At 39.1% G+C, this 112965-nt stretch overlaps 2 protein-coding genes and 1 pseudogene across 6 annotated transcripts in view; 2 read left to right on the plus strand and 1 right to left on the minus strand.

Annotated features, from left to right (window-relative positions):
• Positions 1 to 25382, plus strand: part of TRPC1 (transient receptor potential cation channel subfamily C member 1) — a 63134-nt gene extending 37752 nt beyond the window's left edge. For all 4 annotated transcript variants that reach the window (XM_032852401.1, XM_032852402.1, XM_032852403.1 and 1 more), the window contains 6 exons: positions 8344 to 8483; positions 10356 to 10499; positions 21175 to 21350; positions 22774 to 22975; positions 23309 to 23503; positions 24694 to 25382. In XM_032852401.1, coding sequence (XP_032708292.1) covers positions 8344 to 8483; positions 10356 to 10499; positions 21175 to 21350; positions 22774 to 22975; positions 23309 to 23503; positions 24694 to 24921 — 1085 coding nt within the window. In that variant the 3' untranslated portion in view covers positions 24922 to 25382. The remainder of the gene's footprint in view (positions 1 to 8343; positions 8484 to 10355; positions 10500 to 21174; positions 21351 to 22773; positions 22976 to 23308; positions 23504 to 24693) is intronic.
• A 9956-nt stretch (positions 25383 to 35338) lies between these two features.
• Positions 35339 to 99198, minus strand: PCOLCE2 (procollagen C-endopeptidase enhancer 2). 2 transcript variants are annotated; one of them, XM_032852410.1, is made up of 9 exons: positions 98759 to 99198; positions 97622 to 97730; positions 60497 to 60752; positions 56107 to 56231; positions 52794 to 52930; positions 43328 to 43482; positions 39484 to 39567; positions 37283 to 37450; positions 35339 to 35870 (listed from the first exon to the last, which is right to left on the minus strand). In XM_032852410.1, exons 1-9 carry the CDS (start codon positions 98839 to 98841, stop codon positions 35740 to 35742), a joined length of 1248 nt encoding a protein of 415 aa, XP_032708301.1. In that variant the 5' UTR covers positions 98842 to 99198; the 3' UTR covers positions 35339 to 35739. The 2 variants fall into 2 exon arrangements, with proteins under 2 accessions (XP_032708301.1, XP_032708302.1); XM_032852411.1 differs by lacking the exons at positions 97622 to 97730; positions 98759 to 99198 and adding an exon at positions 91451 to 91779 and having other exon boundaries at positions 35340 to 35870.
• Positions 89424 to 89548, plus strand: LOC116864831 (annotated as a pseudogene).
• Positions 99199 to 112965: the final 13767 nt, after the last annotated feature.

The following is a 112965-nucleotide window of genomic DNA, read 5'->3' on the forward strand; positions in this document are numbered from 1 at the left end:
TAGAGATATCTATATAATTTTATTATATAGATATCTCTAGAGATATCTATATAATTATCTATATATCTATATATCCATATATTATCTATATATATCATAATATATAAATAGATATACATATATGTATTTTATATACTATATATATCACATCTTCTTTATCTGTTCATCTGTTGATGGATATCTGGGCTCTTTCCATATTTTGGCTATTGTGGACATTGCTGCTATAAACATTGGGGTACATGTGCCCTTTAGAATCACTATGTTGTATCCTTTAGATAAATACCTAGTAGTGCAATTGCTGAGTTATAGGGTAGTTCTATTTTTAACTTTTTAAGGAACCTCCATGCTGTTAATTTTAGCCATTCTGACTGGTGTGAGGTAGTACTTCATTGTGATTTTGATTTGTATATCCCTGATGGTGAGTGATGTTGACCATTTTTTCACGCGTCTGTTGGCCATTTGTATGTCTTCTTTTGAGAAATGTCTGTTCATATCTTCTGCCTGTTTCTTGATTAGATTTTTGGGGGGAGGCTGTTGAGTTTGTTAAGTTCTTTATGGATTTTGGATACTAGCCTTTTGTCTGTGTGATATGTCATTTGTGATTATCTTCTCCCATTCTATAGGTTGCGTTTTAGTTTTGTTGATTGTTTCCTTTTTTCAGCCTTGTTTTTAAACTCAGGATTTCTTACCCATCTTTTTGCTATTTGCTATAGGGTAAAAGATACTAAAATTTAGTATTTTCTATGGTATAAAGCACTGATCGATCAATATGTTCTTTATTGATTTAATTATTAAATAATTTGAGAAAATTACTGTATCATTTTCACTTTTAGTTCTCTTTCAGCTATAAAAATAATGTGCATGTTTTGGAATTTTAATTTTTATTTGGAAGTTAGTTCATTTTAAGCAACTTGATCAGAGTTTTACTTTTAAAAGTAGTCAAACCATTGTGCATTAACATTTAAAATTAAGTAGATAAAGTAAAAATAACACACATCTGAATTCTAGGTTAAAGGGAATTAAGTACTTTCTTCTTTTTTTTTTTTTATTTAATAAATTTTATTTTTTATAAACATATATTTTTTTTCCCCAGGGGTACAGGTCTGTGAATCACCAGGTTTACACACTTCACCGCACTCATCATAGCACATACCCTCCCCAATTCTTTTTTTTTTTTTTTAATTTCTTTTCAGTGTACCAGAATTCATTGTTTATGTACCACACCAGTGTTCCATGCAATATGTGCCCTCCATAATACCCACCACCAGGCTCACCCAACCTCCCACCCCCCAAGTAATTTCTTGTTAATATTTTCTTCTCCTGTATTTCTGCTATTTTAATCTAAAATTTAATATTTTAATTTAGGAAGTAATTTATACCTTATCATGTGTAATTCTAAATTGCTTTGTTATAAAGCTTTCTAGTGTGAAACTTGTTTATATTGTTTTTTGAATAGGTTTAAAAAATTTTGAATGGCATCTCTAAGAAGTACTTTTTCCCTCTATTCACTTAAACTACTTCTAAAAGATTGTTATATATGTCTTAGTAATAAAGGAAATTTTATATCATTTATCTGTAACCTACTGTTTAAATAGTCATGAGAAAAAATCTTTTATTTGTTATGTAATTAAGATTCAGGTTTCCTGAGTCTGTATAAGGATCAAATTAACATTTATATTTCTTAGCAGTAAGTAGAAACTTACTGAACTCAAAATTATACACTCTTTGGATAGTGTAAATATTACTGTTGTAACGGAATTTCATAATAATGGTAAAATTATTGTCACTTCTTTTTAATCATGATGGCCCTATTTTCAAAGACATTATTGAACACTCATGCACACACAATATGATTAATTTTCTAACATATTCTGCTTCAGTTGAAGAGCATAATGTGCATTAAGCTAGTAAAATTCCTGGAAGTGTTTTACTTCCAGCTTCTGCTTTGAAACCAATAGATCTGAATAAACCTTGCCAAGGATCTCTTCTAAGCCTGTTAATGTAATTAGATCCCTCTGGGCTTCCTTAAATATGTAGATCTGAACTTGCTTTAAGGAAACATGTAGGGATCATTGGCCCGCTTATCTAAAGGCACGTACTCATTCAATGTATTATTTCATGCCGTGAAACACAGTGACTTTTGGCTTATGATGGCTGACTTCTGTACATTTGTTTCTTGTTCTTTTCCTTGGTTCTCCAGAAAAAGTAGGGTTAAATTATAAAAAACACATAGGTAAAATGAAAACAATGTGTCAGTGAATATATGGAATATTAGTGGTATCCTTTTACTTAATTTTTTACTGTTAGGATATAATAGAATAGCTAGCATAAAAATATAAAAATAAAGATTTTATTTATTTATTTGACAGAGAGAGATGGAGCACAAGCAGCGGGAGCAGCAGGCAGAGGGAGAGGGAGAAGCAAGCTCCCTGCTGAGCAGGGAGGCCGGTTGTGGGGCTCGATCCCAGGACCCTGGGATCATGACCTGAGCTGAAGGCAGATGCTTAACTGACTGAGCCACCCAGCTGTCCCTAAAAATACATTTTTTGAAATTTAGTATATCTACTTTGTCCAAGCATAGGCAGGAATGAGATAAGGTGCAACACTCGTGGAACTTATGGCCTAATTAAGGCAAAAACTTGAGAATTGCACAGATAAATGAAAAAGCACAAATGAGTTAAGTGCTGCTAAGTAAAGGTAATGGAGCTAGGAGAGCAAGCATATTATAAGGGCATCTTACCAGGTCAGGAAAATTGGAAAGGCTTTCTTGAGGAACTGATAAATGAGCTAGATCTAAAAAATAAAAAAGAGTCAGCTAAGACAATTAGGAATATTCTAGGCTGATATAAAAGTTACATTCAGAGGCACCATGGCAAGAAGGAGTGTGTACTGAGTACAAAGAAGGTACTGAGTAAATACTGGAGCAGAGAGAACAAGAGAAGCAAAATCCAAGATGAAGCTGTAGAATGTAGGATGGTGCTTCAGACCATGGACAGGCTTGTGGGCCATGTTAAGTAATTTTGACTTTATGCTAAGAAGAACGGAAAACCATTGAAATTTTTAAGTATTTGAGTGACATGATCAGATTTGCCTTTTGTTTTTGTTTTTGTATTTCAGATTTGCCTTTTGAAAAGATCATTCTGGCTACAATAGAGAATGGTTAGGAGGATAGGGCTGTAGCAAGAGTGGATAGAGGGAGACCAGAAGGAGGCTGTTACAGATGAAAGCTGATGGTACCTTGGAGTTAGAGTTGTTATGAAAGAAAAAGAAGGGAACAGATCTGAGAGATACTTACAAAGTAAAGTCAATAGGATATGGAAATACACAGTATATAGGAGGTGAGGAAGAGTGAGTTTATTAAGCAGTATAGGTATTCTGGGAAAGTACTTGGTTTGGGGATCTGTGAGAGGGTAGACCCAGAGTATGGTTTTTGGATACGTTGAAATTAAAGAGACTTCAAGATATCTAAAAGACAATTAGACATCATGGTCTGGGGCTCAAGAGGAATTTCAGGCTTGAGTTAGCAATGTGTGAATAATCTGCATATTGCTTGTATATGAAATTATGGGCATGGATGAGACACTTGAGAAAGTATAAAATGAGAATAGAGAAGGTAGAAGCAGGCCTTGAGGAATCCCCAAATGATGGGATTATAGCTTATAGTGTTGGTTACTAATTCTAAAAAAAATAACAACAAAAAAGACCCTAAAATATAGTACATTGACTAGTACTCAAAGGCATTAATTATAATAGTTTAAAATTATTTTGTTCTCTTAATTCAATTCAGAAATATCAAATATGTCAAGTGTATTATTTTCATTTTGTTGTGGGGTGTTGCACAGAAGATGGGAAACCACCTGACAGTAGTCATTGTTCTTTCACATGTCTACCTTTTTTTTTAATCAAAAATCTTTTCCAATTCCTTTTGTAATTGTGGTCAAGAGTTCCTTTTAGGTATAATACTGCATTTTACAGAAATAAAACACTTATTTCTGGAAGCATCTTTTTTGGTTTAATGTTTCAGTAGATAGCATTTGAGTTAAAAAAATAATTGGATTAACATTTTTGGATAGTTTTTATGTATTCACTTTAAATAGAAGTTCATCTAAGTGGAAATTTTAAAAGTATTTTCTGTGTCAGATCTGCAAGTATTTAAAAATGGTTCTCTACATAAAATATGGGTACTGTATAATTAAGATGTTATAAACAGTTTTTCAAGAATGCTTCATGTGCTTCCTAGGGGAATTATTCTGCCTACTGGTAAGCCAGAGGATGCTTTTGACTGGCTCAATGTGATCTCCACCCATATGTTATATTGTAGCACTCTGTTCTTTTATTACTACATATTCTCCTTAAAAAGATCTTATGAATGAATTTATCATAAAACTATCCTAGGTTATAATACTATTCTCTGATACTCCTAGGAATATATTAACTATGGAGGAATTTATGGCCAAAAAAGGGGAAGGGATTTTTGTTTGTATGTGTGTTTGGGTTTTATTTGTGTATATTTATTCATTTAGCAAATTTTTTGAGCACCCACTATGTATTAGGAATCGTCCAGGACATTTAGGACATTGGTTAATAAAAACAAAAATTCTTACTCTTGAAGAGTTTCCTCTAATGGGATGAGTAAACTCAGTTAATAATAGACATAATAAGTACACTATACCCAATGTTCAAAAGTGTTAAGTACTAAGGGAAAAGAAAGAAGCAGAGTTAAGGAGTTGGGAATGGAGGACATGGGGTTTGCAATTTGAAATAAGATGATCAGAGTAGACGGTAAGCAAAGATATGCAGTAAAGGAGTTAATCAAACGGATATCTGAGTGAGGAGCTTCCAGTCAGAGGGAAGCTGATGTTAGGCCCTAATGCAGGAGTCTTGTGTGTTCAGAGGACAGCAAGGAAGCAAGGAGGCCAGTGTGACAAGCAGTGGAAGGAAAAACTGATAGGACAGAATGTGAGAGGGGAGAAGTGATACATGTCCCTGTAGGTCAAGAAATTACTTTCGACTCTGAGAGACATGAGATAAAAGGGAAGGTGAGGCACCCACTCTGCGCAATCAGCAGCAGTGATCTTGGGTTCTCACTGACATTCACACTCGCGGTACACAACAGGTGAGAACCTGGCCCTGGTTTACTTACTAGCTTTGTACAAGGGGACAAGACAGGGAAGTACAACATGTCAGCATTACAGCTTCCAAATATATCTTTATTGGCAGTTCTTATAAAAGTCTGTGGCTATTTCCCAGCGCTATTGTGGGCACATTCACTTGTACGGGATGAGGCCGGATGGCTGGGTATGGACTACCCCCAGCTAGAAAAGCCTCGATTCTAGCGGCAGCAATGTCTCATGAAGCCCAAGAGGGTAGCTCCCGCTGCAGGCACACTCTTAAGAGAGACATCACACAGAGAAGCCAAGGCCTATATTTCTCAACATATCTTTTTTTTTAATCTATTAAGAAGACTAAAAAAAAATCTTTATAGATAAAATTTTTTAAATGTCACAGAGCTGAAGTCAATAAAGAAGCACACCCTGTTCGCTGATGAGTTGACATTGTAAAGATTCACCATCCTGGAAACTTACTAGGTATTAGAAGCTACCATATTTGGAGTACTCCAGGAAATCATATAGACCGTGATTTTTTTTAAATAGCAAAATTGGAATACTCATATTAATCATAACACTAATGTAATAAAAAATACTGTTAGGGAATGGACAAATCAGTAGTCCAATAGAATAGAGAAACCAGAATTTGATTCAGTTATATATATATGATACTATTTATTATATACTTCCGTTATGAATTATTTTTTAAAATTTATTTAAATTCAATTAATTAACATATATTATTAGTTTCAGAAGTAGATTTCACTGATTCATCAGTTTCATCATGTCTTTTTGTAGTTTTGGCTGTGTATACTTTCAGGGTCTGTGAATCCACTTGGAGTCCTCCCAGTCCAGATGTAGTTACCCAATCATTTGTATAACAGTATTGAATACAGCTGACCTTTCGTATTTTTCTTAACATAGTATGTTTCCAAGGAAACCTCTTTAAAAGACAGTAACATGAGGTTGTGTTCCCGTGGAGAAAGAGCTCAGACCTGTAGTTAATCCTTTCTCCTCTGGGAGTTACTTCAGAGTTTTGAGAAGGGAAGTAACACTTGCTTTTTTTTTATGCTTAAATCACATGGTTTATTGGATCAGCATAAAACATATACCCAGTAGCAAGAGAAAAGAGATCTGGGTATAAGTATACACTTAGGATGGAGTGGAAGGACCACAAAACCGAATCCTGTGTTAAAGATATTTCAGTTCTCTACAATTTTTTAAATTAACATATAATGTATTATTGTTTTCAGAGGTACAGGTTTGTGATTCATCAGTCTTATATAATATCCAGTGCTCATTGCAATACATGCCCTCCCCAATATCTGTCATCCAGTTACCCCATCCCCCCACCCCACTCCCCTACAGCAACCCTTAGTTTGTTTCCTATGATTAAAAGTATCTTATGGTTTGTCTCCCTCTCTGCTTTCATCTTGTTTCCTTTTTTCCTCTCTTCCCCTATAATCCTCTGTCTTGTTTCTTAAACTCCACATATCAGTGAGCTGATATGATAATTGTCGTTCTCTGATTGACTTATTTCACTTAGTATAATACCCTCTAGTTCCATCCACGTCATTGCAAATGGCAAGAGTTCAGTTTTTTTGAGGGATGAGTAATATTCCATTGTATATATATACCAAATCTTTTTACATATTCATCTGTTATTGGACATCTGGGCTCTTTCCATAGTTTGACTATTATGGCTACTGCTGCTATAAACATTGGGGTACAGGTGCCCCTTCAGATCACTACATTTGTATCTTTGGGTAAATACCAAGTAGTGTAATTGCTGGGTCATAAGGTAGCTCTATTTTCAACTTTCTGAGGATCCTCCATACTGTTTTCCAGAGTGGCTGCACCAGCTTGCATTCCCACCAACAATTTAGGAGAGTTCCCCTTTCTCCACATCCTTGCCAACATATGTCATTTCCTGACTTTTTAATTTTAGCCATTTTGACTGGTGTGAGGTAGTGTTTCATTGTGGTTTTGATTTATATTTCCCCGATGCCAAGAGATTTTGAACATTTTTTCATGTGTCTATTGGCCATTTGGATGTCTTCTTTGCAGAAACGTTTGTTCATGTCTTCTGCCCATTTCTTGATTGTATTATTTGTTCTTTGGATGTTGAGTTTGCCAAGTTCTTTACAGATTTTGGATACTAGCCCTTTATCTGATACATCATTTGCAAATATCTTCTCCCACTGTCAGTTGTCTTTTCGTTTTGTTGACTGTTTCCTTGGCTGTACAAAAGCTTTTGATCTTGATGAAGTTCCAATAGTTAAAATGGTTGAATGACCTAAGTGTGAGAAAGGAATACGTCAAAATCCTAGAGGAAACCATAGGCAGCTACCTCTTCAATCTCACTTGCATTTTTACAAGGATTGCTGTGGTTGCTGTGTTGTAAATACATTTTAAGGAGACCAGGATAAAAGCGGGGAGACCAGGTAGAGTATTTCAGTAATCCAGGCTAGATGGTATGGTGGCTTGAAGTTGAAGAGGTAGTGACAAGGATTAGGTTCTAAATATATTTTGAAAGCAGAGCTAACAGGATTTGTTATTGCACTGAATATGTGAATTAAAAGAAATAAGAGTCAAGGATGATTCAAGGAAGTTTGGATTGAGCCACTAGAATGATGAAGTTTCTATCAACTGAGATGGGAAGAGTTCTAAGTACAGTGAATTTGGGGCAGAGATTAAAAAGTTCAGTTTGAATATGTTAGGATATCCCGTTGAGGATGTAGAACAGTCAAATTCATATACAAGTTGAATTTAGGAGAGGGGGTTAGAGTTATTGATTCTATAAATACAGATTGAGTTTTTGAGAGATAAATTTGGAAATCTGCCCATAGATTGTATTTAAAGCCATTAGATTAGACTGCCAAAGTCTCTGTAGGAATGAGCATAATAGAGAAAAGAAAAGAATCAGGAACTGAGCCTTTGTGGTGTGTGTGTGTGTGTGTGTGTGTGTGTGTGTGTGTTTAGCATCAATTTATTTGTTTTCTTATGCTTGTTTCACATTTATTAAAATTCCTCTCTGAGAAAGATATTATCATATAAAACTTATAGTTATTTTCTTTCAAATTTTGAGAACTTTTTACTAAAAAGTTATTTTTTCTTCTAAATGAAGCTAAGCTGATATGAGTGTTATTTATTTAATATACTGCGTTTTAAAGTATTTTTCAGTTTATTATTAAAGTAAGAGCATTATTTAATTTTTTTTTCTTCCTTTTTTTAGGGATGATTTGGTCAGACATTAAAAGACTCTGGTATGAAGGGTTAGAAGACTTTTTGGAAGAATCCCGTAATCAACTCAGTTTTGTCATGAATTCACTTTATTTGGCAACTTTTGCCCTCAAAGTGGTTGCTCACAATAAGGTGACTATTAGCTATGTTAATTGCAGACACAAGTGAAGTTTGTTTAGGAAAAACCTGAGATATGTAGCTGTATAACTCAGAGTTACATTGCCCCAAATCTATATCTGATGTGTTTTCATTTTAAACCTATCCCAGTATAAGGGAATAGTCTGCATTGTTTCCTCCCTTCCAATAGTTTGAAGGATGTTAATTACCTTTTAATGTTGGTTACCTATTATATGCCAGGCACCATGGTTGATACTTGCTATACTTTATCTCATTTTATCCTCACAGGGACTCTATGAGACAGATGTCCTTATCCCCATTTTGCAAATAAGGAAAACGAAGCTCAGAGATATTAAGTAACTTATCCAAGACCACACAGTAAGAAACCAAGACTGGATTTAAATCCAGGTCTGTCTAGGCATTTTCTTTCTACCAAATGCCAATTCCTTATATCTGAGCTAGGTTCATATACCTCATTAATGTGTATATATACTTAAAATGAGAACACAAAGTTACTGAAATTAATAAGTGTTAGTTATCTTTATACCTGCTAGAAAAAAGTTTATCTTTAAGAATTTATTCTGTAGTGTTTTACCTCATTCAGAATCATGATTAGTATCTTCTATAGCTTAAAAGGTGATATAAATGTGATAATTTTTGATGCTTCTATTTTTAAAAGTTAGCATTTGACAAAAATTTAGTTTTATACACATCTTATAATTTTATGAAGATATAAGCTCTTCCAAGCCCAGAAAAGGTAATGGATTTTATGTTAACTATCTTTGTTTAAGCCTTGGGTTTAGAATTCTTCTAAGGCATCACAGTCAAAGAACTGAGAGATATATTTTCTGTTTTTTTAACTACTTTATAGACTATAGAAAAAAAACGGTTATCTTATATCATTTTACTTTATTTAAAAAAAAACCTCTATTCCCTTAAATGATCAGTAGTATGGAACATGTTTGTTAGGCATTTTAGGTGACTTGAGTTGTGAAATTACTAAGAAAATAAAAATTGATCATAACATAGATAAATGGTTGAGGGTCATTGGTATCTTACACTGGTCTCTTTAGTTCTAGAAGTGGGAACACTTTGAGAGTGAAAGGGGGCATTAATCATTATGCCAGGAAAACTGGAATATAATTTGGGACTAACCAGGCAACTGGAACATGTGGCCACTCTATGTCTGGGTATAATAATACACTCTCTTTCTTGGTATTTAGAAGGGGGAAGAACTTCTAGGGTTCATTCTAGAAACCTGAGTTAAAGGGCTAGGTTAATTTAATATGATAGCTAATTAACTAAGAGAAAACATACTTAAATTTTACTTAATACTTAAAGTTTATGTTGTAAAATTTAAGGAAAACCAGTAAACATTTCATTCATAAAAAGTTTGACTTTTTAAAAAATTATTTAATTTTTAAAACCCAAGAATTTCTTTTTTTTTTTTTAAGATTTTATTTATTTTTTATTTGACAGACAGAGATCACAAGTAGGCAGAGAGGCAGGCAGAGAGGTAGAGAGAGGAAGAAGCAGGCTCGCCGCTGAGCAGAGAGCCCGATGTGGGGCTCGATCCCAGAACCCTGGGATCATGACCTGAGCCGAAGGCAGAGGCTTTAACCCACTAAGCCACCCAGGCGCCCCAAAACCTAAGAATTTCTAAGAAAACCTCTTTATATAGAGTAAGTGATATTGCCTCACATATGTAAAGATCTTTTATTTAAAATAATGTTATTTGTATTAGAAGAAGAGGACTTTATAAAACATAAAAGGAGAGCCCCTAAAAGATATATAATTATTAATTTTCTTTCAATAGTCAGAATATTTACTTTTATTTTCCTAAGTTGAGGGAGCTATTTACCTTTGGCTTTTTCTTCCTAACTTTAGTTTCATGATTTTGCTGATCGGAAGGACTGGGACGCATTCCATCCCACTCTGGTGGCAGAAGGGCTTTTTGCATTTGCAAACGTTCTAAGTTATCTTCGTCTCTTTTTTATGTATACAACAAGCTCCATATTGGGTCCATTACAGGTAAATAATTCATTTTTCTTAAAGAAATTTCTTAGATGTCATTATTATTATATCTTCTTGTTGGTCCACTGGAACACTGTTCTCTCATGATGTTCAAGTTAAACTTTGTTTTTGATAATAATTAACAATTGAGAGGACACTGTGTGTTCATCTGCTTTGCTTTTAGCTGAATGTTAATCCTTTGCTTTCAGTTATTCAAATTTTTATCAAGCTCTGGTCCATTGACCCTCTCCCTGCAGCCCATAGATGTAGATTCATTTAAAATATAGTTGTACTTCAGACAATAGAGAAACATGAAAATCTGCTTTTAACCAAAATGAATCTCATATTTAAAATTTTAAGTGATAAATATGAGGGAGGTGTTGTGCAGAAAGAATTTATTCTTAATGATGATTTTGAAAATAAATAAGCTATATTTTTAAAATACTCTTTCACTTTGTTTAGTAAATATTAAATATAATAAATTGGTAAACAGCATATTTAGAACTAGCAAGTTTCATAGAGTTCATATAGTCCAGCTTCATACTGTATAGTACTTTATAGCTCAAGAAATTGGGCTTTTGAGGGATGCCTGGGTGGCTCAGTTTGTTGAGCAGCTGCCTTCGGCTCGGGTCATGATCCCGGTATCCTGGGATCGGGTCCCGCATCGGGCTCCTTGCTCGGCGGGGAGCCTGCTTCTCCCTCTGCCTCTGCCCGCCTCTCTGCCTACTTGTGCTCTCTCTCTCTCTCTCTGGCAAATAAATAAAATCTTAAAAAAAAAAAAAAGAAAGAAATTGGGCTTTTGAGATGGTATGTGATTTGTTCAGAGTAGTATGATTGTTATAGTGAGAGTCCAGGACTAAATGCTAAGTCTCCTTACATTAAAGAAAGGACCCATGATTGGTTGACTTTACTCCACATATTGTAGTAGTGATTGTTTCTAGAAGGTGGGAATCAACTCCGCTACATGACTAGCTCTACATATAATACTAATTTTTTCTCAATAGGTAAAAATTTACTAAGAATGTAGATTTTTTTAAAGATTTTTTTTTTAATTTATTTGAGAGATTGAGACAGAGCGACAGAGACCACAAACGAGGAGGAAAGAGAGAAGCAGGCCCCGCCGAGCAGCGGGACCTGAGCCAGAGGTGGATGCTTACCTGACTGAGACACGAGGTTCCCGATGAATGTAGATTTTTAAAAGCATTTTTAAAGGAGATGTTTTAAGTAGAGGGCACGATTACCTTCTCCAAATAGGGATATGAAAATAAAATATGTAGGAAAAACTTGATCTGATTTGGCTTGTGCTATCATCCTGCAGTGGTGTTTCCTGAGGTGTGATTTTCTTAACCAAGTCCTGTGAGGTGCTCTGACTGAAATAAGGCAGAAACACTGCATTCCATATAATTCTTTTGGGAATTCACAGTGCATATGAGCACATTAAATCTCATGAGAAAGAAGTAAAGATACTTGTTTAACCTTGTTCAAATGATCATTACATAAGTTCATCAATTTTCATTAGATATGCTCAAGTCTCTGTTTTTATCCAAAGCAATAGTATGTGAATTCCTAGTTTAGACTGTTATTTTGATTTAATTTTGCCACTAATATCCTCTATGAATGTTTTAGTCAAGATTCAACAGTATGTTTTATATGCATTTTTTTTTTTAGCTAAAAATTGATGATACCACCAGTTTATATACTGGAAATTTTTTTATAGATTTCTACAGAATTAAAAAGGAAAAGTATGCTATTATTTCTTAGTGAATTATCTCTTTGTTTTTCTTAGAACTATTGACTTGGGTCTTCTGACTTAGTCTCTTCCTAAAAGAACTATTGTTGTGTATACAAATACTGCGTAAGTGGGTATTTGTCATTTCAGCTCTTGTGTGTGTTTTTCTCCTCCAGCATGATAATTTATATTATCCTAATAGTTGTAGAACTACAGATAATATAGGTGAGGCCAAAAAATAGTGTTCCTATTTTTTAAAAACTCTGCAAGTTAATCATAATATATGCTTAAATATTATGATTTAGTTCAGCAAGTGATTTTTTAAAACCTATCTTTATTAAAGTATACTTTGCATACAGTAAAATACACGCATCTTAACTGTATAATTTGATGAGTTTTGCAAATCTGTAAATTTGTTTAATCACTACTATAATCAAGATAGAGAACATATGCATCACCCCAAAAAGTTTCTTGGTACATTTTTGCATTTACATTTGCATTCCCTTTGCCCTTTCCCCAGGCAACCATTGCTGGGATACGCTAGTCTCAGAACTGAAGGATTTGGAAATACAAATAGAACTAGTATGTATTACAAAGCAGATCTTCCCAGACAGAAGGTTGTCTGCAGTCTTTTTAGTGTTACTGGTTCTCATGGTCACAAGCTCCCTGCTCCAAGTCATTATATCAAGTCTGTACCCTGCAGGAAAAAGGGGAAAAGGCAGAGGCCAAAAGGCAGAAAGCATGGGCCAGCTGTCTTTCTCTTTTTATCAAGAGCAATCATTTTCCCTGGAGCCCTATACCAAATGTATCCATTTATAACTCATTGGCCAAAATTTGGTGTCAATAACCATAACCTTCGTAGCTACAAGGAAGTCTGAGGAGATCAGTACTTTTAATTGAGCATATTGCCCCCTAAGAAATCAAGGTCTGGTTAGTTAAGAAGAGGGCAAGGAATCGATATTGAATAGGAATCTATAGATTCAGATTTTCAGGCTTTTACTTAAAGAAGTTTTCAAATAAAGGCATTTGTTTTCCAGTGTAGTCTTACTAACATGACAGATTTGTATTGCATAATTCTGCCAAAATATTCTAAAAATGAAAATATTTATAATACATTTCTCCATTATGTTCATCGTAAGGAACTCAATTAAAATGGAATGAGTTAGTTATGAATGTAAAACTAAAAGAAATGCAAAGAGAAAATTGACAATAAGTTAATTACTTTAGCAAAAGTGTAACTTTTTTTCCTTTATGTATATAACTTGCTATGTCAAATAATGCTTTTATGTGATTATTGCAGTTGGTTGTTAAATTTATTTCCATATACTAACATTTTTTCCTTCCAGATTCTTGCAGATTTAGAAGTTGACTTTTATTTTAACTTGATACATAACCTGTGTTAGGGGTACAGAACTCTCCCTTGGTTAGAATAACCATATTTTATCATCCAAATAGAGACACTTGGGGGAATACTAACTTGGGAAAACAAGTGGAAACTGGGACTATCCTAGGCAAATAAAGGTCACAGGAATATCATATAGTAGAGTATATAAAATGGTTCTATATTCAGCAATGATTGTATCCTCTATTCTAGTACTTGACAATTTTATGATTTTATGATTTATAAGCTACTAAAATTAGTAGCTTACATTGTAGGTAGACTTTGGAATGTAACTGTCTACGTCTGGCCCTGCTTGCTTAGTAGCCATCTCTTATATACTCATCTCTGTGTCTTACTGAAATTCTTCTCCATCTGGGCCAAGACCAGTCACTGGTCTCACACATGGCCCATGCTCTTCGACTTCCATGTCATTGTTTATGTTATTACCCTGTTTAGAATGCCCTAGCTGTTCCTCTGCTTGTTGAAATTTTATTTATTTATTCAACAAACATTTATTGAGTGCCTGGTAGTTACTGGACACTGAGAATACTAAAATGAATAAGCTCCAATAGCTCCTTAAGGGGCTCACAGTACGTTGAAGGTGACAGGCAAGCATGACATTTACAGTGGTAATTGTTGTCATAGCTCAGAGAAAGGGCAGTCACTTCAGTTTAAGTCACTTCCCAGAAGAGATGACACTAGAATTAAGTCTTGAAAGATGAGTGGGAAGGAGGCGGGATTAGGGCATCCCAGGGAGAAGGGAACATGTGCCAACTTTAGGGCTCTTGCCACTGGAAAATCCATTCCTGCACTCCTGCTCCCCTGCTAATGAATAACTCCATCCAATGAACTTGATACTTTGAACCTCTAATGAGCACTTCCTAAAGCTTGTCTTAATTGTAAGGCAGTGAAAATTTAGCTTGTCTTAAATTCTAGATGATGTTATTTCTTTTTTTTTTTTTTTAAAGATTTTTTTTATTATTTATTTATTTGACAGAGAGAGAGATCTCAAGTAGGCAGAGAGGCAGTCAGAGAGAGAGGAGGAAGCAGGCTCCCTGCGGAGCAGAGAGCCCGATGTGGGCCTCGATCCCAGGACCCTGGGACCATGACCTGAGCTGAAGGCAGAGGCTTTAACCCACTGAGCCACCCAAGCGCCCTAGATGATGTTATTTCTAAGTTAAAAAGTCCTTGAGGATGGGAAATATATCTTTTTTTTTTTTTAATGGGCACATTACTCACTGCATGGTCATACTAGTTACTTACTGTATGTCAAATTGAATTGAAAAACTGGTTAGACTGGGCTTGGGTAGAGACAAGTGCTGATTGGTGCGTGAAAAGAAAAAAACTGATGGAGAAATAGGACAATATCCTAGCTGTCCCTGGAGCTGCTTATGCAAAATCTGTTCAGCAACCACATTTGTTGGACATTTCATGTGGTCCAGGCACTGTGCTGTTTTCCACTTATTTAATCCTCATCACAACCCTTGCTGTTTTTTATTTCCATTTTACAAATGGAGGATCTAAGGCTTAGAGAGGTTCAGTGGTTCACAGAACTAGACCGAAGTAGAGTCAAGAGTTAAACCTGAGTCTGTCTGAATCCAGAGACCAACCAGCTCTTTGAAGTTAGCTCTTCTGCTTTTATGAAGGATCCCAGCTAATACACTTCAGCAGATATGAGTCATGGTTGGGCATAAATCAGTAATGTTCTACATCTTAACAAAAAAAGACATGAAGATAGAATCTAAAAATAAAGGCGGCAATTATAATAATAGCAGTTAACATTTGAGCCCTTACTGTGGATACTATTCCAAGATCTTTATGTACATTTATTACCTCATTAAATCCTCACAGTTGTTCTAAGAGGCAGACTCTTTTATTTCCATTTTGCAGAGGAAGAAACTGAGGCATAGAGACATTAAGTAACTTGCACAAGGTCACACAGCTGGCAAGTAGTTAAACTGGGTTTTCAGCCCAGGTGGTTATGGCTCCAGAGCTAATGATCTTCACCACTCTGCTAAGTCACCCCTCTGTTTCCAATGCTGCAGAGTAACATGATTCTCTCCTTAACTTCTTTGCATAATACTTCTTCGGGTAGGCTTTAATAATTTACAGATTTCAAAAATTCTTCCTGGTTCATCCACGTGTTTCAAATGAATTAAACAACCTTTAGCACTTGTAGTTGGGTCATAAGACAGAAAGGACAAGACAGGACCAACCAACTGGGTTCAAAAATCTTATTCTGTAACTTACTGTTACTTCATCTGTGTGAGTCTCCGGTTCCGTGTCGCTGTCGTGAGGATTAAATGGATCAGTAAATGGATATATAAGATGCATCTCATAGCAGAGTCCCTGACACATGATTAGTTTTACATAAATGATTAGATCCATTCTTCCATTCCCTTTTTAGTTAGCGGGATTAACTGTAGCAGACCTGAAACATAAAACAGGGAAAGTTGGGAAGTAAATGTAGTGTCTGACACATGAATGCATGCTTTATTCCTAGGGAATTATTTGGCTTTACTGGATAATTATTAGATTTGATTTACTAGTCTGTAACGCATAAATGACATATTGTTATCCTTTGCAATGAGTAAAGAGCGATTTCAGGTGCCTTGCATTTTAGGGTATACTGGGGATGGACCTTTTTCTTTTAAGAAGCATAAATGTTGGGGTACCTGGGTGGCTCAGTTGTTAAGTGTCTGCCTTTGGCTCAGGTCTTGATCCCAGAGTGCTGGGATGGAGCCCTGCATCGGGCTCGCTGCTCAGCATGAAGCCTACTTCTCCCTCTCCCACTCCCCTGCTTGTGTCCCTTCTCTCGCTATCCCTCTCTCTGTCAAATAAATAAATAAAATCTTAAAAAACAACAAAAAAAAGCGTAGATGTTATAGTTAGCTGGAAACTTAGAGGTCATGTAGTCTAGGAGCTCCCAAATTGGTGAGGCTCAGAATCACCAGGGGAGCATGTGAAACCTTCATTTCTGAGTTCTGCCCTCAGAAATACTGATTAAATAGATTGGGGTAAAGTCTGGCAAATTTTTAATAGCATGTAGGTAAGTAAGTCTGTTGTAGCATATTTTCATCTATTTTATAGGTCAGGAAATTAAGGCTCAGCTCACAGTGTTAGAAAAAAAGACTTGGTGCAAAATGTTAATTAACAATTACATTTTTGGAGGATATTTATTCGTGCATTAATTCAATAAGCCCTGCTGTGTGGAGGAACTGTTACATAAGAACAAGATCCTTCTTAATTGTATATAGCCCCAAATTTTTAATGGGAGAGCTAAGATAAAAACCACGAAGTGGGAGCGCCTGGGTGGCTCAGTGGGTTAAGCCTCTGCCTTCGGCTCAGGTCATGATCCCAGGGTCCTGGGATCAAGCCCCACGTTGGGCTCCCTGCTCAGTGGGGAGCCTGCTTCCCCCCTCCTCTCTCTGTCTGCCTCTCTGCCTACTCCTGATCTCTCTCTCTCTCTCTCTCTGTCAAATAAATAAATAAATAAAATCTTTGAAAAAAAAAAACAAACCACAAAGTGATGTTTCAGAAAAGCTCTTGCAAGAAGTTAGAAGAAGAGGTAGAATTGAATTCTACCTCTGTCATCTATTAGTTCTGCTACCATGAGCAATTCACTAATCTCCCCGAGCTGCAGTTTGTTACTTGGAAAAATAGAGATAGCCTTTCCCATCCTGCAAGGTAAATAAGAATATAGGATACCTCTTGGAAAATGGTAGAGTTGTATGAAATGTATTTATGTGTTCAACATTGTAACTAATATGCTGGGCTCTGGAGCTTACTGACATTGTTCCTGCTCATAAAGACTGCTGGAAGAGACAAACCTACATGTTGGTATAAAGTGAAAAATAGTATTTTAGAGATTACGAGCAAAGTACTTTGGAGCATAACTGAGGCGGTGCCTGGAGAGAGTCAGGAAAGCTTAGAGAAAGTGACATTTGATCTGTGCCTTAAAAGGATGAGAAGCTCGCCTGGCAAAGACCGGAGAGTTACATGTGTGAAAACGTGGAGTCCTGAAAGCATGGTGTGCTTGGATAAGACAGGATGTCTTTTGTACTTGGACAGTGGATAGCCGTTGGTGGGCTGGACTCTGAGGGCCTCTGTGCCAGGAATTTGAATATTTTCATACATGCAAAGGAGGTTTGGAGCATGAATTCTTGATTCAATAGAACTTTTAGATAGGGAGGATGTCTGGGTGTCTCAGTCGGTTAAGGATCTGACTCTTGATTTCAGCTCAGGTGGTGATACCAGGATGGTGAGATGGAGCCTCTCACACCTGGCTGGTGCTCAGCAAGGAATCAGCTTGAAAATCTCTGTCCCTCTGCTCCTCCTTCCCACTCGTGCGTGCTTGCTCTCGTGCTCTGTCTCTTAAATAAATAATTTTTTTTTTTTTAAGAACTTTTAGACAGGTAACTATAACTTTTTCTGGAGAAAGATTTGGAAGGAGAATGGCTAGAGATTGTCATTATTATTGCTTTGTTAGCAAGTTTTATAGTTTAACACTTGCTATGAACCCTAATGATACCAGCCTTTGCCCTATTGGGCATTTGGCTTGTTTTTGCTGTTCTACATGCTGTTCCGTATAGAGGACTTTGCCTCTTTTAAATCATTTCCTAAGGATAATTCTCCAGGAGCATTAACATATCAAAAGATCTGATCCTTATAGTGCCTCAGTATTTCTCTTACCCTGCAAAACGATGTGTTAATTTTTGATCTCACAAGCAGTATAAAAAGCACACTGTTTCACCACATTCAATAGCATTTGGTGCTAAGTTATACTATCTTAGTAGTCCTCTTTCATTTCCATTTTTCTGATTACAAGGAAGGATGTATATATTTTTCTGTGTGTAGCAGTGTTAACTCTATGTAAACTTCAGTACTGATATTTTAATTACCTTTTTCTTTTCATTTCTTAATTTTCCTATTTCTTGAGTAAAACTGCTAAGTTTAAGTAAATATTTTCAACAGCATAATTATTATTTTTACAGATAAATGATCTGCCTCAGACTAAAATAGATTGAGTGTGTTTGAATTTTACCTTTCACAGGCATGTTGGGCTAGTGCGCTCATTCAGTTAGTGCTAACGTCAGGGATGTCCACGGGAGCTGGTACTGATTCTTCCAACTTTGTTAGAACTAATATGCTTTTAAAGAACGGTCCTTAAAGTTTGTGGAGTTTTTTTTTTCATTAAATATTGTTCATCTTGATACTGAAATTGATTTATACTTACCTTTAAAGCTTAGTAATGTTAGGGACGCCTGGGTGTCTCAGTTGGTTACGTGGCTGACTCTCGATTTCGGCTCAGGTCATGATCTAATAATGGTCATGGAATTGAGCCCTGTGTATGGCTCCTTGCTCAGCAGGGTGTCTGCTTAAGGATTCTCTCTTCCTCTCCCTTTGTCCCTCCCCTCGCTCGTTCTCTTTCTAAAGTAAATAAATAAATCTTCCCAAAAAACACAACTTAGTAATGTTAAATTCAGGCTTCTCTTTTGGACTCAATTTTTTAAATTAAAATTATAACACCATACACGGTCACTCTTAAGAAACCCTATTTACTCATAACTTTACCTACAGTGCCCAAGTTTTCTTCAAAGGCAGTCTTTTCATAGTTATCTAAAGCAGTTTCTGCATTCTTACTACCCTAACTTATTAAGTTCTCTAGTGGATGGCATGGCTTTTTCTAAGCACTCCCAGTCTGAATAAATTATTTCTTTTCCAAGGGGATTCAGTATAAAGCTATCATTGACTAAGAGGGAAGTATATTTCTTCTCTTTTTCACACATTTCAAACTTGCTGAATCTAAAAGCTTTCGATTTCTTCTCTCAGAATTTTGCAAGGGGAGGTGAGGGAAGCACAAGACTTCTGAAAGGACCATATGGCCTAGTCACATGTGCACCTCAGGCACACTGGACCTTCCCAGTGTTGCAGAGTCCGGGTCAGCAGCTTGTGGTGTGCGTAAAGAATTGTAGCACGCCTCTTATGCTTAACTAGCTGGTTCACTTTTAGTGGGTTAGAGGGGTTTGGCCACTTGCTTGTCATTACCATTTTGTATCATTGGTAAGTGGCATGTATTATTTTGGTAGGTTTGAAGCAATGAAACATTTTATTTGAAGCTGGATTTAATTAACTCTATAAAATTGACCAGTAAGTCTTGAAGAGGGATTCCTTTTAAACATTATTTTTTGTATCATAAGAGTAATAAATGCATAGAGTAAAGAAAATTCAAAGGAAAAAAGTCTGCCTTCTAATCCCTACTCCTACCTTCTGTAGATAAGGACTATTAACAGTTTCTGGTGTAAACTTCCAGAACTTTCCTGTGCATATTAAGTCCTGTCTATATGAAAATATATACCTGATTTATCCTTTAAAAAATTAGAAACAAGTTCTGTTATAATACTGTTCTATAACCTGCTTTTTTGACTTAATATTTTATAGACATTTTTCTGTGCCAGCACATAGAGCTATACTTCATTCTTTTTAATAATATTTAGGATGTTCTCATTTTTTTGCTACCTCTAACAGTGTTGCAGTGAAAATCCTTGTATATACACACATCTTTGCATATTTCCTATCTATTGGCTAAATTCCAAGGGATAGAATTACTGGGTCAAAAGGTAATGTCAAATTATTCTTCAAATTTGTATGTTAATTTAAATACCAAGCATTTATGAAAAGTACCTATTTCCCAGATTTTCAAGGAGTATTGGAGGACAATGAAATTAGGCTTGAATGAAGCTTCTAGATGCACTTCACATGTGTACATCATAATATGTACCGATGTACTAGACCTACTCTCTGGCTTGCATGTAGTTTTTTCTTATGATTGACCTAAAGTGAAAGAAAATTGACCACCTTGGCAAAAGAGATTAGGGCAGTCCTGGAGAGGAAATGCCATCTTTTGGGAATTGGTTTAGAATTGGTCACAAAAATCAAATAAAATACTTTATCATATGATTTTATATTTGTAAATTTTAAGAAGCTATAAATACAAGCATTTATTTCCCTTTAGGCTTGAGCAAAGAATTTTCCTTTTATTCCTCGCAAATTAGGTTTTTCTTAAATCTCATGTCTCAGCCCCTAACTTCATCACAGCAATGTCCTCTGCACACCTGGTCCAGACTCAAGAAATGTGCCATCCAGTACTCAGAGTGATGGCATGCTTAGAATGGCTTTTTGTTAGGCAGCGAGACTTTTTTTTTTTTTTTAAAGATTTTATTTATTTATTTGTCAGAGAGAGAGAGCGCGAGAGTGAGAGTGAGCACAGGCAGACAGAGTGGCAGGCAGAGTCAGAGGGAGAAGCAGGCTCCCCGCTGAGCAAGGAGCCTGATGCAGGACTCAATCCCAGCACGCTGGGATCATGACCTGAGCCGAAGGCAGCTGCTTAACCAACTGAGCCACCCAGGCGTCCCGGCAACAAGACTTTTAACGTTTTAAAAGTACATTATCTTAACCAGATGGCATAAAAAGAGTAGACTGTGGGTCATATGTTTGTTTTACTTTTATTGCCTGGTCTTTTAATATTTAATATTTTGTTTTCCTGATAATTTTAACCAACAGCGATATAATATATTCCACAGATTTCAATGGGACAGATGTTACAAGATTTTGGAAAATTTCTTGGGATGTTCCTTCTTGTTTTGTTTTCTTTCACAATTGGACTGACACAACTGTATGATAAAGGCTATACCCCAAAAGAACAGAAGGACTGTGTAGGCATCTTCTGTGAGCAGCAAAGCAATGATACCTTCCATTCGTGAGTGTCTTTTAAAATTTTTCGTAAATGTATTTCTCTCTATTGTATTATAAATGAATTAATACCTAGAGAATTAGAACTTCACATTTTCTTTAAGACATTCTTTTTTAATAAGAAATACTTATTTTTCATGAATCATTTGATAGTTATATTTATATAAATAGAATCTTAAGTAATTAGTAGGCCTAAGATATTACACTGTTTCCCCCACTGTAATCTTTTAACAGAGGAACTCGTGGCATTTTGCACACTGTTAGCATTTGGGGCAGGACAGTTTTCTGTCGGTCCTGTATATTGCAAGACATTCAACATCTCTGCCCTTCTTATAGTGAATGTCAGTAATAACTGTCCATCATTGTTACAGCCAAAACAATCTCTTGCATTTTCAGCACTTAGTAGGAGGTCACTAGAATTGAGAATCATTAGAGCTTCATCAATTTTTTTCCTCTGATTTGCTGTATCATAAGAAATTGAACAATCAGCTGTGAGGCAGAGAAAATACCTCCCCTCATTTTAAAATAACATAATGGAGAAAGGGTGTGGAATTACTCATTTGTTGTGTTTCTGTTACTTACCAACTATTCTTTATTCACATGCATCTTATATAAGGAGTAAGATTAAATGACTAATAACTATTTGTTTAACACTTTCTGTGTAACAGACACTGTTCGAAGTGCTGAGTGAATGAAGTCCTAGTAAACAAAACTACCTCATGGAGCTTATATTATATCATAGTTAGATGATATAGGCAATAAAAAGAGAAAAAAAAGGTATAATATATTATGCAATAAAAGGGGCTAAAGAGACAAAGCTTTGGCCAGGGAGGATATATGTGTGAGAGGTTGCAATTTTAGATGGGAGACTGGGGAATGGCCCAAGAGATGACATTCAAGTAAAGATACGAAGAATCAAGACCTGAAGGAGATGGCTGGAGGAAGACCATTAGTAGATAGAGGAAATGGCAAAGGCAAATGCCCTGAGATGGGAGTGTGGCTGGCAAGTTCAGGGAAAAGCCAGAAGGCCAGTGTGGATGGATCTAGGGAAGCTGAGGGAAAGTTGTAGGAGATGTAGGACTTTGTTGATACTTGTAAGGACTCTGGGCTAATGAGATCGAGAGCCATTTGAAGTTTTTGAGCAGAAGAGTGGCAACACTGAATTAGGCATTACCAATATCTTAGTGGCTGCTTTGTTGAGAATAGACAAAAAAGCAGTAAGAGGTCAAGCAAAAATAATCTATCCTCCTTTTGAGTCTATTTCTTTGTTTAAGGTAAGACATATCTGTACTGTTCAACCTCATTCATTTTATAAAGTATTATTCTTAGATTATCAGTGTTCTATGGAATGTTGGTATAAACGAATTCTTCATTTTTGCTAATTAATTTCTTTAATTTCCTTTTAAACAGAAATGTAATTGTCTTTACAGGTTCATTGGCACTTGCTTTGCTTTGTTCTGGTATATTTTCTCTTTAGCACACGTGGCAATCTTTGTCACAAGATTTAGTTATGGAGAGGAATTGCAGTCCTTTGTTGGAGCAGTTATTGTTGGGACATACAATGTTGTGGTTGTGATTGTGCTCACCAAGCTGCTGGTGGCAATGCTTCATAAGAGCTTCCAGCTGATAGCAGTAAGTGTCCATTCTTCTAGAAACTTTATATTCTTTCAGGTCATACCAAATGTATGCAATAGATAAGGCAACCAAAGATGATAAGAATTAAGAATTAGTACTATTTTTAAATTAAATATAGATTTTTAAAATGTAAGTAATGTATATTAACTGCAAATCTTTAACCAAATTTTTACATACAAGGTATGCAAACATCTGGACAGTTTAAAATGATCTCTTTCTCTCTCTGCTCCCCCATTCCCCTCCCTTGCTCCTTCTGCCCTCCCCTCCCCGTGTGTGTGTGTGTGTGTGCGTGTTCATGTTCTGTATTGCTTTTTCATTTTCCTCTTACAGAATCATGAGGACAAGGAATGGAAGTTTGCTCGAGCAAAGTTATGGCTTAGCTACTTTGATGACAAATGTACATTACCCCCACCTTTCAACATCATTCCTTCACCAAAGACTATTTGCTATATGATTAGTAGCCTCAGTAAGTGGATTTGCTCTCATACATCAAAAGGCAAGGTTAAACGTCAGAACAGTTTAAAGGTAAGAAATTAAAATTGCAACTTGGAAGTTTTAACAGCTCCTAATATCATATGTTTACTAAAATGTAAATACTTTTTTTCACTCATATATCCCTAATGCATGGCATATGCATGGCATATTATCCTACGTAAAGTAAGGATTCAATATGTGAGAGAGAGAGAGCTATACTTTTTTTTTCATGAAGTCTTATCTCACACTTTTAAAATATGGAAAATATTTAGAATACCTATTCTGTCAGCATAGATAAAGATTGACTACTAGAGCCATCTCATATTTTTCCAGTTCTTCTTGAAAGTTACTCATTACATAAATAATTCAATACATGTTGCTATAAACCAGAGATTGGCAAACCTTTCCTGTAAAGGGCCAGATAATAAATATTTTGGACTTTGCAGACTGAGACAAAATCAAAGATGTTCTGTGAATATAACAAGTAATATAACAACAAAGAACACAAACATCCATAAAATTTTTATTGGTGAAATTGACAATTTAATATTAATTGAGTAATAACTTTTTGTAATACAGATCTAATATAAAGAATGGAATTCCACTTTGGGGAATAAATAACATTTTGTTTAATTGGGGTTCAAAATTAGTGTTCCCTATCATCAAATTAATTACAAATATTCATCTGTAAAAACCATTCTTAGCTTATACAGACCATAAAAAATAGTAAGTGGGCCATGTTCGGCCTGTGAGTTGTGGTTTGTTAATTCTTCCTATAAACCGAAGATTCCTAAGACTATTGTTAAATCAAGTAAAGCATCCAGATGAATGAATAAAACAAATGTTCAGGCTGTATTTGTTTTAAGTAAGTGTTGGATATTACTTTGTAACACTTAAAGCCAAAAATACAGTCTAATAAAGCATGTGTTTGTGAATATTTTTTTAAAAACCCACCTCATAAAAACAAACAAACAAAAACCTCATTTAGGGATGCCTGGGTGGCTCAGTCGGTTAAACATCTGTCTTCGGCTCAGGTCGTAATCCCAGGGTTCTGGGACTGAGTCCTGCATCGGGGGTCCCTGCTCGGCAGGGTGTCTGCTTCTCCCTCTGCCTGCCGCTCCCCCTCCATGTGCTCACTCTCTCTCTGTCAAATAAATAAATAAAATCTTTAAAAAAAACCCCACCTCATTTAAATATGGTTTATGTCCATTGTTCGTACCATGCACTTGTTTGTTTTGAAGGAATGGAGAAATCTGAAACAAAAGAGGGATGAGAACTACCAAAAAGTGATGTGCTGCTTGGTGCATCGTTACCTGACGTCCATGAGGCAGAAGATGCAAAGTACAGATCAGGCAACTGTGGAAAATCTAAATGAACTACGCCAAGATCTGTCAAAATTCCGAAATGAAATAAGGGATTTACTTGGCTTTCGGACTTCTAAATATGCTATGTTTTATCCAAGAAATTAACCATTTTCTAAACCACGGAGAGAATAATTTTCAGTAAGAAATCTGAAAGACTGCATTTGCATAATTTGCGATTAAATCAATAAGATATCTATTGAAATTAAAATGAAGAATTATGTAAAAGCCATTCTTTAAAATATTTATAGCAAAATATATTATGTAAAATATGTATATAGAATTAGTTTTTTAAAATCCTGTTAGTAGCTTTTTCCTGGAGCAAAACAGATTAAGTAGATAGGTTTTGTTAGCATGCTGCTTGGTTTTCTTACTTGAACAGTGCTTTAAATTTTTTTCTTCTTATGTTTAAGAAGGGCAGTTATAATTGTACACATTGCCAGAGGTTTTGTAAAATGAAGATCAGCAGATGTGGGCTGATCTCAATCCATAGGACACACCTGAAATGTAGTAAGTCATGGTTTTAAAAATCTCTGTTTTAGGAGTTCACATGCAGTTCAGTATTTATTGTTCAGTTCACATGCAGTTCAGTATTTATTGTTTAGTTTTATCTAAAATAATGGTCTATTTTTTTTATTTTGTTATAATCTTACATAACAAGGAAAAGCCCCTAATGGATGTTTGAATCTATTTATGTCTCTATAAATTTAAATTCACTTCAGTTTTGTTATTATAATATATTTACTTTTACATGGTTGTAATCACTTTGTATTTTTTATTTTGTTTTTTTCACTTAATAGTTTTTTATATGTACATTTCCATGTATTGTTATAGTCCACATATTTAAAGTTTTATAGGATTATATATAGTTTTTGAAAAATATAGTTAGTAGACTTTTCATTTTATAGCAATCAAGCATTTGAGTATGTTTATAGGTTTGCACAGGCACTTCACTAAGGTTAGGTATTTGGTGGCTTTTAATTTTTCTTTATCATAATAGTGCTATAATTTTTTTCAGGTTGGAGTGACTGTTAATAATTATAAAGCTAACCCAAAATAAGGATTTAGAAGATGCTTTACCTTATGTGGTCACAGCCTGTTTTGTTTTGGTAAACACTGGAAGATCCTGTAAGGCAAGAATTTATTTCATATTTGGACCAAGGTTCTTGAACTAATCTCCCAAAGTATTTTCCACAGAATTTAACATAGCTTCTATAAAAGTGACTTCTTGCTTATTTACGGATCATTCTTGCTGCTTAAGATGAAAAGCCTTGATTTTTTAAAAATTGGAAAATAAAATATGTGTTTAAATTTTTTTCCTGTGTTCATGTAAGGGATGTAATTTAAAAAGTTTCACAGGTTTTTGCTTTTCTTTTCTTGCAGTATTTCCAGTTAAGAGGTTATTAGGTATATGCTTATCTTCTTAACTGAATTTCAGATGGTCTTAAGGCCACAGGGTGCAGGTAACCCTTGGTCTGTGAGCACCACTGATCCAGGGATCATTGGCTAGATATATTAGTATTGTGCTTCATTTTGCTTTTTACTCTTTATTTTTTAATTTCCAAATTGTAAGTGTTCCCTCTTTGGGGAAAATTCTTATAAAATGTTTATTGTAAAGTTATATATTTTGTCTACAATGGGATTATGCACTTCCCAATTGGGATTTTACATCAGGATTTTTAGTCATTCTAAAAAATACCTAATTATTAAATCAAAATATTTATAGAGTGCCTACTGTATGCATGAGTTACTTATGAGGTATATTTTGAATGACAGCATATTGTAAGAAAAAAGGTAAATAAAACTTGATATTACATTATATGTTGGCAGAGTTTGTTTATTGTATTATCATGTACTTTTATACTTTTCTATTGAACTATAATTCACCTAGCATAAAATTTACTCTTTTAAAGTGTACAATTCAGTGTTTTTGTTTTTTATAAATCATGGTAAGGGTCTCAAACATAAAACATCAACATCAGACCCCTTTGTTCTCCTTTTCACCTCCAATGGCAGTCGTATTGAACTCTTTTAGCTATTTCTTATATTTATAAATACAATGTTTTGAAGTAGTATGTTCACACAAAGACCTGTATGTGACCATTTTTAGCAGCTTTATGGATTCATGATCCCAAACTGGATCACTGAGAACAACCGAATGTCCATCAACTGGTGAATGGATAAACAAACTGTACATCCATACAGTGGGTATTTTATTTACTCAGTAATGCAAAATTGTGTCGGACTTCAGTCAGAGAAGCAGAACTACTGGATATTTGCGGGCATCCCTGTATGTTTGTATAGCGATTTGTGTACAGGGACTTGCTGTTACACAGCTGGGTTCTTTAAGCAGTCTCCGTGAGGCTGTTGTTTCTGCACCTATGAGCCTGGAGTTCACAGGATAGGCAGTTAGAAAGGGACAGTAGGTGGAAAGTGGAAGACGGAAAGACAAAGCTGGAACCCATGAGGACTGACTGACACCCATGTCACTTCTCACTGTCTCCAGTTTTGATAATGTGAGTATCCTGGGAGAAAAGTTGCCTTTTGCCAGGTTGCTGGACATATACTTGACCCAGGAGGCAAAGAAGCTGAAGGAAGATGCAAGGAAGGGTAGAACCATGTAGGCCCAACTTCCTCCCTGCCCTGAAGGGTGAGCCAGCAGGTAAGTCATACCATGTGGGAACTACAAATGCCTACATAAAAAATAAGATGGCTGCTGCTTCACTTCTGCCCTCCAAATTTCACACGAGAATGGGTCTTGTGGCTCACCCTATCTGGTAGTATACACAGAAGAAAATTTTGGGAAACATAAAACAGCCTACCCAGGTTAGCACAGGAACAGACTACCCACCTACCCTATAACATAGGTGAGTCTTAAAAGGATAATGCTAAGTGAGGAAGCTCATCACATAAGGCTACATACTGTGTGATTCCATTTACAATGACATTCTAGAAAAGATAGAACTATGGAAACTGAAATTAAGTTATTGGTTACTAAGATCTGGTGGAAGGAGAAGATGGATTGTACAATTAATCAAACTATATACTCAAAAAGGGTGAATTTTAATGAATGGAGATTATGCTTCATTAACCTGACAAAAATACCTAAGGCTACAACTTACTAAAATAAGAAAATAACAGTAGATTCTTATAATTGATTATCACTCCAAAAGAAAACAATGCTTGAATATGCACGTTAGTAATCCATCATTAACACGACACAGTGGGGTGAAGTATGGTAATAAATACCCAAGGTAAACTATTTTGCACTATTTATTTCAAAATAATTTTGGCTGTTTTAGCTTCTTTCTTCTTCATATAAATTTTGGAACATGCCTATCAATTTCTACAAAAAGGCTTAGTTGGGATTTTTATTGGAATTACACTGACACTGAAATTTTTGTATTCCTCAGAAAATACATTTATAAAATCCAGATAGACTGAGGTTATAGGCAGGCCCAGAGGAGTAAACCAGTTGGGTCTAATTCAGAATCACACTAAGAAAATATTAATGGTAACAGGGATATGGCTGCCCTGAATTTCTCATTTGTAAGCTAGTTTATTAGCTTTCTGGCATCACTGTCCTGTTTATAAACATGTATTTCTTAAAGATATAATTAGAAAAATTTCCAATTACAGCATTTCTCTTCATTTGATAATTTCACATTGTTTTCTTTTCCTGCCCCCCTTGTCCCCATTTTGAAATAAATACTTTTGATATGCCATTCAAAATTAGGAAAAATTTTATGTGCTACCTACATGCTTTAAAAATAACCATATTTAAGAGACATGACTTCTGATGTAAATTAGATTACAGTAATATAAGAAGCAAAACATCAGGTTTATGTAGGAGGTAAATGTATGTTTAAAAAAAGAACTGTTTCAGCCAGAGAAATGACAGGTAAGCTCCATTTCCTTCATTCTGCAGTCTAGAGTTTCCTCTGTATGTGTGTCTGTTTCTTGGTCTCTCTCTTCTTTAGAAAGGTTATTTAACCCATTCTTCAATTTTAGACAAATTGTTCCTATTGAAAGATATTAAAAATTATCAGGTGCTATTTGAAAAGAATTTTGAGGAGGAAAATACTAGCTGCCTCAGTAACTCATCCAGAAACTTAATTAATTTTGTAAGGTTATTTTAATATTTTAAATTTCAGATATTTAAAAACTCATCCCCCCCATTTAATATTTCATTGGAAATAGCAAACAGTCACTGTATTTTTTATAATGATTATTTTAATGCAGAGGCTTTCTTTTTTTTTTAAGTTATAAAACTAGGCAGAAATATTTCTCTGTGTTGATGGTGAATGGCACAAATTTGCTGAATGAAAATTTAGCATTATCTACTAGGACTGACGTCCATTCAGACACTTATCTAACAGTTTTATGCTTTAGAAACTATTTCATCATTTGGATTGGAAGAAAACTTAGATCACCTACTTAAACCTTCTAATTTTATAGGTAAGAAAATCACATTTTAAGTAATTTTTCCAAGATTGAATTATGTCTGACTTGAGAGCCCAAACCCGATTTATTGTATCAATTAAGATATATTCCTAGAGCTTTGCATTTTTGAATTAATTTTTCATGGTAGGTTCATCTTGGTCAGAGACCAGAACTTAAGATGCCTAGTCCCTGCCTCTCCAAATGAATAGTTTATTCAAGACTTAATTTATTACCAAGGACAGAAACAGAGACCAGTGAGATGAGCAAGAATAAGAGGGTAAGAGAGGTGGTGGGGTAGTAAACATAAACAGAAAACCAGGAGTCAGTCTCAAAAAAATAACAAGCCAGACCATGGAGATTGGACCAAGGGCTCAGAATGGAGACACTGGTTGATTTTATTTCTGTGCCACTTTATAACCTGATCAATTTGGTTATTCAAGGATCTAGAAACAATTTAAGACCTATATGGGATCTCAGAAAGGATCTAATTTGCCTTTCTCATTTTACAGAAAAGGAAACTAAAGTTCTCCCACAGCTACCCTGTGAAGGAGAATCCAAGTCTTTGTCTGCCTCATCCAGGAAGATTTTAATTACATTATATCACTGTTGTTTTTAATTTCCTGTTTGTAAGGTAAAGCAGCTAGCTGTATGAAATCTTTAAGTTTGTAAGTTTTCTTAATAGATTTCTGTACTCAAAAGCTCTATCTCACAGTTTAAATGTAACCTAATCTTAGTATCAGAAGGCCATGGGAATATCCTTCCAGCAAAAGATAACACTTCAAATTTATAATCAAAGTTTAGCCTTTTTTTTTTTTTAAGATTTTATTTATTTATTTGACAGAGATCACAAGTAGGCAGAGAGGCAGGCAGAGAGACAGAGAGGAGGAAGCAGGCTCCCCGCTGAGCAGAGAGCCCGATGCGGGGCTCGATCCCAGGACCCCGGGATCATGACCTGAGCTGAAGGCAGAGGCCCAACCCAAGGTGCCCCAAAGTTTAGCCTTTTTAAACCTGATTGTTGACTTTGTGTTTTAGAGGAAGAAGCAAATTATAAAAACAAATAGAAGTCTAGTTTTGTTTTTTTTTTTTAAGATTTTATTTATTTATTTGACAGAGATCACAAGTAGTCAGAGAGGCAGGCAGAGAGGGGGAAGCAGGCTCCCCGCAGAGCAGAGAGCCCGATGCGGGGCTCCATCCCAGGACCCTGAGATCATGACCTGAGCCGAAGGCGAAGGCTTTAACCCACTGAGCCACCCAGGCACCCCAGAAGTCAAGTTTTTAAAATGTTTTTAATTGAAGACTAGCTGACACACAATGTTACATTAGTTTCTGGTGTACATAAAACACAGTGAAGTGATTCAACACGTTTATGCATTATGCTGTGCTCCCCCCCAAGTGTAGCTACCATCTACCCATACAACATTCTTACTGTACCATTGATTATATTCCCTATGCTGTATCTTTCATCCCCATGACTTAAAAGTTAGGATTTTAAATAACAACTTCAAAATTATCCAGAACAAATTTCTATGTACGTCCCAGAGCTACTTGTCTGAATACCCAAGTATACTCCCATACTTGTATATCCTCAGGCCCCATGTTAAAAAGAGGATGTTAGTGTACAAATCATGGCCCTCACATATTTAATTCCAGATGCTTAATTATAAAAGATTTTTTAAAAAATCAATATTTTTATCCTTGGGCTAGGGTTTACATATACATCTAAGGAACAAACTTGTAAATCTCTATTAATTCTAACCACTTACCTGCAGGGTCTTTTTGGCTTTTCTATTTGAATTAGCATATACTCTTTGCATTAGAAGAGTCATTCTTCCTGTCCAATATTATTCATTTCTTTTCCTTTCCTTACTACATTAACTAGACCCACCAGTGCAATTTTGAATAAAAATGTTGACTTTAGGCATTTTTGTCTTATTGCTGACATTAAAATGCTTTCAATATGTCACCATTTGCTGCAGGGATATTTTGTCAGCTTAAGGAAGCTCTCTTCTATTTTTAGTTTCCTCAAGGTTTATTTTGTCATGAATTAATGTTGGAGTATATCAAATGCTTCCCTGCATTAAGATCAAATGATTTCTCCCCTTACATGTATTGCAAACAGGGCTTAACAGAAACTTTCCCAGTTTTGTTGCGTTGACGACCTTTATTTGACTCCGGCTTAATTTACCAGTAATCTGATACTACATAGGTTGACTGTGTGGCTGGGCAAAGTTGCTTCTGGTATCAGTGAACGCAGATTGGTAAATTGCACTGGACTGGGAAGAGCTGTAAGTGAGCTCTAAATACCTGATGGGGCAGCCACACCTTTGGGTTTTCCTGTACGTGTAGCTCTTACAATGAGGCGTGTCATCTAGGAGGAGCCTGAAAGCTACTCTGCCTATGGAGTTAATACAAGAGATCCTGGTTTCCCAGGAGATGGGAACTTCAAGTTGGAGTGTCTGCACCCACCTGATGTGAATCGAGGCCCCTGGCATCCGAGACATTATCTAGGAAGGCCAAAGAAAACAGCTCATGGGTGGCTGTGTGAACTGCTCCCGGTCTGGCCCTATCCTGTTGAGCTCTGGTCCCTGTGCTATAGCTCTGGGGGTGTTGGTAGTGAGAGAGGCTTGTGGTACTCATGAGTGTCAATGTTTAGTTGTGCCTCAAACTGCCTAGCTGGCATTGCAGATCTAGGGAAGCAGTGTAGTGTGAACATCGATTTCCTGATGTAAAATCAATCACACGTTCCTGGGATAAATCCAACTTGATCATGACCTATTTTGTTTGTTGGATTTTTGTCTGATAATATGTTTTTGTACCTATGTTTGTAAGTGAAATCAGACTGGATCCTATGCTGAAGTCTTGGCATTAAGATTATGCTGAGCTCATAAAAAGGATCGCTGAATGTTACTTCCTTATTTATACTCTGGAATTGTATGTGTTAGATTGGCAGTATTTGTCTCTTAGATATTTCATAGTCCTTCTGAGTCAAACTATCCAGACCTGGAACTTAATTTGAAGAGAGTTTTAATTACTGTTTGAATTTCTTTAATGGTTAGAGGACTGCTTAGGTATTCTGTTTCTACTTGAGTTTGAGTTGGTAGGTACAGTTTAGCAGTTTGTTCACTTCATCTAAATTTTCAAATCTATTTACGTTCTCTGCTAGTTTTTAGTTTCAAACTCTTTTATAGTTACCCTAGATATTTTAATGTAAAGACTTAAGTTATCAAAGTTCTAAATTAATATTTTTATCTTTCTCTTTCCAATTAAAAGGGCTTCAGAACACTTAGGGCAAGCTCCCTCCTCCCCCACCTTCTTTAAATGTTTGTTTTCTACTTGAATTTACTTTTTTTTTTTTTTTTGAAAATTTGTTTTCACTTATATAAATATACCCATGAATTCAAGCCAAAGGAGTTTCTGCTTGATATTACTTAACTCATATTAGAATTACTGATCAGGGGGTGCCTGGGTGGATCAGTGGGCTAAAGCCTCTGCCTTCGGCTCAGGTCATGATCCCAGGGTCCTGGGATCGAGCCCCACATCGGGGGCTCTGCTCAGCAGGGAGCCTGCTTCCTCCTCTCTCTCTGCCTGCTTCTCTGTGATCTCCGTCTGTCAAATAAATTAAAAACAAAAAAGAATTACTAATCAGTAGCTGTTTTTTAATTAATTAATTAATTAATTAATTTTAAGATCTATTTATTTATTTGAGAGACAGCTCCAGCAAGTGTAGGGAGGGGCCCAGGGAGAGGGAGAGAGCATCCCAAGCAGACTCTGCACTGAACATGCAGCCCTAGGCCAGGCTCGATCCCATGACTCCAAGATCATGACTGAGCCAAAATCAAGAGTCTGATGCTCAACCAACTGTGCCACCCAGGCGCCCCTTCAGCTATTTTATTATAAGGCTTTTCTTTAAAGAAGATTTTTGTTATTAGTTTAGTTCACTAAAGCAGTCAGAAGATCTAGTGGGAGTCTGGCAGCACTTTCCTACAGAAAGAGAAAAAAAGAAGGTAAATTTCTTCAGCTAAGGTTAACCTTTAACTAAGTAAGTTATATCGCAGAATTTAAGATTTGGGAACTTGGCAAGATTCATATATTTTTATTACAGAAATTGAATTCAAAAGATGAAAATTAAGCTAACAGGACCCCCCGAAACACATCAGAGAGTCTGGAAATGTTTTATGATATATTAGTATGGTCACCCATTTGTTTATCGTGTGCATTTGATTCCCCAAGTACAAGAACTAAAACCAAATACAAACCTTAGTCAGTTATACTTTAAAAAAATAGAATTTTAAAAAGAATTCCTAAAAGAGAAATAATTCCCAGAAATCATCTAGTCTAACTCCTTCAATTTAAAACTAAGGAAGCTCAAGTTCAGTCAAAACAAGTGACTTATTAAACAAGAAAGAAATTAAGAAAATTGGTTGTTGGACCAAAAAGAGCAGTGTTACTATTCAGTTTATCTCGGTTTTGAATAATTGAATAAAAAGACAAACCAGTGCCGTTCATTATTAACCACTAATTTCCTCAACAGTTGAAAGTCTTGTGTCAGAGATGTCAATGGTATAAATAGTTTGGATTACTCTTCCCGATTTTTACCTCAGTGTGACCCAGAAAGACCCAGTCTTTCTGCTGGAAGTGCAGGAGGCTGAGAATTGCAGGCATGCTGCCTGTAACACACCAATTAGAAGACAAGGAGAAGAAATTCTACAATTTTTTTTTTTTTTAAAGTAATCTCCACACCACACGGGGGCTCAAACTCACGTTTGAGAGATCAAGAGTCACATCTATGCTATCCTGGCTGAGCCAGCCAGATGCCCCCCAAATACTGAAATCTTCAGTCATCACTGCAAAGCCTCATAACATGTGTTCTTGAAAGGAACTCACTTGCCTCAAGGAGGTTAGAATCAATCAGGATTCCACAGTTATATCCTGGCTGTGCACAGCAGTGACGTCCAGAGGGTTGTGAGGGCCTTTCTAGAAGGTGGCACTGGCTAGGGAAGCCAGCCACTGACTCCTATAGTTTATCCACTTTCTCAGCTGGAGAATTTTCTGGTACCGATGGGGGCAGCCCAGTGGCAGGGGTTAGGAATAATTCCTGACACCACAACCAGCCCACATTCATTGCTTGCATGTGCTCGGTCAGCTGCCAAAAGAGAGGGATTCTTCCTTTTGAAATTTTTGTTTGTTTTTTGGGTTTTTTTGGCCTTTTGAATGCCTGGTCACTTCAACGGCTGGGAATTATTGTTTTTAACCCAAAAGAATATTTTCCTTATTTCTGAAACTTTGGTTTTACCATGAGAGACCTTGTGATCCAAGTCTCTGCTCCTCCCTGACGTGCTTTCCACCTTCCTCAGACGGGGATGGTGGGCCCTCTTCCACAGCTCCTGGCTGGCAGCCTCCTAAGGGCTGGTTGCCACAGCCGTGGCTGGTACAGCTGCAGATTAAACAGCTGTGTGCAGATGTGGGGAGTTCTTTCCCAGTTCTTCCATCACTGGGTAAAAAGGGAGTCTTCAAAGGCAACAGCAGAAAGCATCAATTAACAGGGGATGAACAGGACTGGGGCATCAGACTCCCCTCTAGTTTCAAGTCCTAAAAAACGACCAGTTGTGATTTGGGCTGCAAAGGAAACAAAGAGCAGATGCTGCAGAGCCAGGATCCGAGGGTTTTCCTCTGGGGCTGAGAGGGCTTCTTCGCGGGCGGGGAGGGCACTGGGTTGGAGTCAGGACTTCCAAGCTTGAGTGCCAGCTCTGTCCCTTAGGTGATGTGTGCTCTAGACAAGTCACTAACTAGACCTGAGCTTCAATTTCTGTCACAAACTGAAGGAGTTGAATTCGATCCTGGAGGGATACCACGTTCTCTGGTTCTACAGAGAATTCTAGTCTACTTACATTACTGGATCCATCTGGTCCCCGAAGTTCTTGGAATGCACACTCTTTCAGCAAAGTGTACATCCATGCCAAATTGGTATGTAAAAAGCAGGGAATATTCTTTTTACAGTGCCCCATTTTCTATAAAAACAAGTGTAATGGCTGTTATGTAATCATTTAAAAATATTTTATTAAGCAGTGACTTAAAAAATGCAAGAGAAGAATATAACCCTTCACAACAATTGCCTGAAGGTAAAACAAATATCACTATAAATATTGCACTTATAAAATCTCTTTTTTACATCTTCACACCACTCATTTCTAAAATACCCTTTTACAGAGACATATAAATAAACTGCTTCCACACTGTCAGTGCTTGATACATTCAGTTTCCTATCACTGCACCAAGTCTGCAAGTTTTCAATCACGTATCTGCTCCTCTCGGCGCAGGCAAAGAACTCCCACCAGTGATACCAGAGGTCTCATACCTACATCATGTGAAGAGTAAATCTTTCTGAATGCTCAATATTTAATATGACTTTTTTTTCCTACAGAGAAAAATATAGATCTTTCAAAGGCAATGACAGAATGCAGCTTAAATCGACACAGTTCATTATTAACATTGCTTGTTTTTCAAGGCATCCAGTAGCTTCTGATTCTTGGTCTTGAACATCATGATAAAGCTGTTTGGCATGATTTTGCCTCGCCCATCTTCACCCACTTGGCCCATAATAATGTAATTTAGACCTAGAAAAAAGAGAACATAAATTAATTTTTTTCTCCATGTGTATTGTTTTTTTTTTATTATTTTTAAAGATTTTATTAGAGGGGTGCCTGGGTGGCTCAGTCGTTAAGCATCTGCCTTTGGCTCAGGTCATGATCCCAGAGCCCTGCATTGGCTGTCTGCTCAGCGGGAAGCCTGCTTCTTCCTCTCCCACTCATCCTGCTTGTGTTCTCTTTCTTGCTATTTCTATGTCAAATAAATAAAATCTCTTAAAAAAAAAAAAGATTTTATTAGAGTGAGGAAGCACATGCAAGTGCAGGAGGAGGGGGAGAGGGAAAGGGAGAGTGAGAAAAAGACTCCCTGCTGAGCAGGGAGCCCCAACCTGGGGGTGGGGTGGGGGGGGACTTGATCCCAGGAGCCACAGGCAGATGCTTAACTGACGGAGTCACCCAGGTGCCCTCTATGTGTATTGTTTTGATAAAATTTAGACTATAACCTACCTCTAGATAAATGATCTGTAAATGATAAAATTACACGTTTAGTCTATTCAGGATAAAATCAGGTTTAAGCCTCTCATCAGAAAAAAATCTAAATTCAACTAAGTTACATGTTCCAGCTCTACCAACACTGGGAAGGTGGGTGGAATGGTGAGATCCTGTCGTGTCCTGCTCTGTGGTGCTGTGGGTCTGGGGCATTTACTGAGTGTCTGCTGTGCACGACCCGTGTTTGTGTAGATTGTCCTTCCTTGAGGGGCTGCGGTGCTCCCCGACACGTCATCCTCAGATGGCCTCTCATCCTCTCAGAACACTTCTGGATTCCCAGGCCTTTGGCAACTAATGGGCCGTCGTCTTCTGCTCCTGTGGTCAACTTGAACTCTTCTCAACACCTTGAGCATTTATACTACGTTAGTTCCTTGAGGACATGGTTGTATCATCTATTTCTTTGCATTCTCACAGTTTCTTACAACAAATAGTTACCAAAAAGTACTTCTATCAGATAGACACTTTTTTGTATCACAGTGTGTCTAAGTTAGGCCTCTGTCTTCTGAGTGTCAGCTCCGAATTTCCTGCTCCTTGCTGGATATTTTCGTCTAAACTCTATTGGAACTTTAAGTGCAAAAACAAACTCTCTTTCCCCCGAACTGCTCCTTCTGTGTTTGCTCCTTGTTGATCCAGCTTCAGATGCTTCTTGGACTCTTTCATCACTTCTACTATCTCATCTTCTGCCACAAGTTATAAGAACTGGGACCAGAGCCCTATTCTGCCTGACTCCAAAGCCTTCCTTCTACACCAGAAGTGGCCAACAGATGAAGCTTGATTTTAGTTCCCTTGCCCAGCCATGGCGTGGAAATATCTGTGACTTGCTCAGACTTTCTCTCGTTCCCTTCTCTATCTCTGAGCTCCCCTCCAAGAAAGACTAAAGTTTTCCTCCTTACCTCTCCTGAGGAGAGGGCACTGCTTGCAGACCACAGTGATCTTGGCACTCATGTTCTTGCCAGCCTGCTGAATTGCCAGATTTCCCTCCTTATAGATGTTGATGATCGAGACAGTAGCATGCAAGCTTCCACCTCGGGTGACAGTTGTGATCACGGTGCCAGCCAATACTGCCAAAGAAAACATTTGGAAATAATATGACTGTGGAGGTAAATGTAGGCAGAACTGAAAATCATTGTACATTCTTCTAAGTTTCTGATAGGAAATGTTTTAATGTTCAAGAGAAGGCCCTAATAGAACTATCGGATTTGAGTCTGTGCATTTGTCCTTAAAATTCAGGTTGGGAAAAAAGAGGCCATGAAGCCATAATGTTACCCAGGTCACCTGTGACAGAAACTGAAATGTCTCCTGCCCTGCAAACTACTGCTGAGATGGGGACTCCTGACGATGTTTTATCCAACATGGGGACCATTTACCAGGTAAGGCAGAGGCTTATGAGCCTCTACCTCTTAATTCTCAATAAGATCTTGAGTCTTTAGACCCAATACTATACGGAGGTTGCATGGCAGGGGTTCAAGCCATTAAGACATGAGCCTTCCTATTGGTATGGTTGAGTGCCTACCTCTCTGTGTCTTTCCCCCTTACTCTTTAGCTGTCCTCTCTCCTTCAACTTCAGTTCATCCCATGGGTCCCCATCTCTAATTATCGGTAAATAACTGTGTTTTTCTGGGTCTTTCTTATCTACCTTGTATATCTCATTTAATAAAGTATAGAACTGAATAAAACAATATTTTCTTGCTTAAAAAAAAAACCACAACAACCAAAAAACCCTAGCAAAACTCAGTTGCTTTTCATTATGTAATTTCTCTTTCTTCCATTGTGATGTAAGAGGAAAGTCTCACTTTGGAGCCACAAGGAAAGATGCTATGTTTCTCAAAGGCATGCTTTTGGCATTTTGTGGGTGACCATTCCATGTGGTGCAGGACTTGGGTTGGGAGACTGTTTTAGGAGCCCTGTCCCTGTTACCAGTGCAGGCGGAGAACCAGTGGGCTGCTGGGGATAGTATTTGGTCATTTTGCCAGGTACGAGAGTTAACAGTGGAATAAATCAAGTTTTGGACTTGGCTGACATGACCCTTGAGGTTAAGGTGAGAAGTCACTTCTTAGGTAGCAGGCAAAATTCATAAAATCAGAATGTTTATCATGCCCTACTTTGATTCCTGGTGATGTGTGCACTGCAAAATGTTAGTCGATAGCCAAGGGAACTCGGGGGGCTCCAAAGGACATGGAGGGGATTGCCTCAAGCACCTCCCACAGAAGACTAACCTGGATGTGATAGCAATTTGCTTTCATTTTTATGCCTGTTATTTGAATTTCGGCACGGAAACTCCAGTAAGATTTAGGGCTCAGTGGGTTCTTCAGTGCCTTCACGACTTTGCTACGACATAGTTCGTCTGCACTTCAGATAGGAAAAGGCAAGCAAAGCCTTTTCCGGGAGACTGTTCATTCTGGGTAACATACTTAGGTTTTAGCAACTTTCTTTTCCTGACAAGAATTTTCTTCAACATCCCTTTTTAAAAAAAACCCACATAATTAAATTTGGTATCTCTTGCTTTTCAGTGATTTTTTACAGGAAGTGCCATTTTTTTAAACTGGAGAGAGCTCTTAGAAATTCTAAGTCATTAGGTAGTATATCTCCTTAGGTTCCAATTTACAAGTCATTTCCAAAGAGATTTCAGGTTCCCAAGTTTTAATTTAGTACTTTGGAAGGACATGACAGAAGAAATACTTGAATTTCTTCTGAGAAAGGCCAGCTTGGATATGTTTCTAATTTACTTAGGTGGAATTACAGATGTGTGAAAAAGTGCTTAGAACATGAAAAGTATGTGTGAAAAACTGTGCAGAGTTTTTCAGGATCACCGAGCCACCGAGAACACACAGGGTAGTGGTATCATACTCCAGAGTCAAATTATTAAGTTGATGTGGGAAAAGCACATTTTCTTTATACGTATTATTTTCAGTTGTGAAATCCAACACTTTGAACAGCACTACTCAACATACCTCAGGGTATAGGAAAATATTTTCTTGGGTAAATGAAGAGTGTAACTGACACTTCACCATCACATTCATGGCAGTTCCTTTGAGATTAAGCATGCAGTCTCAACTTTCTGATTAAAGAGAAAAGCCTGGGTTTTATTTCTTACCAAAGTTACTTGAACAATAATTGCTCTCCAGAGTCCCCGTCCGTCTACACTTTTGTTGACACAGGGCCACGGTGGGTTTTAAACCTAAATTCAAAGCAGACAGACATAAGATTCAGGAAAATGAATTCAAGTATAATTGGTGTTTAGACCGAATCCACCTACTTAAAATTCCTATTTCCCTGAGCCACCAAGCTGTCATTGCAATGAAATAATTAGAAAACATTCAAAAGAAATTCTTTATGCTACTAACTACTGCTCTAATTTCCTCAGGGTAACTCAATGCTCTCTGCTGAATTTTAAACCCGAGATCAAAGATAACCCAAATTTAGCCCTATTCTCTTCTTCCTTTATATATAACGAACACTAACCAAAAATAGATGCAGTCTCCATGCGCCCAGCTTAGAAAAACCCAGTACATCAAATATGAACTCAGAAAATACATGTTAATTCTTCACTTTACAAAAGGAATTGAGTGGTGTTCCCCTTGAGGATGGAGGGAGCTTTCTTGGTGCATTTAAAAATACCCAACTGTCCAAATGTGAGTAGTATGACTCTGTAGAAATACTGCTCATGTGCAAAGCGTGTTATGCCTGTAATGAGATGTAACTGGTCACTAAACATTTATTTTGAGCCCGTCATTGCCTATAAAGATCTTAAGAACTGGGAAGTTGACTAATTTAAAAATAAAATGAAATAGATAAACACAGTAGTTCTCCAGCAAAAGTGATTTTTGTTCTCGGTGACATTTTGCCATGTCCGGAAATAGTTTTGGCTGTCACAACAGGGTCGCTACTGGCCTCTAGTGGGTAGATACCAAGGATTGCTGCTGGAGGTCCTACAAGAAACAGCCCCAACAGCAAAGCATCATCTGGCCTAAAATGTAAACACTGCCAAGGTTGAGAAACTGTGAGTTAACAAAATCAAAGTAGTTAATTCCCATTATCATCAACAAAAAAAGTTTCCAAAATATTTGCTAGTTACTCACTTACACGTGGCAAAATGCGAGGAAGAACTAAACAAAACAACTGTAACAGAATTGTTCTTTTTGGGCAAGAATTTGCAGTTGTAATATTGCCCTTCTAATATGTCCTGTGAACTCTTCTGTGAATTTATTATTTATTTAGTTTTAATTTGTACCTATACGTAACTCCAAAAAAGGACCTCAGGTGAATCACATTACTAAAATATGTACAATTTAATGTTAATGTACATATAATAGGATCTGTGTGTGTATAAATTTTTTAAGACAAAGAGCTCAGACAACATTAAGAGGGAACATTGTTCTAGAAGGTGGACACCTAGATTTACCTAATTGCGTCAAAAAGTAGTGGCATTAGTGGTTCTGTCTGATGAAAGAGCATCCTTTCTGTGGGCACTGGAAACTGCTCCTCTCAGCTTGAGAACATCAGTCTGCAAAATGGGCGCATGTCCCACCCTGCTCCTCCCCTCCCTTCAGTAGATCCCTGTGCTCTTGGCTTTAAGTCAATGTTAGAGCACCCTGACCCTGTAACCTCACTGTCTACTCTCTCCCTGCACTCCCTGGGTGCCATGTGGTCCCCAGCCTTCTTCTCCAGGTGCACCTGCAACCATCTCACTGCACGCCCCCTCCACGGTCCTCTTGCTCCCAGACGTTCCCTCTGCTCTGTGCCTGTCACTCAGTGCCAGGCTCACATGTCTTCCTGCTAGAGCTTCATCACCAAGCTCTCAAGCTTAGACATCCAAGCCGCCTCTCCTTCAAGCCCTTCTCTTTTCAGTCTCCTTTGCCATTATAGCTTCCTTTTTAAAAAGCTGGAACTTCTAGAGATTGAATTCCAGCCCTTTCTCCACCTTTCTCTCCTAACCTCTCCCTAGATGACCTCCTTCTGGACCAACCATGTATATACTGATGATCTGCAAATGTAAATCTCTTGCAGAAATCTCTTCTGGAGGAGACCATGGATCAAACTGGACTTGACTAGTCCACTTGAGTGTCACACACTCAGGCCCAACAAGCCACAGCTTAACTAATGACTAGAGCCTTAAACCCAATTCTCTGCTTCAGTGATGGTCTCATTATCCTTAGAACAGAGCAAGCCAGAGACTTGGGAAGGATTCTTGACACCCCCCTCATCTCCCTAATCCAATGAATCATCAATGAAAGACATGTCAGTATCTCCCAAGGCCCCTGCCTTGTACAACAGCCAGCATTTCTTGACTCTGTCTGTATTTCAGCACGGTTTCCCCGGATAACCACAAGAACCTGTGGCCTCTTGACCCTCCCATCCATTCACCTCACAGTGACCAGACTGACCTTCAAAAAGTGAGAATCTAATCCTGAACTTTGCCTAAATCCATCAACAGTTTCCCCCCAAATTAGGAAAAAATCCCAATACTCTAAAAAATCCCCACACTTAGGACAGAATCCTAGAAGCATAAGGAGAGAGGTGGTAGGACCTAGAGAGAGAAGCTAAGCACAATGTGTGAAGGGTCTTATACATGGCATGAAGAAACTTGACCCCTATACTGCCCATTCTGATAGCCACTCGCCACATGAAGCTTCTTACATTAATTAAATTAAAATTCAGTTCCTCTGCATCACTAGCCACATTTCAAGTGTCCAACAGTGGCTATGGTACTGGATAGCACAGGTGTAGACAATGAATTCCAGTGGAAGACATGATCTGCTTTGTGTGTGGAGGGGGGCATGCAGTGGGGAGGTAGGCGAGAAGACATGATCTAAGAGTGTGGCTACTAATGCTGTGGGCATGCTTGGGGAAGCCGTGGAGGAGCTGATTTAAAGCAGAAAATAGTGTGATCGAAATAAGTTGAGTTTGGTGTGTTTTAATTTAAATGTTTTAATTTAATTTAAATGTGTTTTAATTTAATTTAAATGTTTAGCAGTCACAAAACCCTAGGAGATAATCCTAAATTGATGTTTGCAATTTCAGAGAAGTTTAGGACTGAAGATAAAAATCTAGGGAGCCATTTAATTCACTGAAAGGAATAAGGACATCAGGGTCCCCTGAGACGAGCTGGAGAAATAGAAATAGGGCTTCAATGTAAGGCAGTACATCTCTAAGCCACAAGGTGGCACACTTGTGGAGTGTCAGAAGAAATAGCCCTTTGTAGAAGCGCCTGTACTCAGGTCCGGCCGACTTCGGGTGCAAGAAGAAAATGGTGGGCAATAAAGCTGGGCTCTTTTTCAACCTGTCTTGTATCCTAACTTTAGATCTTTCATTCCCACTTTTTTCTTTCTCCAGATTTAGATTTTGAGATCTGATGCCTGAAATCTCACTGCGTGGAGCTAACAGGCTGTAGGGACTCAACATGGGGCTCCACTCTTGCCTCTCCGTCTCTTAGATCATGTTCCAGAGTTTCCCAACTGGCTACTATAACCCATTGAGTATTTCTGTTTGATTAACCCCAATTTGAAAGAAAAAAATGTATTTTGCACAACACATTTCAGAGGGAAGCAAAATAAAACAAAAACCCAAAAAACTGGCAGATGGGAAAATAGACAGATATCAAGACCCTAGAACTTTAAAATACTACAATTCTATGTAATAAAGTCATAATTTTGTAAATACCAGAAAAGAAAAACTGGGCTTATAATGATCTATGCCTATGTCAGGGTTCCTAATATTTTTTAAGTGGTCATAATTTTCTTAGATGACATTTGAAAATTATTAGCTTCTAAACACTTATACCTTATACTTTTCTTCCATTAATGGAGTCATATTATTCCCTTAGATAAGTTTTCATCTTATTTAATTTAGTTTCAAGTATCTTTAATTTTTTTTCTATTTCAAAAGGCTTTTTCTTATACTCCTGAAGTGTGTGTGCAAACATCAAAACAAAAACTCACCTGTAGTTATAGGGAATGTGGTGGTAACAGGTGATGCTGTAGTTGTAGGCAGTTTCTTTGGCCTGAATTTGTAGTGACCAATAAACCCATCTGCAGTTAAACTTAAGTCTGATAAAAACTGAATGAGAAGTTCATTTCTCTCAGATACAATTGGCCTAAAAGAAGAAAAACATTAAAAATTTTTTTTAAAAAAAGTGGCACCTCTCTGAAATGTAGAATTCTGCTCTCCATTCATTTTTGACAATAGATTACGGTATGTGTAAACTTAAAAGCTAAATACTTCAAAAGGCAAAAGTCTCAATCTGCTCAGTATTAATGCTACTTAGCTAATATTTCCTGAGTGTTTGTGCAGCTCAGCACTATGCTTTATGCAAACTCTTGAATTCCACCTTCACGGCAACCCTATTGTTATCCCTTTCTTACCAAAAAGACAACTGAACTTCAGAATTCAAGTTATTTGCCCGAGGCCCTATAGCTAGTGTATGTGGGGGAGGCAGGATTTGAACGTAGGACCAGGTAGACCTTGGGACCAATGTAAACATGGAAGCTGTGGCTGGTTCCTCATGAGCACCTTAGCTTTGGGCCTGACCTGGGAACCACACTGCTTCTTTTGACAAAGACTCTGGACCTAAGCTGGCCGGGCAGCTAGGGATGCTGGTCCGAGAGAGTCAGATGGAGAAATCTGATGAACAAATTCCCACGCCCCGTAAAGACTCAGCCAGAGGTATGATCTCAGTGGGCTGGTCACTGAGGGATAAAAAAGCCGTGACTTCCATTTCATATTTAATGAGACCTCTGGTGCATGCCCAAAATGGAAACATTTCTGTTTATAATCTCAGTGGCAGAATGCTGTGAAGGAGAAAGTGATTGCTTTGGTAGTTATGAACATCATAAAGAACTCTAATTTTAAAGCTATTTTGGGGGCTTGCTGATTAGCTGGCACTAAAGATTTACTGGTGATGATAACTGAGGCTCACAGCACTCGTAAGTCTTAGGGGATAACTATTACATAAAAGAGTTTCATTTGAACTTTTTCTATTATAATTTAAGCAATGATTTAAAAATGCTATGTGGCTAATTCTATTTAAAGACTAGTTAATTGAAAAGTGGAAAAAAAAAAAAACCTGAACAGGTTATTTAACAGAGTTAATTGGCGGTTTGACTAAAGTTTTTTGAGGCATCTTCTCAGCCAAACTACTTCTCAGGCATTATGGGCAGCAAATAAGGAGGCACTTCATCCCCCCTCCCCGCTCCCTCTCCCACACACCTGACAGCTACTTTGAGTAGGAATGTTTGTGTGTGTGTCGGTGAAGGAAGTAGATCTGTATTTGACCAAACCAGCTAGAAAAACTGCAGGATCTCTTCTGCCTTGAAGGCTACTACCTCCTGAGCCAAGGGATGGGACAAACCTAAGAGTGAGCTTTGTGACCTATAGTTAGCATCCTTGTCACGAAAGTGATTGAGATCATTGAGAATCAAGCCTTTATCAGAAATATTCTGTCTTCATGACAAAGTACTCCACATCACTCGGCAGCGGGGAAATACAAATCAAAACCACAATGAGATACCACCTCACACCAGTCAGAATGGCTAAAATTAACAAGTCAGGAAATGACAGATGTTGGTGAGGTGGCAGGGAAAGGGGAACCCTCTTACACTATTGGTGGGAATGCAAGCTGGTGCAGCCACTGCAGAAAAGAGTATGGAGGTTCCTCAAAGTTGAAAATAGAGCTACCCTATGACCCAGCAATTGCACTACTGGATATTTACCCCAAAGATACAAATGGAGTGATCTGAAGGGGCACGTACACTGGAATGTTTATAGTAGCAATGTCCACAATAGCCAAACTATGGAAAAAGCCCAGATGTCCATCAGCAGATGAATGGATAAAGAAGATGTGGTGTATATATATACAATGGAATACTATGCAGCCATCAAAAGAAACGAACTATTGCCATTTGCAACAACATGGATGGAACTAGAGGGTATTATGCTGAGCGAAATAAGTCAATCGGAGAAAGACAACTATCATATGATCTCCCTGATATGAAGAAGTGGTGATGCAACGTGGGGGGCTTTGGGGGTCGGGAAGGAAAAAATGAAACAAGATGGGATAGGGAGGGAGACAAACGATAAGTGACTCTTAATCTCACAAAACAAACTGAGGGTTACCGGGGGGAGGGGGGTCGGGAGAGGGTGGTTGGGTTATGGACACTGGGGAAGGTATGTGCTATGGTGAGTGCTATGAAGTGTATAAACCTGGCGATTCACAGACCTGTACCCCTGGGACTAATAATACATTATATGTTAATAAAAAAATTAGAAAATTAAAAAAAAATATTCTGTCTTGCTTTTGAAAACACATTCCATTAAATAAATACAAACAATGTGCATGAAACACAATTCCCAACTACAATAAAATATGTTAAACTTGTTTAAATGATAAAATTACAAAAAGCACTTATTATAAGCGGCAAAGGAAACCTCAAGACCTAATCAGGTCAGCCTTCTGGGCAAATGTTATAATTACAGTCATCATCGAATGCCTCTTCTATGAACTAATCTTGGGAGCGTTAAATTGGAAGTTGACTTTTCTCAAGGAAGAGTATTTTAGTAACAAAGACATATTTTTGTTACATTGCTACTGAGCTTTAGGCATGAATGTGACAGAATCACAGAGCCATAAATGTTCTGAGGGCCATGTGTTGCATCTGCAAATTAATGTTACAAATCACTAGAAAGGCAAGAGGAACTCGCACTTGGATTCATTCCATGCTGGCAGGTCCCGGGAAGGGATGGAGGAGGCTGTTTGGTCTTACAGAGCTAGCTGTGTTAGTGGTCGCTGCTTTGTCATCCCAGCCTTCCTCATCTTCAGTCTCTGCGGCCAGTCAACCACCATGTCCTGCCAATCTTGCACCCTGAGCATTTCTTGATCCACCTCCTGTCCATCTCTACCATTCTTTCCTGCCTCCTCAACTTCACTGGGACCCCCTGCCACAGCCTTCTAACCAGACTCTCTTACTCATCTTGTCAAGGATGGAGATTCTAAGGCAATGGTCCCATCATTTCTGGCCTAAATACACCCAAAAGGTTCCTGTGTCTGCAGGATGTGGAACCCTGTTCAGTGCTCCTGCCTCCTCTCTCTCCTCCTAGGCCCCAGCGCAAGGTTTGGGTTCCAGAATAGCACATACCTCCCCTGTGTACCTCTATTAGCGGAGCTCCTTCTAACTTGGAATGACTCTGTCCTCCCTTCTGCCTGTGACCAACACCAGCCCTTCAAGACTAAGCTTCAAGAGGCATAATCTCCTCCAAAAAACCTCTCCTGACCTCTTCACCACTTGTCCTGACTGGACTGAAGGACCCCTTGATCATCTAATGCCATTTCTATGGACTAATCTTGGGAAGGACTAATCTGACTCCTTGTCAGAAATCCTGGACCCGTGGGTCTTTGTCAAATATGTGACAGACACCAGTTTCTGTTTTGTACCTTCTCTTTTCCCTCTCTTGAAGGTGTATTTTGATGAGTAGAAATTATCATTTAAGTTTCCAATGCATCTGTAGTTGATATTTGTGTGATACGATTCATTTTACCCATAAAAGTAAGACTTATCCCTGCCTCATTTTTCAGTGGGCCATTTTCTTACTAGTGGACATGTGGGTCTCTGTGATGTGCCTCATCTGCAGACATGTGTAGATACGTTTCTGGCCTCCCTTTGGTGTCTTCATTAGTCTGTTTGCATATCTCTATTAAAACCACATTGTCTCAATTATGACAGCTTTCTGAAATGACTTCATCATGTAAGGCAAATCCTCCTGCCAGGTTCTCCTTCAGAACTGCCTTAGTGTCATCCCCTTCCCCCACGCCCTTACAATTTCATGAACATTTTAGAATCAGGCTGTCATGGTTAATGAAAAACGGATTTTGTTATTTTTAAATGACACTAATTCTTCCTATTCATGAGAAAGTATATAACTCCATTTATTGAGGTCTTTTAAAATACCTTTGAGTAAGGTCTTACAATTTTCTCCATTAAGGCCTTATATAGAAGTATTAGATTTATTTTTAAATATCTTTTTAGTCGCTATGAAAATAATCTTTCTAAAAATACCAACTTTTTTTTTTTAAGTATTTAAGAAATGCAACCTTTTCTTTTAAGGCTCCATGCTGGGCATGGAGCCTACTTGAACTCACAACCCTGAGATTAATACATGAGCTGAGATCAAGATTGGATTCCCCAACTGACTGAGCCACCCAGGCACCCCCAAATTTTTTATTCAAGCTTTTTAAGAAAAGGTATTCTTGAATAATTAATGTTTCCAACCAAAAAAAAAAAAAATTAAATCTGCAAGTCACACTTTAATCTAGTAATGTATTTTCTAAATTCAAACCAACCTCAAATTCCTGGTTAGAGAGCCTTTTTTATACATTGTTAGATTTGACTTCCTAATATTTTTTCTTTTAAGATTTGTTTTTCATCACATTCATAAGTAAGATCAATCTTTAATATTCTTTTGGGGGGGGCGGATTCTGTCCTTACCTTGTTTTGGTGTCTATTTATACTAGCTTTATAAAATCAGTTGTGGAGGAGTGCCTGGGTGGCTCAGTGGGTTAAACTTCTGCCTTCCGCTCAGGTCATGATCCCAGAGTCCTGGGATCATGCCCCACATCAGGTCTGCTCAGCAGGGAGCCTGCTTCCCACTCTCTCTCTGCCAGCCTCTCTGCCTACTTGTGATCTCTCTCTCTGCCAAGTAAACAAATAAAATCTTAAAAAAAAAATCAATTGTGGAACAATGCCTGCTTTTCTCTGGAAGAATCTGTATAGTGCTGGTATCATTTGTTCCTCAAGTGTTTGTTGGCACACATAGAGAAAAACAATCTGGGCCTGTTTCCCCCCAGGTATCCCCCCCGCCCAATTAGGAAGACTTTTAACAACCAATTAAGTTTCTTTAATGATTATTTGGCGATTCTGGGTTTTTCTTTTCCCTGTGTCCATTTTTGCTTAAAAAATATATATTTTCCCCAGTTGCTGAATGTACTTGTTCCCTATTTATCCATTAGATAACCTATTAATTATTTTTCAAATCTTCTATATCCCATTTTCCCCTCTTTCTCCAACTGACAGTTAATCTCTCAACTATTCAGAGATGTGTTAAGAATCTCCTACTGTAATAGTAACTTTGTAGATCTATTAATTTTTGTTTACCTATTTTTTGCTTTATATATTTTTCTGTACATACAAGTTTACAGTTATTATACCTTCCTGATAAATTGTACCTTTTATCATTACATAGCAAATATTTTTAGTAATGCTTTCTGCCTAAAATCTGCTTTTCCCTAATATCAATAAAACTATGCTCGTTTTCTTTCAACCAACATTTGGTTCCAATATCTTTTTCTATCCTTTTAGTCTCAAATGTCCTGTGTTCTTATTTTTATTGGAGATGTGTCTTATAAACAGCATATATTGGGTTTATTGTCCAGTCTAACATGCTTTGTCTTCTCACTAATGATTTGATTCATTTGCATTTATATTGATTACATATAGATCAAAATATAATTCTACCATCTTATTTTGTGCTTTTTTTTTTGTCTTGCTTTTTTTTTTTTTTTTTTTAAATGTTTCTCCTTTTCTCTTTTCTTGCCCTCCTTTGGAATGAACTTCTTTCTCATTTCATGTTTTCTCTCCCCTGTTCTGGAAGTTAAAGACTCTAATGGTTGCCCTAAACTTAACATCCACGTTTACTTTAGCATCTTATACAGCTTAATAATATCTTCGCCTTGTTCCTAAACGACACAAGGGCCCGTGAGTCCTTCAGCTCTTAGGACCAGGATCTTTGCTCAGGGTTTCCTCCTGCAGCTCAGTCCTTTATCCAGCGACCGTTACTTTTCCGCTTGAAGTACAGAATGTGAAGCTTCTTTAGTTACGGTCTATTGGTAGAAAACTGTCTCAGCTCTTGTTTAAATGAAAAGGTCTTTTAACTTCTTTTATTCATAAATGAGAGGTTTCCCTGAGTAAATAATTCTAAAATGACAGTTATTTTGTCTCTGCATTTTGAGGATACTGTTCTAAGAGCTTCAGACTTCCACTATTGCTATGGAGAAGTCAGATGTTAGGCTAACTGGCTTCCTTCTGTGAAAATCTGTCTTTGCTCTCTGCTGTTTTTAACATCTCTCTGTTGTCCCGTGGTTTTGCTATAATATATGTAGAAATTGGTATATTAATATATATACTGCTTAGGATATATTGAGTTCTTGAATTTGATAATTGGGGTCTTTCATTTATAATGGAAAACTCGGCTATTATTTCTTCAAACATTACATCTCCTACAGCTCCTATTTTTTTTCTTATGGAACTCCAATTAAATGTATTTTAGAGCCTTGCACTCTAGCCTCTACGGCTCTTAACCTCTCTTTCATATTTTCCATCTATTATCTTTTTATGCTATATTCCAGGTAATTACTTCACAACTATTTCTCAGTTCCCTAATTCTTTTTGGAGCTATGTCTTATCTGCTATTTAACACATGTATTCAGTTTTCTGCATAAGTTATCATATGTCTCAGTTCTAGAAATTTTATTAGGCTCTTTGTTAATTCTGATCATATCTCAAAGTCTCTTGTTTCTTTGTCAGACTTCCAATAATCTGCACCTTCATTTTGTATGAATTTCTTTAAGCATATTTATTTCACATTCCGCATGATAATTACTATATATGGCCTCTGATTATATTATTATTATATATTATTATATTATTATCTGACTATACTGTTTGTTTCTGCTGGTTCTTGTTTATGTTAACTTTTCCTTTATGTTTTGTGATTCTTTAGATTGGGAACTTATATTTCTTGAAACTTACTTACAGGAATTGTTAAAGCCTATGTTAGATGCATTCTTCCAGACAGGATTTGTGTTTTCTCCTCTCAGTCCCTCTGGGCACTACCAAATGGGAAACCTTAAATTCTGGGCTGCAGTTTTTTGTACAGTCAGGTAGTGTAAATTCTAACCTCAGACGCACATGTGGACTGGTTTTTGGTTAGGAATTCTCATGAGAGAATACCTTTTCTTCCCTTTACCAAATGCCAAAGCCCAAACTGCTAATTTCCTTACCTTCACCCTTGGTGGGGAGGAGAATGAGTTCAGTCACACTGGTGTCACTTTCTATGGGTACCTTACTTATGTTCTGGTCTTTGATCCAATCTCACCCCTTGCCTGGACCCTGAGCTCTGTCTCCTATCTCGAAGCCTGGTCCGCTGTGAGTGAAGTTCTAGGTTACCAAGAACTGGCACATGTCACCTGCAAGTACTTATCCTTTCGGATTTGGGTTTCTTAACATTTTTGACCCCTTATGAGTTCTCTTATTTTTTACCAACTGAGCAATGCTTAAAAAAATTTTTTTAACTTAGGAACACTGTTTAGTATTTATCCCTGTATGATTTTTAAAGGCTATCTTCATTTCTATATTGCCAGAAAATGAAACTTGAGAAAATTTTTAAAAAATATTTGAATATAAGAGAAGGAGAGATATGGCAGAAAAAGCAACAGCAGGACAGAGTCAAGAAAGGGCTCCTTTTTTTTTTTTCGCCCCTTAATTCAGTAGAACTTAAATTTACAGGCTATGGGAAAGAAATAAAAACAAAAAGGAGGCAGAGGTTAAAGGTGGAGATGATGGAGAAAAAGAAGAGGACTACTGGACAGAGGGAAGTATCAAGGGAGAAAAGGAGAAGGTGAGAAGGAGGATATAGGCGTAAGACTGGCTTTGAATAAAGGAGTGTGTGGTAGGCTGAGTAGTGGCCCCCCAGTGTGTCCACATTCTAATCTTCGGGTCTTGTCAATACGCAATCTTATGTGCAAAGGGACTTCACAGGTGTGATTAAGTTAAGGATCTCAAGAAGGGGAGAGTGTCCTGGATTGCTTAGGTGGGCCCTAACTGTAACCACAGGTGTCCTCAGAAAAGAGAGGTCTGACTCCAGAAGAGGAGAAGGCAATACGGGACAGAAGCAGAGATAGGAGTGACGTGCTTTGAGGATGGAGGAGGAAACCGCTGCCAAAACATGCAGCAGCTTCTTGAAGCTGAAAGAGGCATGGAAATAGATTCTCCCCTCAGAGATTCCAGAAGCAAGCCGCCTGCTGACAGCTTGGCTTTAGCCCAGTGAAAGTAAGTTCAGACTTCTGACCTCCCAAACTGTAAGAGAATGAATGGGTTGCTACAAGCCACTCGGTTTGTGTTAATCTGTTAGAGCAGCAACAGGAGAAGAATACAGAAGGAACACCTTCTCTGAGAGCTTACAAATGGGACTTTCTCTAACACATTCAGCTGGAGAGTCCAATTTGGGTATGGTAATGTTCAAATGTTAACCAACTTGCATGTATTAAGAATTCTTTGTATTATCAATCTTAAGCTAAATGCATTTAAATTAAAAACTACTTTGCTTTAACTCAAATGCATCGAGGGGAATCATAGACATGCATGTAAAATCAAGTGACACATATAATCTAATTATGTTTAAGCAACAAAGTGGAAAGGGTATTTCAATTGGCATAATGGTGACTTTGACAGCAAGCTGTAGTAATTTTTGAAGACGTTATTTATTTATTTATTTATTTATTTAATACAGAGAGATGGAGAGAGGATGAGAGAAAGCACAAGCAGGGGAAGCTGCAGGCAGAGCGAGAAGCAGACTCCCTGAGGAGCTGACACAGGACTCGATTCCAGGACCCTGGGATCATGACCTGAGCAGAAGGCAGATGCTTAAGTGACTGAGCCACCCATGACCGCCCCCCCCCCTTTTTTTTAGTCATCTCTACAGGCTCAAACTTATGACCCTGAGGTCAAATGTTGCAAGCTCCACCCACTTAGTAAGCTAGACACCCTGAGCTGTAGTAATTTCAATTTCAACCGCCTGCTTTTTTTCTCAGAACTTCCCCCATTCCACTCTGATGCCTGAGGTCACATTTGTAGAGCAGTGACATCTCCACGTATCTACCTAGCAGCTAACTCTGGGGCATCACCAACCCTGCTTCTGTTATCTGTCTGGCTGTCGAGGCCTCACTACACACATCAATGTTGCCTTGCTTTCTGGGCTGGCTAACTCTTAGTGCTGGTGCTGTATGGGACTCTACAGCCATGGAACCCCAGAATTTGTGAACAAAACAACAACAGCATAGAATCCTCCAGAAAATAAAATATAGATATATAATACATATATTTATATATAAATAAAATATAATAAATATATTTGTATATTTATAAATAAAAATTTAAAATAAAATTTATAAATTTTATAAATATAAAATAATTTATATATTTATATAAACATAAATAAATTTATAATTTATAAATTTATAAATAAATAAAATATATTTATATATAAATAAAATATAAATATAAATATAATTGGGTAATTGACTAAAAAAGAAGTCTAGAGCCACTAAAACATTAATGAAATAACACAGGCACTACTTACGCAGGTGGGCTATCGCCACAATATTTTCCAATTCTTTTAGCGTCATTGATTTCTCCACCGTTGAACACAGCCACAAAATCATACCGGCAATAGTTGTCACGCTCAACATCAAACTTCTCAAATTTTAATTCTATAAGCTTTAGAGAAAGCACAACATTAGAAATATCAAGATAGCACTGAGGAATAATCTCAAATGGGAATCTTCCTCTCCCCAGTACTGCAAGATTTTCCTTGGTAAAGAATGTGTTCATTCTGTTTGAATTATTTGTTTCTTATTGTTTTCATATTTCTTCTCTAATTAACAAAACTGTGGTATTTTTTATTTTAATAATTCCAAAAGATCAATCTTAGTTAAGATCTTAAACTTGAGAGATCTGTTCACCTACAGTTACAAATGAATGGGAACACCATGTAACCCTAACAACCTACATTAAGAACATAACTGGATACGTGTTAGAGTGGGGAAGCAGAGGTATATACCAACTTCATTCTTCTCCTCTGACATGTCCCCTATGTTAGAGTGTGTTGAGGTGTGGTGTATGTGTTACGTATTTGGGTAGGTGAGATGCTGGACGGAGTTGCTCCTCTTTCAAGGGAAGGAGAATGATATTCCTATTATATGTAAGAAGATAAATTCGTTAGGACCAGAGATTCAGGAAGTAGAGATTGACTGTGAGTCTTCCTGAAGTTTGTTTGAAACATGTGCCTACTGAGTTGAGCACAGCCTACTTGGTGATGTGTTTGATTTTTGAAGAGGCTGCTTGAAAGCATTGATAAACAAAGTCAGTGTTAGATTTCTTAAGTATTAGTTTTTTGTACTAGTACCAATAATAGTATCCTTAAGTTATTCAAGTCAATAGGAAGTTTTGTTTTAATAGGCAACGTTCCCCTCACAAGCAGATTTCCAGGGCACCTCCAATTTGTGAAGCAAAGGAAATCTCACTGGGTTCATCAATACCCACGGTACCCAGATAGCTGGTTCTACGCAAGTGGGCAGGCAACCCTCCCTGCTGCTTAGAGAAGATAATGGCATTAATTTCTGTTAGGACAGGCCGTAGTTATTAGCTAAAGGAGACTCAAACACAATAATTGGATGAAGATGGTAACAGCAACAGCACCACAGAGGGACCAGTGGTAAATTTTGGCTTTGAACATAATAGTCACATATCTACATATTTACATATTTACCCACCTTTAAAAAGTCAGCACCAGTTATAACAGCTTATTCATATTTAGCATTGTTTTAAATTATATTAAAATATTTCCTCTTTGGGTCCAATAATTTCTCACCGGTTAGTAATAAAATGTTTTCCAGATTATTAAAAATTGGCTGAATTTTCTCTATTTAGAAATTAGTCACATAATAACTTTTGGAGAAAGGATTAAAAATAAGTAAATAAAAAGGGGAATAAAGGGGAAAGCTATGATTAAAAAAATGAAAATAAATCTTTAACTTATGCTCATAGGTTTGCACAGAAGGTACTTAGGACTTAATCTTCCCATTATATTCTTCTTTGACAGTGCTTCCATGATTTCAGGCATTGCAATAGTCATTAAAAATTACTTGGCTGGGGGCGCCTAGGTGGCTCACTGGGTTAAAGCCTCTGCCTTCAGCTCAGGTCATTATCCCAGGGTCCTGGGATCGACCCGCATTGGGCTCTCTGCTTGGCAGGGAGCCTGCTTTCTCCTCTCTCTCTGCCTCTCTGCCTACTTGTGATCTCTGTCTGTCAAATAAAATCTTAAAAAAAAAAAACAAAAAACAAAAAACAAACAAAAAAAAAACTTGGCTGAAGCCAAAAATCACATTAGTAAAATGAAAGCCAAATTTAAGTTTAAATAATCAAAGAGATGAACAATGGAAAAAAGATGCTGAATTGTAATCTGCAAGGATAACTAGGCTGAAATTATTTAGGCTAATTAATACATTTCCAAATGTCACAGAGAGAAAAATGACCAGCACAATCTCAAGAATTACATAATGGAGGGGCACCTGGGTGGCTTAGTGGATTAAGCCTCTGCCTTTGGCTCAGGTCATGATCTCAGGGTCCTGTGATCAAGCCCCATATTGGGCTCCTGCCCCATGTTGGGCTCCTGCTCAGCAGAAGCCTGCTTCTCCCTTTCCCAGTCTCTCTGTTTGTGTTTCCTCTCTAGCTATCTCTCTCTGTCAAAGAAATAAAACCTTAAAAAAAAAGAATTACATAATGGCTTAAATATCAAGAAATGTGATTTTTAAGTGTTAAACTATTAAAAAGTTCAATAAATTTATAGAATCTTTCATCATTAAGTAAATGACCATATTTTTATTCTTGAAAATAAAAGTGGGTTTGGAGATTATGATCAAAGTGTATGTGTGTGTGTGTGTGTGTGTGTGTGTGTGTGTGTGTGTTTATGAGAGAAAGAGAGAGTTCAAATCACTAACTTGCATGGTATATTTGCCTGAATAATTTTCCATTAAAAAATCAATATATGACAAATAGTATTTGTGTAAGTCATACAAAAGATCAGCTTAGAAAATTTTTTAAAGATTTATTTATTTGTTTTAGAGAGAGAGAAAGAGCATGTGTGCACACACGAGTGGAGGGGCAGAAGGAGAAAAGCAGATTCCCTGCTGAGTAGGAAGTCTGAGGCCTCCATCAACAGGAACCTGAGATCAGGACCTGAACCAGAATCAAGAGTGGATTGCTGAACCAACTGAGCCACTCAGGTGCCTAGAAAAAGTTTTTTTTAGACAGTATCATAACACTCACCCTCTAGTGTTTGAGTAAAGTCTGTAGTGTTTGTAACAATAATTTTTTAAAAGTTATTTTCCCAAGTCCACAAAGTAGACTTGGTCTATTCCCATGCTAAGTTTTGTCCTGCAATTCATATCACTTTCAGATTAGCCTTCAGACTCGTTCTCTGAGGGGAAGATGTGGTGTGCCTGCCTCGGCTCTGTCCAGGTGAAGGCATCACAGTTTATCTGCCATGTGAACATATGGTGACCTGAAACCTACATGTACTTGGGGATTCTAATCCTCCCATACTCAGTCTGCTGTTTATAATACCTTCCCCAGGGTTCAGAAATCTCACAGGGATTTGCTTACTATTTGTATTGAAATTTGAAAATCATATTTATATACTAGGAAATTAAATGCACAACTTTTGTAAGTCAAATAGTGCAAAAGCAATTTTAATCTGGGTCTTTGTATGAAAAGATACCTGTGTCCAGCAGGGCCTTCCTCACCCTGCATGCTAAGCTCTTGAGAGATGGGCCCCTTGCATCATCTAAGCAATTCACACACGCACACTTTCTTCATGTTTTAGGGAATCTTACCTGATTCTTTGGGGCTACAATGTGCCACACACAAGTGACTCCTGCAGGGTAATCTCGGTCTGGCCAGTTGGGGGTTTTAAAAGAGCCAGAAGGTCTTTCAAGGCGTCCTCCACAATACCGATCCCCTGAATTTTTAAAGTATGAAAAAAAAAATCCAGGTTATGGCAATGCAACTGTAAGAAGACTGGGATTTAGAATATTGGTAATAATACAGTGAATAAAGCCAATGGCAGAAGGTCTTCAATTTTTTCCTAAAACATGGTTACACAGCCTCCTTCACCCCCCACCCCACCCCCACCAGCCACACACTGAATGCTCTGTTACCTGACCTATCACATGAGCACAGGAGAACACAGGAGTGGAGTCAGGCCTATAGCTTTTCTTTCTGTTTTTTTGGGCAAGTGAAGACAAGACATTTGGGCATGAAACATTCAGAAATCATGCTGGCTCAACAAATCATACAGATTTTAAAGAACCTTCATGACAGAGGTGTTTATTAATAGGATTAAAATGCATGCCCACGGACAAAATTTGAATATGTTGGCAGAGAATACTCTCATTACCAGAAAACTCTATATGCTACGCATCTTTAATAATTTTAAGAACAGATTTTGTTTGTAAAAAGTGTTTATAAATTTTCAGCAATACAAAAGAGCATCAAAGAAAATTAAGAAAATTACCCAAAATCCAACCACCTAAAACTAACCACAATTAATATTTGAGAAATATCATTTCAGACATCTCCATGCATATATACTGATAGGTCAACAGGAATAATTTCAGGACAATATATATATATATATTTTAAATTTTATTTATTTGACAGAGAGAGGGAGATAGTGAGAGCAGGAACAGAAGCAGGGGGAGTAGGAGAGGGATAGCAGGCTTCCCGTAGAGCAGAGAGCCTGATGTGGAGCTCGATTCCAGGACCCTGAGATCATGACCTGAGCCAAAGGCAGAGGCTTAATGAGTGAGTCACCCAGGTGCCCCAAAACAGTATTTTAATACAAAGTTCTAAATTTAATTTTATTTGAATTAAACTAACAAAAACTGAACTGAAACTAAGAGAACTTAATATACTTTATATTATTTCTTTGACACAGAAGATAATCATTCTTAAAAGGCATCTCTAAGAAAATGCACTATAACAATTGAGGCTGGATAATTTCTAAAACTTTTTATCATGGAAAATTTCAGGCAGATACAAAGTAAATAGACTAATATAATGAGCTTCTATGTAGCCGTCACCCAATTTCAACACTTAATTATCATTCTACTGTTCTTTTTATTAATACCATTATCCAATCCCCACCACCTGCTTTATTATTAGAGATTTCAGGGAGGTAAATTCATGTACTGTGAAATGCACAAATATTAGCTGTACTAATTTGAAAAATTAATCTCCTTGTGTTAGCCACACTCCTGTGACCATACAGAATCCATTTCCCACCAAACTCCTGTATTCCTTCCCAGTCGGCCAACTCTTCACACCACTTTTCTGAAAAATTTTACCTTAGATTAGTTTTATTCTTCCCAAACATGGACTCATGTATTGTGGACTCTTCTGCGTCTGGTTTTCCCTACATGGCGTCTGAGATGCATTCATGTTGCCGTTTGTATTCATAGTTTGTTGTTTTACTCTGCCGGGTGATTGTGGGTGTGGAAACACAATTTGTCTCCCTCTTCTTCTGCTGGACATTCCTTTGGGTGTTTCCAGTTCAGGCTATTGTGAGTGAAGCTGCTGTGAACTGTTTTGTACATCTCTTTGTGGACATGCATTTTCATTTTTCTTGCACAAGTACCCAGGAAAGCAATTCCTGGGCCAAGAATAGCTGTCAATGTTTAATTTCAGAAGAAACTACGAATGATTTCCCCTCGAGACTGCAGCATTTTGTACGTCTCCAGGTACGAGCACTTTGGTCGTACTTTGACGATGTCAGTTATATTTGCCAATCTGGTGGGTTTGTAACGGTTCCTCAGGGTGGTTTTAAAAATGTTATTTTTATTTATTTGACAGAGAGAGAGATCACAAGTAGGCAGAGGCAAGCAGTGATGGAGAGGCAGGCTCCCTGCTGAGCAGAGAGCTTGATGCGGGGCTTGATGTGGGGCTTGATGTGGGGCTCGATGCCAGGACCCTGAGATCATGACCTGAGTTGAAGGCAGATGCTTAATGACTGAGCCACCCAGGCATCCCAGTAGTCTTTTATATTTACCATTTCCAGTGGCTGCCAATCCTATTACCTTTGTGTTACCCTGTGGGACCATTTCCCTTCAATTTGAGGAACTTCCTTCAATATTTCTTAGGATGCAAGAAATGTCCTTAATCCACTTTCATTTCTTTTTTTTTTTTAAGATTTTATTTATTTTATTTGACAGACAGAGATTACAAGTAGGCAGAGAGGCAGGCAGAGAGAGAGAGGAGGAAGCAGGCTCCCTGCCCAGCAAAGAGCCTGATGCGGGGCTCGATCCCAGGACCCTGGGATCATGACCTGAGCCGAAAGCAGAGGCTTTAACCCACTGAGCCACCCAGGCGCCCCTCCACTTTCATTTCTAAAGACCAGGTATATAATTCTGGGCTGATAGTTTTACTCCAGCTACTTTAAGAACGCTGCTCTACTGCCTTCTGGCCTCTACTGTTTCTAATGAAAAGAAAGCCATCCTTCACATCATCTTTCCCTTGTATGTGATTTGATTTCCATCTCACTAATTTTAAAACTTTCTCTATATTTAAAGTTCTGCAATTTTGATGTTCCTCAGTGTGGCTTTTTAAAAATTTATCCTGTTTGGGGTTTGTTGATCTTCTTGGCTCTATAAAATTAACGTTCTTCAATGAATGTGGGTGGCTTCAAGCCATTATTTCTTCAGACTTTTTTCCTGTCCTACTTGACATTGCCTCACTCTCTTGGGCTCTTTTTCTTTAATCTTTTTCTTCCTGGTTCTTCAGATTGGATCATTTCTATGTAGATCCATTGACTCTTCTGCCATCTCCAATCTGCTTGAAAGCCCACCAGGTAAATTTTTAAATTTCAGATTCTGTCTCTTTCAGTTCTAGAATTGCTCTTTTATTCCTTTTTTTTTTTTTATAGTTTATAGTTTCATAGTTCTGTTTCTCTTCTGAAATTCTCAGTCTGTTTACTTACTACACATCTGTTTCCCTTGAAGTCCTTACGCATAGTTACAATAGTTCCTTTAAGTGCTTGTCTGCTAACTGCCACATCTGAGTTATCCTGGGACTGGTTTTTACTGACTGCTTTTCCTCTTGAATATAAACACACTATTCTGGTTTTACCACATAGATACTGGATATCATGAATGATACCTTACAGAGACTCTAGATTCTGTTGTGTTCGTGTGAAAAAGGATTTGGGTTCCAGCAGGCATTTCACTTGCCTAGACTCAAGCTCACGGTGGGTCTCCCTGGCCGTGCAGCAGCTGTAATCTCTGTTCACTTTCACCTTTCAGCTGATGCTTTTGTGACGGGTCAGCTGGACTCCCCTCTATATACACAGAGTTTGGCTGTCACCCAAAGAGAGATCTCGGTGGATTTTACATGTACGTTCTGTGCCTCAGTTCCTCTGTAGCTCCCAGCCAGCATTTCCTCCCAAACGTTCTGGCTGCTCTTGTCAGATCCAGAGCCTGTTCCCTGACATCTCCAACCAAAATGCAGCGCAACAACCTAAAGCAAGAGCAGACTGGGAAATGCCCTCCAGGAAAAGGCTGCATATTTAACAGATCTTGCCCAATCTTATCTCTTCAGGGTAGACGTTTCTACCCATGGATGCTCATATGTACTGACATGAAAACACCCAATATGTAGTTCTTAAGTGGAAAAAAAAATTGTGAAATAATATGAATGTATGATCCCACTTAGATTTTCAAAAAGCTACTGCAGAATTGTACCTAGAAAGGGATGGCAATCACCGACCATGGCTCTTTCCAAGATGGGACTATAATGGAGTGAAGATATCTGTATGTGTGTATGTATATGTAAGCTTCATATTTTTACTCCAGGAATTTCTATATTTGAATTTTGATAAGAATCACATGGGCTTTAAAAAAAGAGACTTTTTTGAAAAAAATAATAAAAATAAACAAAATAAAATAATATAATAAGTATTATAATAAATACTACATATTAAATATAAATAATAATAAATAATATACAATTATAATAAATAAATAAAATTTAAAAAGAGACTTTTTTGAATGGTCTCTTGGAGGTTCAACAGCATTTATTAGCTCTGCCTGAGAAGAACTGCTCTTCAACTTTAGGCTAAAGGAGTAAACACATACAAAGAACCTGGGACAGAGGCTCAGCCAGGGACAGGAGGCACCCACTAACCCGTAAGCCATTATTACCGCCATGATTGCTATTATGTGGAAACACTACCTCTTTCGTTTGGTTCAGCAGCAGAGAACATGGCCATGAAGCCATTCCCAGCCGTGTTGGCATCGGAAATCATCTGCACCATCATCTTGTTACCGCTGGACACAAGGGCTCCAGGCCGGAACGTGCCACAGAAGCGCCCGATACGCTGGCCATTGGTGTGACCATTGTACACGTCTACAAAGTCATAGCGGCACAGGTTGTCGCTCTCCAGATCTATGAATCGGAAATTAAGAACTACCACTTTTCCTTCAGGAACCTGGAGAGAAATTACCAATTGGAAAACCATGTCATGAAAACAGTATCTGAAGTCTTCCCATCTAGCCTGAAGTGAGCAGATTGAAATATACCCAAGACGATGCTTTTCTTCCCACAAATCTGAACTAACCCAGAAGAGGTTTTCTACCATAATGAATCCCTAATAAAATATAAGTATTTATTGTCTTTTGACAAATGCTACAATTCATGAGGGAACACAATCTTATTCCTAGAGAGTTTATCTCAACAAAGTTGCAAAATGTTGGGTTAGTCTTAAAATTTGTAAGTCACTGCTTACAAAGAATACCAGTTCTGACTGGACCTTAGCAACCCCATTTGCAAACTGTAAAACACCATGGCACCCAGAGATATTGCTTGGCAAAGAAATATTTGAAATAGCATTCTTCACAAATAATACAACAGGATAATCTCAATATGTAGAATACTTCTATCAAGTTTGGATTGTTTGGCAATTGTGCAGTTAATTTACAGATACTTCAGTTTGGGTCCTGAAAAATCCATATCAACTATTTATCCTGATGACGCTGAGTAATTACCGAATCATCTCTTCTCAGAATCACTGAGTTTTTGTTTTCCATATGGAAACTTTATATACCAGGTGTCCTTGAAACACAATGCACTGATGAAAAAGTTGAGTTTTCACTTTCTTCTACAACTTTCTTCACCATAATTTCCTCCATAGAATTCTTATGATGCTTCCCTCCTTGTTCCCTAAACAGGCAGAAAAAATGGCTACAAAAGCATTCCGCAGGATTCTAACAAAAGCCCCATTTCTTTTCCAGTGCACACTATCTTTTAATTTACTCATCCAAGCATTAGATCATAAAGTCTCACAATCAGATGCATTTTATCTTTTCAACTCGATGAGCTCTCCACTGTATGATGTAAGAATTTCATTTTACAGATGACAAAAAGTCAGTGATTTGAAAGACAAACCCACTACAGCCAATGGTAGTTGGTTTATATTCATCTTAAGTAATTATCTCCTATTCAAGGGTCAATAGATGCTTTAACATAAATGTGGCTTCCTATGCTGGTGAGTTCAGTGCCATAGTTTGTTGTTTTTTTTTCTCCTGTGATAAGAAGCAGTGTTTCAGTACTATTTGCCTTTGGTGTCAAAGACATATACACCCCATGGCAAAAACTGTAGTGCAGGAGTCTCAAAAGGATATTTTGGCTTTGTCATGGCTATATTCTAATTGCTAGGAGCTTATCTTAATAGTGTATTAGAAGTTCCAAAAGCCACAGTCTATGAAGCTGATAGCAGAAAATGCATTTTAACTTTTAAACATTCTCACTGAGATAGCTCTTGGAGAACTCCTCTGGGTTTTTTGGTTGTATTTATTTTTTTGCATGCAATCTCTAGTTAGCCTATGATCAGAAAATTACAAAAATGTGATGCCACATCTGTAATCGTAAATATAAGCTATCAATCACTGAAAAATTTCCAGCCCAAAAAAACCCCAAAACTGTTCTGAGCTACATTAATTTAACGTTGGTTGTCCCTGCATGAAGAGTGACCGTGTAAATGTGTAGATAAACTGTATGGAGGGTAATTCAAAGCTCTGAGACTCTTCCATGTACTGAGTGAGTAAAAAAGGGAAGAGGTGTCAGGATTGACCCCTGGGGGACTCTGATGCCATTGGGTCTTCCAGATACGGTCAAACTGAGTTAGGAAGTAGGACGCAATCAGAAGTCTGTGGCGCCCAGAAGCCAAGTGAAAAGAGTGTGTTCAAGGAGGAAGTAGTCTGCTGAGTTAGGAGTGGCTGCTGAGTCAAGGAAGATGACTGCAAGATGGCCACTGGGTTTATCAACCAGAGGTCTCTGGTTGGTGGAGCAGCAGGGATAAAGCCTGGTAAGAGAAGGATCAAGAGAAAATGGGTGAGAGGAATAGGGACAAAGTTTTCAAGGAGCTTTGCTGGAAAGATGAACAGAGTAATAGGTGGGTAGCTGGAAGAGGGGGTGGGGGTCAAGGCAGGATAGTTAAAATGGGCTCTATTAAGACTCATTTGCATGCCAATGGGAATAATTCCACAGAGAGGGCAAAACTGATAAAGTAGGAAAGAGATAGAGTTGCTGGAGAAATGGCATTGGGTAGGCAAGGGAAAATTTGCTCTAAGGCACAGATGGGGGGGTGGTCAGCCTTCCAAAGGAGCATGGACTGTTGTGCCTAGAGAGAGGAGGGAAGGCACCTGCAGGTGGGGTTGTAGGTGAGGCTGTGAGAGCAGATGAAATTTTTCTTCTGTGAAATAGGAAACAAGGTCATCAGCAGCAAACATGGATGTGAGAGGAGCTATCAGGAGCCTGGGAGCAGAGGAGAGATGTGTAAATGGATTAAGGAAGTGTAGCAGGAGTGTCAGGAGTGCTTAGAGCTTGCTTGAGGCAAATAAACCAAAAGTGAGGCCTCTTTGCATGGTCGTGGTTTCCCCCCAGCCACACACAGTCCCCAAATGAAGATGCAGAGCAGGTGGAGGGCTGGACTTAAGCAGCAGAGTATGGGAGGTTGGTGGAGTGGGTAAGTTTGCCAAGCAAGGACTATGGAGGGAGGGAGAGCCAAGAGAGTTGAGAACATAGGCAGGGGAATGACCATAATGATGGGCCATGGCATCTAAGCTGGGGAAGGACAGAAACCTTGAATCAGTGGGGTGAGGGCAGTAACAACCTAGGTTGTGGTGGAGACAGGACAATCCAATGGAAGTGGGTGGCCGAGGAAGAATGGAGGATAAGCTTATGGAGGATGGGAGCTGCAAGACCCAACAGGATCCCCCATGTAGGCACCCAAATTACTATGAATTATGACAAGGAAGAGTGTTGAAGACAGTGGCAGCGAGCCAGGGGCTAAAATTTTTAAGAAATGAGGAAAACTGCCCTGGGGATTTTCTACAAGATGAGCAAAGAGGGGCAGAGGAGGGTAGATCTTGTTTCACTTGCAAGTTCTCAGTTCTTTGGCGCTAAGAAAGCTCTGCTGATTCCTTTCTGTGGTCAAGCTGGATACTAATTTCCAATGGGATAAAGCAGCATTTTTCGGCAATAGAAACGAGATTACGTCACTGAAATTTTGAACACCTGCTGATCCCAACAACATCCCCTGGCAAAAACTCTTCTGAAGGAAGGACGCAGAAATCGGCCAGTATCAGTTGTGGGTCTACTGTAACCAGAAACAAACGCCATTTTGCACCGAAGGCCAAGGGCAATCTGTTGCAGGTGAGATGCATACTTCAGGGAACCCTTTCACGACCACACAACAGCTGTTCTTCATTTTAATGTGAGTAATCAAGATTGTCTGGAGCCCTCCCATGTGAACTTTGCTTAGAGCTTCTAGAGGGTCATTCTAAAGACTTTGTAAAGCATATTCTTCAAAGGTGACCTCTCCACTTGAAGAATCTACAGTCTATACTCTTGATTTTCCTTTGTTAAGGATATTAAAAGAACAAATGTATATATATAATATATATATGATAGAGTAATATAACAAACACCTAGGTACCAGCCACCCAGAACTAATTATTGTTAACATTTTGGCAACACATTTTTAATGTCTCTTTTAATAAAATAAATACAAGTTTTCAGATAAAATGAGGTTTATCATCCCCATCCCCATTTCCTCCTCCTTTCTCAGAAGGGACCACTGTCATAAATTCAGTGGGTTTCCTTCTGTGCCTTTCAAAATACTTTTGTATAAATATGTCTATTCATGAAAAATACATGGTTGTGTTTTTGTGTCTGTATTAAAAATTAATGAAGATGGGATAATGCTCTACATATTCTCCAGCCTGGGCATCCTTGAGTTTTCTGGGTGAGGAAGAAGAGAAGGGGGAGAAATAAAAATAAAAACAAAACCGCACAGGGGATACCTGGATGGTTCAGTTGGTTAAATGGCCAACTCTTGATTTTCGGCTCAGGTCATGATCTCGGGGTCCTGAGACTGAGCCCAGGTTCCACGCTCAGTGTGGAGTCTGCTTAAGACTTCTCTCCCTCTCCCTCTGCCCCTCCCCCTGCTTGTGCCTCTCCCTGTGCCCCTCCCCCTCTCTCTCCCCAAAATAAATAAATAAATCTTAAAAAACAAAAACTCATAGGCCCTTCACAAGCTATTCCTTCTGTCTAGAATACTTTCCCACTTCTGCCCTTCTTTCACTCATGTTGAGGGTCTCAGTTTCAAGGTCACCTCTTCTTGGAGGCACTCCCAGACCCCAGCTCCTCCTCCCATGATGGACTCTGCCCAATGAGCTACCTGCCCCTTGTCCCTGAGCATGAGGTCACTCAACCCACCTACTCCCTCACTGTCTATTCTCCCTGAAAGATGGAGCTCTAAGAGGCAAGGCTCCCTCCTGCCTTGGTCACTGCTGCATCCCAGCTTCTGGACAGTGTATGCCCCCAAGCAGAGGGGTCTCATGAAGACGTGTTAAGTGAATGAATCTGCCAGGTGCTCAAAGGAACACCAGCTTCTTTGCACAAACCCTGAACAAGGCACCTACTAGGCAGCCCCACCTCTTGTGTCCTAGTATCTCCTACCCCCAGGAGCATCAGAGTTCCAGAAGGCTGCTCTCCTTTCTAGGTCATTCTTTACAAACAAAAGAAGATGCAGATCTTTTGGGAAACCTTATATTTCAAATCTGCTGGGATGCTAATACTTAATGCAGAAACTCCATTAAGATGCTTTTTTTGGTGGCAATGGAGAAAAAGCTGCTGTTTTGTGAGATTATATAGATCAGGGGATTCATTATCTGCCTGCAGAAAAACAATTCTATATTCATGCTTTTCCCTGTCAACAGCTGAGTCCTGTGTGGGCCAAAACCTCGTTCATGCTGCAACAATGACCTCAGCTCACCCCACAGCCCCTGGGATGTCCTTACTGTCACTGGCCAATGTGCCAAGTGCGGGAGCTGCTGCCAGAGAACCAATAGGGGAAGTATATTTTAAGCTGATGGTTTGCATTTTCAGGATCCTGGGAGCAAAATGCAAAGAGGAGGGCAGCCTCTTTTGTATAGAATCGATTTCTGTAGAAATGGTAATTCTCCTTCCTGTCTGCAGCTTTTCTTCCCCCAACACACCATTTACTAATTTGAGCCAAAAGATCTGTTTCTGCAGCATGTCTGATTTTTTTTTTTAAAGCCATTGTTTTAATCTCCTAAAACTGTCCTCCTCCACAAACAGACCTTTGGAACTACATGCTCTAAAATACAAGGCCGCCTTTTATGTACATGAAGTTCAAGAGGTGTGCATCTTGGTGTCATCTCACATACCCCCCCAATGCAATGCAGAGAAATTTCCGTGCAAACTATGCACCAATATTTGGCTCTATTTCGGGGGGGGGGGCGGTGTGGAGGGGATAAACCAGAAGCTTACAAAAGCTTATTCATGTATATTCTTTGTATATTTAAATACTTTGTGTATTTAGATATCTTTAGAGGGAATCTTATAAATGTTTAGAAAATAAAACATACATTTTCATTAATGGAAACATGTGATATTTTGAAAATTCTGGGTGGGGGGGAGATTGGTAATTTCACGAAAAAAAAAAAAAAACCCTTTACAATCTCATGTCTGGAAGAAGGGAAGACACCCCCACCTCAAGCCCAGCCTGGCTGCACCTGTGGACAATAGGTCACACTCCTTGCTATAAAGTGTCCAAAACTTTCCCACTGTGCTTAGAATAAAATCCTAACTCACTGTACACACTTAGCATATATCACGTGCCAGATATTTTTCTACGTGCTTTACACATGATCTCATGTAATCCTTTACAGTCACCCTATGAAATTGCTATTATTAGCCCTATTTTACAGATGAGGAAACTGAGGCACAGACAGGTTAAAGCCCTGCATAACATGGCCCCTATCTCTGACCTAATCTTTCCCTCTCATACAATAATTCGGCCATGCAAGGATCCCTCCAAACCGGTTTTCCACCTCAGGGTCTTTGCGCAGTTTGGCCCCTCCGCTGGGCACAATCTCCTCCCAATATTCACGTGTCTGCCTTTGGGTCATCCTTCAGGTCTCAGCTCAAGCGCTGCCTTTCCAGAGAAGCCTATCCTGAGCCCTTCAGTTGCTTTAGATCATGTAGATCGCAAAACCATGTTATTTCTTTATAGATTATTTATTGTCTGTCTCTCCACCAGAATGTAAGATCCAGGGATCAGAGTTTGCCAGCAGCTAATCCAATGCCTGACTATTATAGGAGTTCAAAACGTAGTTACTGAATCGATAACTGGGATCCCTATACTCTTAATTAAAAAAAAAAAAAGAGTGCAGGCCACAACCCCTATTACCAGCACATACATTTATACAACAATGTGAACTCACTTACAGAAACAAGGCAAGCAGTGTCAGCACCCTTACCGGAAGTTAGAAACAGCTCAGAGTGGTTCTGGTGACTTACCTAAAGCCACCCAGCACATCAGCTGCAAAGCCCAGCTCTGACTTCTACCCAGCTGTTTTTCCATGGCCTGTCGCAAGGGCTGAGGAGACGCTCAGCCATCTTGTTTCCTCTGCCTGGGCACACAGGAAGTCAACAGTTCCCAGCCTCCCCTGCAGTTAGGTCGGGGCCATGGGCTGGGTTCTGGTCAATGGCACGTAGGTAGAAGTGACGCACCCACCTCTAGGCCGAGCCACAGAGCGTCCAGTGCAATCTTTTTGGAGCTCTCTTTTTGCTCTATGGAGAGAATTCAACAGAGGAAACAGGAACATTCTAGGAGACAGCAGAGCCACAGAGGAGTTAATGCTCAGAGGCCAGCTACCCTGGACAGCCACCCACCTGCACTGAGCTGTGAAGGGTGCAAGACACAGCCATTCGTTGAGTCAGGCCACTGAGACTTGGGGTGTCATTTGTTACAGCTCTGCACTTTGTGTTAATAACCCTGGTTAACAAACGGTTTGTTATGTTCACCTGTTGTCCTTACCCACCAGCGCTGTGACAGCAACTGTGGAGTCGTCTCTGTCCTTTTTGCTGCATATAAATTCTATATGAATCAACGCTGTAATAGAGCTATCTATCCAAAGGGCAGACTGTCTTGGGCTGTGTGAACAGCAGGGAAGGCAGCAGGCAATTGGGAGCGATTGCAAAAGTGAGTAAACTCGGCTTCACTGAGGTACATCTGTAATTTCACTGGCCGCTGCAAAAGTGTAACTCATGCCTCTGGCACCACTATCATGACCCTCTGAGTCCCTTCTGTGTAGCCAGTCAGCTGGGGTGACACGGCGATCAACAGCTGTGAGTGCTTCTTGAACTGAGAAAAGCCGTGGACCTTTTAGCCAGAGGCTTGGCTATGGAATGAACCAGAAACTGGGCTTCAGAGTATGCCTCTTTTGCAATTGCTGCCTAAGGGTGAAGAAGAAAATGCCAGAGGGGAGATCGAGGCTGGGCTGGCGCCCCCCACCCCAGTGCTGTGAGGGTTGCCAAACTCAACCCTGCCAAGAGAAAACACAGATGGGAAACACTGGAACACCAAAACAATGGGACCCCTGAGGTACTTTTAGCCAGGACTGGGGGACAAGCAATGGGGCAAAGAGCTGCGGTTTAGGTCTTGCTTGGGGGAGGAGATAAAGTTTAAATGTAGAGTCCAGTCGTCCCCCTCCATCCATAGGACATATGTTCCAAGACCCCCAGTGGATGCCTTTTCTACACTATGTGTTTTCCTATACATACATACCTATGATAAAGTTTCATTTATAAACTGGCATGGTAAGCCATTAACAAAAACTCATAATAAAATAGGACAATTATACAATAAGCTGTAATAAAAGTTATGTGAATGTGGTCTTTCTCAAAATATCTCTGTCATCTTCTCTTCCTATGATGACGTGAGATGGTAGATCGGCTCCAGGATGAGAGGGAGCGTGGGGGACGACGCAGGTGAGTGGCATAGCTGGAGGCTCCTAGACCAGGGCTGACTGTGGGCAACCATGGGGAGCAAAGCTGCAGATAAGGGACCCTACTGTGTTCTTTCCACAGAGGTGCATCTTCTGGTTTCCCTGTGGCTACTATCACAAGGACCCGATGGCTGGATATAAGGGATGACAAATCTGAGCAAGCTATGCATGCATCGTCAACTCCCTTGAAAAACTGGAAATTCACTATTTGATTTTCATTAAACATGAGCTTTCTACCTGTTTGCTTCCGAAAGGGTTTACTGCAAAATAAAAAAAAGCATCACCAAACAATACAATTGTTCAAAGCCCTGCCACACAAGAAAATAAATATTTCTAAAACGAAGAGCTGTACATTTACACCAAGCAGGAAGTAACAAAACCGCTGTAGCGAGAGCAGTCGGACTATTCCCCAACAGCGGGGCTCAGCTTCCATTTCCCAGCATCTATCCCTTGTACAGCAAACCTTTACTTCCCGCGTTGTCCACTGAATCAGCCAACAGGTAGCCTGGTGGCGTCAGGCATCTCCCTGACCAGCGTGCAAACCACAGCACTGGTACCACGTGGCTGATGGGAACAGCAGCGTCGAACACTTATCACCCCTCCCCCCCGGACAGGAACGTAGTGGCCAGTGCCCAAGCTGTTTCATGTGATTACTGTCTTACTTAAATGCTGTCCTTGAAATGTGTTAATTGTGTCAAGTGAAGATGTGAGTTGTCCCATTTGTCTTTTGCACTGAACCATGTGCTGAAGAGAGAACTCTGGGCACCGCATATGTGTGTGATACACCTCTAGACAAGACCACAGCAGAAGATGCGACTTCAAAGTGAGCTCTACCAAGCCCATCCTAGGTTATTTTAATTATTTTTTAAAATTTAAATTCAATTAATTAACGTATAATGTATTATTAGTTTCAGAGGTAGAGGTAAATGATCCATCAGCATTATATAATATCCAGTGCTCATTACTCCCGTGCCCTCCTTAATGCCCATCACCCAGGTACCCTATTCTCCCACCCACCTCCTCTCCAGCAACCCTCAGTTTGTTTCCTGAGATTAAGAGTCTCTTACAGTTTGTCTCCCTCTCTGATTTCATCTCGTTTTATTTTTTCCTCCCTTCCCCTATGATCCTCTATTTTACTTTTTAAATTCCACATATCAGCGAGATCATATAATTCTTTCTCTGATTGACTTATTTTGCTCAGCATAATACCCTCTAGTTCCATCCACATCATTGCAAATGGCAAGATTTCATATTTTGATGGCTGAGTAGTATTCCACTGTATATATATATACCACTTCTTCTTTATCCATTCATATGTTGATGGACATCTGGGCTCTTTCCATAGTTTGGCTATTGTGGACCTTGCTACTATAAACATTCCGGTGCACGTGCCTCTTCAGATCACTCTGTTTGTATCTTTGGGGTAAATATCTAGTAGTGCAATTGCTGGGTCATAGGGTAGCTCTATTTTCAACTTTTTGAGGAACCTCCATACTCTTTTCTGCAGTGGCTGCACCAGCTTGCATTCCCACCAATAGTTTAAGAGGGTTCCCCTTTCCCTGCAACCTCACCAACATCTGTCATTTCCTCACTTGTTAATTTTAGCCATTCTGACTGGTGTGTGGTATGGTTTTGATGTGTATTTCCTGATGCCAAGTGATGTTGAACACTTTTTCATGTATCTGTTGGCCATCTGGATATCTTCTTTGGAGAAATGTCTGTTCATATCTTCTATTTTTTTATTGGATTATTTGTTCTTTGGGTGTTCAGTTTGATAAGTTCTTTATCGATTTTGGATACTATCCCTTTATCTGATGTAATTTGCAAATAACTTCTCCCATTCTGTCAGTTATCTTTTGGTTTGATATTATCAACTGTTTCCTTTGCTGTGCAAAAGCTTTTTATCTTGATGAAGTCCTAATAGTTCATTTTGCCTTTGTTTCCCTTGTCTTTGGACATATCTAGCAAGAAGTTGCTGCCTGTGAGGGCGCCTGTGTGACTCAGTCGTCAAGCGTCTGTCTTCGGCTCAGGCCATGATCCCAGGGGATCAAGCCAAGCAGTGGGCTCCCTGCTCAGCAGGAAGCCTGATTCTCCCTCTCTCACCAACCCCCCCCCCCCCGCTTGTGTTCCCTCTCCTGCTGTGTCTCTCTCTGTCAAATACAAAAAAATAAAATTAAAAAAAAAAAAAAAGTTGCTGCCTGTGTTCTCCTCTGGGATTTTGAGGTATCTTTCATCCATTTTGAGTCTATTTTTCTGTATGGTGTAAGGAAATGGTCCAGTTTCATTCTTCTGCATGTGGCTGTCCAATTTTCCCAACACCATTCTTGAAGAGACTTTTTTTCCATTCCATCCTCTTTCCTGCTTTGTCAAAGATTAATTGACCATAGAGTTGAGGGACCATTTCTGGGTTCTCTATTCTGGTCCATTGATCTATGTGTCTGTTTTTGTGCCAGTACCATACTGTCTTGATGATTACAGCTTTGTAATAGAGCTTGAAGTCTGGGATTGTGATGCCACCAGCTTTGGTTTTCTTTTCCAATATTCCTTTGGCTATTCGGTATCTTTTATGGTTCCATACAAATTTTAGGATTATTTGTTCCAGTTTTCTGAAAAAGTTGATGGTATTCTGATGGGGATTGCACTGAATGTACAGATTGTTCTAGGTAGCATGGACAGCTTAACAATATTTGTTGTTCCAATCCATGAGCATGGAACATTTTTCTATTATTTTTGTGACTTCCTCAATTTCTTTCATGAGTGTTCTATATATAGAACTATAGTTCTATAGTTTTCTATATAGTTTTTCTATTATTTTCGTGACTTCCTCAATTTCTTTCATGAGTGTTCTATTTATAGAACTATAGTTCTATAGTTTTCTGGGTACAGAGCCTCTTTGGTTAGGTTTATTCCTAGGTATCTTATGGTTTGGGTGCAGTTGGAAACGGGATCAACCCCTTAATTTCTTTATGTTTCACTGTTAGTGTACAGAAATGCAACTGATTTCTGTGCATTGATTTTCTATCCTACAATGTTGCTGAATTCCTGTATGAGTCCTAGCAATCTGGGGGTGGTCTTTTGGGTTTTCCACATAGAGGATCAGGTCATCTGCAAAGAGTGAGAGATTGACTTCTTTGCTGATTCAGACGCCTTTTACCTCTTTTTGTTGTCTGGTTGCTGAGGCTAGGACCTCTAGTACTATGTTGAACAACAGTGGTGAGAGTGGACATCCTTCTTACATTCTTAACCTTAGGGGAAAAGCTCTCGGTTTTTCTTCATTGAGAATGATATTGGCTGTGGGCTTTTTGTATAAGGCTTTTATGATATTGATATTTGTTCCCTCTATTCCTACATCTTGAAAAGTTTTGATCAAGAAAGGACGCTGTACTTTGTCAAATGCTTTTTCTACATCTATTGAGAGGATCGTATGGTTCTTGTCCCTTCTTTTAAAGATTTTATTTTAATTATTTGCCAGAGAGAGAGAGGGAGAGAGAGCGAGCACAGGCAGACAGAATGGCAGGCAGAGGCAGAGGGAGAAGCAGGCTCCCTGCCGAGCAAGGAGCCCGATGTGGGACTCGATCCCAGGACGCTGGGATCATGACCTGAGCCGAAGGCAGCTGCTTAACCAACTTGAGCCACCCAGGCGTCCCTCTTGTCCCTTCTTTTAACGTAGTTATCACATTGATCGATTTGTGCATGTTGAACCACCCTTGCAGCTTAGGAAAAAATCCCATTTGGTCATGGTGAATAATCCTTTTAATGTGCTGTTGGATCCTATTGGCTAGTACCTTGGTGAGAATTTTTGTATCCATGTTCGTCAGGGATATTCATCTGTAATTCACCTTTTTGATGGGGTCTTTGTCTGGTTCTGGAATCAAGGTGTTGCTGGCCTCATAAAATGTGTTTGGAAGTTTTCCTTCCATTTCAACTTTCTGAAACAGCTTCAGAAGAATAGGTATTAATTCTCTCTTTTTTAAAGATTTTATTTATTTGAGAGAAAGAGAGAGAGAGAACATGCACGAGTGGGGGAAAGGGGCAGAGGGAAAAGTGGACTCCCAACTGAGTAGGGAGCCCGATGCAGGGCTAGATCCCAGGACCCCGAGAACCTGACCTGAGCTGAAGGCAGATGTTTAATTGACTGAGCCACCCAGGTGCCCTGGTATTAATTCTTCTTTAAATATTTGATAGAATTCCCCTAGGAAGCCATCTGGCCTTGGACTCTTGTTTGTTGGGAAATTTTTGATTACTGCTTCAATTTCCTTGCTGGTTATGGGTCTGTTCAGGTTTTCTATTTCTTCCTGTTTCAGTTTTGGTAGTTTATATGTCTCCAGGAGAGCACCCATTTCTTCCAGATTGCCTAATTTTTTGGTATATAGTTGCTCTTAATATGTCCTTATAATTCTTTGTATTTCTTTGGTGTTGGTTATGATCTCTTCTTTTTCATTCATGGTTTTATTTGGGTCTTTTCTCTTTTCTTTTTGATAGGTCTGGACAGGGGTTTATTAATCTTAATTCTTTCAAAGAATCAGCTCCTAGTTTCCTTGCTCTGATGAGAAGAATCACAGTAAGGTAATCAACACATTTAAACCAAAATAGATGGAAATGTGAGCAGCCAATGTTCTCCTGAATGAGTAAGAGACAAGGGTTTACACAGTAGCATTAGGTTGTTACAAGCTGGAACTAAAATTGTTTTTAAACTCATTTTTTTAATCAAGAAATTCTTGTCTATAGTTTATCATCTAAAATAGTACTACAAGATTTTAATGAAAAATGAATCCTCACCCCTCTTCCCGTCCCTGATTCCCCCTCCTCAGAAGCAATCAATTTTAACTCTTTCAAGCTATTTTATCTGGCATCTACCTCTTTGCTTAATAACATGCTTGTGCTGCATCTTTTTGCTTCCTCTTATTGCCCAAATCCTTCATCAAAATTCTGGTTAAATCAATAGTCAGGATTTCCATTACTGGAAATATTTCCATTACTACATAAATATTATTCACTGCTGAACTGAGTTGTTACACTTCTTATACAATTTTTTGCTTTTCCTAAGGCTAATAGTTGCCTTGTTCTTTAAGTTTCCTTAGTTTTCTATCTACCTATCACAAAAAGCCCTCTAAATAGTGGCCAGGCACTGGTATCCTGTCACTTCCATTTTCTTCCTGGAAACATCCCATCTAGAGTTCTCCATCCTCCTGCCATCTCTCTGTCCAGTCCTGATTAGCTGCTCTCAATGCCTGCTACACAGCTAAGAGGCTGGGACTTGGCTTTATTCAACTCAGGAAGTCCCCACAGGGCTCCTATGTCTTTTTTCTTGCTTGTTTTATTTCCTCATTTTGCTGGAGCTCATTCTCTTGCAATTTTCTTACAAAGGGTGAACAGGGAGAAGAAGATCTGACATTTCTAAAAACACCTTTAATCTGTACTCACATTGGTCTACCAGTTTGGTAGGGTATAGAATTGTAGCTTTAAAGTAATTTTCATCAGAATTTTTAGGGCATCGTCCCACTGTCTTCTAGTTTCCAATAAGCTGGTGTTGTTCTTTCCTCTTTCTCTGTGATTTTCCCCTCCTCTAAAAGCTTGTAGGACTTTCTCATCTAAATTGAACAAAAATGTGCCTTGGTGTTTGTCTTTTTCCTTTCATTGTGCTGAGTATTACTTTTTTGATTATTCCTTCCCCTTCATAGTCTCTGTTCTCTTTCCCTAGAACTCCTGAATAGATGCTCAAACTTTCTTAAGATTTTATTTATTTATTTGAGAGAGATATTGAGAGAAAGAAAGAGCACATGTGTGTGCACACACACAAGCAGAGAGAGGGGCATCAGGGAAGGAGAGGAACAAGCAGACTTCAGAGCCCAATGTGGAGCTGATCTCTAAACCCTAAGATCATGACCTGAGCTGAAATCAAAAGTTAGACACTTAACCAACTGAGCCACCCAGGCACCCCCACCCTTCTAATTTTCTTATCTTTCCTCTCTAATAGTTCATCTCTTCTGAATGTTCCACTTTCTGAGGTGTCTTCTTCAAGTTTATCTTCCAGTACCTTTTTTTTTTTTAAGGATTTTATTTATTTATTTGACAGAGAGAGATCACAAGTAGGCAGAGAGAGAGAGAGAGAGAGAGAAGCAGGCTCCCTGCTGAGCAGAGAGCCCGATGTGGAACTCGATCCCAGGACCCTGAGATCAAAGGCAGCGGCTTAACCCACTGAGCCATCCAGGTGCCCCATCTTCCAGTACTTTTATCAATGTTTTTATTTCCATTATCAAGTTATTAATTTCTGATTGTGTTTTTTTAATCTTGTTTCTTTCTTTCTCCTTCAAATTTTAATTTAATTCTAGTTAGTTAACATACAGTATAATATTGGTTTCAGGAGTAGAATTCAATGATTCATCACTTACATACAACACCCAGAGCTCTTCCTAACAAGTGCTCTCTTTAATACCCATCAGCCATCTAGTCCATCCCCCACCCACCTCCCTCCATCACCCTCACTCTGTTCTCCATAGTTAAGAGTCTCTCATGATTTGTCCCCCCACCTTCCCCCCTTTCAAAGGCTCATTTGTTTTGTTTCTTAAATTCCACATGAGTGAAATCATGGTATTTTTCTTTCTCTGACTGACTTACTTTACTTAGAATAATACGCTCTAGCTCCATCCACATGATTGCAAATGGCAGGATTCCTTTTTTTTTTTTTGGTTTAAGATTTTATTTATTTGTCAGAGAGAGAGCAAAGCAGAGTTGCATGCAGAGGCAGAGAGAGAAGCAGGCTCCCTGCTGGACAAGGAGCCTGATGCAGGACTCGATCCCAGGACCCTGGGATCATGACCTGAGCTGAAGGCTCAGGGGACCTGAGCAGCTTACCTGACTGAGCCACCCGGGCGTCCCAGGATTCCATTTTTTTAAAGGCTGAATAATAGTCCATGATACACACACACACACACACCACATCTTCCTTACCCATTCATCAGTCAATGGACAATTGGGCTCTCTCCCGAGTTTGGCTATTGTTGATAATGTATTTGTTTCTTGGCATTTTGTTTTATTTTACATGCACTATACCTCTTCTGATCTAAAGATAATAATAATCATCTTAAAATTTCCTTCAGCCCTCTGTATTGTCTCTGTTTCCTTGGAGTGTTTTGTTGTTGTTGCTGTTTTCCCATTTGGGGCTCCACCTCTTCATGTAAGATGCTTTCCTCAAATGTCCAGTAACCTCTGACTATCCATATTCAGAGCTGAGGGGAGGCTGACTGGATGCTCTATGGGAGGACATGCCACCATCATGTGACTGGGGACAGGCCGGTGTTTTCACAGGGCCTCTCAATAGTCATTATTTAGGGGTCCTATCTCTAGGGATGTTTTCTTTAAAATCCTTCAATACCTTGCCTGAGGGTTAAACCTTTGCTGCAGTTTTCTTGGGAGGAGCAGGAAGAGAGGAGGTTGGGAGGGCCTCAGGGTTCAGGATGTGGACTTAATTTCATTACCTGTTTTCAGTGCCACACCTCGGCCCAGCCCCATCCGCTGGCGTCGAAGTTCTCAAGTCCGGAACCCCTCTGGTTCCCAGAAAACAAGCCTTGCCACGATGGGAAGGGAGACAGGCCCCCTGCTGCTCTTAGTGGAGGAGGGAACCTGGAAGTCTAATTGCTCTTAAAAGGTTTTTAATCATAACTCCAACCCCACCTGCTCTGCTGCCTTCCAGGAAATCTGGTGCCTCCAATTCCTGAGCCTTTTGGGGATTCTGGGGCATGCCCTTCCCCTCTGGCAGACAACACTGCTTTTCATTCTCTCTTTTGCTAACAGTTACCATTGACCATTTGCTTTCTTATCTTCTGAAATTTTGTTGCTATCTCTTATCTGCTGTTAATTCCATTCCAGTTCCCTTTGTCTTTGTGAGTTTAAACTTTTTCATTTCCTCACTGAAATTTTTGTGGGATTTTGAGAAAGGGTATAAATAAACACATGTGTTTAATTAACCATGCTTAACCAACCAGCAGTCACTAATGTGATTTTTATTAAGAAGTAATAAGAACATTAACACGGAGCACCTGGGTGGCTCAGTCAGTTAGGTGACTGTCTTTGGCTCAGGTCATGATCCCAGGGTCCTGGGATAGAGCCCTGTGTCCGCCTCCCTGCTCAGCTGGGAGTCTGCCTCTCCCTCTCCCTCTGCCTGTGCTTTTTCTCGATCGCTCTCCTGCTCTGTGTCAAATAAATTAATAAAAAAAGAGATATAACACTATATTCTAAGGTTATTTATAACAGTTTATAAGTTATAACATTATAAAATTATATGTAAGAGCATATTTAAAAATAAAAGCCAGATTCTATGAAGCACCTGTAAATAACACCAATGATGCCAGATGCCAGAGGATTCAAAAGAACTGCAAGACAGGTATATTACCATTTTTAATGACTTTATGCTACTCTAATGTACACCTATACCATATTTTATAGAAACAATCACATCTTTTTTCTACATTTAGTATGTTTCTAATTTTTCATTAATATAAACAATGCTGACATTGTTATATAAACAATATTTATATAATATGAACACAATTATATAAACCATCCTCTGTTAAAGGGAATATTTCTGTAGAATAAATTACTAGAAATGGATTTGCTAAGTCAAGGAATATAGGCATTTTAGATTATAACAGCATACTCCCAAGAAAAGCTAAATTAATTCACATGACCATTTTTCACACCCTCAACTACACGGATGCTGCCAATAGTGATTAATCAGGTCGGCAAAAAAAATGGGACATCATGGTTGTTTTAATGTCACACTAGGCATTAGCAAGGGGAAGCTGGCTTCCTTTAAGCAGTGGAGATGGAACAAGGGGCAGCCGGTAAGAGAAGCCTCATCGACACCGACCTCAAGGTTTCAAGTCCCATAGGCACCACCCACACTAGAAAGGCAGTGAGGAGAGAGAGGTTTCATGTTGTTTTGTTTTAGAGAAAGGTACTGTGAAAGGACAGAGGGTGTAATAATTTTGGTCTTGAACAGGTCAAGTTTAAGATATTAGAGGTATGCAATTCTGTATTAAAAGTCAGAATGATGGCTTGAGGAAGGAGGATTTTATTTTATTTTATTTTTTTAAAGATTTTATTTTTATTTATTTGAAACAGAGAGAGATCACAAGTAGGCAGAGAGGCAGGCATAGAGAAAGAGAGGAGAAAGCAGGCTCCCCGCTGAGCAGAGAGCCTGATGTGGGCCTCGATCCCAGGACCCCGAAATCATGACCTGAGCTGAAGGCAGAGGCTTAACCCACTGAGCCACCCAGGCACCCAGGAAGGAGGATTTTAAAAGGTGTAGTTCTGTCAGCAAAGAGGACATGGAAAAACTTTTACAAGAGAAAACAGTCTGAGGCCACAGAAGACTCTTCCCGTAGCCAGACGTCTCACAAATGTGTAGCCACAACGAGAGGTAAGAGAGAAAGAGGGTGTGTGAAGGGAAGGGCTCAGAGATGCCAGAAGCCACAACCCATAGGGCACGGCTGCCAGTGGTGGTTAGGAGCATAAACAAAGGAGGCACCTTCATGATTTCCAACTATCCAGTCCCAAACCTACCAACAACCTAAAGAACTTTGTTTACAAATTCTCTTCCATTCTGACCACCCCAAGAGAAGAATTTTTTTTAAATGTCAATGAGATGAAAAACAAAAGAAAAGTGGATATAAACTAACATGCTATTAAAGAAAAACCTTTAGATTCCCAGAGGAGTGTTTAGTCAGAAAGAGAAAAGACAGTGAGTCATTTTGCTCCAATGCTGTGACATTTAAATTAAATGTTCTGTGACAACAACACATTTAGGACAAATCATCAAAAAGAAGATATTAGTAGATACGAAAGAGTAAATCGGAGAGGCTCCGAATGAACTCACTCGTCTAGAATGCATGTAACTGGCACAGATGGCTTGAAAAGTTTTGGCGAGGTAGAGGTAATTATGTTCAAACATGCCTGGCAGTTCCTCCGTGGTCCTTAGAGGTCCTATCTGTCCTTGTTCCTTCAACTGCAGATTTTGGAATTGCTCATAAAATAAGAAAACCCAAGTTTCACCAAGCCCCCTCTCCTCAGTAGCCTGAAGTGATGGCTGGTGTTGAAGAGGGGGCATTATTTTGTGGTTTTTCAATTCAAGGAGCTGATTCTTAAAACTGAGAGTCCTATAATGCCTCAGACACAGCCATTCTGCCGTCATCGTTCCCTACTTGGTCACATGTCTCAGGTGAGTCTTGGTGTTTCCTTAATATCCCAGACCCCATTCAGAACAGAATTTTTCAATCCTAAAACACTTAAACAAACAAAAAACACCTTTCAAGATGCCTGGGTGGCTCAGTTGGTTAAGTATCACGTAACTCTTAATTTCAGCTCAGGTCATGATCTCAGGGTCATGGGACCAAGTCCTGCACAGGGCTCCATGCTCAGCATGGAGTCTGCTGGAGATTCTCTCTCTCCCTCTGGCCCTCCCTCTAATCCTGCTTGGGAAAAAACAAAAACAAAAACAAAAACAAAACCTTCATCGTGGTGACGTTTACAGACCATACAACACACTAGTTGAAGCATACATTTCAATGATTTTTAGTAAATTTTTAGAGTTTGGCCAAGCATCATCACAATCCAACTTTCAAACACTTTCATTCCTGCAAAAAGATCCCTGTCTGTTCACAGTCAGTCCTCATTCCCACCCCCAGCCTCAGACAACCACTCATCTACTTTCTTTTTCTGGACATTTCTATAAATGGAATCATATCACCTGGGCTCTTTTGCATCTGGCTTCTTTCATTTAGCACAGGGTTTCCAAGTTCATACATACTGTAGTGCTAATTAATGCTTCATTCCTTTTTATGGGTAATTAATATTTCATTGTATGGATATACCACTACTATTTATCCATTTATCAGTTGATGGGAATTTGAGAAGTATCTACTTTTTGGTTATTATTAATGATGCTTTTATGAACACCACTGTGCAAACTTTTATGTGGTGCATGTTTTCATTCTTCTTGCACCTAAGAATATAATTGCTGGGTCCTACAGTAAATGTTTAACTTTAATAGACTCTGTTTTCCTAAGTGGCTACAATAGTTTACACTCCTACCATTAGCGTACAAGAGTTACAATTTCTCCACATCCTCAACCACTCTTATTATCATCTGTTGTTGTTGTTGTTGTTTTATGGTCATCCATAAACCATCCATCCAGCCAGCAGAGGTGAAGCAGTATCTCATTGTGCTTTGGGCTGCATTTCCCTAATGACTATCTCTTCCTTTGCTTATTGGCCACTCATATATCTTCTTTGATGAAATGTCTCTTCAAATCTTTTGCTGTTTTTTAAATCGTCAATCCTAAAACACTTTGAAAAGCATCAAAACTTGTCTCAAAATAAAGATATGCACCTAAGTCACAGTGTAAAATCTAGCTTCATATACCCAATTTAAGGCCAAAGGAAGAGGCGAGGCCTCCCTAACAAGCCTGTTTGATGAAGTTACTTTACACAGAATAACAGCGGGCTGACAACTCTCCGAGAAACCACTGGTTAGGAACATGGGCTTCTCACTTTTTAATTTCTCCACAAGCAACCATTCTACAAAGTATAAAAAGAAATAACTCCCCGCTAAGGATAGGAAGCCTCTCACTCACTGCTTTGCAGAGGACAGTATGAAAGAGCAACAATTCAAAGACATAGGAAAGTTTTAGAAATAACTACAAATACAAACACTGTAATCAGCATGCTAACTCATGATATTATAGAGTTGAACTCTATATGTTGGGGATGCCAACTCCCTGTGCAGCTGAAAATCTGCATACAACTTCTGACTCCCTAAAACTTAACTACTAATGGCCCTAAAAGCCTTACCAAAAACAGAAAGTTGATTGACAACATATTTTGCCTATGCATTGTTCACCGTTCTCTTACAATAAAGCTAGAGAAAAGAAAGTGCTAAGAAAATCATAAGGAAGAGAAAATACATTTCCAGTACTGTACTGTATTTATAAAAAAAAAAAAAATCCACTTATAAATGGACCCATGCAATTCAAACCGGCATTGTTCAAGGGTCGACAATGTTATCAGCAAAATCAAACTGAACTGTGGACAGCTTAGAATAATCTGTGACTGGGAAGAATGAAAATGTAGATATGTTAAGATTGTTTAATCTAAGGATCATTTTTTTCTTTGTAAAAGTGTGGTTCACTTCATTTGTTGTTTATCACCATAATACAACGTTCAAAAGACTTCTGCGAGCAATGGCAAACCAGTCAAGAAAGGCAAATAGATCAATGGTGTGGAATAGACAGTCCAGAAATAGAGCCACACTTACATGGTCAATTTTTGGCAAAGGCGGCAAAGCCCTTCAACGGGTAAAAGGACAGTCTTTTCAACAAAGGATGTTGCAAAACCTGGAAATCCACACAGAAAAAATATGAATCTTGACTCTCACCTCAAACCATTAAACAAATTCATTTGAGAAGGATCACAGACATGAATGTAAATGTTAAACCTACGAGACTTCTAGAAGAAAACATAGAATACTTTATAATCCTGGACAGCAAGAAAACACTAGCTACAGAGTAACACTAGATCAACTGGACTTCAAAAATGTCCTAATTTTTGCTCATTGAAGGATACTGTTAACAAAATGAATAGATAACCACAGATGGGAGGAAAATACTTGCAACACATATATCTGACAAGGAGCTTATATTTGGAATAAAGAACTCCTACAGTTTAATGATATAAGACAAACCCCCCCCCCCAACAAAAAACATGGGTGAAAGACTTGAGCAGACACTTCAAAAACAGACCATTCAACCTCAGTACCCACTAGGGAAATGCAAACTAGAATTACAATAATCACAATAAGACATTAACTACTCACCCGCTAGAAGAGCTAAAATCAGAAAGGCTGACCAACACCAAATGCCAGAATGTAGAGCAAGCACAACTTTCTACCATTGCTGGTGGGAGAGTAAAATGAGGCCATCATTTTGTAAATTGATCTGGCAGGTTCTTATAAAGTTAAACATATACATATCCCATGACTCAGCAATTCCACTCCCAAGTATGCGTCCAGGAGAAAAGAAAACATACATGCATAATCAGCCTTGCACAAGAAGGTACAGAGCAGCTTTATTCGTAGTAGCCCGAATTTGAAAAAAGCACAAATGTCCATCAACAGGAGAATGGATAAACAAATCGTGGTGTGTTTATACAATAGAATAGTAATTAGCAATAAAAGGAATAAACTACTAACTCAACAATATAGACAAATCCAAAAACATTATACTGAATAAACTATGAAGGAAAAAAAGAGTACACTCTGTATCATTCCATTTTTATGAAGTTCTACAATAGGAAAAACTAATCTATGCTACTTGCCTCTTGGAGGGATGGGGAATTGGCTGGAAAGGAGTAAGAGGGAGGGTTCTGAGTGCTGAAAATGTTTCTTTTGATACAGGTGTGATTTAGACATATGTTTGCATTTGTCAAATACACTGAATTGCAAATTTAAGATTTGCGCACTATATGTAAAGTATACCCCCAAAAACCCCAAACTAAAACAAGCAGAAACAGAGTGCTGTGCAGACGGCGTAAACATGTATCTATCAGTTTACTACATTTAGGATGGTGCTTGTCACTTACTTAATGCTCAGTAAATGCTGGTTAAAATTATAAGATTATCTATCACAACAAAGCTACCAGCTAAGTGTCATCCACATCACGGTGCAAACGTGAAACCTGCTATTTGTGACAAGTCTGAAATTGATACGAATTACTATGAAACCCAGTCATCCTCCATCACCCTGTGACCTATCATAAAAATCTTACAAGTTTTTACATGCCACATCCAATTTATCCTATCTTGTTAATATCAACTATAACCTTAATTAGAAATAACAGCCACTCCATATATAAATAAATGTAGAAAATATCAGTTGGGTAATTTGACAGTTTCCCAAAGGAGCTAAAGCTGGATTGTCATGGAGGGTTGTGACTTGTGGTTCTTGGTCTCTGCTCAGAAAAATACTTGATGCAGGTGAGAAAACTGAAGCAGAATGTTGATGAGAACATCAACTATGACTGGTATGAAAACCTGTCATTGGTCAAACTCAGAAGTGCAATGGCTGAAAGCTCTTGACAAATCAATCTAAGTTCCTTGAAAGTGGGGCAAGGACCGTAAGGGAACAATGATACTCTCTTGTTTTTCCCAGAAAGGCGATCCAATTTTTTCCAATATAATCAAATATTTATCAACTACCTAACTATGTGTCAGGTCCTGTGCTGGGTCTAAGGAGAGGAAAAAGATAACTGCTGCTTCTGCTCTTAAGGAAAGCATTGTCAGGAGAGTGTTTCTCCAACTTTTGCTCTCCATGTACCATTTAATGGATATTGGGAATATACAGTTAGCCAATTTTAGGTCTGTTTCTAAAAGCCTAAAATCAAGGGGTTCCTGGGAGGCTCAGTTGGGTAAGCGCCTGCCTTTGACTCAGGTCATGATCACAGGGTTCTGGGACGGAGCCCCGCATCAGGCTCCCTGCTCAGTGGGGAGTCTGCTTCTCCCTCTGCCTCTGCCCCTCCCCAACTTGTGTTCTCCTCACTCTCTCCCTTTCTCTCTCTCTTAAATAAAGTCTTTTCCTAAAAAAGCCTAAAATTAATTTACACTTAACAGTATTTTCACATAAGCAAGAGAGATGATTGTAAAGTATGCCAATACATTTGGTACTAGTCTGAAAGGCAGTCAGTTTGATTTTTTATTCTTATCACGACAAGTTAGAAAAGCCTAACTGAGAAGAATAACAGGATGTCAAGAATGGCAGCAAGTATTTTCTGGCTTTGTCAGATAGTTCCGGGTACTCAAATCAAATTAGGACCCAGAATAATGAGGTGATTTCTCATTATAAACTACAGCATTCTGTAAAATGTCAGGCTGATGGACAGATCACAATCAAGACCTAGAAAGCGGACTGTTTCAATCTGGGCAATAGCAGTGAATGGATTCCCGATTCCATGTTTGATAACATTTAGCTCTAGAAAGTATTTTTCATGTTCTGCTCCAGCATTTAGGTGTGGCTTGAAAATACGCCTCGTATTAAGTTACTGATTTATTTTTCTGAAAAGTGAAGAAAAACATCCAGTGTTGGGAGCATGCCAAACTCTCAAGCGACCAAACCCTTTGTAAAACGGTTCAATCTCAAAAGACTCCAATACCTTATTTTCAATATAAATTAGTGGTATTTTGGCTCTGAATAATAGGTTTAGGCTATCAAGAAACAGGATTTATTACTCTAATACACCAGAGCCGGTGTATTTGAAATAGAAGAAAGGCCTTTACTGGCATTATCACTGTTTACTATGTACCATTTTTCATTTCAAAAAGCACCTTTATCTTTAGCTGCCACCACACCTAAACATAGCCATGTCTGCACCCAGTTTTGTGAACCTCACACTTTAAAGACAGGGGCTCACCCACTGCCATCTTATCACATTTCTACCTTTTGTTACTTCCTAAAGCACTGATTCAAGAATAGGGAGTAAACCATTAGCTGCCACCTGGTCTCTCTGCTGGAGACGTAGTATTCGGAATGGCATTTTGCTGTGAGATCTGATGTACACCTCCGCTTAACACTGTCAAAACAACATGTGACCTCCACCACCAAAGCAGCTGTACCCTGGCCTCCCTGTCACGGCTGATGGATTGTACTTCCATCCTTCTGGTTTACTCCAGCCGGTAACTGTGAAGCGATCCTTGGTTCCTCTTCCCCGCCCCCATCCCACACTTCTTGGCTCTCTTTTAAAGTATATCCAGAAAATGACTAGCCCTCACCACCTCCATGGCTCCCATGCTGGTTCAAGCCATCGTCCTCCCTCATCTAAATTACAGGAGTTGACTCCTAAATAGCCTCCTATTATCACTCCTGCACCCCAATCTCTGCTCTCAACACAGTCTCCAGGGCGACCCTTGTCACTCCCCTGCTCCAAACCTGCAGTGCCTCTGTGATGGTTGGTTTCACATGTCCACTTGGTTGACATGGTTATTGGAACACTAATCCAGGTACTGCCGTGAAAGTATTTCATAAATGTATTAACATCTACAGTCAGCTCACTTTATGGAGACTATATGACAATATGGGTGGGCCTCATCTAATCAGCTGAATGGCCTTAAGAGCAAAACTGAGGTATCGCCGAGGAAAAAGAAATTCTGCCTCAAGACTGCAGCTTCAGCTCCTGCCTGACAGATTCCCTACAAATTTCAGACTGGTGACCATCACAACTGCATAAGCCTATTCCTTCAAACAAATCTTTTTAAGTATGTATGTATATATACATGTGTATTTCTATGTATTTGTGCATATGTTATTTAGAAGGACACATGACAATGTTTGTATGTGCACATGCCTTCATGTATATGCATATATATTTCCTACCAGTTCTGTTTCTCTGGAGAACCCTGACATAGGCTTCCTGCGTCAAATAGCTTCTACTTGCCCCTCTAGATCTGTTCTTCTTCCATTTCCACTTTACTCTCCTTCCTGGGTGGTTGACCTGGATGAATGGATCAACAGTTGTCCTCCAGTTGCTTGTGGGAAGCACAAAAGGAATTGAAAATAAGAAAGGGAGTTGGGTCAGGACATTTATTTCCCCGGTTCTTTCCCTATGAAGTCACCTTAATACCACACATTCAATAACTAAATCCCCAAAGTTATCCCATGAGGCAGGGAGTATCATTAGTCACATTTTAGATATGAGGAAAATGGGGCACAGAGAGGTTAACTAACAAACTCAAGGCCATACAGCTAGTAAGTAACTGTTTTGGTAACCTATTGCTGCACAAAAAAAAAACACCCCAAAACTCAGTGGCTTAAAACAATGTAACCTTCTTTCTTTTTTTAAGATTTTGTCTTTTTGAGAGAGAGAGAGAGATCATGAGAAGGGGAGAGGGGTAGAAGGAGAAGTAGTCTCCCTGCTGAGCACAGAGCCCCCCACAGGACTTAACCCTGGGATCATGACCTAAACTAGAGGTAGATGCTTAACTGAGCCACCCAGGAGCACTGTATAATTATTTCTTACAGTTCTGTGAGTTCACTGCCCTCAGCTGGGTGGTTTCTGGCTTGAATCATCTTACATAATTATCATCAGTTATCAGCTCGGGCTTAAGTCATCTGAAGGCTTAACTGGGCTGGTTGTCCAAGATGACATCTTCACACCCGTGTCTAGCACCTCAGCTGGGAAGACTGGAATAATCGGGGCCTGCCTAGGCATCTCTCTCTCCCCATCTCTCTCCCTCTTTGCCCCCACTCCCCATCATGAAGCCCCTCTACATGGTTGGCTTGGGCTTCCTCACAGCATGGTAGTCTTCACATGGCCACTAGTTCCCCAGAATGCATGTTTTGAGACTAAGGCAAAAGCTTTAAGACTTCTTATGCTCTGGTTGCAAAGTCATGCATGTCCCTTCTGCCCCACTCTATCTGCTTCACAGGGCCATCCCAGATTCAATATTTGGGAGTACTAGAAAAAGGCATAAATACCAGGAGGTGTGATATTGGGGGGTCATCTTTAAGGCCTTACACGACAATAGTGGAGCTGGTGTTTGAACGCAGGCAGTCTGACTCTGGGAATTACACACTCTTAACCACTCTATCATGAAGTGTCTCTATTAGGAATAAATGAATAAATTCGTTACTCGATTTGTGTGACTAGCGGAGACTATTCTGGTGATTGAGGCTTCTAAGGCAAACTGAAGTCCCGATCTCTAAAGATAGAAAATTATTGGCAATTTTTAAGTGACAATCCTTTCCCTGTTTCTAAACATCCTAGTTTCAAAAGTTATGGGGCATTTTGGGTTGGTTCTGGAATGGGAGGTGTTTGGTCAAGGGGACATGGCTTGAGGAGAAGCAGGAAAGGTTTGGAAGTACTTCTGTGGACAAAGTCTTATGAAAGATCACATTTTAAATGAAGAAAGGACATAGTGAGTAGGAGTGGGTATTTCCAATGGGAGCTAGCCATGCCCCAAAGGGATTACCATCCAGCTTGAAATGCATTGGCTTGTAGACAAGTTCTACACAGACATCACCCTTTTATGCCTTATTACAGCCCTAGAAGAGAGGTTAGAAAAATAATCGCCACCATAACCACCGTTTACGAGTGCATGCTTGTATCAAGCACCAAGCCAAGGACCTTTCATCTACTATCTCCTTCGATCCTCCCTTTACCCTTACAAGGCAGGTCTGACCACATGTCAGTATGTCAGTATGACTCTCCAATATCCATTCTTCTAGTCACTGAGTATTGCCACATTTACAACCTTTAACCATGAAACCTGTCACCTTGTGTCAGGGTCATTCATTTGGGGACATCTCCTTGACTAGTAAGAGCCTCCTTATCTCCTCCTGTCCTATTCAGGGATGTGGTTTTCTTCTTTTGCCATCTCTGGGCCCAACCCAGCATCTGGTCTCTGGTAGGTACTTTAAAAATGGTTTTAATGAATTAATAAATTGTGATTTTTTTTCCAGGAAAGGTAAATTGTAGCCTAGGGCTTTTAGAAATCTGTGTCTAGCAATCAGACTCTTATCAATTCATTTCTAGGTGCAGTAAGCAGTGAAATTATGCCCACTGGCTTCCCTGTGTCCTTGTCAGTCACACCCACGGAACAGCCCATCTCTGACCTAATGGTCTCTCCTCCCTCCACATTTTGGGAAACACTGTTTTATTATATGCGGTGCTCCAGACTGTCCTGGGGGTGAGGTGATGAAAGAAAGGTGATATTTAGTGGCAGAGCTTGTACTGGTTTAATTCCATCTCCCCACTCCTCTGTGGGTGTTCCATTTATTTTCAGATGTTTATACTGGTTTTCCAAAGACTTGCCACATTGACTGTCATGATCTAACAAATAATATATCTCAAGAAAACACTTCTATTCTCCAAAGTTCCTAGAGTAAGACAGTCAAGTGTACCCCAAACAGCTACTGCCACTGTTGTTAAAGCTGCTAAATTATAAGGTACAACTGTGTAAGATGAAGGTAGTGATTGCATTTCTCGTAGGATCAAGACACAATCCATACGTATAAAACTTCACTGTGCCAGGAACATGGGACAGCAACCGTCACAAGAATGCTTTCCTACCTAAGCAGAAGAATGGAGGCGGGGGAGAAAAGAGAAACCTTGAGAATTAGGAGCCCCCTAAATGCTTCTCTGGCCTCCAGCCCAGAGTAACCAACAGATGAGAATTCTCTCTCTCTCTCTCTCTCTGTATTGTCAATACACGATAGATTGTAAGGAATCTGCAAATTTATGGAACAATTCTAACTTGCCCATAATTTCACATCATAAATTGAACTCTGGAGGTGGGCAAGGAATGGGAACGTAATTCCATCTGTCCTTTTAAGAACATATGCCTTAAGATTCTTTCTGGCTGTTCTACCTCTGTTAAATGCCTTCTCCGTTTATAGTACTTTTTAATAGAGAGGTCTTAAATGTGTTATTTTGGTGCTCCGTTATTAAAGTGATGTTTCAGGAAAGAATGACTTTTTCGTCATTAAGATGTTATGAAAGAGAATTTTCTTCAGAAAAACATGAAGACTGTTTTCATGGCTTCTCATTTTCTTCCCTCCTCATTAGGCCCTTTCTAAGGCTTTGGTTCACCCCTGCACAAAAAATACAGGCAGAACAAATAAGAGCATTTATAAAACATTAGGTTTTTAATCAATAAAAATATATTTGACTTTCATGGAAAGAACAAAGAAAAAAAAAAAAACAAAAGCAAGCAATAGAGGTCCTTAAAAAACAAGTAGAAAACTAAACAAGTTTAGAAAAACTGGACTGAGGCCCCAGTGGGAAAATGTCACCTATTTGCTTATTTTTTTAGGATTTATATTCTCCCTGCTTCCCAGGAGGATTTAAGGGAGCAAGAAAGAGATTTTATTTAGTTCTTCCAGTGTCTTACCGACTGAAACCTAATTGGGACAGTTTAAGTGCCCTAAGAATCACAAAGTATCTGAATTATACTCTCTTAATTAAAAAAGCAAACAAAAACCAGCTTTAGTGCTCTCGTCCCATTCTTATGGTCCTCAACCTTGGGTATACAGACATTCTGCTAATTATCCACATCTTTACTAAGGGATCAGATGTAAATAATATTAAGTCAAGCAGGGGGTTAAATTACTATTCAAGGCAGCTGAAATAACCAAGCCTAGTCCAACAAATGTATATGTACGTTTTAAAAAAAAACCTATAGTTAAGATCGGAATTTAAGTCTCTATATAATTCTAAATCGTACATGTAGTTTAAAGCCAGGAAATATGTGTTTAAGGCCAAAAATTCCATTCCCCTATCTGTCCTGCTGTGGTTATGCCAGGGAAATATAGTTACAGTAATTTTAGAACCCCTTGCCATAACTTAGGTATAATTAAGTGACTTAAACGTTGAGTTCCTGTCTAAATCCACTATTTGTTTTCTCAAATTATATACCTAGCACCGATCTTAGTAGAACATCATTATTTGTTTCAATTTTCACACAACCCCATGCCCCACCACTGCTGTCTTTCTTCTCATGAAGCCATATGAAGGTTATTGGGAAAATATATATCCCCACCACATTTTTAATCTATCATTTCTTTAAATGTGAATGCCATTTAAACTTGATCAGGCTTTTGGAGGATGGACTCAGAATGATGACTTTAACATACCTTAGTGGCACAATCACCCCGAAGGCAATGGTACAGAAATGCCCTTATATAATTGTTTATTCTCATATTTGGAAATATCAAGGCAAGCACTATAAAATGGTCCTAGGAAGCTTTGCGCAGTGGCAGTATCATAGACACTGAGGTTTATCCGAGGCGCGATTATTGCTAACTGAAAATGGCCCTAGGATGCCAAACAAAGGATACAGTAACAATTTCTCAAGTCTTAGAGTAAGACAGATGTAAAATGGGTCGTAACATCTTTTACTCTTAGCATGAGGCAGGAATTATTTTCATTTACTGAATCTAAGAATTTCAATAATTAAAAATGTAAATAAGACTCATTCCACGGGGCACCTGGGTGGCTCAGTGGGTTAAAGCCTCTGCCTTCGGCTCAGGTCATGATCCCAGGGTCCTGGGATCGAGGCCCACATCAGGCTCTCTGCTAGGCGGGGAGCCTGCTTCCCTTCCTCTCTCTCTGCCTCTCTCTCTGCCTACTTGTGATCTCTCTCTCTCTCTCTCTGTCAAATAAATAAACAAAATCTTTAAAAAAAAAAAGACTCATTCCACATGATCAATACTTAAAATGACTTACAATGAGCATCATAGTTATTTACATACATAACTGCTACTGGTTTTCTCGTCTAATTACTCCATACTAGATTATAAATTCCTCGAGGACAGAAACCATGCCTTATCTTTTTACCCCCTGAGCCCACCACAATGTTCAGCTCATAGATGTTCAATAAGCATTGGGTGAATGTCCATTTATTTGCTCAGTAAGTCTGTAACAGTGCCTTTGTATCAACTGGTCAAAAAATTCTCTAGTCTTTTCATACCTTTGCAGGAATGACAATATTAGGAGTTCTTTAGACCTCAGTTTCACTATTTACAAAATGGGCATCCTCCGACATCACAGAATTGGATGGGAATGAAATAAAATGATACAATATATTTGAAGGTATGCTGAAAACCACACATTATTACTTTATATATTACTTTATATTATCCTATATTACTTTATATCTATAATCTATATAATAACTAGTATTATTTAATTCCAGCTCAATAGAAAAAAAAAGTTACCAAAATAATAGTATATGCGTTACCTGAGAGCCCAAAGATCTTCAACATGTGATAATTTATGCTTTTTTATCTTCTGCATGAATTAGCTAGATAAAGAAAACTTTGCCACACACTTCCAGTTTAAATGGGAGTGAGTCCATTCATTGTTATAATTGTTCTCCCATTTCTGGCAAAGGTCTGTGACTTTCCGACCCTCCCACATTATTTAATTCAGAGTTAAAAGAACCTCTAATGCCTCTAAAATTTTAAATTCCTCAAATGTTTGCTGATTTTTCTCAGCAAAAAAATCTGATTTTTCAGATTTCTACTGAAGAAAATAACTGAAGCCTTCAATAATTGGCTCTCTAATTTCAATACTTTTAAATTTGGAGGGGGTAAAGAAGAGATATAAATAGTAAATACTTTGTAATTCAATAATGATCTATAACAACAGGACAACATAAATGAAGTATCTCATTTTAAAAAATTTTGTAAATCAAGCCCCGCTTTAACTCCAAGCACAAAATCATCTTCACCTTAACCTACATACCAACTGCTGTTTCTGTTACCTAATGACAGCAACTGCCCAACATATTCAGATGTGACATTTAGTTTTAACTTTGATTTAAAATGACAATTCCTACATACCTATTCAAGGTGATTTCCCAGAAAGTTCTAGGCTTCCAGTTTCTTCTAATTTGCATAGTTGCTATAAACAAAGATTCTGTTGGTTCCACTTAACCAGCCATAACATATGTAGCCCAAATCAAACTCTGAATAGTTGCTTTCACAAGGTATTACTTTGCTACTATGCCTATTTTTTCATTCAAAAATTGTGTCGAACCGTCAATACGAATCTGTAATTCTACTATGGGATTATAAAGTGAACAAGTTATGGATGAAAAGACCAAGGAACAGAAAAGGTATTGGTGATTTGCCACATTTGCACTGAATTTTTAATGACACCACTAATGGCATGGAGATCAATTCAGGTGACCTTTGTCTCAACCCAGTCTGGCTGTCCTTCCAAACCTGCTTAGATCAACCACTGTTTTCCAAAGGATTATGCATACCTTAGCTCTCAAATCATACTTAACTCCTGCCTCCATCATCCACGTCAAGTAGGCTTTTTATGCAGATGTCCCTTAAATTCCAGTTCTGAAAATTGACCCTCACAGGAAACTAAGAAACCTTCAACCTCATCATGAATTACAAAATATCTTACAATTTCTTCACCCTCAAATTCTCTCTTTAATGTCTAACCATATGTTTTTGAGAACATATTCAGCAAATTTTTTTCATAGTCAGCAAAATTAATTAGTTAAACCTAAGACTAGTTGAGGTCACCAAGAGTTGTACCCAGAAAGATAGAGCTAAGTCATGAGGTTTGAGTTCCAGTCACAATTTCAACACCACACAGAACAAGGGTCAGCTTCCCCACTTGCAAAACAGAAGTACAACTAAGCAGCATAGAGCACCATGTCCTCATCATAGCTTTATGTGAGTAAAATGAACCTCAGAAGTTCTCTGGAACAGCACTGTCCAAAGGCATTTTTTGTGTTGATGGAAATATTTATATTATATACTGTCCAATATGATAGCCACTATCTACATGTGGCTACAAAGCCCTTGAAAAATGGCTAAAGTGACTGAGACACTGAATTTGTAATTAATTTAGTCAATTAAGTTAAGTAGCCAATGTAGACAGTATATGGGACAGTGTAGCTGTCCAAGAAATAGCTATGAAAATTTTAAAGTACTATAATATAAGGACAATTCTAAATTTCCAATCTGTAGGCTATATTTTCATACCAGAAAGTCCATTGCAATTGGCTAGGAAGTTTGGCTATGACAACTAGCATTCAACTTTCTCAAAGCATACAGATACTAATGTTAGACTCTCCTCAATATCCTACTGATAAGATATAGTTCAAGGAAAATCATTTGGTGAGGAAAACCACCTTGCTTGGAACACAACTCTAATCTGAGAGAATAGGATAAGAGGCATGTAAGGAGTGAGAGGCAGTATATTTTTCTCCAACTACAGGAACTAGAATTATAGGGCCACTCTGAGACTCCCATTTTGAGGCATCTCTATGGTTTTTGTTAAATGATTTTATTTGTTTATTTGGAGGGAGTACCGAGGGGAGGGGCAGAAGAAGAGGGAGAAGCAGACTTCTGGCTGAGAATGGAGCCCGATGTGGGATCCAATCCCAGGACCCTGAGACCACGACCTGAGCCGAAGGCAGATGCTTACCTGACTGAGCCACCCAGGCGCCCTGAAGCATCTCTGTGATGTTTAATAAAAGTGATACTGAACCACCCAGTAGAAATTCTGTTCTTGGTTTACTGTCTGCAGGAGCAGGAAGATGGACTAGATCCTCCACTTTGGGAAAACACTTTAATAGACGGCCTTGGATGAGGTCATACCAGAGCTCAGCCACATCTGGAGCAGCTGCCAAGCCAGGGCCCAAAGCCTGGTGTATCCAGCCTTTCGGCTGGAGCCACTATATCCTAACTGCACTCAGAATTGCCGAGAGAGCTGCTCTGGGCAGAATATTCCATGTTTTTTCATCTCCTTTGTTACCGCCCTTGTTCAATCCACCACCTTCTCTCTCCTGGATGCCACATTAGCTTCCTAATTGGTCTCCTTGCTCCATTCTCAACTCCCCACAACACATCCTCTAGACAGCAGCCAGAACGAGCTTTACACATTGCTGTGCAACAGTCACCACCACCATCTGTCTCCAAACGTTTTCATCTTCCCCTAGGGAAGCTCTATTCCCATTAAATACTAACTCCCCACCCCCAGGCTGGTAACCATCATTCTACTTTCTGTCTCTATGAACCTGACTACTCTAGGTGCCACATATAAATAGAATCATGCACTATTTGTTCTTTTGTGATGGTTTATTTCACTCAGCACAATATCTTCACAGTTCGTCCCTATTGGAGCATGTGTCAGAATTCCCCTCCCCTTTTTTTTCTGAAGATTTTATTTATTTATTTGAGAGAGAGAGCATGAGCAGAGGAGGGGCAGAAGAAGAAGAGACTCCCCGATGAGCAGGGAGCCCAACATGGGGCTCTATCCCAGGACCCTGAGATCATGACCCGAGCCAAAGGCAGACACCCACCCAACCAACTGAGCCACGCAGGTGCCCCAGAATTCTCTTACTTTTTAAGGATGAATAATGTTTCCTTGCATGTCTATACCACGTTTTGTTCATTCCTTCATCTGTGGATAAATACTGGGGCTGCTCCCACCTTTTGGCTACTGTGATAATGCTGCCATGAGCATGGATGTATAAATATCTGCTCAAGTCCCTGCTTTCACTTCTTTGGGGTATAGACCCAGAAGTGGCAATGCTGGATAATATGGTAATTCTGTGTTTCTTTTTTTTGTTGGATTACAGTTGACATACAATGTTATATTAGTTTCAGGTGTACAACATAGTGGCTGGACAACTCTATAAATCATGCTAGGTGGCTATCATCTGCCACCACACAACACTATTACAATACCTTTGACTACATTCCCTGTGCTGCACCCTTCATCCCCATGACTTAACATTCCATAACCGAAAACCTGTATCTCCCACTCCCCTTAACCCATTTTGCCGCCCCCCCCTTCCCTCTCCTCTGGCAAACATCAGTTTGCTTTCTGTATGTGCAGGTCTGATTCTGCTTTTTTAATGTTTAATTTCTTGAGAAATACTTTCCACAGCATGCTGTATTATTTTACATTCCCACCACCAATACACAACGGGTCCAATTTCTCTATATCTTGCTAACACTTGTTATTTTCTATTTCTTTATAATAGTCATCCTAATGGATATGAAGCAGTATCTATTTTATTTTTATAATACATTTATCACTACTTCATATTTTCTTTTTTGTTTATTTAAACATTAATCGCCTATATCCCCAAACTAAAACACTAGCAGCATGACGGTAAGGAGTTTGGCTGCCTTGTTTGCTACCATAACCCAAATAGCACCCAGCACTCAAAGCACATTTGTTGAATGAGTGAGAGACCTCAGGGTCACCAGCTTTAGAACTACCACAGTTCTCCTCTTTTTATGTTCCCTAGGATATATGGGAGCTGGGGAGTTCCCTTCTGCTACTCTGACAAGCCAGAGGACTGTGAAGAAGAATTAAGAAGATTTTAACAAATGAGTTAGTGCTATTCTCTGTGAAATACAAAGAAATAAAAATGTTGTCAAACTAAGACCTTGAGAGCACCCATGGCCTTTGTGCACAACAGAGGCAGTAATTATAACCAGGAGAACATGCTGGGCTTCTCTGGAAGTTCTTGGTGGCAACTCATGCAAACATAGAAGACCCAGCCCCTTGGAATAGCATAAACTCAACTGACTAAGAGTGAAAACTATTAAGCTTTTGACTAGAAAAGCAAATTGTGTAGTCCTTTCTTCTATATTACCTATACTTTCTTTAAAAAAATTTTTTTTTCTTTTCCAAAAAGGCTGATATTTGTTACTCAACTTCATGAACATCACTTCAGGCAGCCTGAGAAAACCACAAATAAATATGCCACAGAGACTGCTTGTCGTCTGCCTGTTTTCCCTTCTTTCCACAGCTGATAGAAAACTTTTACTCAAAAGAAGGCTTTTTAATTTTAGCAGAGCACATGGACACCTGAAATGAAGCATTCCTTTCTCAGCTTTCTTGCAGAGAGAAGTGGCGGTGTAACTAAGAACCAGCCAATGAAATGTAAGCAGCGAGTTGCATGTAATTATGCACAATGTCCTTAAAGGGAAGACACATGCTCTTCTTTGCCTCCTTTTTGTTGGCTGAAATGTAAACATGATGGCTGGAACTCGAGCACACATCTGAGTATGGCAAAGCAGGGGGAGACAAAGATACAGAGTGCCTACTGGCTTGAAGCTGTCCCCCCAATCTTGGATTGCTTACCTGTAGATTCCCTTATGTGAGAGAGAACCAAAGTTCTGTCAGAGCCATTGTTGTTCTAGGCCACTGTTATTGGAAGCTGACCTAGTTCTGACTCACACGGAATCTTTTCAGTAAGATTACAGGAGAACCCAACACAGAAATAATTCTTCCTAGATATAGATGACAAAGTAGATTGTTTGGCAAGATTTGAGCTATTCTGAGCTGATGCCAAGCACAGCTTAGCCAGTGAGGTAAGGGGGTAACAGTGATCTGCCAAATCGACCAAGGGTCAGAAGGAATGGGAAGTCAATACCAACAATAATGAGGATAATGAAAATGATAATGGTGATGGCTAACATTTATTAAGTACTTTATTACAACCGCAACACTGAGCCAAGGGGCTTTACATGTACTAACCCATTTTATCTTCACAACAATTCCGAGGTTTAAAAAAGAGGAGTCCTGGTCATACAATTTATGAGTGACAGAATGAGAATTTGAATCCAGAGAAGTCTGACTGTTGAGCCCATATGCCTTACCTTTACACTGCATCCAAATAGAACATCCACTATACTTTCCTTTCCCCCACATAAGAATATGGTAGTCAGTCAGTCCTCTCCAGAAGCCTACCACTTCTTTACCAAGGAAAGCCCCCTGGATACCCTTCACCCATCAAAGTTTGATGCCACACCAACAATGCCCATAATACCCTAAATATATAGCCAACCATGAATTTCTACTTGTTAGGTACACGATGCCACTCAGTTATTAATATCCTTGGACCATTTGTAACTTAAACCCATTAAATTGCAACTGAAACACAACTATAATATGAAAACCAAGTTACATGTTTATTTTGAAGCCTTATTTCACATTTATGCTAATATCAATATTTCAAAGCTGTTTTTTATGACATATTCTCTCCTAGCCCCATGTGTTGCAATAACACAATGAAATCTGCATCAGTTCATCAGATAGTCAATATTTTATAGGAAAGTATCAGTGTAGACAGAAGCCACACCTTCTATTAAGGAGGGGGACCCCAAATATTTGCCTGTTGGTAAGAATGCCTCACTGCAAAACAGGTTTCATTCATACATAAAGTTGGACTTACCAAATGTCTGATCAAGTCAATTTACATAACTGTTCTAGGCCTCAGCTTCCCCATCTAAGAGTCACTTAGGGGATATAAGAGTCACTTTCTCAGAGTGATTTCAAAGATTCAATGAGGTTATGCTTATTAGCTACTTGGTACAGTGTCTAGTACACATTAAGTGCCCAGAGGTAGCTACTTTTAAAAATTATAATCAGTGGGTAGCACAATCTGATGGACTAAAGCTCTCAGTGAACCAATGTGTTCAATTACCAAATAACTTCCCAGCAATGAAAAAATGAAGACTCACTATCACACTGACTGGCAAGATGACTCATTCTAGCTGATTCTAAATCCAGACTTCTTTTTTAAGATGGCTGTATGGAAATCCGACTTTTTTTTTTTTTAATATTTTATTTATTTGACAGAGAAAGATCACAAGTAGGCAGAGAGGCAGGCAGAGAGAGAGACAGAGGGAAGCAGGTTCCCCGCCGGGCAGAGAGCCCGATGCGGGGCTCGATCCCAGAACCCTGAGATTATAACCTGAGCCGAAGGCAGGTTAAAGCCGAGGCTTTAACCCACTGAGCCACCCAGGCGCCCCGGAAATCCGACTTTTTGACTCAGCATAATCTATGTCATTGCTCACTGCATGGGCATTTTATTAGCCTTTGTTTGCTGTTTATACTTTCCCACCCTACCCCACAATTATTATTATTCTCTATTCTTAAACTGACTTTAGTGGTGGTTTTAAGTCAGGGACATTAAGTGGGATTTTCTTTTTTCCTTTTTCTTTTTTTTCTTTTCCCTTTCACCCATAGTGGGTATAAAGTAATGAGGGATGAGCATTACCTTTGTTCTTCTATTCCCCACTGGGAGACATTTATGTAATGCACAGGTAACAAATGGATTCTAAAAGTCATTACCACAGGACTTTGAAAACAGCCTTAATTTTGAATCCATGAAACTCAGCTGGATCAGGATGGGTTTTCAGGAACACATCTGCTTTAAGAATTTATTCCTTCAACTGTTATCTTGTGCCCTTTCTAATCACTAATGCAGGACACCACTAGTTCTATTAATAAAAATCTCCCAAATAGTTGACGTAAATCCAAAATTTTACTATTTCAGGCATTTGCCCCCTACCCAAATCCTCACACCAGAGGAAAAATGCAGCAGCCTTCCACTGTTTCCAATACCCACTTTCAGGAGAATACCCTTAAAAAAAAAAAAAATGCTTACTGTGATTTTCCAAGTACATTTGCTATTTGGAGGGTACACTCCAGGGAAACCTTCACTGCCAATAAATCCAGACTCTCCAGTAAGAATGCCGCCACATGTGAAAACAGGTCTGGGAAAATAAAAGAAGGAAACTTAATTTGAAACTGGATTTAACAATCTAATGTCAACTTCAGAAAGGTTGTAGCTTCTAAATATGGATAAAGTTAATATTGATTAATAAATGTTTGCACCGTATAAGGGATTTGAAATATAAAGGATTTGAAACTTGCTAGTTGAGAATTTTTAAATTACAGTCTAATAAAACATTCTGTCCAGTTGCCATCTCCATCCTCATAACACAACATCTGTTTATCCATCTATCCATAAGCAATCAAATGCTCCACGTAGGGGTAAAAGTTGATGGGGAAATAGTCAATGGACAATTTAACTGGGGAGTGGAGGTGAGTGAAAGAAGGTGAGAGCTAGGCGAGGTACATGGTCTTAAAGACAGACAAGCAATAGATTTAAAAAGTTTTAATTTCCTAGATGTGGAGAGATGCCTACTTCTCCTCCCCTTTTCTGAAAACCATTAACCATTGGCAGAGCCTCGCATTTAAAAGGGAGGCTGCTGGTGATGGAGGTGGAAGAGGAGATGCCAAAGGCGGCCACGGGATGGGTCCCCCAGCCCAGGTCCTGGGCGGTCTGGCAGCGCTGACGCGGGCTGACGAAGAGTTAACTTTCCGGGAGCGGCTCCCCGCGCGCCGCGCAACTCGGGTTTTCCCTGAGGCTTTCCGTCTCTGGGCCGAGCCTCCCGGGAGAGTAAAGCAGAAGTGAAAAAGCAAAGACCGCAGCCTCGGGCCCTCGTGCCTCCCTCCGCCCGCAGACGCACTCGGGGAGAGGAGGCGCCGGTCCCCTTCAGCCCCCGCCACGTGGTGGTGCGGCCAGCGGCGGGGAGGTCGGACTGGCCGAGCCGGGGGCGCGCGGCCGAGCGGGGGACCGTCCGCGCCGGGGCAGCGGACGCCGGAGCCCGGGTGAGCGCGGGGTCGCTCGCCGGATCCCCGGGCGCCCCTACGCGGCTGCGGTAAAACCACGGGGCAAGGCTGCAGGACAGCGGGACAGAGGCGGGGAGAGAGGGAGCCCGGGCGGGGGTCGCGTTACCTCTCCGGGGGCTGCTGCCGGGAGAGCTGCGCGGCCACGGCCAGCAGCAGGCAGAGCGCGGCCCAGGCGCCCGCGCCCCTCATGGCGGGTGTAGACGCGCTTGGCTCGCTCCCACCCCGGCGCGCACGCGGGTCCGCACACCGGGTCGCACCCCGCAAGGCTCACACTCTGGCACACACGGGGAGAAACACAGGCTCGCGCGCCGCACACGCCCGGCTCGCTTCCCCGCCCTCTCTCTGTCTCTCTCTCTCACACACACACACACACACACACACACACGAGCACACACACGTGCGCACGCAGCCGCGGGGCAGCCCAGGTATCCGGGTGTGCGCGGCAGGCGGGTGGGGCGCTTTTAAAGGCAATCACGGTGCACGCTGCCTAGACGCTGAATTTCCCCAGAGGAGTTGCTCTGGCAGCCACAGGCCGCTGCTGAATATCGCGTTTGTTCTCCGGCGGCGGGAGGGGGCGGCTCTGAGGCCGGAGCCGCCTCCTCTCCTGGGGCGGGCGGGCGTCTCCTCGCTGGCCCCCCGGGACCCGCAGCGCCTGTCACATCCCGCCCGCAGGGCCTGTGGGGAGAAAAGGAGGGGGAAAACCTGCCGAGTGGTACCCAAGCGGGACCCGACTTCGGGATGCACAGACGATTCACAGAGAGGGGGTCATGGCTTGCTTTGGAGAGTGGTTTAACTTAATTGATTAAAAAAAAAAAAAAAAAAAGTGTTAGCGCTTGCTGGTTGCTGGAAAACTGGGGTTCCCTCTTTATTTCTGTCGCCTTCAAACACACAGATCTAAGGCAAGAAAAGGGGGAACTAGAGGGGCGTTCTATCAAATTTTAACTCCTGCTCTTATCTTTTTACTTTAAACTCTCCCTCAGTAGATTCTTCTCTGTTTTTACTGATGTGTGAGAATAGGGAAACTGTTTTCTGTGCAGGGATTTAAAACTGTATTTTCAGCCAAGCGATTTGTGAGTGAATTGCCATTAACGATGTCAACTGTGTCAGATAATGAAGATGGAACCCAGATCAGGAGATCTCACCATGTTCTGTTCTGAAAATGGTGTTTAATTGCCGGCATCTCTCTGTTCTTAAAGAACCTTTTCCAACGATTTCTTTCTGTAACATTAATGAGTTAAGATTCACAGAGAATTTGTTTTTCTAAGAAGAACAATTCCAGCCTTGTGGAATCAAGACTTTATTTAATTAAAGAAAAAGAATTTTAAAACACCTTATTTTGTTAAGTGCTTTCCAATAGCTAGGAATTAATAAAAGAAAAACAAGAACAGAATGGATTCATTGAGATACTCAACAACCACATCACCACAAGAGGGATATAGCTGAATCTAGATGCCCCATATATGCTGTTCCCTCTAAATTATTTTCGCCTTTCTAACCAAACAACAAAAACCAAAAACCACCACTGAAATAGTTCTTGCCAAGATTTCATTTCTAATAATGAACTTACAGTGTTAAGAATGTAAACACTCCTAGCAAGAAAATAAGTAAAAACTAGCTACAGGGAATAATTTGTCTTTTAATAGTGGGGAAACCCAGGAAACAATAGTAGAAACCAGAATTTCCCTATGGGGTTTAGATTATCTTACTATTTTTGAAAAAATGAAGGAAAAAAAAAAAGACCAAGAACTACAACTTGTAAAAAGTTCTCTAAAGGCACCACACCCTGTTTATGACATTAAAAAAGAAAGAAAGAAAGGATTACAGAATTTGGCAAACTACATTATATCCTAAAACCTACACCATCAACCCAATAAAAATTGCTTTAAAACACCAAAAAGGAAAATAAATGATTGTTTATTTTGCACACATTTCAAGAATATGCTATTCAACAGCATAAGTGTCTTAGATGATATTTTGTGAAAAAGTCAAAGTTTTAAATTATAAAGTGAAAATATTGCTCAATTCACTTTCTGGTAATGATCTGAAGTCATCATAGCCAGAAAATACTTCATTCCCAGGACTAAGCTAAGTTTTTAAACTTTAAAATTCAAAAACAAAGTATTAAACCTGTCCCAATACATAGAAAACTATTTGAACATAAGTATGCAACAGTATTTTCTTTTCTTAATTTATAGAATGATGACTGTGTTCCTATCCTCACTAAAGAGTCAGGCTTGCAACATTGATGGTTCTGTTGTTGTTGAGACCCACAGGAAGACATTGATGTTACCATATGATTTTAAGAGTATTTGCTCTTAGAAAAACGTATTTGTCTTGGAACTACAGCTCCAAGATGAAAATTATAACCCTTAAATGTCCTGAGAAGCTTAACGTGTTAAAATTGAGACAGACCCAAGTGGACTTTGAACGTGTGTGTAGGGTCCATTTCTGTGAGACTGATTTCTGGATTTTAGTGATGCAGAACTGGCATAATGGGCAGGGAGCCAAAGAACTCCAGGCCTAGTCAGGGACAGGGGTAGAGAGGATGAAAGCCCAGTGGTAGATTCTAGAAAGAAAAGCAGAGTGTTAAGTGAAGTGATCCTTATTTTCCAAGGTATATATTACCCAATCTCTGCAGTTAAGTAGGTTGCACAGAGAATCTAAGTCATGGAAATATGGAAATATTTGCCAATGAACCGACCACTTATAAAATTAGTCCCCAAACATTTCTTGCTGCACATTAGCATCTAGCTAGGCCCAATATGTCAACATCTTTGTTGGTTAGTCTCTGGTCAATTCATCAGCTTTGTAAACATCTGAAAATGCAATGTAAATAACAGTGCACTTTCAATCCATAGTGCTGTATTGATCTTGTAAAGGATCCAGAATTTATAAAATGGTTGCAAGTGAGGTTGAAAGAAGTGGGGGGATGATGGGCTTCTTTTGATGAATGAAGACTTGGATGAGTTACTCTGATGAACTGATGGAAAAAGCTAAAGAAGGTTGCTGACCAAAGTCCTTTAAAAAAAGAATGATTTTTAATGCCAAAATATTAAAAAGGAGTCCATGAGGGGCACCTGGGTGGCTCAGTGCGTTAAGCCTCTGCCTTTGGCTCAGGTCACGATCTCAGGGTCCTGGGATTGAGCCCCCCCATCGGGCTCTCTGCTCAGCAGGGAGCCTGATTCCTCCCCTCTCTCTCTGCCTACTTGTGATCTCTCTCTGTCAAATAAATAAGTAAAGTCTTCAAAAAAAAAAAAAAAGGTGTCCATGAGAAAAATGAAGAAACCCTATAATAATTTTTCAAAATTAATTTTCTACAATATAGTGCTGTGAAAGTCAAGAGTAAATGAAAGGATGTTTGTATTTTGCTAGAATGCATTTTTGCAGGGAAAATTACGGTAAAAAAAATCCACATTTGACTCAGTTTGTTCATTATGAAAATTGGCACATAGTTGCAAATATAAATGAAATTTTATTAAATACAAAATAAATTTTTGAATTTCCATTTCCATTTTGAAGATAAAATCCTGAACACTTTTTCAATATCTTTGAAAATGTGGAGCCTGTGTTAAGTACATTTTAAGTGCCCTTTTCCAGTACAGTTAATCTCAGATATGGATGATCTCCAATTAACTTGAAAGGTAGTTGAGCAACAATCCAGGGCAGTGCATCAGATTGAGGGGGAGAAGGTAGGATAGGAGATAATGAGGGGCTGGACTCTATCCCTGGGTCACTCCCATTGTTCTTTGAGGCAGGACCGTTATCTGAAACTTGGGTGTGGTCTGTGCTTCCTTGAAAGTGACACTACTCCAACTGTACCACATGGAGCTCTAGATTTATAAATGCTACAAATGTATAAAAGGAATGAAAAACATCTGGAAAACAATTAGTGTGGAAATTCTTTGATGTCCCCTATGTGACAAGATGGTGTTTGTGATATTTCCCTAACATCTGTAGTTCTATAAAACCATCAAACTGGAATTTCTTATACTTTAAAAAAATTTTTTTAGGATTGTATTTATTAACTTATTTATAAATAAAGAGAGAGAGAGTGTGTGAGAGAGTATGAGCAGGGGGAGAAGCAGAGGGAGAGGGAGAAGCAGAGGGAGAGGGAAAAGCAGGCTCGCCGCTGAGCAAGGAGCTTGATGACCTGAGCGGAACAGACACTTAATGGACTGGACCACCCAGGTGCCCCTTCCCTGCTTTCTTTAACTAGGAAAATACAGTAGTGTAGCATTATGATATTAATACTTTAGTGATAGAAGTGCCTCTTCTGAATTCAGCTTTTGGATGCTGTCAACATTTAAGAACTCCCCAGAATCTTTGAATTCTTGTGTACAGACTCATTAGGAAATATTCTCATGAACAAGGCTTTTTAGAATTAAATGTTATTTCAATTTTTTTTTTGATGTTTGTAAACATGCATTAGGAAGTACACCTCCCCCGCTTCCAAGAATGAAATATTGGAAGGGAATTGTGTTGGTTACTCTTTTTAGCCAGAAACAACTGAGTCTGTTCTGGCTAGTACAGGCCATAAAAGGGATCCATTTTAAAATGGAAGGTAGTTCATAGAAGCAATAAGAGCACTGAAGAAACTATGTCAAGGCTAATGGCCAACGCCTGGCTTCCGAAACGGCCCAGTGAGAAATCGGTTGCCATTGCTGCTACCAAGACTAAGCAATAATGGAAGTATTCCAGCTCACTGTAATTGTGACGGCTATGAGCACATCAGATGCATTTCTGCCCTGGGAAACTAAACCTTGTAATACCTCTACCTCAAAGGCCAGATAGCTCTGCTGCCACTGGAAGGAAAGCTTAGTACAGACCCTCTTTCCTCATGTTAATCTCTTAAATCCAAAATCACATGGAATCCTATATGATTGGTAATGTCTATGTCACACGAGTGTATTTCAGCTGCAAGAGAGGCTAAGAATTCAACTGTTCGTGGGAGAAAGGGCCATATACTGTAGAGATTTCCCCTAATATTCAAAGACTACTCAAAACAGAATGGGCAGGCACAAATATGATTAATGCCCATGACAGGGTCCATAAAATTCAATTAGCCTCTCCTTGTATGCCCTTGCTGAGGGAAACAGCCCCAAGGGGGTCTTTATCTGTAAGTGTGCTAAGACAATGTAATGGATGCTGAATGAAATCAGCTCCACTCACCTGCCCGAGTTGGACAAAGGAGCTGGTTTGGAATGAAACTTTATCCAATGGAACCATTTCATAATGAATCATCATCACCATCATCCCTAAATTTTACTGAGTACTTATTATATACCAGAAACAGTGGTAAGTACTTTCTAATAAGGTTTCATTTAATTTACTCAATAACCCTACGAAGTGAGAATAATTATCACCATTTCACAGGTGAAGATTCTGAGGTATATAGAGGTTAACCACTAATCCAAAACCTGCCTTGTGTAAATGAAATACCAGGATTTGAACCTAGTCTGCCTAGAAAGCTCATGCATTCAAAAATACTGCAGCATGCCAGTTCCTCATCAGAGCCTCTCTCGGGACCCATGAATACTCCATGTACATGGAAACATTAGGTGTGGTGGACAGACTTATGCTGTTTGCCCCCCAGGATCACTACTTTCATTCATTGCTCCTCCAGACCCTAGATAGAACATATGACCAAGGACTGTTCAATCAGAGGGCTCTCCCAGGACTTTCCTACTGGACATATTGGGGAAAAGGTTCTTCTGTTACTCCTTTTGTTTTCCCACTGGAAGCAGTGTGTAAGCTAGTCATTTCCTAGGGAAAGAGGAGAAAGGCCAAGGTGAATGGTCAGAGAAACAAGTCACCCCCCTTCCACAAAGAGATGGACCTAAAGAATTTGAAAAAGAGTCTTTTGAGAACCGGATTCTAACATATAATACAGAGACTTGGGCATGAGAAAAGACATAAAGAAAAGTTTTAATTAAAAAAATTTTTTGGGGCGCCTGGGTGGCTCAGTGGGTTAAGCCGCTGCCTTCGGCTCAGGTCATGATCTCAGAATCCTGGGATCGAGCCCCGCATCGGGCTCTCTGCTCAGCAGGGAGCCTGCTTCCTCCTCTCTCTCTGCCTGCCTCTCTGCCTGCTTGTGATTTCTCTGTCAAATAAGTAAATAAAATCTTTAAAAAAAAAATTTTTTTTGATCATAAAAAATCTTCAAAGTATGAGCCATTGATAGTATTAAGGACCATAAAGTAAGGAGTACTTATTATGTAATAATTAACAACACCAAAACAAACCAAAACCAAACCAAACCAAAACACCTTGGAATCATTTTGTTATGTTGACCTTTGGGGTGAACTTTGCCTTTATGAATGATTAGTGTTAAATGTAGATAAGAAATACCTTTTTATTTGTTAGATAAACTTCCTGTATTTAAGAAACCTTGTACAATATATTGACCCAGATAGCCATTTGGGTTCTTCCATAGCTGGCTCATCTGGCTATCTCACCAGGACTGAATATACTATAATTATTAGTCATACCAAGCTGGTAATTGTTGCAAGAAGACAATGCAATAGGGCCACTGGGGCAAGTCCTGGGATGCCAAAGATGAGAGGAATACCACCAAAACTGCCTGTTAACAAAGATCCAGAAGTCTGGAACAAAAAATGCCCAAGTGCCTGGGGTTCCCTGTGCCCTCCTCACAGATTCTCAAAACTCGAAGCAAGAGTTTGGCATCAGCACTTGGACCCTAACCACACCAAGGAATGAAAATGGAAGCTCTCTCAAGCTGTGTGTGTTTCCATTTTTGATCACCATCTCTTTCTTTCTTTTTTTTTTTTTTTAAGGAAGGATTTCCCTTAGTATAAAGAAAATACATGCTCATTAAATAAAATCTAGAAAATGTAAAAAAGGAAAAAGAAAAGAAAAACCATTGACTTTGCCACCCAAAGACAACACTAGTGCCATTTTAGTTCCCCTTCCTTTCTAATGTGTCTCTTCTATGATGAAATTATATCTAGGGATTTGAAGAGTATGCTTTAATTCCATGTCCTTCTTTGCTTTTGGACAAGTCATCAATAAAGAAGATCAATGATAATGATTTTATAATGTCAACATTGCTGCAATCACAGCTGACTGAAGAATGACTTCCTGAGAAGAGTGAGAGTGGATCTTTTCCTTTTAAAGACCATTCACGAGTAACTTCCTGTTTACTCACTGCTACTCTAAATGTTCTTTAAAGAAACCAATTCTAATTGCAGACAGAGCTGATAAGTCTACCTCAAGGAATAGATGCACATTCGTTTACATTCCATTCATATTGCTTATTAAACATCTTGAATAAAAGAGTTTGCATTTCCAGTTTGAGCCTGGTTATGAGTTGCCAGATTGCTAAAGGGTTATTGCTTTTGAAAAATAAGACAGCTACCTAAAAGGTATTATCCAAATAAATATTATATGCAAACAAAAGCACTAGAGCCATTAAGAGATTCTCCAAGAGTTCTGAGGTTAAAAGAAAACCAACTGCAAAATTCACAAAGGCATACCTTTGCAGTTGGATTTCTTTTAAGAATTCTGTAAAGAATTTAAGGATTAAAGAACTAAAATTAAATTAAATTAAAATATGAGAATTTCTGTAAAAGATTATATAATTTTAAATACATAGATAAAATTATATATAAACAATAATATATAAAGCATTTATGTATGTAGTTTATACATTGTTTACAGATATACTTTATATTAAAATGTATATTAACTTTATTTATATTAAATCTATATTAAAATTATATTAAAATTATTTATATTAAAATACTTTATATTAAATTATAATAAAATTAAAATTTATATTTAAATTACTTTATTTATATTAAAATTTACAGATATACTTTATTTATATTAAATTATATTAATTTATATAAAATTAAATTTATATAAATATATACATAATTAAAATTATGTATATTATTCATATATGTAAAGTAATGGCTATTTACATTATAAATTGTGTATATAATTTACATATATACAAAATGATGGCTATGAACAGAGTCCTAAATCCGTGGTATTAATAAAACTAGTCTCAAATATAAGCCCTAAATCCTTTCCCCTTAGGATTCTAAAAACATTTTATAGTCCTGTAAGTGCTTTTGAAATAACCCCAACAAAAACATGCTTCTAAGAAACAAATAGAACTCCAAATACATATTTTGCCATTAAGATAATTGCAAAAGAAAACATATGTGGAGAAACATCACTTTCAGTAAATTCTCAATAAAGCCAAAATGCCCCAACATCAACATATATTTATTGTGGGTATTAAGAGGTTATTAATTTTAAAAATTAACATGAGACGACTTTGGTGGCATTTAATAGGATTACATCTCTTGATGGAGTCCAGAGTCTTTTCTGAGGGACGCAGCAATTGCTCCTTCTTAACGGAGGGATATTTGCCAGACGCTAATGACAGGAGTGTCCTGGCCCACTGGGTAGGACTAATTGCACAAATGGGAAGTTTGTAGCAGGAGAAGCACAGCCTGGAGTTGGCAGTTGTGTCTGTTTTCTCAATTGGTAACGTTTCCACTGGCAGCATCTAGAGACTTTTGTATTTGTTTCATTTTCCTTTTATTTGTGGCATATCTCGGTATTACTTGGGTATATTGAGAGTTCTGAGGAAAATAAGAGGTATACACATATGTGTCATATACATATTTCCTGCATGTTATTATTTATTATATGTAGATGTGGATGCCGGCGTGAGATGTATATGTATATGCGTGTGTGTGTGTGTGTGTGTGTGTACACGAGTCTTGCACAGTCAGTGCAGGAGGCATACGAACATAGTTTCACCCTGTGAAGTTCCATTTTCTAAATTCTAAACTGACCATCCTCTTCTGTCTTATCTACTAGTTCTACTACTTTTTCCTTCTAATGCTACAGATTTTGTTTTGTTTTTCTATGCATTACTAAAGCTCCATTAGGTTTTAATCACAGCTAATCCAAAATTTTTCTCCTCTCCCTCCCCACTGCCTTCCCTCTCCAGCCTCCTTCCATTCTCAAGTTATTGAGAACTTGCTTTATTCCCCAGGGCTGACCTAGATAGGCCCTGGAGTAGAGCAGACCTGGTTCAGTTGGCATCTTCACAGCCTGGAATGCTCTTTAAGGTTATTTCTTCAAATAACTGACACCACTCATTTCGTATTGTGTTGGTCCTCTGAGAAGAAGACATCAACACAGACTTAGATGTACAAGGGATATATTGGGGGAAATGTCTGTGGAGGACAAAGGGAAGAGGAAGAGGGAGTAGGCAGTGACAGGAGATCCAGCAAGGAGCCCTTGCTTTGGGTAGGAATGGCATGGCTCTAGTCCACCTGCCTTGCTCAGCCATTGGCCAGGAGCAGCCTGGGTAGAGGGGGTCTTGGCACACATCCTGCAGCAGAGCCTGAAACTATGGTCCCTGGAAGCTGCCAACTAATGCTAGTCCTTACAGCAGCTTCTCTCCTGAAGGGGGATCTATATGGTACACTCCTGTGGCTGCCGTGTGGGTAGATTTTAGGGTTTTATCCTCAGAGGAAACTTAATTTTCAAGTCCTGGGTATTGAATTGGGAAACAGAGGCAGAAGAAATGTTATTAAATTTCCTTACCCACTGACAAATCCTTGAAACAGGCAGAGTGACATTCCTCTAGCGACTCAACTACCTCCACCTTAAGGCTTTGCTAAGGGCAAAGGGCCACCTTAGTCTGACCTACCCCTACCCCCAACCAGGATCCTGTAAGTCTACTTTAAAAATTCCTTTGGAAACTACTTTTATCTCTAAACCCTCCAAGATAGTGTTGACAATCATTCCCAGGCATATGGCCCACTGATGTACATCTAAAGGGTCTCACGACAAAGGTTTTATTACCAGTGATGAATAACCTTTTTCCCAATAATAGCTAGCCCCTCAAGGTCCTGTAAACCTGTTTCCAAAATTCCTTAGAGACTTATGCCATCCCTGACCCCCTCCCCACTTACAAGTATATCATGGACCACTCCACACAACCCTGGGGCAGCAGATCTTTCTGCCCACGGGTCCTGTCCCTATGCTTTAATAAACCACAATTTTGCACCAAAGATGTCTCAACAATTCTTTCTTGGTCATCAGTTCTGGACCTCACCCAACCAAACCTCACTTATATTCTAAGACTACATCAGTATAGGTGGGAGTAGAGTGGGAGTGGGAGAAACATTTTGCTCTGTACCCCAGCTGGAGGCTGCAGATATCAAGAATTCAACTTTATGATGCTCAATTCAGTGCAGACCTGTGTGCTTCCCAGGTTTATCAGAGTTCTTAGGTTGGGTAGGACAAAGCCCTGGAAGTGCTACTCCATTGGAAGTGCTACTCCATGGGAAGTGTATGTAGGGCTGTTTGTAAGGATGCATTTCTTAGGAAGCCCAAGGCTCTGAATCGTTTTTGCGCTCTGGTCCCACAGTAGACACCTACGAGAGGTCGTGCACAGAATTAGATACACAGCAGGCATCTCGCATCACCTTCGTCTTCTAGATTGCTCATGTCATGGTCCTTCTTGGGTCACAAATCTAGAGACATCTTTGGATTGCATTTCCCCTTCTCTTAAAATAAAACCCAAAACACACCATCTTATGTCACCACCAACAAAAAAAAAGACGTGTAACAGAGGAAAAGAACAACCAAGCAAGAAAAATGAATTTAAAAAGAAAAGCTGGAAAACCAAGTGATTATCTCAAGCATAATTATGACTCCAGCACACTGTAATTCAATCCTTCTCCAGGTTGCCCTGTCATCAGATAGCTCTAGAAGGTCTGAGAACTTGGGCAGCCCAAAGTATTTTAACCAACGACATCCCAAGCAAATAGCTCCCTGCCTTCAAAATCATTACCACCATGAAAATGTTTAAATACCAAACTCTTCAGAGCAAAAACAAACAAATAACCAAATCATTAAGTGTCTAGGTGGGTCTAGGTGGGTAGTGTAAGGGCCTATTCAGACGGAGCGGCCCCACCCCGGTTGAAGAGCCGTTTTGTTGTTTATGCAGTAAAACTTAAATTGATCCCGCCCCCCCAGGGGAACTGACTTAAAAGCAAGTCCGGGAAACCAGTCCCAGGTAACAAAGCCCAAATACAAGGGTCAGGTGGAGACATCCAATCAGTGCAGCACGCATACTGTCTCCCTAGGCACCAAGGAGTGTGGGCCCCGCCTTTTGGGCGCCAATTCTGACCAAGGTGATAGGCTAGTTCAAATAGCTACTGTGGGGTGAATTGTAATTCAATTGGCCACCTGCATGGGGCCTGGCATGACTGTGCAGCTTCCTCTGTGTGTTACAATCTCATTGGCCACCTGTGTGTGGCCAGGCCCAACCACATGGCCTTTGCTCTATAAAAGTTAGTCTGTAAGGCAGGGAGGGGTCGCCCTCTCTGTAAGAGGCGCGGCCCCGAATGGTCGGTTTCTCGATGCTTGGCTCGAAATAAAGCTTTGCTTGACCTTCACTTTGTATCAGTCTCGCTCCTTTAATCATGGACCCATTATTGGGGGACCCAACATTGGGGGACCCAACAGGTAGTATTTCAGATAAAGATCTGGTAATTGGACTTTTTTTTTTTTTTAATCTGCAAAAACCAGTAGAGAAACAGGAGAAACTTGCTCCTTGGCTGCCAAAAAAGTCAAGGAAATAGGAGAACATCAGTCAGAATGAAAAGCCAAGAAGACGATGAGGAGCATGTCCTCTCTAATTATTGCCTCTTTTCTATTTCTTTTGAGGTTGGATCTTTACATATCCAAAATACTCACTCCATCGCCAGACTGGCTCAGATGGAAGGGCATGTGACCCTTGATCTCGGGGTCATGATTTCGAGCCCCACATTGGGTGTCGAGATTACTTAATAGATAAATTTCAAAATACTCACTCCATAACGTTAATTAATTTTGAAGTATTTGATTAGTATAATGTACCTAGTTATCTAGATCCGTGCTGTTCAATGTGGCAGCCACTAGTCATAGGTGACTATTTGAATTTAAATGTAGATTAATTAAAATGGAACAAAGTTCAAATAATCAGTTCCTCAGCTGACTAGTCACATTTGGAGTGCCAGCTACAGCTAATGGACAGTGCTGATGGCGATGATTGATTACATTTTAAAATAAATTGGCCTGGAATACAGGATAGTCAAATAGCTTCTCACTTGCAAATGATTAAATAAGCAGTGCATTTGACTTTAGCCAATGCTTACAACTTCTTGCTGTGAGAACTTCCTTCCCTGCTTTCCTTCCTCCTTTTGCTTTGTTTATCCTTTCCTTGTCTGGTGAGGAGATCTCTGCTTCTAAACATTCTAAACAGGTGTAGCCTGCACCTCCCACCTCTGGCCTTTAAAGCCCAAGAGGAAGGATAAAGAAAAAGATAGACCTCAGACCAGTTAGAATTTCAAAACAGCAAACAACTAGAGTTTGTACACTTCCCCCTGGAAATGAACTTTCTGATTGGGTTAAATTCAAGTTTTTTTTTTTAAATTAAACAGAATTATTTTATATTAATCCTTTATTTTATTCATCCAAGTAAAGACAAAAGAGCTCAGAATGAAAAATATGGGGCCTCCGAGTGGCTCAGTCGGTTAAGTGGCTGCCTTTGGCTCAGGTCATGATCCCAGGGTCCTGGGATCAGCCCTGCCTTGGACTCCTTGCTCAGTGGGGAGCCTGCTTCTCCCTCTGCTACTCCCCGCTATTTGTGCTTGCTCTCCTCCCCCTATCTGTGTCAAATAAAGAAACTCTTTAAAAAAAAAGAAAAATACATTTGGAAATCAAGAAAAACACCTTGATTATATTTTCAGAGGACACTTAAAAAATCAGTCGCTTATTTCCACAGACATATTTTTAGAAATTTTTACAATATGTTTTAAAGAAATAAAAAATATTTTTATGGTTAAATTGGTCAAATGTCATATATACAATTATGGACACAAGTCCTATTGGTTAAATCATTAAATCATAAAATCTTGCTCATGAAACCAGGTACTAATTTCGAAGTGAGTAGTCTTCATATGAGTAAGAACATTCATTCATTTCATCAGTCATGCAGCGCATATGAATCTCACAGTGATAGATCTAGGTGTCACAAAAATGGAACTTTCTCTATTAGTTTATAACAAATGAAACCATCTCTCAAGCCTTATCTGGCAGAAAGCCTCGTTTTACCTATTGACTCTAAACTCAGTCACTTCCTGATTCTTCTGTTTATTTTGGGTAAATCCTCCAGCAATTCAAAGATCATCACTTTCCTTCTCTTCCCCTTCTCCAAGCCGTGATCTCATTCATTCATTCATTCATCAAATATTTGTTGAGCTCCTACTATGTACCAGGAGCTAGGAACTGAGCACATGGCAAATAAAACAAAAAGTCCTTGCTTTTGTGGACCACATGTTTCAGTGAGGAAAACGAACAGTAAGAAAGCAAACAAATAAATATAGGAAAAATACCAGGAGATAAAAGCTCTATAGAGAATTAAAACACTGTGCTATGATAGGGGCCTGGGTGAGCAGGGAATCTTCAATGTTTGTAGTAGCTGAGCTGAGACTTGAATAATAAGAAAGAACAAGGCTTGAGAAAGGGAAAAGAGCACTTCAGGTGAACAGCAAGCAAAAAGACTCTAAGTTGAGGAAGCTTGACTTTTAGTTTGCAGTCTCCACAGTCTCCAACATCAGCAGAGGGGATTCTTATACCTCCTCCCTGACCCAGAACAATGCATGAGGCTGCCTCAGAAAGGGAGGGGCTTGGGCAGCCAGAAAATACTGGGAGAGACTTTTATGTCATCTTAGACCTTTATCACACAAGAGTAAACATTCTTTCATAAACTTGTGCATTTCTTTCTCTTATATTTCTTGCATTGCCTATTTTTTGCTTTTAGTAGAAAGTAGAGACACTACTAGGAAAGTCCAGAGCTGGATATAGCATAGTTTGAAGCAAGAGCCAACATGACTCTTTTTCTTTAGCAAAACTGTCATCTTTCTTGGAGGATCATGCTGGCCACTTGCCTCTGTTGAGCACCTAAACAAGACAATATATGTCATAAAGTTGTTAGGGGCCTTCTTGACAGCAATGTGGTTTTAACATTTTTTTTAAAGATTTTGTTTATATATTTGACAGACAGAGATCACAAGTAGGCAGAGAGGCAGGAAGGGAAACAGGCTCCTTGCTGAGCAGAGAGCCCTGCTCGGGGCTCGATCCCAGGACCCCGGGATCATGATCTGAGCTGAAGGTAGAGGCCTTAACGCATTGAGCCACCCAGGCACCCCAATAATGTGTTTTTTTTTTAAGATTTTATTTATTTATTAGTTAGAGAGAGAGAGAGAGAGAGAG

This window comes from Lontra canadensis, unplaced genomic scaffold, assembly GCF_010015895.1.
Source record: "Lontra canadensis isolate GAN:19392208 unplaced genomic scaffold, GSC_riverotter_1.0 scaffold6, whole genome shotgun sequence".
NCBI classification, from domain to species: domain Eukaryota; kingdom Metazoa; phylum Chordata; class Mammalia; order Carnivora; family Mustelidae; genus Lontra; species Lontra canadensis.

Coding starts and splice junctions, on each gene's coding strand:
- PCOLCE2 (XM_032852410.1), bottom strand. CDS start 98,841: ATGAGGGGCGCGGGCGCCTGGGCCGCGCTCTGCCTGCTGCTGGCCGTG. Junction 56,232..60,496: donor TGCTGAACCAAACGAAAGAG/GTAGTGTTTCCA, acceptor TTAAAAATTCAG/GGGATCGGTATTGTGGAGGA. Junction 37,451..39,483: donor TTATTGTTCAAGTAACTTTG/GTAAGAAATAAA, acceptor TTTCTTTGGCAG/TATTGGCTGGCACCGTGATC.